At 46.0% G+C, this 144,179-nt stretch overlaps 1 protein-coding gene across 1 annotated transcript; it reads right to left on the reverse strand.

Annotated features, from left to right (window-relative positions):
* Positions 1-7,642: 7,642 nt before the first annotated feature.
* On the reverse strand, positions 7,643-109,869 carry SLC1A2 (solute carrier family 1 member 2). The gene is made up of 11 exons (XM_042904842.1): positions 109,805-109,869; positions 57,098-57,237; positions 55,120-55,272; positions 52,450-52,700; positions 47,446-47,614; positions 43,013-43,139; positions 34,447-34,680; positions 29,396-29,590; positions 24,686-24,820; positions 11,712-11,943; positions 7,643-7,749 (listed from the first exon to the last, which is right to left on the reverse strand). The coding sequence occupies exons 2-11, from the start codon at positions 57,225-57,227 to the stop codon at positions 7,678-7,680; spliced, it is 1,698 nt and encodes a 565-aa protein (XP_042760776.1). The 5' UTR covers positions 57,228-57,237; positions 109,805-109,869; the 3' UTR covers positions 7,643-7,677.
* Between the last annotated feature and the right edge of the window lie 34,310 nt (positions 109,870-144,179).

The raw sequence follows: 144,179 nt of genomic DNA on the forward strand, positions 1-144,179 counted from the left end.
GAAATTACATATTCACCTGAGGACAGAATCTACCTGGGCTGCTTCTCAACAATTTCAGTATGACTCTAAGCCCCCACCTCCAGCCCCAGCGGTAAGAGTTATTATTGCTTCGTAGTTGGTACTGACAACTTTTTTTCTGAAAACGTTGTGCTCAATTCACATAACCATGTGACATTTACTTCCGATTTGCTTGGCAAGAAGGAACTGCAACACATCTCTCTCGATTTGCTTCCGAGCACTTGCCCTCAAGCTCTGCTGTTCGAGGGTTTCCGAAGCCAATGCACATGAATAATTGGGAAGGCAGGGGAGGTTCTGATATAGAAATGGTCCCACTGTTATCGCCTTGTTTTTCATCTTCTTGCTGTTGCAAAATTTGAACGCTTAGCCGGAAAACTGAGGTCTGGTGTCAAAAATGAGTTAGCACCATTCCTCAAGTTAAAAAGACTAATTGTGTGAATGCATATCTTCACCAGCTCACAGACTTAAGTGATTCCCTGTCCTTTACGGTCATTTTGCTCCTCGCATCGCGAAGGATTGGATTCTTAAATTTTTCAAATGCGGCTCTATGCTCAGGAAACAAGCGATAGCTCTAAATTGCTGTAGAAACTTCTTGCGCTCTAATTAGTTATAATTCTACATATGTGGTCATATAGAAAATACCATAAGAAAATATCTGTCTGCAAAATTACAGATACTAAATAGATTAATTCAGTCTACACTGAGTTATTTACGCTTTATGAAGAGTAGATACAAACCTGTAACATTATGAAAGGCTAAATCAATAGTAAACATATAATATCCAGGTCTATAAATACATTTGCTCATGCTCTTTATAAATAATAACAAAGAAGCCCAGGGATTTGTTTAAAAAAGAATGTGAGATCGGGCTGGAGGAATTTGTGAGTGGGCGGGGGTGGGGGGTGGAATACTGATCAGGGGGCAGTGTATTGTCCCTGGTAACATCGATTCTTACCAGGAAGCCAAAATATATCTGCTGGCAGCAAGATCAAATTAGATTCACAGTTTGCCAGCTCTCTCCTTAAGCCGTAGAAAACAAATAGAAAAACAATATACAAAAATCCTCACAAAAGTAGTCTTTTATATACAAATCTCTATAGCGACCAGATAATCTGATCTGTGTTGTGCAACATGGGAATATGCAATGCTGAGGTTTCCCAAAGGGGAGGAAGAAGAGAGGAAGTTAAGGTGATTTGTGGAAGGATCTGGATGCCCAACGTTGAGTTCCTAGTAAGGAAAATTGCTCTCCCGGAGTATTAAGCAACCAGAGTGCCAGCTTTCTGATCACACATCTCAGAGGATTCGCTCCATGGAGGAGAAACCTGAGTTGTGCTAGACCAACTTCCTTGGCTAGTGTGTGCATTTCTCTCCTACCAAAGGCAACAGCCATTTCTAGGCAGGCTGAATGGTTGCCATGGGGAGAAACGGAGCCCCAGAAGGAGCAAGGCTCTGACTTCATCATCCCCGGTCTCCATGGGGAACAATGACAAGGGTAACAGTCAGCTGGTACGCTCCAACACTCACCCAGGGGTTGGGGGTGTCTCTGGAGCAACTGGGGACCTGTCATTACCCATGCTCCAGGCCACGTGTCGACTCTGCAAAGCAGTGGGGTCTGTTTCGGTATCAGCTTTAGTCTCGGCACAAAAGGGCCCCCGTATAACAATCAGAAGAATAAAACTATAAAAATGGATACTTGGTTTGGAGGTAGGAAGGTGAAGCAAGGCTGGACACAGAAAAAAAAAAAAAAAAAAAACCTCATCGGTAATTATTCAGGATATAATTTGAGTGAATGAAAGAAGAACGTGAGGGCTTCTCTCACTTTTCTAGGTTCTTATTTGGGTCAGTTAAGAAATAGCCTTTTCCTGGCTGCTCTCGCAGTCCGGTCTTCTGCACGTAAAAAGCAAACCAACACAGAAAACTTAACCCCGTCCTTTCAGCCCCGGTCTTACATCATGGCTCCTCAAATCTAAAGAGCTGAAGTCTTCTCTGGCAATAAAGGTGCTCACAGCACATTCAATACCAAACCTATTCCATATTTAGCAGAAGTCTGGACACAGAGCGAGGATGAAGGCAGCGGCCCATTGCAAGCAGTACCAGAAAGTGCAAGAGGGTGTTGAAAGGCCACGGCTGGTGGCACGCACCTTGCAGACAGACCATGCATTTTACCTACCTTAGAAATTCCTGAGGTATTGACGAGGGCAATGGTAACCAGCCCAGCTCCACTCTTGTGAGACAGAGCTTCTACGTGGTGCCCACGATAAAAACGAACCAGGGGGACAATTTGAGAGTGAATTCAAATATCCCTGCTCATCTCTCCAGAGAAAGGACTGGGCCCAGGCTCAGCCTGTGCTTGGATGCGCGTGACTGCATACAGGCAGAGAGGGAAGATAGTGACAGATGGTTGCTGTTATTCTGTAAATCTTGCACCAAATTTCATAAAAGTGTTCAAGTTTACTTGCCAAAGCCTCCCCAATTCCCATACTGGGTTGGCAATTAGGACGGTTTGGAGAAAACCGTGTGTTTGGGGTGTTTGGAAGGGGCTCTGTTGCTACAGCAGGAATGATCTAAGGCCTTGAGTGAAGCTATGGACGCACCCTGCCCCTTGGCCAAGCAGCAGTTTCCTCTGAGCTCAATCGCTACTTCTACGAAGACAGTGAGTTAGGCAAAGGGCAGTTTTGTGAAAGGATGTCTGTTGGCATCCCAAAACACAAACTGTGGATTAATATGGCCAGCTTCCAAGCTTGTTGTAAAACATCAAATGAAGAGAGAGGCTTGAGTTTAATATCCCCCCAAGGGGATGAAAAAAGATCCAAAGTGATTATTCACCATCGAGGGCCACTCCGACTTAAATGATACGTAAGTCATATTTTATAATAGTAAGCCTCTAATAAAATAAGAAATTAAAGCAGAGATCATAATATCACGGATTCTCAGGACTGGAAGAGGGTTTTAATCACTTAAGCCGACCCCTTCACTTTACATATGGGAAGGAATGAGGTTTGGGCATAAAGTGACTTGTGTAAGTTATACAGCTACAAACTGGCACCATCCAAGTCAAATGTTTCCTGTACCCAATTGGGTCATTTCTCATCATCCCTATGTCATTACCTGAATTTGTTGTGCTATGCTATGCAATGGGATAGTGTCCAAATAAGATTCCTTGCCATCTTTTCTAAAGCCAACTCTTGCACTGACACATGTGAGCTTCTACTTAATTGTCTCTTAAGCAGCAACGATGGCAGGTGGAATAAGAAAGGAGGAGGAAGGGTGGGGCCTTGGGTTTTCCTTTTGGGAAAACCATAAGCTACTGTTGCATGAGAAGCTTTGGACTTGCTCCACCTAAGGAGAACAGTCTGCCGATAGGGCACCTGCCTGGGGTGGTGCTCAATGGCCCATATCCTAAGTTTTAACCAGAGGGCACCGGAGATACGGAGACCATTGATCTCTGACAACTAGATTTACAAAACTCTCACTTCAGAATTTCTTCAGGCTCTTTGCTTAATCTTTTTATGTTCTCAGAGAGAGTATAATGCTAAGTGAAATAAGTCAGAGACAGACAAATACCATAGGATTTCACTCATATGTCAAATTTAAGAAACAAATGAAGAAAGAAAAGAGAGACAGACAAAAAAAAAAAAAAAAAAAACCCAGAATTTTGAATATAGAGAACAGACCTGTGGTCACTAGAGGGGAGATGGGGTGTGTGTGAAACAAGTGATGGGGGTTAAGAGTATACTTATTGTGACCCAAATATTCCAAGAGCAAGTATTACGACAACTGAAAAAAATCTATCATTGGTCCATTTGCTTGGCTTGGAATGAGTTTATTTGGAGAATAAGAAGAGTAAAACCAACTATATGGCCCTAAGAATTAAAAAGCAGCACAGAAGAGCCACCTCCACTGGGTGTAACTGCTGAGCACTTTTAGCCATAAAGCCAAGCAAGGGCTACAAAGACCTGCTCCTCAAGAGTCTGAACTATGGAAGAATTCTCTCTGAGCATGTGCGTACCTGTTTGGACTTACTGCTGTATTTCCTGGGAAATACAGCACAGACAGAACCCGTAATCCTGACAAAAGTAAAATATTGTACTAAAAACTAAAGGAAGCGGGACAGTTGCAAAAACATGGCAGGATTGGGTTTCTTTTCAGAAACCTGGCAGATGAGTTACCCAACTCCAAAAGGGTTTCTTGATGAGACACACTGCCAAATGACCCACTTCCCCATGCAAGGTTGGAAATAACCCGAGGCCCTCTAATCAACCAGTCATTGGGATTCCTGACATCTCCTACCAGGAATACATCTCCCCACAAATTGAATTTCCCTGAAGCCTTTGTCAGTTTCCACCAGTCTAAATCCAGGAGCTAGGCATTGGGGTACCCTTTCTTTCTGCTGACGAGTAGTTGCAGGGGAGAAGCAAATCAGCTGACCAGCAGTTGCAGGGGAGAAGCACATACTTGTCTTTTACGGACAAGGTAACTTCTGCAGGCAATGAGACCCTAGACTGTGTTTCCACACACAACAGGAAGTGAATAATTCAATCTGACATCTACTTGGTTCAGATCTTATTACTTGAAGTCCATATTGAAGATCTACATAATCTACACGATTGCCTTGGTTCTTTGATACTCTATATGGGAGGCACATCCTCAAAGATCCCACCTTGAGAGATAAGCCATTCTTCTTGCTGACTGGATTTGGCTCTTTGCATTGTAGTTAGTAAGTACATGATGATTCTACTTGGGTTTCCCAGTGGGCAAAAATCGTAAAGGGGAAGATAAAAGTCTGGTTAGTTGGTTTGCTCTCAAAATGACGCGGATTCCTAAGAAGAGTGAATGGGTCTGTAACAAAATGGCGTTGCCGAAGCCCTGACTTACTGACCTCATAGGATGAGCGTGTGGTTCTGGCCTGCTGTGTCTGCATATAGCTTTTATGCATCATCAAATATTAATGGACTGTTATAAGCATTTATATCTGTGTTGAACCTATTAATATAAATCTATGCATATAACTGACAGATTATACAGATCTTATTTAGAAAAAGTGTCTTGGAGGTATACTATGGATCTGTTTGTTCTGTTCATGGCACACATGATGGGCAAGGAAAGCCCAAATGGGCATGGCATAAGAAGAATGAATGAGACCTAAAAAAATAGAGAACACAGTCATACGTCAGCTCTACATACATCCTGGATTTTCAGCTTAGTCCTGAACTTGACAGATTATTCATTTTTAATGTGATTTGTCGAATTTCCAGATGAATGTGATTTCCTAAGCATATTCTCATGAAATTTGTTACATGTAGTCTAAAACCAGAAAAACCTGCTTTGCTAAGCATACACCTTGTTTCTCCTGAATCACTGTCCCCTTATGTATTCATAGGATAAGTAGGAAAATGCTGACGACAAAGCAAGGCAGGAAGACATTTAGGCAGAGTCTTGGGAAGACAATCCTGAGACCACTCTTTCGGGAAACATGTCAGCGTGTACGAGTGCTAACCTGGCCTTGAACGGCAAAACCCACAAACTCCTCGCTGCCTTGCCTAGATCCTTCTCTTCGCCATAAAAAAGCTCTCGGGAGCACCACTTAAAGACAATCCATAACAGTTTCATAGCTAAATCCAGGAACTGTCCCCTTGACCCACAATATCTGCTCTAAAGGATGCATTTTCCACTACTACATTTCAGCACGTCCTTGGCCACCCAGTCAACTGTCCATCTAATGAAAATGAAGAACCAATGGCAATTTTTTTTAAAGGCAAAAAGCTGCTTAATACTGCTCAATAGTGATCCTTATCCAAAAATAACAAGGGTTTCAGAGACAAAAGCAATTGGAAGCTCACGTCTCTTGTATGTTCCAAAGGTGTCTGGTTTGGAAAAGAAAAGTCATCAGGAATAGGTAATAAAGCGTATGGGATGTCTATCACCCCTTCTCCCCAAAGAATTTGAACTCTACGACTACTCACGTATACCCCAGCACCCATCTGCTGGCCTCTGATGACCACCCGATTCCTACGTGTGGACCCAGCTTCTACACACTCTTCAGAGTTAGTCAAGTGTACTTTACTTCTCAGTGATTCACGTTCAAGTTCCCAGCAGACTCCCAAAGCCAGCAACCTTAGGAAAATACTGTGAGTTATTCAACGGGAAAAGGATAGTAGCGACATCAACAGATTTAGCTTGCACGATCTATCATCCGGAGTCATTGGGTGCCTGTGGCATACAAGGCACTGTGCTAATCCATTTGTATTACTGACTCCCTCAAACTGTGACAGCCTTGAAAAGATTCCGTCTGTGAAGCTGGAAGGAGTCATCATTTGCTCCCAATTCAGGGCTCAAGGCTGCCTTGACTTTGCCACAGGAATGTCACCTTTATAGGGATTTGCCCATGCTTATTTTCTGTTCCTTGCTACAGAGAAGACTAGGGAAGAAGACGGACCCTGCTTTCAACTGTGCCCTGTACCTGGTTTTATGTGCTTTGAGAGAATAGTACCAAAAGCTTTCTACACATTCGATCAATGACAGTGTTTTGCTCTCATCAAGAGGTGGTGTTAAAAGAGGCATAGCCAACATAACTGTCCTCCATGTGTGAGAAGAGTAAAATGATTAGGTCTTCCAGGTTAATGAGGCTATAACTGAAATAATTTGGGGATTAAAAATGCCTTTTTTTTTTTTTCTTGGTTAGAAACCCAAACAAGTATTTGAGGGCTGAAGCAAAGAAAGGAAAGCATAAATCAAATAATCTCACTTGATTTCACTATGTCAGGTGAATGCAAACCAAACCCAAACAAATTGGATTGTTTGAATCTGGTTCAAGTCTGCGTTGGCTGTGCTCTCTTACTTTTGTCAATATGTACAGCGGCTATGTGCAAATTACATGCTAATCCATTATCAAATTTGGAGCAAATTATGAAACATACTTTGAAATGTCAATAACTATTGCCACAGACTAGGTAAGGGTGGAGCAGAAACTCAGCGGGTTCCGTGATCAATTGTCGCGAGGAGCACAGTGCCCACTAGAATTTTCTTTGAAATACTTCGTTTCAAGAGTGTATATATATATATGTATATATATATATATATATATATATACATATATATATATAGAAGCTAGATCATCAGAGTTCCCTAAGGCAGGTATTTGCTTTTAATCAACACATGGGCAAACTCTACAAGACATTTCAAGAGAATTAACTTCTAGAGGCTTCTAACAGAATCTCTTGCGCGTAACGAAGCGGAAGCATGAAAAACACTTGACGGGATCACACGCTGAGTGTCTGCTCGTCATCCCAAATCCCCGGAGTGCACCACATTGCGTTAGTCGCATCCCCCGGGGAAAAGAGCGCCCACGGCTCTGCATTTAGAGAGAAAAGGGAAGCCGGCAAGAATGCGCGTTCAGTTCCAACTGGTTCCTCCAGCAGCATCCATCCAAACAATAATACGGGCGAGAAAACGAGACGGTTACGAAGCATGACTTGGCGAACACACAGCACCGTGCCTATCACTGACTCACAACAGATCCTCGAAGCCTCGGCTAACGGATTAAGTAAACACAGAAATAAATGCATCTTTTTTTCTTTTTAAAGAAAGCTTGTTTTGAACTCTCTTTTACCATAAGATAAGCTGGGGAGTTTATTCAAGAATTTGCTGAGAGTCATATCCTTATTTTTCACGCTTCCAAGGTTCTTCCTCAACACCGCCGTCGGCTGACTTTCCGTTGGCTGCCAGAGTTACCTGAAAATAATCACCATCAACATCCAGCTTACAGGCCACGAACCAGAAAACCACCCCGTGGGTTATGTGGAGAAGCACGAGATCTGAGTTACACTACATGACTTACATGTTGGTTTCAAATGTGGTTCTTTCCAAATTGATTTTGAGCCTGTCTTGCTTTTCGACACTGATTTGTAAATAGTGAAAAGTACATATTTGCCTTGGGGAGTACAGAGGAACTGGAGAGAGTCTGAAATTTGGGACATGAGTTCTACTAATGCTTTCAGGGTGGCGGGGGCGTCTAGCTACACATAGACCCATCAGAGAATAATGCAGCCCTTAACAAACAGTGCCCTTGTGCTACTCCATACAACCAGAGAAAAATCCAGAACTAGACAGCTAGTTCTACTCATGCACAGCTAGTGAAGGGTTCAGTTGCCATGAGGCCAGGTGGAGTTTATACACGTCCAGTTTCGAAATCGGAAATCATGATGGCGTGGATACCAGGTAAGCTGTCCAGGCTTTAAAAATCGAGAAGGAAAGGGGAATTAAAAGCCAGACGTCCAAATTATTTCCAAATTATATCCAAATTATTCCCATGCAGGCATTTAACAATCAAGTATAACCACCAGAGTGTCTCTATTATGCTTCCCTGGCTCGAAGCGAACTGAACCCTCACACAGCGTGGGAGGTATTCCCCTCCACTTCTAAATCATTTTCCTAGCTTACCTTCCATCTGTCTGTCCTCAACGTCATGTGCAAACTTAAACCCACGACTGATATTCCACATAATGGAGAGACTGGATTTATGGAAGCATTAGGATATGGAGACATGACAAATGCAGCAATGTTGGAAAGAAATCGGATCTTCTTAACCCGAGAGGCAGCGAAACGCATGCGTTAGGAACACACACTACCATGCTAGGAACAGAACACAAGTGCCCTTCACAAACCGAGCGAATGAAAACAGAAGCCATTCGTTTCTCCAACCCCCACGTGGGCGCCCATAGTTTTCTAGAAAGACCATGCAACAAGCCATGACCACCCCACATGCAGTTATTCTGATGACAATTAAAAAGCTCTCACGTAACTTCCAACTACAAGGGCAAGGCAAGAGTTTGAAAACAGCAGACACCAACATGACGTAGCAACGCTCGAAGTGGTTAACATTTTGACCAGAGCGGCAGCAAATTTGTTTCCCCTTCAGTGAACTCTCAGGAAAGACTGCCAGGAACAAACTGTCTGCCTGGAGAAAGCTGCCTGTTCGCTCTGACCTTGAATGTGCCTATTTGGCTTTCCGTGATGAACCAGATCAATAGCTGTACAAAAGTATAAATCATGCTGTGCGGCCTTTGGAACACCAGGCCGCACTTGGGGGTGTGCCCTGCTGTGGCCGTCACTGTTGTTGAATACTGGGGCCTGTGTTTCGAAAGTGGCCGGGACAGCCCCTTTTTTGGCATTTCTTTTTCTGAGCCGGTTCAAGGAAGCCAGGACTCTAACTCCCCGGTCCATCCCACCCTGCTCTGCTCCAACCACCTGGGTAATAGAAAAGCAGGAAGGGGAGGGGGCTGACAGGAAGCATTGACGTCTCCCATCTTGGTTTTTAAAACAGTGAGATGGAGAATGGACCAGAAGAAAGTTCAAAGGCAGGAATAAATGTGACTCAGATATTCTGGGAAAGTGTGCAAATTCATCTTGATGGCTCTGGCTGCCTCCTCTCGTGCATCAGTGGCAACTCAGTTTCGTTGGTCTAGGTGGGAAGAGGTGTTCGCCTCACCTCGCAAAGGCTGAGGCCAACTAACCTTCGGTGAGCCGAACCCAATGACTTCACTGAAAAATCCAAACGGCCAGACAGTTATTAAACCAACATGGCCATTCGGCATGTCCCTGACCTGCTCAGTGTCCTTTCGACCATGTAAATGCTAATTCACCAAGTTTGCAGGTGGTTGGGTAGGCAGTCAGTTATAGAAACGGACTAAGCCAGTATCTCTACAGAACTGGCCAGCAACAAAGTTGTCTGAACAAAGCACAGGGTCAAGATGCTAAAAGGATACATACAACAAATATTTATAGAGTGCCTACTGCATGCCAGGTACTGCTTTAGGTGCTGGGATACAGCAGTGATAAATGCGGAAACAGGGTCTCTCCTCATGGGCTTGCTTCCTAGTGATAGGGACAGTTCACAAATCTCTTCCTTTAGGGGGCTTGAGTTGTTTTTGCTCTAAGAACATAGCAAACTTCTCCTAATGTCCTTTAAGAAAAAGAACCCAGGAAGTCTGAAATCTAAATGTATCTCCATATCTATATACGATCTTTTTCAAAACATGTCCTTCTAACACTATTAGGAAGCCTCTTGAGAAGCTCCAAAAGAGCCACACCACAGGCAATTAGTCACTACGATTCTTCTTACATATAATTGCAAAATGTAAAAATGTATGGTGATTTCATTTTATTTGATGCTATTCTTTTTCCTTGTATGGCAGTAACTTGGAATCAACCCTTCTCTTTCCTACAAAATTGTACATTCGCTTTTCTGTCCTCCCATTGCCTATTTCAGGGCTTTGCAGGTAACGGGCACTCAATAAATATCTGATGAATGATCAAAATATAGGAGGTCACAGGAATGAGATGCTTAATTAAACCCCACAAGGCACACAATAAATATTGTTAAATAGAGCACAGAGCCATGTCATGAGAATGTGGACCCTTGTTGACCCAAATTTTGACGGGGAATAATCCAGCACATTCATCTAGACGTGGGAAGAGCTAACTTCCTAGGAGAATGGAATATGCGCTTTAGATACATCTGAATTTCGAATAATTTGAATCATTTTCACTGAGTCAATTAGTTTTTGCAGTTGCTCTTGATGGCTAAGTCCTTCCTTAATTTGTACCAGAGCCTTGGTTCACCCACACGTGTACCCGGTAGAGAGGGGGTGAGCAAAAGACTACTGCTGGCCCATTAGACTTCTGGACCTACGTTACAATCCAGTAAAGAGAAGCACTTCTGTGTCACCCTTATTTGCCTGGCAGAGGCCATGTGTCTGTTTGGAATGACCCAGAAGTAACCCAGGGAGAAATTAACTATTAAATAAGATCCTGTCAGCAGGAATCAAAAGAATATCAGAAACCTGTACTGGGTGCCGATTGCCTTCAGATGCTACTTGGAACCATTTGGGCAACCCAACTCCCAGAGTTGACTCTGCTCACCTGCCAGGGTTTCTCCAAGTTTGCTTCACTCTGGTCATGACACTCTGTCTTTGACAATGTCAAGTTAGTTACAATGAAGGCTAGACAGAGCCCATCAAGCTTGAAGACTTAGTACCCAGCAGCTTGGAAAAGAGTCCAGAACATCCATGCTTCAAGAAAGATGGTGCCACCACTGTGTGAAATGTAGTGGCTATGGGGTAATTGTCCTCAGGGATAGTTATCCTTTACTTGAAACAGCTTCCCCATTCTTGGAGCACAGTGACTGCAAGGTCAAAACTCACCTTCCCACAAAAATAATTAAGAGAAAAATAGTTGCACAAAGTCGTGTGGGCACATTTTTGACCAGCATGTAATATACACCAAGTAGGAATACTTGTGCTACATATATTGAGTGATTCTGGGTATTTCTCTTAGTGTTTCATTCAAGGAATAGAATATTTGAAATCCAACAAAGCCTTAAGAACCACAAATTCTTCGGCAAAATGTTCAAGAAAACCAATCAAATTTGTGGAGTGGGTGGAAAGGGGGGGGTGGTCAAAATGATTGTTTTACATCACATGGATGAAACAAGCAACCGACTGGCTCTTTGACTGTTAGATCTGCCACGTTAGACACAGAGTTAGATGATCTGGGACTCATAGAAGCTTGGGTTACATGATTCTTCAGAAAAATAAATGTGACAATAATACATGCAGGACTTTTGGTGCTTGTCTTAGGAAACTGAGCATGCACTATTATATACAGGTCTCAATATCCATGAACGGGAAAGGTACCTTGCACTCATCTACTATGACAGAGTTGTGTGCAGCATAGACACATTGATTAGAGTTGCTTTCCCTATGGTTCTTCATGTCATCATAAATGGACTGAGTCTTGGTCATTTCAATATCTTCATGCACTCGATGCTGGGAGTCAATAGTATCCAGCTCAGACTTGGAGAGGTGATAGACAATCCCAGCCCCAAAGGAGTCACCCACAACATTGACTGAAGTCCTCATCCTGTCCCTGGGAACAAAGAACAAAAATGTTTAGTGAAGAAGCAGTGACATGGTGGTTGAGAGGCCAAGGTCTAGAACCCGGGGTTGAGTTCTGGCTCTACTTTTCCCTTTGCCTGATCTGGGGCAAGTTACTTAATCTTCATGAGCCTTGATTTCCTTGTTGGTCAACCGGAGAGAGCAATCATATCTGTCTCATAAACTTGTGTGACAATCAAATGAGATAATGTACGTAAAGGCCTTAGCAAAACGTCTGGTGGATGGTAGAAACCCAATAAACAACAGCAAAGAGAAAGGAGAGAAGGAAGAAATGGACGACAATAATTCTCAGATCTCGGAATTAGCACCCAAAGCTCCAGACACTGTTAGCTGTGTCCTCTTGATTTCCACTGTTCTTCAAGGACACCAGATCACATCCGCTTATTTTGCTTATTAATCCTACCTGTGAATTCTCCTATGATAGAAAATTCATCTCTTCGTAAGGATTGAAATTAACATTGCCTTTCCCTCTGCACTTCAGTCTCCCACCGACACATACATATACACAGGCACAGGCACAGCTGATGGGTGAGAAACCCGGCCACAATTTTCTCCCTGACCAATAAGCACAGTGATTCTGTGTCCTGGAAAAACCAAAATACATTGTCTTTCTCTGTTAACCAAAAAAAAAAAAAAAAATTTAAATCTTCCAGAGTGCCTCTTGAATCAGGAAGTGTTCAGAAAAACCCTCCCTCCAATCTTGTTTCCCAAGTTCTGATTTAAAAAAAAAAAAAAAAAAAGCAGGATGGCCCAGAAGCTTCCCTCTCAGAAAGTCAGCACCAGGAAAACTAAGTTCTTAAGAGTAAGTGGTGTTCTGTCGTCCACTAGTTCAGATTGGTGTGAAAAGTCCTTCTAACCGTGTTTATGAGATACTCAAAGTCTGAAAGAGAAGGGTGCTGGAAACTTTTTTTAAAAGAATTTAAGCAAAAATGCTGCTAAAATCTCTGTCCAGGACACTCTAGCTTTTAATTCAGAAAATATACATAAGGACACCAGAATCAGCTCAAGGCAAAGTGAAAGTCTTAACTGGTTCTTAGAACAAAGGCCTAAAATAAATTCCAGTTGCTACCATCCAATCTATTTCTCATTAGAGAAGAAGAATGACGCTGCACCAAGAGGACTGGCTTCCTCGCAAGGAGCTTGTGAGCAGCTATCCTCTGGGTTCAAGTGAGAAGATCCTGCCCATACAAAAGTCAAGATCAGACCCTGACATCAGCTCTCAGGGGCATCTCTCCACCTAAGAATGCTCTTCTCTTCCTTTCCACTTTGGAGAATCTGCCGCAGGGTGGTAAAATCTATACATGAACGAAGACTGGGTCTTTAAGTCATCCACAAAATTAGGCATCTGAGGCAGAGACTGGGTGTGAGAAGGCATACATAATGATGATTAAGAAAAACTATGGGCTCTGGAGACAGCCCGACTTGGATTCAGATGCCACTTTTTTCTTTTACTTGTTGGACAGCCCTGACCCTAGTTAACCTTTGTGACCCTTAGTTGCATTAACTATAAAATGGAAATAATAAAAATATCTACCACCTTGGGTTGAAGATTAAATAAGATAGCAACGTGCTTAGTACAGTTCCAGACATTCAGCAAGGATTCACAAAACATTAGTTATTACATGAGGTGTACTTTAAATATTACCGTTATTCTTATGAAGTTAATTTAAACATATTTTTGGCAACTCCTAGGTAGAACATCCAAACATCCTAGTTAAGCTACTATCTCCCCCGAAAACATCCATAAACATTTGCAGGACATTTCCCGTGGCAGCACTCCCAACCAACCAGCTGAGTTATTTGCCCATCATTTAGCTGTGGCCTACTCTGTTGTTTTTCAACTTTACTTTCAATCCCTCCTGGCGTGTGTTCTGAGTCACGCACCCAACATCCTTGGCCAATGGTTACATTCCAAAGAGCGCTAAAGACGTCAAGAGGAATCCACTGGGTACTCTTTTGTTTCACGGCCCAGGAGAATCTACATCATTTTCAAGTAGAAGGACCAAAGGTGATGGTGGGGTGATGATGATAGTGGCTGATATATTACATTTAATATGTAGAAGGATATGCTTTCCAGATATTACCTTGTTTAATCCTCACTACAGTAAGAAGTACTGTTATCCACACTGAGGAAATTGAAACACAGGGGTATGGAGAGATTAAATGGCTTCCCAAAGTCACACATCCTAGTGAAGTCATAGAAACGAAAAATTTGAGCACAGGACGTGTGCCTCCAGAATGCACTGTCTGCCACATGCTGCAAAGCACCTGGGAGCCAGAAAGCTCTGAACCTGAACCTAGTTCGGCCACTTACTAGTCGTGTAACCTGGGTGACCTCCTCTACCAGAATTTTTCTCAGGCAGGCAAAATACCTATTTTATAGCATTTCAAGAAGACAAAACCAGTTCCTGATCCACAGTTGATATTCATTACATTCTGGTTCCTTCCCCTTTAGGGAACAGCCATCACTCATACCCCCATTTTATGGGCAAAAGCACAAGACACTGTCCTCAAGGGCTAATGGCTTTTTAAGTTTAATAAATCCATTGCCACTCAAATGGATGATACAAGTTTACAAACTCTTGTTTCTTCAACTTTTGACTTTCTCTGATACCAAATCTCTACTCTCCAAAGAAGCCACTGAACCAAATTTTTTGACTAGGATATCTGTTCCATACTCTCAAATCTCCTTTTTATTTTATTTTTTTTATGGTTTACTTATTTTTGAGACAGAGACAGAACATGAGTGGGGGAAAGGCAGAGAGAGAGGGAGACACAGAATCCAGAGCAGGCTCCAGCCTCTGAGCTGTCAGCACAGAGCCCAACGCAGGGCTTGAACCCACAAACTGCGAGACCATGACCTGAGCCAAAGTCGGACGCTTATTTGAGCCGTACAGGCTCAGGTCTCCTTGAGTTTGAAAATGAACCTGGCCAGAGGAAATAGCTATCAGGCCAGGAATGAATGGAAGACAGAATCGAGCAGAATCAAAGCATACTGATGTTCCACACCAAAATCAAGAAGGAAAGGGCCCTGGACTTAGGGCTGGAAGCTCAACCCAGATCTTCTGACTCTCTTACCTTGAGCAAATCACCTCTCACCTGACCATGAAATACGGAATGGGGCTAATCCGAACCTCACAGAAGATTATGAGGGTTAAATAAAATGAGAGAAATATTTGGAATGCCATAACTACTCATTAAAGACTGCAGGAGCACAAAAGCATCAAAATGGCTACACAGAAATAAGAAGACAACACAGACTCTAATACTTGCTGAGTTCTTTGTTAGCTCATTCATTCATTCATTCATTCAACAGGTGTACAATGAGCATCTTTGTGCAGGGCACTATGTCAAGTGTCCTGGCAACGAAGAACAAGAAATGGCTCTTCCTATGCTCCCTCTTCCTCCAAGAACCCACGCTCTCTTTACGGGCGCTATGGGATTTAGTAGGTAGGACATTTTATCTACACTTGGGCCCCTGCAAAAGCTTGAGTAGAAGCGTGCCAAGTTTGGACCTGCGGATAAGTCTGAGAAAACGAGCTAGAGAGAAGAAATCGATAATGTGAAATCGAGGAGAGAGAAGCACGCAAGGCCACTCAGGAGGCAAACGAATGTAATGAGAGGCAGAAGGGAAGAACTGACCAAATCACGTATGGCCTCATCAGCCAAGTTCAGGAGGTCAGGGCTTTGTCCCAAGTGTCACGAGGAGCCACTGAGGAGCAGCAAGGGCACGCTTGCTCCCATATGAAGACCGGTCTGAAGAAGGGCAAGGCTGAAAGAGCAAAACCCACTTGGTGAAGATGTGATGGAAGATGATGAGACAGAATTACAGGACTTGAGGACTGATTGGTCATAGAGAATAAACAAGAAAAGAGTCAAGGATTCCTCTCAGGTATCGGGTTTGGGCAGCTGGCGTCGATATGTCTACTGGCAACCAGTAGACCGTACCACCATGTGTAGGGGACATGACGGGTCGGGGTGAGAAAGGTTCTCATGTCAGCTTGAACATACTGGGGCTGAGGGTTGGGACCCAGCAAAGGAGAGATGTGCCATAAGTGGTTGGGAATCTGGACTAAAGATCAGGACCGACAACTGGGCTGCAGTTAGTGAATTAGGAGGCGACACCTAAAGAGGCCATGGGGAGATGCCACAGGTGTTTTGGGTTCATTCTTGGAGAGAATGCAGAGTGGGAAGAAAAAACAGTCTTATCTAGGACCCTGAGAGTGACCAAGACTTAAGGAGTGGGCAAAGGAATAAGAGTCCGCAAACGTGGAAGAAAACTTAGAAGAGTTTGAGGGAAGCATGTTGCAAAAGTAAGGGTGTGATGGACAATTCCAATGACTGCCTGGAGATCAGGTAAGAGAAGAAAAAGAAGCGCCCCTTGGTTTTAGCAACAAAGAGGCCATCGCTGCCAGGGCAGTTGCAAGCCAGAGGCAGAGACAGAAGCCAGCTCGCCACGGGTAGAAAAGTGAATGAGAACTGAGTAAGTAGTGATATTATTTATAATCGTCTTATTCAAGACGATTGACTGAGAAGGTAAAGAGAGCGAGGGGAAGATGGTGGGAGACGGGAGATAGGATTTTTTTGGTTTGCCATTGAGGCCACCAGGGGGGATGTCTGACCAACTCTGGGGAAGTCCAAGTGTGGCCAAAAACAGGATATGGGAGTTTATGGTTCACATATGGAAAATTTCTCCACAGGCAAATGCTTTCATTTTGCCTCACAACCAGCCTTGACTGTTCAGGAAACCCTGCTGACCTCAGGAGCTTCAAGCCTACTTGGTAAAAAGAATTTCAGAGGGCCTGATGCTGTCCTTGAGTCTGGACACTCTGTGTCAGACCTGTGAAAAGGGGACAGAGGTGAGATCCGAACTGGCGTTGAATGGGATCCGCTGCGGATGACACAGCTTTGGGGGCCACCAGGAACCAAAGGCGAGAGAGGGGCTTGCCTAAGTTATTCATACTGAGGTACTGGGTCTGGTTTCCTGGGAGAAAAGTAATTGCTAAGGTGCGCTCTCTTTTTTCTATCCCTTGATCTAAATCCTCTGGCAGGAAGGGGCGCCTGGGTGGCTCAGTCGGTTGAGCGTCTGACTTCGGCTCAGGTCATGACCTCACACTTTGTGAGTTCGAGCCCCGCATCAGGCTCTGTGCTGATGGCCCAGAGCCTGGAGCCTGCTTCGGATTCTGTGTCTCCCTCTCTCTCTGCCCCTCCCCTGCTCATGCTCTGTGTCTCTCTGTCTCAAAAATAAATAAAAACATTAAGAAAAAAAAATTAAAAAAAAAAAAATAAATCCTCTGGCAGGAAGGTGTTAGAATTGTCTGCAAGTCCTGGTTCTCACAGAATAACAGAGCCAAGGGAGCAGGGTTACTCAGGGTCATCTGGGTCTTTGAATTGGGCTGAACCATATGAAGTTGCCGCTTCTACAAGTTCCCAAAGGTCACATATTGGCAATTTCATGTGACTCAACTTAACATTCACAGGTAACAAACCATCATGTCTGCCTCTCAGAATGCAGGGTGCACAGTAATAGCGGAGGGGCCGCCTGAGGCCCCAGGCCTGAGAAGTCTGGCACAATCCTAAACATCCAAGGGCTAAAGCCACATGGGGTTGAGAAGGGAAGGAGGGCCTACGGAAGCATTGGTTAAGAGTGTGAACTCTGGATGGGAGCCCTGATTGCAATCCTGGGTACGGCAGGCCAAGTCACTTAGCTTCTCCTGCTCATTTGTAAAATATGGAAAGTAATCCCTCCTTCCAAGCTTGTTGAGAAGATAGTAACTGTTAATGTGTCCTGAGTGCTTGTCATCAAGAGGACCTCAGCCAAATTCTGCATATAAAAGGTCTGACACCAACCCAGTGCTCAGCTGTTGGCCCATCCCCCTCTTCCTTCTTCCCCTCCTACTCCTCATCTTCTCAGTCCCAGTGAAAAGGGGAGTAGACCACTTCCTCTTTTGTTCTTCCACCAAGTCTTGTGCATTCCTCTTTTTGCACTTAGCACACTCAGGTTGGGATTTTTTTGACCACATCTGTCCCCATTACTAGATGATAAGCTCTTTGAGCACGGACACCGTGTTGTATCTATTTGTGATATGGGCAGGGTGGGGGAACCTGGTGGGCGGGTGCGTTGAAGGAGGGGTGGGGAGGGGCTGTTAAAGAGAGCAGGTTAACTCTAGAAAGAGGACTGTCTTTGTTCAGCAAATGTCTGGTTGGGTGCCTTGGAGGTGAAAAGTTAGGGCAAGGGCAAGATGGAGAGGGAGGAGGAGGGAGAGACAGAGCCCAAATTACCTTGCCTACAAAAACAAGACACGTGTCCTGAGCTCCGGGGGCAAACACAGGGAGGCCCAGCAACACAGGGAGAGATTGGGACCAAAGTGAAAAACTGGGCAGGGACAGGTCCCTAGAAGGGGGTGGCAAGCACTAAAAGATTTATTTTTTATTTTTTTAAGTTTATTTACTTTGAGAGGGTTGGAAGGGCACGGAGAGAGGGAGAGAGAGAGAGAGGATCCCAAGAGAATCCTGACACGGGGCTTGAACTCACCAACCGTGAGATCACAACCTGAGCTGAAATCAAGAGTCAGACACTTGACCAACTGAGCCGCCCAAGCGCCCCAAGGATTTATTTTTCAAGGAGAAAAGGTGCCTAACACTCAATTTTTGCTTCCGTGCTCCCTGAAATTATTCACACTGATTATTACTTCAAGGAAACAAAACTCAAGATTCAATTGCAAATATAGGGAGATTTTGTCTGTTTCATCTTATAACTCTCCTGAGCTCTGCCCCTCCCCTTTGTTTTTCCATGAACACATATTTCTTTTGTGATGCATTGAAGAATGATTCTGCTGCGCAGAACTGTAGCCCCACCTCCACCCCACCCCCAAACTGCAATCTCGCTGCTTCCAGTCAGGGACGTTGGCAGGGGAGGGAAGGACTCGGGGAAAGAGTGACATCCCAGCTGGCGTTGACATCACTGGAGGTCAGGAAAGTTGTAGAAAAGAACTCTGGTGGGAGCAGGGAGTCACGGCACAAGACTTCAACAATAAACTCCCAGCATCTTCAGAGATGTGATAGATGGAGGGATTGGTCTTCTCTTCCACCAGATATGGAGTGGGGTTTCGATCACACGTAGCGGCACAAGTGTGTCTTAAATAAGAGAACGAGACCCCAGATTGGCGGGCCTGGACCCCCAAGGGACAGCCAGATCACCTGGGTTTGAATCCTAGTTCAGTCACTCGATATCCACTACATTGGGATAAATTACTTTTCTCTGAGCCTCAGTCTCCTCAACTGTAAAATGGGGATAATACTATGAACCGGTCTCATCATTGGGGGCACCTTTGAAACAGGTCCCTGTAAAGTGCTTAGAACACTGCCTGACATTTCAGGAGCACTTGCTAGGTATTAGCTATGAGTATCCCGAGTCCTTTCCATCTGTTCTCGTCGGCTGGATGCGTGAACTGTCAACTGGTATTCAAAAACCGTAGCGGTGCTTAGATACCCACAATCAGGGACTCCTACTCCCCCTTCCGCGTCTCCAGTCTCTGGTTTCTGGAAGTGAGGTCCCTGGCCTGCATCACCTGGGAACTTGTTGGCAATGTCAATTCTTGGTCCCCACCCCAGACCTCCTGAATCTCCAGGACGTTTGGGTGTGTGCTCAGGTTTGAGAATCCCTGCTCTATTCCCTCCAGGGAGGGATGTTAACAGGGAGCCTCAGAGAGCACCCCCTCACACACACCCCCGCCAAAGGGTGGAGGCCCTTAAGGTCTTCCTAGTAAGTTCACCTCTATCCCCCAGCTAGTAAATGTGTCCCCAGAAAAGACCTCCCCAGCAGTCTCATGTGATAAATGAGCCGCAGATCCACTCGGGTTTTCACTTTATTTTGGCTTCCCTTTGGCCACCTGTGGCCAGACCCCGTTATTTACGACCTTTTCCTGGGACTGGCTCCCAGTTTTCACTCCATCCTGCTTCCTTCAGAGAGAGAGAGGGGTGTCAGCGAGGTCTCTTATAAATATCAGTGGAGGATTCCCGACACAAAGGGCTTCTTGGCCCCAGGGGAAGGTTCTGGTTTTACCAGCCCCGCCCATCCGGTGTTTGAGGACTCCCGGCATTTTTCAGGGCCCAGAATCTTGGTTTTCACCATGACATTTACAGAGCAGCTAAGCCTGCCCACTGAAAAGCATCCAGGGCTTGGCGGGCAGTAAGGAGGCTGGCAGATCTCCAGCAGCTGGCAAACACTGTCGCACATTAAATGTCACTGCGGGCTTTGTTTGGTTTTAAATTGAAAAATTGCTAGAGTTATGAGAGCTTACGAGCTTTGCCCGGAGAGAATAATAAATCCCCTCACCTTTTCCTTTTCTCTGCTTTTCCCCCACACACTATTTTACTAGGGAACGGCCAGCCTCCCCCACACCTCTGTCTCAACCCTCCCCCCTACCCCATTCACACTGTAATGGGCCCCCAACAGCCACGGAGCCCATGACCAAGAGCATGTTTCCAGAACTCCACTTGCTGGCGAGAAAGAATGTACCACCATTACTAATTCAAAGCAGATCTGACCTAGCTACAGACCCCTACGCACATTTTCCCTGGATCCTCTATCCTCCGTTTTTCTTCTCTTCTTAAAAGGAACGTTCAGGCTTATTTGTGTACAAACATCCATCACCAGCAGAATCCTAGTCCGGGTCTTAAAACCAGAAGGGCACTCAAGGGCATTGGGTCTAGACTCCGCTTTTAAGCCAACAAGTTCCCATTCCCATTGTACACATGACACAGGGGAAGTCCAGAGAGTAGCTTGTGCGAAGTCCTCCAGAGAATAAGCACGGAGCTCAGATCCAGGGCTCCTGCCCCTTTGCTTTCCTTTCTCCAGTTACATGCCCCTCGCACCCCCCACCCCCACCCCCTGCACCTGAGATCAGACCCCAGAACCAGAGAACAGCTCTTCATTTCTTCCTTCCTTTCCACTGCCAGCCTGGGATCGAGTTTTCTCATATACGGTTTCATCAATATAGGTAAACCAAATGTATCATCATTCTTGGGTTCGGCCAACTCCCTTCAGCTGGCATGATTCCACCATGGAGTTAGGACGCCCTGCTCTCCGTGCAAGTACGCACATGAGCGCACTAGTGTGGGGTGATCGGGGAGGACCCAGCCCTCCGATTCCATTCGCTGGCATTTAGGTCAGAAGTGGGCAGGGTCTTGGATGTTTCATGAAAGGACTCTCATCCAACAGGCTTGGAAGCAAACGACTGCCAAGAAGACCAGGGTCCACAATGGTCTCAGAGTAGCTGAGACCTTGATTGTACCCCATTTGTCCCCACTTAGGCTTTTTCTGCTCTTTTGTTCTAATCTTGAGAGGAGGAAAAAACAGGTCAAATGGAAAATTCCCTTTTATTATGTAAAATCAGAGGTGACCCTAATAGGTCTGTCTTCCCTAACCTTTCCTTGGGCCTCTTTGCTTCTGCCCATTGCTAGATCTCCTTGGTTCTAAGTATGAAGTTGTGTCAGGTGGGACGTAGCTCTCCAGCGCTGTAGGCAAGACACTTAAACCTTTCTGATTCCTGGTTTACTCATCTGTGAAACAGCCCTTAGGGCTCTTTAGGAATTAATCGCCAACAGATGCAAAGAACATGGCGGTCTCCGCCAAGTATCATCTCCTTTTCTTCATCTCCTGATGATATTACTGCATTTGTTTTCCACTCAAAGTAAGGAATTTACATTAGAATGAGGGGAGGCAGCCTCTATAATGACAATTTTTTGAAAAGATAAACCTCTAATGGTGGAATCCAAGCCTCCGAAACAAACCCAAGAAGAGGCTAGGCAACGTAGTCACAGCAGGTAAGGTAGCCCGATGATACACGGGTTCAGGAGGTTCCAGGAACAAAGGGTCAGAGGACCTAGTAAGCAAAAGTCACAGGGGAAGCAGATTTAATTTTAATAGCTTCCTCTGTCTTTCTTCCTGTGTGGAAAGGCCCCTACACGCAGCAAGTCTGTGGTTAAACTGAGCACACATTTATTGAGCTCCTACTGACCCTAAACTATTGAAAATGCCTTCATTTCCCCCTTGTCCTCCCCCACTGAAGCCTACCCCACTCCTTCGCCTCCTTCATCCCATCCCCTCCCAATGCTTCCACCCACACACCACTACTGAGTCGCAGCGGCCATGACTGTGTGGTCTGAACTGAAGTCCTGAGAAAGGCTCCCCTTGGGGCCTTCACAGGTGCCGAGAATAACCAAGCTAGCGGGGACGACCCCACCCCACCCCCTAAGAGACACTGGCAGAGACAGAAACGAGGCTATTTCGCTTACTCGTCACCTTCCCACTAAAGGTATTTCCAGAGCATATCTCCGGTGATGAAAGAGCCAGTGAGGAAGATCCATGACCTTCCTCGCAGCCCTCCCTGAGGTGAACAGATCACCTCCAGGGAGCCACTTCTCCATTCTCGCCTAAACCTTAACAGCAGACAAGTTCTATGGAGAGGCCAGTCTCCCTCCTAGCTTCCCAGACGTCCTTCCTTTCAGCCACGTGCACATTTTTCTCTTTGGAAGGGTGAATGAAGGGGGAAGGAACTGTGGTTTTAGCACGTGGGAAACTCGAGTCCATTAAAGATGGCTCCTGGCTCCTAAAATCTATGCTGACAGATGTCAGAAACATTGTCACTGCCATGTGGAAGTTTTTAAAAGTGTGTGGGCACTTTGGCCTTGGACCTCTGCATCAGCACTTGTCACTCTGCTCTGACACCGAACCCAACAGCATTCCCCAGTCCCTGTCCCTTAGCTCCAAGACTGGACATGAGGCATCAGTGTGTACTCCACAGAACATTGAGAGGCTGAGTGGGCTCTTAGCAAGATCAACTCCCATCTCCCTACTGGGGACCTTCTGGCCAGACATCCCCACCTTTGTCAATGGGCAGTGAGTGTCCTACATTTGGAAAATGCCCTTCACGGATAAACACACTGGGAAAGGTAGCTAGGCCACGCGTACACAGTCAAGTTCAAATTTCTCTGCATGGCCATACATGGTATCCATTTTTTGCCCCAGTGTTCACCAATCCCTGCCTCCCACTCTGTGCTCCATCAATGCCACATCACTCCTAGGTCCCCACACTGCTGGCTGCCTCAGTGCCTTTGCACATGGCCTTGATTGGAAGGTCCTGTTTCCTTCTCTACCTACATCTCCCTACCAGTTATGATTCAGCTCAGCTATCACTGCCTTTGGAAGCTTGACTAGAGCCATGATGACGAATGTGGTGGCCTCCCAAACCCAGCCAACCTAGAGTCAAATCTCTGTTCACTCTCAAGTCACCTTACCTCCCCACACCTCCGTTTCCTCATCTATACAACAAGAGTGATAATACCAAAACTTCAGGGTTAGAGAGCATAAGATATAAAGTGCCTGGTGCAGTGGCTGACATACAGTACCCATGCAAATTCAGTTGCCATTTTCATTATTTCCTGATTCGTCCACTCTAGACTAGGATGGGTGCCTCTTTCTATCACTAGCCTTTCATTTTATTTTTTAATATTTATTTTTTATATTAAATATAATTTATTGTCAAATTGCTTTCCATACAACACCCAGTGCTCAGCCCAACAGGTGCCCTCCTCCATGCCCATCACCCCCTTTCCCTTCTCCCCCACCCCCCATCAACCCTCAGTTCGTTCTCAGTATTTAAGCGTCTCTTATGGTTTGTCTCCCTCCCTCTTGGTAATTTTTCCCCCTCCCCTCCCCCATGGTCTTCTGTTAAGTTTCTCAGGATCCACGTATGAGTGAAAACATATGATATCTGTCTTTCTCTGCCTGACTTATCTCACTTAGCATAATACCCTCCAGCTCCATCCACATTGCTGCAAATGGCCAGATTTCATTCGTCCTCACTGCCAACTAGTATTCCATTGTATATATAAACCACATCTTCTTTATCCATTCGTCAGTTGATGGACATTTAGGCTCGTTTCATAATTTGGCTTATCTCTACGAGTACGGTAATAAAATAACCAAGGTCACAACAACAGAGAGCAAGTAACAATCTCCGAAAGAACACCTCCCGAAGGGCCAGGCCCTGGACAATGTATGACCCTCCTTTAATATAGCAGTGCTCACAGGTGCAGAGCACACATCACTATCCTTTTATATCTGTGTGCTATTTTTTGATCTATTTTATTGGAGTATAATTAACATACAATAAAATGTATCCATTTTAAGTGCATGGTTTGATGAGTTTTGACAAATGTAGACACCTGTGCATACCGGTGCCTACGGAACATTTCTACCACCCCTCATGATTTCCCTGTGCCCCTTCCCAGTTAGTCTCTGCACCCCCTCCAGGCCCAGGCAACCACTAAGCTCTTTCTATCGCTAGAGATTATACTGTCTTTCCTAGGGCTTCATATAAACGGGATCATACAGCATACACTCCCTCGTGTTTCTTCACTCGACATCATGGATTGAGACCCTCCGCAGGCATCAGTAGTGGGCTCCTTACTGTGATGCTTTAAACTTTGTATTATAATTTATGTGATTCCTCCACTGGACTGTGAGGCCCTCGAGGATTCCTTCTTCCTCTTTGGTTCCCAGTCAGGCTCTCCATAAATGTTAGAGGGAAGAAGGGAGGAAAGGAGAGAGGCAGTTGTCACGGGGATTGGCTAAGACCTTGGCTGAAACCTTGCCTCTGGGAGGCAGTACTCACATCCCCAGCAGAGCCCCATCCACCAGCACTTACAGCAGCCAGTCCACAGCCACCAGCAGGCTGATGTCCTCCGTTGGCAGGCCCACAGCCGTCAGGATGAGAAGCATGGTGACGAGGCCCGCGCTGGGGATACTGGCCGCACCGACGCTCGCCAGCGTGGCCGTGAGGCTGAGAGAACAGAGAAGACCGGGTCACAGGAGAAAGAGGACTTGGAAAAACCATCCCTGGCAGGCAACGTGAAGCTCCAATTTTCCCGGCAGTCATAAAGGTTCTTTTCTTTCTCAAGGAATAGAGAAATCTAGAGTACCGAGACCCAGGAATTAGGGTCTATTGGATTCTACTCAACTGTGACGGAAATTTGTAAACCCATGGATCGGAGCCTTATCCTCAGCATGATAGCCAACTAGCCTAATATATCACAGGGCTCAACTAAGGTAAGCGGGGCTCTGAAGCAGGCAAGGAAATAATAAAGGAGGAAAACAAATTGCCCTTAATCCTCCCATGGGAACATCACTGCATTCATTTCTGCTTACGCCTTTACCTCTCCGTCAGCCCCAGAGACATCTGGACTCTGAGGCAAGAGTCTGAGGAGGCCACTGCCAATGTTAACATGAGAACTCACAATAGCAAATATCCAGACCCAACTGAGTGGACATGAGGGAAACAAATCAACAGATTCCAAATGACATTAAGTTTGAGACGCCTGGACATTTCACCATGGACTGGAAAATACATTATTCAAAACGAGGGCGCCAAGAAAAGATAATGAAATAACAGGAGGCTTTCTTTCTGAAGCATCTCACCACTTGCAATGCCAAGGGCACACCCAGCACCATTTTGAAGTTGTCTCTGGAGGAGGGTTTCATCTAGGGCTCGAGTGCCCTGGCTAGACACCAGGGGGTCTCTGTGGTCCAGCAAAGGGCAATAACCTGTCTCCCTTTTCTCTGGATGCCATTTGCAAAAGTCGTCATTTCTAAATGGAAAGATGCTTCTGAAAATATAGACTCCCAACTTGCTTTTGTGGGTGCTGTAAAGAAAAGGAGGGGCTTTATTTGCAGTTAGATCATTCTAGACTTTCTAGAGTAGGCCAGCTAGCTCCAAACTAAGAGTTGGGCTCCCAAATCGGTTTGAAAGAGCCCAGACCATTGTTGTGACCAAGCACAGAATCCTTACAGGACTTATAGTGGGGAGGGACCTGAATTTACCTAATCTTACATATGAGGAAAGGAAGGCCCTAGGAGGTTTCGTAGTACACTGGTTTTCCATAGTGCCATCCTTCCAGATTTAGACCTGTCACCATAGAGACACCTCCCCTAGGTGGGGTCTACAGAACCCATCTGTGCTATTCCCCTGCCCCTTCGTTGCGGAGCGGGTGTTAAGGCTTCAAGAACTCCGTATTCCTGGGATCCTTCTGGGTCATAGGAGGTAGTAATATTAGTGGTTATCAATGAGGATTATGGGATTAAACAACCTGGATTCAAACCCCAGCTCTTCCAATGATTAACCGCATGACTTTGAGCAACTTAACCTCTTTGCGCCTTGACTTCCTTATCTGCAGCAAAGGAGATAATAATGGTGTCTCACTCATGGGGTATCAGGAGCTAATAAATAAAAAGCACTTAGAAGAGGCCAGGCACATTGCCACCGCCCAGTAAATGTGAATTATCTTATCAGGAAATCTGGGCAGGGTGAGGTCACTTTGCAATAAAAACTTCTCTAAAGCCCCAAGAGTTACAAGGTGGGAATTCTCAGCCATTTCCCTGACAAGGACAACAACACTAGGAAAGGGGGACTTCCCAAATCCCAACAGTCGTGGCCTCAGCCGTTTTATTTACAACATCAGTTGCTTCTGTTATGAGTCACTCTGACACATCCCTTTGCACTTTGGCCACACGGTCTGCCTGGTCCCTCTGGGTCGTGTGAGACGAAATCCTATAAAGAGAATTCTTCCTGGCAGTCGGTTCCCCCACACAGTCCCTCTATCCCAATTAATACCCTCATCCTACCATGGGCAGAGTGTCTGGGTGATTCTAAGTCCTGCAACCGCTTCTTGGGGCCGTGATCTCCTCTCCATCTCTCTATCCCTTTCTGCTTTTCCTGTCGTGCCACTCACTAGCCCACTTCTCTGAGGCTGGTTCTTGGATTCTGTGCAAGGTATGACACACACATTGTCACAGCAGAACTGCACAGTAACCCTGCAAAGTACATATGGTAGCATCTGCGTTCCATCTGGGCAAACCACAAATTGGATGGATGGAGAAACTTAGGGTCAAACAGGTTGACCATGGTCTGCTGGGATTGGAACACTTATCTACTGGATTGCAATGCCATGCCGGCCCCTGAGACACCCCCCCCCCCCCCCCCCCCACCGATCCCTTCCAACACCAAAAACTCTGAATTAATCAATCCCGATCATTGGTCGCTGGTCCATTCTTCCATCTCTTAATTTTTCATCTAACAGTGTGAACTTGATGGGCCAAGAATTCAGGGACCAGAATTCATCTTGTTTGGCTTCAAAAGAAGGGCTTTGTTAGGAAGCCTTGTTTGTCTCTGAGTTTTAAAGCAAGAGAGGTTGGTGGTCTCACGTGCAATCTGTGAGAACATGATTGAGAAGCCGTGACACCCGGATCTGAAGCATGTTTTCCACTGAGTAACAACATCATGGTACTCACTACATCACTGTCACATTGTTTTTTCGTATTCTAGAAGAACTGTATTTTATTGAGCATCAGTAATAATGATAATAGTAGCTAACATTTATTGATAGGTGACTGTGTTCCAGGCACAACGCTCACTCCCCCCTGGTGTGATGGGATTATTGTCCCCATCACACCAGTGAGGAAACTGAGGCTCCCGTACAGTACTGCTGTGGACTGATCGGTGTTCCCCCACCACCAAATTCGTTTGTTGAAGCCCTAATCTCCAGTGTGATGGTGTCTGAAGACACGGCCTTTGCGGGTAAGTAGATCATGAGGGCTTAGTGCTCTGATCAGAGAGACGTAAGAGAGCTTGCTCTCTCTCCATGCACCAAGGAAAGGCCAGGCAAGCAAACAGCTTGCAGTCATGCACAAGCCAAGAAGAGAGAGTCACCGGGAACTGAATTTGCCAGCACCTTCACCTTGGATTTCCCAGCCTCCAGAACTATGAGAAATAAATATGTATCGTTTGATGGTCTATGGTCTTGCGTTATAGCCGTCTGAGCTAAGACAAGTATGGACCTTGAGGGTGGTTGTAAGGATTAGACAAATTAATATATGCACAGAGGTGTGACTTTAAGTTTATGGAGAAGCAACGTGGTTGATTGATTGATTCATTTATTCTAGACAGAGAGAAAATTAGAGTTGGGGAGAGAGGTGGTGGGGGGGAGAGAAAGAGAGACAGAGAGAGAGAGAGAGAGGAAGAGAGAGAATCCCAAGCAGACTCCACGCTTAGTGTGGAGCCTGACGCGGTGCTTGATCCCATGACCCTGCGATCATGACCTGAGCTGAAATCAAGAGTCAGACGCTCAACCACCTGAGTCGCCCAGGTGCCCCAGAAGCTATGTGTTGTTTTTTTAAATTTATACCCAAGTTAGTTAGCATATAGTGCAATATGATTTCAGGAGTAGAATCCAGTGATTCATCCCCTACGTATAACACGCGGTGCTCATCCCAATGAGTGTCCTCCTTAACACCCATCACCCATTTAGCCCATTCCCCCAGCCATGACCCCTCCAGCGACCCTCAGTTTGTTCTCGACATTTAAGAGTCTCTTGTGTTTTGTCCCCCTCCCTGTTTTTGCTTCCCTTCCCTTACGTTCATCTGTTTTGTACCTTAAATCCCACGGACGAGTGAAGTCACAGGATAATCGTCTTTCTCTAACTTCACTTAGCATAATATACTCTAGTTCTATCCATGTTGTTGTAAATGGCAAGATTTCATTCTTTTTGATAAAAGCACTGTGTTTTTAATGTCCTCTTGGGAAGGTGTTCTTCCCGAATTTCTTTTTTTCTTTTTTAAATGTTTATGTATTGATTTTGAGAGAGCATGAGCTGAGAAGGGGCAGAGAGAGAGGGAGACTGAGAATCCCAAGCAGGCTCCATCCCAGCATGAGACCATGACCTGAGCTGAAATCAAGAGCTGGACGCTTAACCAACTAAGTCACCCAGGTGCCCCTCTTCCTAAATGTCTTAAACAATGAATACATAGGGTAAAAAACAGATTTAGTATACTTGTTAGCTATTTGTAATAAAATGGTTTATACTCTATTGAGGAATCTCTTCCTTCCAGTATTTCATCATTTCTGCCATCACCCTCTGAAATGCTGAAGGGAACATATTTTAACGAAAGGAAAACTAGATCCAGAGTCAGCTGATATCGGCCCCAGTGACGGCCCTCCCGGCTCATTAATGGGGCAGCTTTGGACAAACCGCCATGCTCCTTGAAGCCTGTGCTTCCTCATCTATTAAACAGACAGAGAAATAACTGCCTTGCAACATCACAGGACCGTGAAAAATCAAGTAATATCAAATTTCCAAAGCAATTTCACATGCGCGGTACAAACAGAGGGCATGAGTATGAGCCTGCTTCTTTCCTGTCACAATATTTTCCCTTTGAGACAGCCAATAATTCCTCTTCTGTGTTATTTCCTTCATTATTCTTCCACCAGGAGAACTGAAATCCAAGTGGCCCTGTCAAATGGAGTTAGTGGGGAAGGGACGAAGGTTAAATGTTGTTTCAGTGCTTCCCCACCTGCACCCCTCACCTCACAGTCACAATCTGGCCTCCATCCAAGATAACACCATTCATTTGGGCAATAAAGATGGCGGCCACTGCTTCATAAAGGGCTGTACCGTCCATGTTGATGGTTGCTCCAACTGGGAGGACAAATCTGGTTACACGCTTATCAATCCCCAGGTTTTCTTCCAAGCAACGGAAGGTAACAGGCAAAGTTCCCGCACTGAGGAACAAAGACAGAAAGAGAGAGACAAGAGTTTATGTCCACTTTAGAGAAACAGGACAAAACTCAAACTGGAATGCCAACCACAAAGTTTTTGTTCGTTTGTTCCAATCAGGCCATGTGACATGCAGAAAGCAGTGTTTGGAGGCAAATTAAAGACCAACTGTCTGGAGGTTCAAATTCAATCTTATTACGATGCTCATAGGCAGCAAGCTCTTTTTGTTGCTTCTGGTTTTCAAGATCTACTTAGAGGTTCACATTCTTTTTCCTTTGATCAGTGTTTCCCTCTTGGATGAAATATTAAAGGCCATCTGACTGCCCACATTAATTGAGCTGCTAAAAAAAAAAAAAAAAATGTGTCAGGAACCAATCAGCTGTCAACAGTGAAATGGAATGAGGAATTTTTGAATGACCCATAATTTCATGCTAGAAACGCTGTTTCCAACGATGCATGGACTGCATCCAGCCTCTGGGAATTGCCCTGAGCTAATTTTGACAATGCTGGATAAACATGTTAAGTACCATTTAGCCTGAACCTGAGCTTCTAGCAATTCACTGGGGACCCCTATACACAATCCAACTCCCTAATACATGGTCATTGGCCAACTGTACAGTCTTTCCAACAACATAGGGCAGAAAAGCATATGCTCTGTAGCTAATCAAAGACCCAATATGGAATGACTCCACCCCCACTCCGCCCTGGAAATTCCTGTCCGGAACTCACCACCGCATGACCCAGCCTCAAGGGCCAGAACCCCTGACATGTTCGTGTGTCTTCTAAATTAGGAGACCTGTAAGGATAAGGGTTGCTGACGGCCAAAATATTATTTCCATGTGGAGGGAGGTACATGGGAGGGTAGGTGGATTTGCTTCCAAGTTTAAGTAATATGGAAAGAAATGCAGAACGCCCATACTGCCATGCGAGTTCTTTGCGGTCCTTTCTCTTTTGGGGTTTTTTTGGTTTGGGGTTTTTCTGTTTGGTTCTTTTGATTTTGTTTCTGTTTTTTTTTTTTTTTTTTTTTTTTTTTTTTTTTTTGCTTGTTTGCTTTTTTTTTCTATTCAAAGCTTAGTAAAGTGAACTGGGGAACCTCCAATGCAGACACACTTATTTCTAGCACACACGGACAGCCTCATAGCTTCCTCCTTCTACTGGTCAGAACCAGGGCTCCCGCCAAGTTTGACATAGACCCTTGCCAGAGGTCTCAGTTTCTCAGAGAGTAGTAGAGAGCCACCAGCTTCAGAAAAGCTAAAGAGAATGCAGATTCCAGGGCCTACTCAGAAACAGGAAGCAGAAGCTCTAAAATTAGAGTCGCCTAAATCTGCATCTTATTAAACCACTGATAAACAAGCTCCTAATAACAATCTTAGGGACGTCAGAGTCATCTTATGGCAATATTCTTTGTGATTTCAAGTCAGAGGTCTGTCTTATGCCTCCTCCTTGCTCTTAGGGAGAAGAAATGAATGTTTGGAGACCTCTCATTACTAACACCTTATAAACCCAGGGAGAAAAGTTGAGGTCATTGTATTTGGTTAGCTGCTCCATTTTAATGAGACATTAGTGTCCCTTTATTCCTCCCACCCCCAGGCCCTCCCCACCCCACCCTTTCTTAGGACCCCTTTGAAGGTTTCTAGGACACCATGACTAGTCTGAAATGGCAGCTGTGGTTGGTGGCTGGGATTTTCAACGATATGAATCTAGCAAACTTCTGGGCGGACGAGAATATAATAATTTTTATTATGGTATTCATTTTCCCAAAATGTCATCAAGAGGTCTTTGGACAATTAAATAGATTAGGGAAAGTAATTGACAAGGTATGAAAATATTCTCGATTTCTTTACTGCATGGGCTTTGTGTCTTAAAAGTCTATACCCAACCAATTCAAAATGGGACTTGGGAGTTTTAACTCTTTCCTGTCCTTCCAACATTCTGACGTGGATGTCTTCATGTGTTGCTAATAATAAGTCTTCAAATGTTGCTAATAATAACTATCAGTTACTTGACCGTCTTTTTTTTTCTAGAGTAGTTTTAATAGCATGCACTGATGTCAGGAGGATGCAGAGACATGTGTCCCAGGGCACCCCCTCTGTTAGTCCTCCCTGACATCAGCCTGTTGAGAAAAGGGGGTGACCCCTTCCCCTTCTCCATCAGTCCAAGGTCCAAGGAGGTAGAAAGAAATTTAGCTGACTGTACTGGGGTTTTGTTTTTTTTCCCTGTGGTCATAATGGCTGAGATAGTTCTTAGTACGTGATTCATGCCACAGTTTTTTCTTTAAGTGTATTTTCTTCTAAAAAATGAAATTCTGCATCCAGGAAAGAGCCACATTTTAAACAAAGATTAAAGTCACTTGAAAGACAGGGTAAGGAGAAGGGTCTAGCATCTGTGGCCTTGGCCAGATAACCCAAGCGTTTGGCTGATTTAAATATGAACTCGGGCTACCCATATGCTTTTAAGATTTACTTTGTCTTGTAAAGGTACTAGGGATAACTAGTCGTTCAAAGGGAAGATAATAATATTTTTAAAGATCAAAACCGCAAAGGTACTGGAAGAAAATATAAAGTAATGTTTCATAATTTTTAGTAGAGATGTTCCTGAGAAAATTGAAATTCTAAACACTAAATGAAAATAGTCACAACTTCAACAACACACAAATTAAAAACTTCCAGGGGCAAAAAGCCCTGTAAATTTACAAAACAAATGTCAGGTAGAGAGGAACATCATTTGTGACATGTGACACTTGAGTTAATATTTTTATATGTGAAGAGAGTGAAACAGCCAATCAGGAAAGGAATAATACCCCAACAGGAAATGACCATCACAAATAATTCACAGGGTTGGGGAGGGGAGAGGAGGATGGTCTGTAAGAACACAAAGAGACGCTTGCCTTCACTGGTAATCAAAGAAATGCAGAATCGATGAGATCATGTTTCACCAATAACATTGGAAAGTATTAAAGGGACTGATAATATCCAGTGCTCGTAAGTAGGTGGGGAAAAGCATACTCTCACACCCAGTTCCTGGGGGCATAAACTAACATACTTTTCTGAGCGGCAAACTGGGGATATGTTTTACAACAGCCGGTGTGCTTACCATTGGACTCAGAAATTCCACTTCTATAAATTTACCCTGAGGGGATCATCAGACAAGCTTGCAGGGATGTATTTATAAGGATGCCTGTTCAATAGACATGCCTTAAATGTACATCCCAAGGTGGAGACAAGGGTGTATTGTAGCACCTACAGTGTATTATTATGCCATTTTAAAATAGTAGGAAGATGTATGTTGATAGAAATTTTATAATAGGTTGATATAATAGGTAAAAAATGCAGTTTGCAATATCTATATATAGTAAAACCTGGAAAAAATATATGACTGTTAAGATGAACTAAAAGGTTACTATCAATCATCACTGGGTAACAGAATAACTGGTGATGTTCATTTTCTCCTTCAAAAGTTTATTCACTGTCTGAACTTTTTCCCAATGAGCAAACACCACTCTCATAACCAGAAAACAAATATCAAACTAAAAATGATTGGTTTTGGAAAAAAAAAAAAAAGATTTACTTTTTTTCCAAAGAGAGGGGATCTTTGTGGATAGAGATACTTAGCCATAGGGAGTTTATAAGACCAAGTAGGAAAAAGAAATTTCGGGATGTTTCCTCATCTTGGGAAACCAAATGCAGAATGTAGATCCCGAGGATTATATGTATTTTTAGCATCTTCTGAACCCCCACATTCTACAAGTACCAAAATCTCATTGATTTGCAAGATGGAAACACAATTTGGCTCCTCGGGTAGTCACCACTACTGGCCTGTCGGGTCACTTACAGAAAACCCGACTGCTTGCTCAGTAGCCTCGGAACAGCAGTCACTCTGTGTCACAGGGTGACCATCTCACTGGCAATGCATGGTCATGGGATCAACAAGAACCGGCTGACAGGTGACTCCAGAGATCATGCTGAGCTAGGGGCTGCAGCCTGCTTGCCCCCACCCCCCTGCCCCCACCACCTGCTTCATGACCTCTGTCTCCGTTTTGTGACCCTTAGTTTTGTAAAGAAATACTAACAACTAGTGCAGTCTGAAACAATAAAACTCTTTAGTCTTTGAAATTCTAAATTGATAGGTGTTTCTAACGTATTTGTTCCTGTTTGTTTGTGCTTGTTAAATTCAGTCCAAGAAGACATCAAAAAATATTCTTTTTTCTCTGCATATCTCTGGAGTCCTCATTGGCTTTAGATATCCTGGAACTTACTTAATGAAGAAGGAACGGACTCTCAGTCAATGTCAAGTTGAATCAATGCCAACCTGATTTTCTCAAAATCAATGGGGCAGAAGGGTCCCTTAGGGGTTCATGCAGGGGTCACGGCTTCATTGACTTCTGGTTTGTTTTTTAAAAATCTCATCTAACATGTTTACCATGCAAAAGCTCATTTTTCCAGTTTTGAACCATAACTCCAATAGAGTGATATTTTCTGATAGCATTTTTCAAATCACAGGTGGGAGAATTTCTTAAATAGCACAATACGCTGTTACATCCTTCTGGAAAACATTTGGAACTAAACCAATGCTAGATGTGGCAACTTAGGCATGCATACTAATAGCATGTATTCATCTGGGAAGTTTAACATGAGATCATATTTCCAGGACAGTTGCATATCAGCAAAAATGTTCATCAGAAAGTTCCTAAGTTCCTGGGAGCCAAAAATACAAAGCATTTATCTTTTCCAGGAATATTTTAATAATACATGAAACATGTTCTCATTGAACTGTGTGATGAAAGGGTTTTGAAAAGAGGAAGTGGCAGAGAGCGGAAAGGAATGAGCAGAAAGAAAGAAAGGTGATTTCTTGTATTCTCTACCTGGAGGCGGTACCCAGGGCAGTGATCCAGGCTTGGAAAATGCCGGCAAAAAAGGAGAAAGGGTTTTTCCTGGTGACTAGAAAGTAAATCAAGGGGAGAAAGATGCCCCCATGGATGATGAGGCCCACTATCACCGTGACCATGTACATCCCCAGTTGCCTAGCAACCACTTCTAAGTCCTTGATTGCAATGATCTTTCCACAAATGAGGCAGGCGATACCCAGGGGAGAGTACCTGAAAAACATAAAAGAAAAAAAAAAGCATTGAAGACAGCCTTATGGGATCCAGAACCTAGATCTGGGCCCTTACATGTACTGCACTCTGAGGAAAACCCTTTGCATTTCGGTACAGAGAGTTTTGCTGGACGACGTCCATGAGATTCAACCGTTGCTGCATTTTACTTCAGACTAACTGTACCACCTGAAATCTGTGCCATGGATCTGGGGGGATCCCTGCTCTGATGAGAATTCCAAAGGTGAACTCTGTTGCTCAGGTGATTTTTAGGAATAACAGAGTCTAGCTTTACCATCTCCCGGGTAAGCACCGAGCTTGAGAGACACACAGGCTGTGTCTTTGAGAATCTTGTTTGGTTTCCCTGATCCCCCAACTCTTTCCTTGAAAACTGGGAATCCATTTTGAGCTTCCCAGGAAGCTCATTAGAGTCTCACCAAACTATACGCCGGTGTTTGCAAATTTGCTTTGTTTCTGCCTTGGAAGATGGGAAATTTATTAAAAAATGAGAGAGAGAGAGAGAGAGAGAGAGAGTCCTGCCAAGTCAAGAAAACCATCTGAGCCAGAGAGTACGTTTAGAGAAATGCGGTTTTATTACTTACTTCTAAGTCTGAAAGTATTTCTTTCCATCCTTACTCTACCAGCAATCCCAACCACCATACATCGCATCTCAAGCGGTACAGTAAGAGCACTACATGCATCACCTCATTTAATTCTTACCACAACCCTGAAATCAAGGTATCATTACTCTTGGCAAACGAGGAAATTGATATTCAGAAAAGTTAAATAACCAGCCCACGACCACAAAACCAGGAAGTAGGAGGAGAACAATTCAGGTCCTGTGAAACTCCAAGGGTATTTTTCCCCTCACCAAGCCAAACCACTTCCCTTTAACTGGCAGTTGTAGCTCATTGTAGCTAAGCCAACAGTTTACCATACCCCGATTTATTCTCTATAACCTTATTTTATATTTCCATCTTACTATTGTTTGATAGGGAGCTTAGAAACCATTGGCTGTTGTCCTCACTCTTGAGTAAGCTCATCACGTGCTCTCTCATCTTGAGTGTATTTTTCCAATGTTGGGCAACATACTTTCTCTGTTGCCCAATCTGGTGGACCTGGAGCACAGACTTGGTCAGCCTGCGACACCTTCTGACTGAAATGAAACTGTTTGTGGGAAAGTTGATACCTTGGTAAGAATTATGAACGTATTTGAGAAAAAGACTGTGGGGGAAATGAAGTCCCAGGATAAGGCCATCAACAGGGGTAAAGGAGTCAGGAAAGGAAGACAGACACCCAAGCCAGATGTGATCTTTTTTTTTTTTTTTTTTGTAATTGTGCCTGAAGCAAACACTTTCCTGGGTAAAGAAAAGATGTGAGGAGTAGATGAGAGTTATATACACATTTACATAAGACACGGAGCTTGTCCAGCCACTTACCAGCTACATGACCCTGGTTAGAGACTTATTCCCATTTTACAGGCATGCAAGTCAAGGCTTAGGCTAACTCCAGCCTCATGGGATTGCTGCAAGGCTTACATTTTTGAAATGTAAATCCTGCACCCCTCCCTGTCAGCACCATTCATCTCCAACTACTGACCAAGGAATCCTTTGTATGTTCTGTTTTTACACGGATTACGCACACCATGTCCTTCCCCCCACCATGCTTAATGAGTCAAGTCTGAGTTAATGCTGCTTTCTAAAACATCTCAGTCTACTGCCACCCAATGGTGGATGTTTTATAAGCAAAATATTTTGTCAAGGGGAACCTTCTTCTGAAAGAGCTGATTTGTAACTGACGATACGATACCATACGTAGTAATAACATTAGAATAGCTGCTCCCTTCCTTGATGAATTTCCAGGCTGTAGCCTCCACGTGTTTCCCTGGGGTAAAGACTGATGATATTTGGGAACTGTTTCCGCAGGCATTAGGGAGCTATGTTGTTAAACCCTTGGCTTTCCAACCATTTTACACTCTCCTGGTGTGCCCATAGTCACAACATCTCCCAGATCAGCTGGGTAGTCTCAGAGGCCAACTCTTTGTTCCAGGGGATTGTAGGTAACTGAGCAGAATGCACCAATAAATGGCTTCCAATAAAGCCAACAAGCATTTATCTTCATAAACCAAGAGATCAATTATTTCCCAAGCACCAATCACCCTTTTGTGTGCAGAAAAACACAAATATGAGCTATTCTGGGTGCCACTCAATTTTCCTGCTTTTCTGGGACAAGCCATTTGCAGAATGGAGAGAAAGTGTTTCCAAGGCTCTTTGCCAAGCAAGACAGCTATAGAATCCCCCTGGAGAACACATTTGAGCCAGAGCCAAATGGATTAGAGAGAGGGAACAGGTTACCTCCAGAGCACTCAGCTCGCTGGGAGAAACATGAGTTTCCCACTACAAATGGAGAGCGTTATTCAAAGGCCAGAAGGTAGAGTGTTAGGTAAATAAATATGGCAAGCAGGGGCCCTAGTTAACCCAAACACCTGGGTCTCCAGAACCAGAATGAGCATCAATTAGGACAAGGAAAGAGCCTTTAGCGCTATGGTGTCCTTTAAGGCCGTTACTTCCCTGCACCTGTTTTCAAAACAAGTGGCTTAAGCTTCCGCTCAGGAGCTAGAGCTTCTGAGTTCCTGGGTCACCGTATAATTCTCTCACTGGAAATGACACTCCGTGGAAAAGAAAGGGCAAATGACCAGGATTCAAGGTCATCACTCAAAGCTTCTGAAATGAAGCAAACAATCAAAGCCATAAACTAAAGTGCATAAAGAGGCTGAGGGCTTCAGTAAGCTTCTGAAGCCAAAGGGTGCCCAGTAATTGTTGGACCAGTTTCTAAATTAGAAGGACATCACTGCAGAGCAGGGAGACAGAATGCCTCCCACCATGCCCTTAGACTGGTTGTATCTGCAGCTCTGGGCACTGTTTTCAAAGGCACTGATTCATCTAGGACTGGCCTGTCAAGCCTTTTTCTTACTATCACATCACCCATCCTTGCCTCCGTCCGCTTTGTACCTCAGTCCTTGTCATTTTAAGGTCTTTACCAAGTTGCCTTTCCCAAGACTGCGTTCGACTCCACAAACACAAACTCATACACAGAATTTAACATGCCCAGACCTCAGTGTGTCTGTGCATTCACAGACACCGGCTTCACACTCACCTGACCTGCCTGGTAACAACACGGATTCCCTGGGCTCACCACATACCTATTGAGTTAGAATCTCCTGGAGCTAACCTGGGGCATTTGTATTTTAAACAAGTTCCCCTAGGTAATTCTGACGTATTCTCGGAAACCAATGTTTCAAGGAATAAAATCTGTTCCACAACAGGATGAAATGCAGAAGTTACTTGGTTACCCTTCGGAAACCATTTGCATTAGCTCCAATTTATTCAAGACCTTTGGTCTTAACCCATTAAAGTAGTTAATTCAGGACTTTTAGTCACAGAACAGATGGTGGATCAGACAGTTAGATGGTTAGTGGAGAGACTTTCTCGGTCTTGCCATAAAGTCACTCTGGCTTTGCCCCGCACCGCTATTGGTTTTCAATAGCAACACCAGTCTCCCAGTTTGGGACAGATCCCAAGAGAAGCAAAAAAGGGAAGAGTCTGTCAACAAAGAGCCAAACACACATTCTAAGAGTTACCTAAATGTGTTGTCTGCTCTCAGGCTCAAAAAGTAACACAAATCTCCATTTTACCCAGTCCGCTTAGAGACTGGTGTTCCGGCTATCCAAGCAGTGACTGCTGACAGTTTCTCTGTGTGGACTAGAACTTTGGATGAGGATAGAGGGAAAATCAGTATGCAGAGCCTCCAGGCTTGTAGTCTCCCCTCCCCCCTCCCCCACACCTCCCCAGGGACTTCCTTTTGCAAGTAAATAGACCCCAACTTGTCAAGGTAGCCTGCAAGGCCTTATGGCATCTGTCTCCGGCCCACCTCTCCAATTTCACTGCCTTCCACGCCCCCTCACCAACCAACCACATTGCAGGTACTCCGGACCTTCGTCTGACCCTTAAAAACCTTTCACTTGCTGTTTCCTCCCACTGAAAAATTCTAATATGGGTTCTTCACAGAGCTGCCTCTTCCCATTCTTCAGATCTCCATCAAAAGCCACTTCCCCAGGCAGCCCTCCTGGACCCCCAGGATAGAGTCCAAGCCATACTTCCATCCCCCGTCACTCTCTGTCCCACTCTCCTGGTTACTAACTTTGTAGCACTGACTGCTGTCTGAATTCTTATTTGCTTCCTTTTACTCTTTCTCTTTCCTTTCAGTAGAATGTAGGCCCTGTGAGGGCCAGAATATTTCTCTGTCTTCTTCACCATTACACTAGCTAAAATTGTTATTGGCATAGAAGAGGGGCTCAAAAACATTCATGGAGTGACAGAATGGATGGATAGCTGGACGGTTGGATGGATGGATGGATGGAAGGATGGATGGACAGTGGCAGTGGGTTAAAAAGGAGGGAGAATTGAGAGTGGACAGAGATCTCACTTCTCACTTTGTGTTTCTAGAGTGGTGAGATTATGAAAAGTTTTACTTTCTGTTTAAGGTTATCAGATTTTCAAAAAAAATGTTTTAAAGAAATTTGCAAAAAAATGAGGATATTAAAATCATACTGAAATTAGGGTTTTTCTTTTTTTGATGAATCAGAGAGCCTTTTAGGCTTCTTAAAGGATCCATGAACACACAGAAACAGAGGATACGGATTGAATTGATAATAGTAATGATAATCACAAAATAACAACAATGATAACACTGTTCATAGAAAGTGTTTAGACAGGACCCAGCATATGAGAAATGCTTTGTAACTGTTGATCACAATTTCACTCAATTCTCACGGCAACCCTAAGACACTGATTCTATGCTCAATCCATTCAGATCATGGGGTTTAGAATGTGTCTAATTCGCCTAAAGTCACACAGTTAGTACTAGGAGGATGCCGGATTCACTCCAATCTGAAGTCAGACAGAAGTTGAATTAGGCACCACTCCCACACAACTCCCACTCTCCCACTACTTAGGCTGTGCGACACTGGGCAAGTTAACTTCTGTGCTTAGTTTTTACAACTGGAAAATGGGGCTAACAAAAGTCCCTATTTCTGCTAGGTATTATGGAGACCAATAAATGAATTAATGTATGGAAAATAATTGGAATAGTACTAAGCAGATAGCAGGAAGCTGGCAAGTCTTAGCTATGATTTAATAATTATGATAATAATAATTAGCTCCCCAATAATAAATAGATACAATACAATCACTGAGGTAGTGCTGAGCATATAGCAAGAATTTAATAACTATAAGTTATAATTTAGTAATAATTGTTACTAGAATAATAGGGATCTCTGCAACGTTATATTTTGCTATTATACTGTTCTTATTACCACACAGAGAAGAACACAAAAGAACTCTGATCATTTAAGCTTTGAGAGGGTCCGTTGAAGAGTAATTGACTGTCCTACCCCAAACCGTCTCACACACATTGTTATCAAACGCTGACGAGGCAGCTCAGGAATGAAAGAAATGTGTAGAAACGGCATCTCCTACCACGTCACACCCTCCTGACTGTTTGCCTAGATGAGGTAACTGAACAGCTGTCAGAAGTCATTGCATACACCTTGCTCCTGACTCACAATTGCTCGGCATCTCCTGGGTTTTGATGCTAAATCTTTAGGAGTTTTGGTTTCATTGAATAGGAAACCTTAATCCACACCCCTCTTCCCTGGGGAGAAGTGAGCACACACTTTATCCCATGATTCATCTCCCACATTTCCTCTCCTTCAAGGGCTCAGTGCAAATGATATTGCCCACACCACTGGCATCGTAGTACAGAAATCTGAACTGTAGTTTTAGAGCGAGGATGTTCATTCTGCTAAGAATTCCAGGGGACCAGTGCAGATCCTAATGTTTACTACCAAGAGGCGTATTCTGCTTCATTATTTACTAAGTCCTCAGCAAGCTCAGGCAGATTTGTAAAAAAGACTCGAAACACATTTTTAGAGCGTCACATTGTGGGTGACTTTAAATTTTCATACAAAAGAAGTATTCAGAAATCTAGGGTTGCCTGAGCAGTTGAAGAACCGACACAATAAAAACAAAAACAAAATCACATTATTTTACCAGCGTCCTGTCCATGTTTTCAAAGTACAATAAAGCGATGATCTGAACAAGCCAGGCCTGGTAAATATGGTTCATGAAATCATAAGGAACATCTTTTTTTCTTTTCCTGCTTATTTACTCATTTATTCATTCAATAAATACTTATTTTTTTTTTCCGTGAAGTGTATTCTCTCTTTTTTTTTTTTTTTTTTTTTTTTTTAATGTCCAATTGGCTAACATACAGTGTATACAGTGTGCTCTTGGTTTTGGGGGTAGATTCCCATGTTAACAATGGCCAAATGATGGAAAGAGCCTAAATGTCCATCAACTGACGAATGGATAAAGAAGATGTGGTTTATATATACAATGGAATACTACTTGGCAGTGAGAAAGAATGAAATCTGGCCTTTTGCAGCAATGTGGATGGAACCGGAGTGTGGATGGAACGCTGAGTGAGATAAGTCAGGCAGAGAAAGACACGTATCATATGTTTTCACTCATATGAGGAACATCTTCTGGATCTGAGACCCTGGGGCCTTCAGCTAGTCCACTCACTCTTGAGGTTTTAGTAAGAATTACTACCAGCACATCACAAGGTTAGGTTCTGTGGGGATAAAAAATAAGCCAGGAGCAGATTCTTGTTCTTGGAAAGGGGGAGGAGGAGCCGAGGAAAGGAAGAAGAGAAAAAGAAGGTAGAATTTTAGTGGGAGGCACCATGCAGAAATGAAGGAAGCCCAGAGGAGGAGGAGGGTTTGGGAAGGTGAGTAGGCTGAGAACAAGCAGAGACGGAGAATTGGCAATCCTGAATTCCTGTGACAGGACACAGGGGTCGTTTGGTCTCATAATGGTTTTGGTTTTTTTCTAGACGGGCATATCAGACCATCAAAGAGGTCCGGAACAAATGCACGTAAAAATCTTTCATCCGAGAGAGAGTGGACGCTAGAGGTCTGAAGGTGGTACCGTTTCCTTTACAGAAGACTGGGCACTCATACCCTCCTGGGCTGCCCTAGATTTCAGAACCGCTGACCACAAAGACACACGCAATAAAGCAGAGACAGTATTGTTTAGATAATTCAAAGAAAAAAGTCACCCACTTACGCATCAAGGATTATGAAATCCACAGGAACTCCAGCTCTTCACCCCACTAGCTATGTCATCTTAAGCAAAATTAATTCACCTCAATACACCTCAGTTGCCTTTTCTGTAAAATGGGAGTCATGGTGCCATCTTTGCGGGGCTTACTGGGATTACATTTGACAGGCACTAAGCACTTATCCTGGCTCTTGGCAGATACAAGGAAATCAATAGCTGGTAACTTTTATGATTATAATGATCAGGACGATGTTAAGGAATCAAGATTTGGTGACTCTGGATGTATCATATGATACAGTTTTCTCTTCCATAAAACTAGAGGGTGGAACAAGATTTCCAAGAGCACTTACAACTCTAATATTGCCTCTGTGATTTCACTGTTTGCATGGCCTGAGAACTGCCTCTTTTTCCTGCTGCACGAGTCATAAAACTACAATACCTTGCTTTTGGACACCAGAATATTAGCGTAGTGGTCCTGCCACACGCCCTCAGTCATGCTGTATCATCCTGGGTATCTTGGACTTATCTTAGTGTTTCCTCACAGTGCTCAGGTTCAGGGTTACTAATCGGTTTTTCCAGCTTGTCTATCTTTTCTTGCTTTTCGTTGTTGTTTTTGTTTTCCCACAGGCAGGAATAGGCAAACTTTATGTGAAGGGCCAAAGAGTAAATACTTCAGTTTTTTCAGGCTACACAATCTTAGTCTGAACTGCCCAACTCTGCCATTTGGCACAAAGCAACCCCAGACAATATGTGAACGAATGGGCATAGCTGTGTGCCAATAAGACTTTATTTATGGGTCCTGAAGGTGAATTTCATATAATTTTCATGTGTTGTGGAACACTATTACTCTTTTGATTTTTTTTTTTCCGGCAACATGAAAACATAAAACCCATTCCTAACTTGTAGGCCACACTAAACGCATGGCAAGCAGATAGGATCTGGCCCAAGGATGGGCCATGGTTTTCCAACCCATTTTCCAGGGGCAGCTCCCCCCAGAGAAGATTTTCATCCTTTTCTCAAAGTTTTTTTTTCCAGAGAGCCCTTTGCTTGCTCCATGCCTACTCTCTCCTGCTGGGAGGGCTCCGTTATCTTTCAAGGATCCCAAGACCTTCAGACACCCTCCCCCAACACTGAGTAAGAACAAGCCCACTTACCACATGATCATGATCACTAACTTCATTACAATCTCATTCAAAATGTTGAAGAATTCCACCATCAGCTTGGCCTGCTCTCCCATCTTCCCCATGGCGATGCCAAAAGCAATGAAAAACCCGATCAGACCTGTTGAGTGAATCACATCGCGCAGAAGGACAAGTTACAAAGTGTGTGTTTCTTCTCCCTCCTTCACCATTCCCGACACAGGGAGCCACCTTCTCACCTGCCCGTTACCCCGCAAATGAGGCATTAGGGTTCACACTGAAAATACCTTTCCCTTGGATAATTATGGCATCCCTTAACATTTCCCACAAGAGCGAGTTGAACTGTCAGCGGTATCAGTTCCTTGAAAAAAATGAATTCCATCTCATTCCAAACTCAAAAGCACTCTCTTCTCTCTCCTCCTCCCTTACCATGGGTAAGCACATTCCAGAGTACACAGATTAACAAAGGAAGGCTTGTTGAGGCTTGGGGATTATCATGCAAACTTTGGAGCCCACATTAGAACTGCAGAGACCAATTAGCCAATAAAGTCTCTGCCAGGGTTATGTCTACATTGGCTTAGGGCTAGTGCAAATTCATGTGTGGCTGGTATGTTCCGCTGCAGAAAAATCCTAAGTATAAAAGTATCTTTCTACTGCTACATGCCTAATACGAGAAGGAGGAAGAATGTCGAAAAGTCAAATGGAAAGCAATGAGAAATCCAAAATAGTTGGGAAACCCCAATTGACCCAGTTCGTTTGTATTTAACCTGTGATTTATTAACTCCTCAACATTCTTTTCATGGTCAAAATGGTTAGAATGCTTCCCCTTTTTTTTTCAACTGTATTTTTTATCAGTATCATAAAGGCAGAACATAGACTTTGAAACTCGCTAGCCCCTCAGTCCCCTTCTCACTTCACTTGGCATGGCTTGACTTCTATCTAAATCTAGCCCCACCCCAGTCTCTAGGGTCAATCCTAACCCCAGGCTGGAAGGACGTGAGGAGCTCTGTCCCCATCAAAGGCACTAGGTCCTGGACCAGCTTCAACACCCAGCCTTGAGTCTTATCTCTGTGTTGTCTTTGCCTCTTTCCCCACACCAGAGTATGTTGGCATATGTGCTAGGAAGCTGCCATATACTTTGGTTCCTCCAAGCTTGGCCTGGCTTTTCTCCTCCCAGAAGTTTCTCTTCCCCTACCGCTCCTTCCCATCCTTTTCCTCAGAGTTTCACCCCCTGCCTAGTCTCACCCAGGCCCACCCAGGGACTGGGCCACTTTATGGCTAACAGATATCCCCATGATTGTCTGGGCGCTGTCTGGATTTCTGATTACTAGCCACTCTGTGCCCCCTTCCCACTCTGACCCATTGTGGCCAATCCTGGGGCTCCAATTCTGACTACTGGCATGGACTACCAACCAATGTTGCTGTCCCCATAGCTGCAGGCCCTTGCTTGCCCATCTGACATTTCTTCTGAACGGTAGTATGGCCAATATTCTAGGCCCTCTCTTTCCTTCCTCTTCCCTATGACTGCCGTGTCCCAGTTTGGCAGGTCTAATTTACAACCCTCCCTATTATATCGTTTCCTAATGTATCCAGTTATGCCTGGAGTCTTGAGTTACACTGGGTAAATTATATCATTATAATCTGATTCTCTTAGGGAAGAATTCTTTCTTTCTGAATCTCCGACTTCACCTTTTTCCTAGCCCCCCAGAGACACTCACCTCCCCACACTATGCACGTAACAACCCAGATTGTTCAACTATCCTTCACTGGACCCTCTCTCTCTTTAGCAAAAAGAACTCAGCACCTGCACTCAGGATTGTTAATCCCTGGTAACAAATATTTCCCCTTTTCAATTCTTAGCTAGAAAGACTGGCAAGTGATTTACAAGTGAGTTATTGGCCATAAAGACAGAGGCTTTGTGAGAAGCAGTGACCAGGGGAGTGTGGTCTCACTCTGCAGTAACGTATGGAACCAAATTCAGACTATTCCCAAGCCTTCTCTCAAGCCCACGGAGAGGAGTCTGTTGGGTGTGCGGTGAGACATAATCTGTGAACATTCTGGCTGAGAAGACCTAGTATTACCCAGTTAATTCCATTTGGAGATTTTAAGAGAAACTCCTCAAGGTCTCAAAGTCACAAAATGCTGGCATAAAAGGGCTACCCTTGCAGAGCCAGCAGAAATTGAGCCACATCTATGACTATGAGAGAGAGACGTTGGAAGGAGCAAAATCTCCCAGGAGTTGACTTAATGGATGGGGTTAGAGTGGAGCTCAGAAGTGGTCTGGAGGTTTTGGCGGAGAGAAAGGAGTCCTTCAAGAAGTAGGAGGCCAGAGTCAGGGTTTTGTCTTCACTTACTGCAATGTTCAATCATTGGGACTTTCCAAAGCCAAAAAAAAAAAAAAAAAAAAAAAAAAAAGCCACCTTCTCCACCCTCAGAAGACCAAGGGAAGAATCTTGTTTTAGCCATGACTTGTAAATGAGATGTTTCCCAGCGGTCTAACTTCCCTTGGCTTTCCAGGACCTCACTATGCACTTGGACACTCACGTCCAGCTTCCATGTCATTTCCCTCTGTCAACACAGCTTCACTGAACTCACTTACTGGAACTGGGGCGTTTCACTTGAACAAAGCCCTTTTAGACTTGGTCACTGGGGCTGAGAGAGTAGTGAGTTGTGTTGAAACTCCCTAGGGCAGCTCAAGGTCAACGTGACTTCCCAGAATCCACTGAGAATCTGGAAACGACCGTGTAAGTCTTCTGAATGATTCACCCCAAAGTTCGGCCTCATTACTCATGGCCTTAACCTCCTCCAGAGTATGTAGAAGACTGTGGGACCACTTTGACTATGGGGTTTGGGGGAACAGAGCAGGGCTGGGAAGGTCCTGAAAGGCTCACAGACATCTGGGCAGTGGAGGAGAAGGGCTTGATCAGGGGTGGAGGCTGAAGGTATTTGCAAGCTCTCCTCAGAGGAACTCACCCACTTTCTCCTCTCTCTTTCCTCCTGTCACCTCTCACTGATGGTCAACAACGTTTACTGATCTTCCATTGCCTGCCAACCTATTCAGTGTATCTCCTCTCACACTGTCATTGACTCAACCTGTTTCCTTCGAGAACAAACCGAGATGATCCCTCACTGAAGCTTCTGCTTTTCAGTGCCTGGGCAATCCTTCTCTTCTACATCTTTCTCACAACCATTCTGGGTTAGTTACTCATAAAATTATCAAATTTAGAATAAACAAACAAAACAGACAACCAGGATATCCAGTCAAAATGTGAATTGCAGATAAACAATGAATATATTTTATTTTGGTATAAGTATGTCTCGTGCAGTATTTGGGACATACTCTACACTAACAAATCATTTGTTGTTCATCTGAAATTCACACTTAACTCGGCATCCAATACTTTACCTACAACCCTCCTAAGGAGACAAGGGTATTTGATCTCCTAGATGGCAAAGCGGAAGGACCACGGAGCTGATCCATTTCTAACCAGCTGTCCCTCAAACCCTTAGAAATCTTGCTTGCACAGATTAACGTACTTTTTCCACCCAGCTTCCCCATTTCTTCCAGCTTAGGGCCAAATGTCCCTCTTTCTTGTTTATGGGACACCACTCTAACAGTGGGTGGGGGTTATGGTGGGGAGTGGTCCCAGGGGGTGGGTAGGGAGTAAACTGAGCAAAAGGGAGTCACTCCCATGATGGGGAATCTTCATCCTCTGTGGGGGCGTTTTCTTATGGTGCCCCTCAGCTCTCCACTCACCTTGGATAATGACAGGAGCTCAGAAGAGAGCACACACTATATACTACTGTGCTCCACAAGCACAATCTCATTTAACGCTCATAATGATCTGCAAGAGAAACGCAATCTCGTCCCGTTACAAATGAATCTCGAGAAGTGAAGCAACTTGGTCATGGTCAGGTCACCAGTGAGTGGTCCATAAGGGATCTGAACCCAGCCTGTCTACCTGCAGAGCCGAAGAACCAAGTAATGGCGTGCCAGGAAGGCCCCAGGCTAGGGGAAAGGGCTCACTGGAATCCCAGAGAGTTAAACAAGATAATCTTTTGATAAGCTCCTCTGAGCACCAACACCAACACTTCACACTCCTGATAGCACTGTGTTGTTTTAAAGGCTGTGAAAGCTGGGGTGGGCTATCCCTGTGCCTAGTGCAGCACTAGCATGCAGGGCAGTTCAAAAAAAAAAAAAAAATGCTGAAAAAAATGGAAGAATTGGATGCGTAACTTCCTGCAATGGACAGTCAGAGAAAGTTACTTGCTAACATCACGTTAGTCCCCTCTCTCTTCCCATAACTGACCTCTAGCTGCCATGTCCCCTCGCGGTCCTGCTTGCCTCTCTCCCTCTTCCTTATCTTTCAACGAGGGATGCCGAGGTGCTGAGATGCAGGAAAGGTTGGCCATCGTCTCCCCCCAGAGGTGAACACCACGATGCCTACCTAAGACATTCATGCCATCCTTGAACTCCAGGCCCTTCTTGATAACCACCTTCGCTTCCTCAGGCACCTCCGTCACGGTCTCGTTCAATAATGAGATGACAGCATTGGTGGCATTGCCCTCCTCATCTGATGGAGGCGCCACCAGGACTTTCTTGGTCACCGTTTGAATCTAATGGAGTGGGAGGAGGAAGGGGGGAATATAAAGATAAGGCGTTTGACCATCAAAAGCCTAGGCACTTACACATTTTTTAAATCCCTAGGATGTTAAGAAATTAATTAAGAAATATCAAAATAAGGTTATGAAAGTTGGGCAATAGTTCAATGTTCGTGTTTAACAAAGTGATATTTATACACATACAGTAGGAAACGATTGTCCTCATCACTTGATAATTATAGAACTGACAGCACTCATTTGTAACGTAGTGTGATCCAGTAATGGGACACAAGCTTCGAGTTGGGGGACAGTCCCATGATTGTAGCCCTTGACTGTAGCCTCTTTCAGTCCCATGATTGTAGCCCTGCATCTCAGAGACAACATCCAGCATCGATCACCGAAGCTCTTCATAATTGTGAACCCCAGTTGGATGGCCCTTTTTGCCTCTTGGGAGGGGCCCTGGATCTGGCCAAGAGTCGGAAAGTGAGGGTCTTCGCAGGGAACGGGTCCACCTGTTTTGTTCCTTCCTGCCTGGGACCTGTCTGGCGGTCTTCACAGACGAAGCCTCATTCGGGCTCCTTCCAGAGTCATGGTCTGCTGGGCAGCTCCATCTGGGCACCAGATGCTGGGTACTCGCAGCTGCCAGCAGCTGCCATGACAGGATTGTTGGCTTATATTTCAGACCAAAAATGTAAGATGGGAAGACACCCGCTCCTTCTGGGCAGTGATGCCAAGGTTTGCTCAATGTTTGCCAAGCATCTCTGTGCAAGTGGCCCCCTGAGAACCTCTCATGCTATTCCTCGACATCTGTGGCATCCATTCTAATTTTAAAGGTGCCAGGCACCCTGCATGCAGAGTGCTGTAAAACACACTTCCGAGCCCCGAGAAACAATACCTCCAAGGGCGTTAAAATAGAACTCCTGCAGAATCCTAGAATGTCAGTGCTGGTACATAGTAGGCAACAGATGGCTAAACCCTGAATAGCTATGGGAGAGGAGGCATGGAGAACTCAGATGACCTGTCAGATGGCACAGAGTTCTTGGCAGAGCTGGGACTTGAACTCCGAGGGCCACCACCGAGTTCTTCCACTCCCTGTGCTACCGAGACCCAGTCCTACGGCAGCTAGGCCTAACAGTGAACAGCGCCGAGCTGACCAGCTCTCCAAAGTGGGAGAGAAGCACGATGTGGCTCTGTTCTAGCCTGGCCACATGTGGTTGTGCAGCGAGGAAGGAAGCTCAGGCTGAGTGTGCAAGGGGAGGACAGGCAGCTCATGGGCTCCTGGGTCTGGGCAACGTTGGCAAGAAGAAAGAATGCAGGCATGATCAGAAGAGTCATGCTCCCAGGAAAAATGGGAGGGCCAGAAGCCAACATTCTCTGTCCTGAGAATGCTATAGAAGCCAAGTCTTGAGTTCAAAGGACGAACGGCCATGGTCGTAAACAAATGGTGGCTCTCAGGAACAGGTGGCAGCAGGTGTTGAATGTTTGACACACATTATCTCTTATGTCAACGGTAGCCCCTCAAGGCTCAGGGGGCTCGCTAACTGCAGGGCAGAAAGCTAGCTAGTTGCTGAAGCAGGATTCAAAATGAGTTACGTTTGACTCCCAAATCAGCTTCCAAATAGCACGGGCCAGTGGCTCAGGTTGAAGGCGAGGAGATAGGGATACTGGAACACAGGCCTGGTCTCTGCCTCAGTTCACGAGCCGAGCCTGTCTGGGTTGGACAACCCCATCTGGATGCCAACTCCAGTCTACCCGAGTCCAAGCCACCAGGGTCTGTCACCTTAAAACAGGTTGGTTCTGGACTGTGTCCCCCAACGCCCAAACATAAGTAAGTTCCATTGGGCGGGGACCCTGGCTGTCTCATTGCCTGTGGCATCTTGTGCACAGTGGAGAGCCAGCACCCAGGAAGTGCTCTCAAATATCAGATGGATGAGCAAACACACATCACTGGATTCCCCGCAAGAGAAGACCCATGCGGTCCCTGTGGCTAGCCTTGACTGAATGTGGTCAGACCGCACCTGACATCCCGCTGCTGTCCTGGAAAGCTCACGCTGGTTCAGCCCCAAGCAGCAAGCAGGAGGCCCCGCTGCTCTCTAAGACACAGGGCCTGCCACCTTGAGCAAGGCAGCCTCTGCTCCGGGGACAGTGTGCCTGCCTCTTTCCATCTCTGTGTCTAACTGTGGCAGTGAAGCCCTCCACACCCAAGGCAAGCTTTTTGTAGTCACTTCCAGCTGTATCCCGAGGACACAGAAAGCACTTGCCTGGCATCCCTTCTCTCTGGTAATGGGATGTCACCCTACAACGGTTCCCTTTCGCTGAACCCTCTTCAAGGGCCCCCTGGGCCTATGGATTGCTCCTAGTTTAAGACCCCCTTCTTCTGGGCTGCCTGAGATGTACATGCTCCCTTGCCCTGAGGTAAATAAAAGAGTCTACACATTTTTTTCCTCTGATTGTCCCAACTCAAAGGGGCAGTGACCCTGGACTGAGCTGGGGGGTGGGGGCGGGGGGGGGCTAAGGGCTCATTCCCTCATACGAATATTACCAGTGGAGGGGTGGGTCCAGGGCAGGGATGGGGCAGGGAATGGCTCAGCCCTCTATTCTAGTGTGCACAGTAGCCCTGCCGTGGGCAGCTTCATACGGAGATCGCCCACTGACCGGACAGGTCACCGAGTGAGCGTGGCTAACACCACTAAAGCTCACCCAAGATCAGAGCAACGGCTCCTGGTGCCTGTCTGCCTCAGTCCTGCTTTGCTAAGACGAAGGGGTCGCCTCTCATGGAGCATGGTCACGACGGGGCCCAGGAAGGAGGCCCCAGTCCGTGCCTCCGTCGTGCCTCTCGTGCCACCCCTCCCCCCCGGTTCCCGAGTGCTTTCATGTAAGTAGGTTCCCTCTACAGAGGGAGCGCCAGGAAGCACCCCTCCCTTCCCTTCCCACCCTACCTCCCCAGCTGAAATGGTTTCTTTCATTTTTTTTATTATGTGCTAATGGAGGCTTTTTGATTTGTCCTTTGTGGTTGTTCTCGAATTTTATTTCATTTTTCCTTTTGATTGAAGTAGAGTGGACACACGATACATTTCGTTAGCTTCAGCTGTACCACACAGTGATTTGACAAGTCTACACATCACGCCTTGCTCACCCCAAGTGTAGTTACCGTCTGTCCCCTCACAACACCGTTACAGTATCATTGGCTGCAGTCCCTGTGCTGTGCCTTTCACCCCCACGACTTCTTCCTTCTATAACAGGAAGCCTATGCCTCCCCCTCTCCTTCACCCACTCTGCCCATCCCCCACTTCCTTCCCTCTGACGACCATCGGTTTATTCTCCGAAAGTAGAAGAAGGCTGTTGCTGCTTTTTACATGTTTGTGTATTCATTTGTCTTGGCTTTTGTTGTTGTTGTCGTTTTTTTTTTTTTTTTAGTTTGTACATATAAGTGAAATCACGTGGTATCTGTCTTTCCCTGACTTATTTCACTTAGCACCATGCCCTCCGGGTCCATCCACATTGTCGCAAATGGCAAAAATCTCATTCTTTTTCACGGCTGAGTGCTATTCCATCGTGTATATGTATATACGCCACATCTTCTTTATCCATGAGATGGTTTCCTTTAACGTAGCCCTCTGCCCTAAGTGCCACCAACGCAGCACTGGAAATCAGAGAACACATCTTAACCCAGAGTAAGCGGGGCCCAGCCGTGGTTGACAATAGGATTTGGGGGACAGCTGGGAAAGCAAACTTTTCCTCTAGGCAGCCTGTCTCCGAAGTTCATTCTTCTGTGGTTCCCTGGAAATGGCTGGAGGAGATTCCCGGGTTCTGGTTGAACCTTGGTGCTAGCTCTCTCTCCCTCCATGGGCTAATGGGAACTGATGCGAATTCTCACCTAACCTGACCTTGGGGGCTAGACAACAGGCTGGGGAGCGAGGCCTCAGTCTCTCTCTCTCTCTCAGTGGTTCCACCGAGCAGAATCCTCCATTTTCTTAAATTCGAAGCTTTAAAAAACTCGATCTGCCCATACGCAGTCGGCAGGAGCATACATCACTACAAACCTTTGTAGAGCCGTTTTGCAACATCCAGCAAATTTGAAATCTAGAACTCCTGGGCAGGACATGAGCTCCCAAGAATTTATTTTTCAGAAATAACTACACAATCGTGAGGAGAGAGAGAGAGATGATGGTAAGGCACTGTTAAATAAAAGAGTACGGCACAGCACAGCATATACAATGCAGTTACCACTTGGGTTGAATTTTTTCTAAAGATTATGCACACAGGCAAAAAATATATATGGAAGGAAACAAAATTCCCAGCATGAGTAGTTCTAGGGAAGGGAAGTACATCTACACCGTTTAAACTTTTTACAGCCCTCATGTATTACTTCCACAATTTGAAAACACCCAATCCCCGGGCCTACACTACAGATTCTGACTGTGTAAGGCATGTGTCTTTTTTAAATGCATCACATGTGGTGTTGCTATCCTACCAACATAGAGACCCACTGGGCACTCTAGAGGGTTGAAGGCAAGGGCGATTTTCAAACGTGTGCCCTTGGACAGCCCACCCCTGGAAACCAAAAAACAAGGGAAAAAGTAACGGGGTGGGGGAAAAAAGGAAGAAGGGGAATCCCAGAGCAAAGAGATGTGAAGTGAGCTGGAAAAAAAGGAAGGTTAATAAAATAAAGCAAAATATGACTTTAATTCCAAAATCCTGCTCCAAATCACCTCCTACAATCCCTAGACAGAGGTAATTAAATATAGGAAAATTGCTCCCCAGGGCTGGTTCACCGAAACACTCCCTAAGTTATTATCTTGATAACTGAAGGAGGCTAGAGAGGCAAGAACATCAAAACTTTGGGTTACCTGCTGAAAACAGGCTTGGACAAGGTTTTCAGGGAAGAGATTTCGGATGAGGTCCAGGAAGGCATCCAGGCTGGACACTTCATCATTTTTCTTCCCGGGTCCCAGCTGCTTCTTGAGTTTGGGGTTCCCTGGGTGGATGGCCAAGACCAAGATGACCCCCAGCACTGCGGCAATGACGGTTGTGGACATGTAATACACCATGGCTCTCGTGCCCAAGCGTCCACTGGCTTTAGCATCCAGGCCTGACAAACCTGGATTGAAATGATATGGGAAGGATTAATCCTACGATGCCCATCTCTGCATACCTAGAACGTGGCTTCATATTACTCAAATGCATGAATGGTTAATTAAACCTCCTCCTACTGAATGTTTGGTCCTACAAATCCTATAGTTTACAGTTCTTTTGTCTATTATTATTTTATTAAAAAAATTTTTTTTAATGTTTATTTTATTTTTGAGACAGAGAGAGACAGAGTATGAACGGGGGAGGGTCAGAGAAAGAGGGAGACACAGAATCTGAAACAGGCTCCAGGCTCTGAACTGTCAGCACAGAGCCCGATGCGGGGCTCGAACTCACGGACAGTGAGATCATGACCTGAGCCGAAGTTGGACGCTTAACCAACTGAGCCACCCAGGTGCCCCATATTATTACTTTATTTTAGAGAGAGAGAGCGTGCGCATGCACACGAGAAGAGGAGAGGGGCAGGGGAAGAAAGAGAGAATCCTAAGCAGGCTCCATGCTCAGCACGGAGCCTGACATGGGGCTTGATCCCATGACCCTGGGATCATGACCCGAGCCAAATCAAGAGTCCAACGCTCAACGGACTGAGCCACGTAGGTGCCCCCTACAGTTTACCGTTCTGTTCTCCCAGGACATTTTTGAGATTCTAGAGAACCAGAGTTGAAGATTTCTGGTTCGGAGTTTATAAAATGATCAATGACTACTTTCTGTCAGTCTGCAATAGTGAGTTCAAGTTGAATGTATTCCATTTTTTAATTCTGAGAGCGTGTCCTTCCCACCTATTTGGTATTAAGATATCCTTTCTTTATGAGGTGATGGTGCTAGAACGTTTTCTTTTAATGTCCTCACTTAAAAGACAAAAACAAAAACAAAACAAAACAAAAACAAAACAAAAAATCTGGCAGTCCTGGTGATTGATATCAAGCATCTAGCATAGCGATCTAGCACAGCCCTCCCTCCTCCAAGGCGAAGCATGACAGAGACCCACATTTTCCAACCCAGTGCAGGGATTAGAGAACACAAAGGTGGGTGCTCTGTCTACACTGTGGGAGGTTCTGTGATTGTTAGAGGAAATTCCAAGCAAGTCACAAAAACTCCTGCCTTCACTAGGTTTTTTCCCAGTTGTATGTTCAATTTTTCTACTTCCTGGTTTCAGTTTCTGCTTTTACTAGACAGAGAGATTGTAGCCCTTGCTGTGCGGGAGGAAGTCACTGGTGCAAAGTTTTCTGAATTAAGCTGACTTATCTACAAGCCACTTCTCCTTACAACCTAAAGTCGGATTCTGGCCAACAGACACTAAGTTTCCTTGCCAGGTTGACCAGTATATGGTCTGTTAAACAGGCATGGAGAATACTTTCTCTGGTTTGAAAAGGAGCCTTTAAGGTTAAAGCACAATTTCACTCAGTCTGGGGCTGATTGATGAGACCTTGCCTTCACTGGGCTCGCCGGTTGACCCGAGATGAGACTACAGAACAACGTGGCTTAGCATCTGAATCTCTTGACGTTTCGAGAGCCTCACTTCCTTCATAAGGTGGACAGCTTTCTCAAGGTCACCTAGATGGCACCAAGTATCAATCAAAGCCTAGCTTTCAGCCTTAAATCAGAGCCCAGTCTTTAAACTACATCAGTTTAATGGGGTGCCTGGCTGGCTCAGTCGGTTAAGCATCCAACTTTGACTCAGGTCGTGATCCCGCGGTTTGTGAGTTCAAGCCCCGTGTCAGGGCCTGTGCTGACAGCTTAGAGTGTGCAGCCTGCTTTGGATTCTGTGTCTCCCTCTCTCAGCCTCTTGCCTGCTCTCTCTCTCTCTCTCAAAAAGTAAATAAATATTTAAAAAATTAAAAAAAAATAAACTACATCAATTTGTACCCTATTTGAGCAGTGTTATTTAGTAAAGAGAAAACTACCAGCATAAGCCCAGAGAGGTGAAAACATTCTTTGCAATAAAGGACTTCTTTCAGCCCCAAAGAGTTGAACCTGATTTACACTTTAAGGGTAACTTTCTTCTTAAAAACTTGAAGGGTTTCACATCTAGTATTTAATTTATTTTTAATACCCACTTCCTTCTACACCCAGTTAAATAGTAAAGAGAAAATGTCCTTTTCTATTTATTACTTTTATCAGAATCTGAGCGAAATATAATTTGGAAAATGAGAAAAGTATACATTCAAAATTGAAATCACTATAGTTATTAACCCTTGCAACATGTGGCAGTTTCCTTTTCATCTTTTATTGCTAGACAGAAGGGCTGACCAACAGATGAGAAATTCGTTTTGGGTTGATAGTCCCCATTTTAGGGACAGGAAAACCAAGGCTCTGAAATAAAATGACACAGACAATCACATTCATTCATTCATCCATTCATTCAATCAAATTGAGATTCGATGGTCACTCCACAAACCGGATGGGAGTACGATCCCCAGTGGCCTTACCTGTGATTAAGCTGGAGATGATGAGAGGCAGAATAAGCATTTTTAGCATCCTCATGAGTATATCCCCTGGGAAGGCTATTAACATAACCACGTCAGGGTGGAGGGGAGAGGCCAAGCGGAGAAGCCCTCCACATACTGCCCCCAGGATGACACCTATAAGGGAGAGGGGGAGATGTCTGAATTTATTTTGGGCCCAATAAAGTGACTAACTCTAGGGAGTCTGCAACGTTGACCTTTTTCCTACTTCTCCATTATCGGATAATGAATAGCACATAATGAAAATACCATTAGATCGTGGAGTCGACTTTGACGACTAGTGAGAGAATACTGTGTACCTCCAACTATTCTAAACAGCAGTACTGACAGGGTCAAGGATTGCCCTCTCAAGGCTTTGTGAGAAGGAGGATAAGGTAACTTGACTAACTTCTTTGAAGATACTGTCCCCTGGTAGAGTCAGAAATATAGTCAGAAATAATCCATAGTGCCAGATACTGCTTCCCAGGTCCTCCAAGCCTAGGCCTGGCCATTGGTATGGTGTTTAACATATTCCTTCCCTTTCTGACTGGATACCAGATAAAAGGAACATTTGATTTACCAAGCCAGTGCAAGTTTTCTTTTTCCTTCTATTTTCTTTGGCTCCCAACAATTTCCCCGTGGCTCATTCTCAAGAAGTTTTGTCCTTGACTTCTATGTTCTCTTACATAATCTTTAGACTTGCTGATTTTATGGCAGATTGCGGGGAGGGGGGGGTCTCTAAAAGTGTATAATTTGGGAAGAAACAATTTAGGCAGAGTTGCTGGCAGGAGCCTTTCACTTTGCATACTTGGGGATTCCACGAGACAAACTTTGGATCTCTGCAGACAGGAGGCCGACATAAAAGATCCTTGTAGAAACCACAAATCAGGTCATAGCACCACTGGCTAGGAGGGAGGGAGGAAGTTCCTACATCCGTGGGCTATGATGTTAACTGCAGGGATGGGAGGGGAGTGATGTGTCCAAAAGCCTGATGGTTTTTACTTTTACAGGTAAAAAATATACTTCTTTAGAATCTACGATGAGTAAAATTTCTTCATGTGGAAGGTAACCTTTGGAAACCCTACCACACCTCTGTCTTCTTTCATTAAGTAAACTGAGCTGTGGCAAGCCCCCAGTCCAGACCCTGGTCCACTGACATCCAAGATGACTGACTCAAAGGAGAAGTCATGGAATGGAGTGGGGAAAGGGCAAGGCACGATGAGTTGTTCATTGCTTCTGTATGCAGCCTAAGTGAGAGCTGAAGAACAAGGAGGGATCGAGAGAGGAAATGATGTGGTTGTCACTACAAAATACTGCAATCTCCCCATTTTCAATAAACCCTGGTCGAAAACCCAAGACCAAGGTGTGTCAACAGTCACACAAAAGGACAACCACAGCCTGGGCGAGGTCTGAAGCAGAGGAATCAGACTCTTGCGAAGGAGCCAGACCAGATCCAGGCTTCTGGACAAACCTCTTCTACCCTGACCTCATTAGCTAATGTGCTAATTTAATCTAAGTTAATGAGGGTGTTCGTAGGTGAGACGTTGGGAGCCCTCTTCGTGGGGTTTTCAGCAACTGCTGCCTTTATCGCCATGCAGGTATTTCTCTAAGTGTGGTATGCTGACCATCTGTCTTGGAACCACCTAGAAGATTTGTTAAGATGGAGATTCGAAGGCCTCACTGCAGATGGGCCACAGTCTCCGCGTGTAGGGCCGGGGAATCTGTGTGTTCACACACTCACAAGAGGTGGTGAGGACCACTAGAATCCCAAAGGAGAAAACAGATAGCCAGGGCAGGTGGATGGGAGACTGCATCGTCAAGGCAGCCGTGCCTGGGCAAAGGAGGCCTTAGGCTCCTTTACAGGGGGAGGGGCTTCCTTTACAGGGGGAGGGCGGCCGTGGGAGCCAGCTTCCGCACAGAGCCCGGAGGCAGCCAGAGAAGACAGGCAGGCCCTGTCACTTACCAAACACGGTCAGTGTGAGCAGGAGATTCTTCCCCAGCTTGTCGCACAGGCGCAGGCCCAGAGGCCGGTGCTTCGGCTCCTCTGAGCTGAGATGGCTGTCGTGCATCCGTACTTCCACCTGCTTGGGCATGTTGTTGGCACTGCAAGAAGAGCAAAGGTAGTGGTGAGGGCCTGCTGGGTGCCCCCCTTGTGCAGTCTGCGGGGCTCTGGTAATAGCAGGTCAAACAGGCCTCCCGCCAGGCACGGTGGGGTATCTAGAACCACTGGCAGGAAAATAAAAACCAGAGCAGCTCAGGGGACTCTGAACTGCAGTTACCTGTAAGCAGGACGCCAGGACACATGGAACCTCTACACGCCAGGCACTTTTATCCCTGCCATCTTGGATCATCATGGTAAAGAAAAGGCATACCACAAGGCGGGGTGAGGTTCTTCCAAGAGTTGCCCACCATGGCAACTCTGAGAGGCAAGTATTTCAGCCCCGTTTTCCAGAGAGTAACTTGCTCAGGGTCACAAGGCTAAAAGAAATGGAGATACAGGGGCGCCTGGGTGGCTCAGTCCCTTAAGCGTCTGACTTTGGCTCAGGTCATGATCTCACAGCTCGTGGGTTCTAGCCCTGCGTCGGGCTCTGTGCTGACAGCTCAGAGCCTGCAGCCTGTTTGGGATTCTGTGTCTCCCTCTCTCCCTGCCCCTCCCCGACTCGTGCTCTGTCTCTCTCTCTCTCTCTCTCTCTCTTTCAAAAATAAACATTATAACATTTTTTTAAAAAAATAAAAGAAATGGAGATATCAACCCAGCTATATCTGCCTCCAAAACCTGAGCTCTTTCATTCTTGTATCAATAGCCCAAAGTGACCTTTGGATTATCTCAGGTCAGAAGGGTCATGACCTAAGTCACGCTAAATTCAAACGCCTCTGAGCTCAAGCCTTCCCAATCCTGGTCATGGAAAAGTCATAAATGTGGGTGGTCCAAGTTTTGCCTCTCTTTTGGAAAGCATGGTCTATCTAGTTTTTTAAAAATTCAATCAACTGTGGTTTTTAAAAGGTCATCTGCATTATCAGGGCTTTGCTAAGCTGCCCAAGAGTCATGCTACTCAGCGTCAAAGACGTGTGGCTTTAAGAAGCACGTGATCCCCTTCAGCCCTCAGTGCAGCCCAGCCCTTTCCCAGATAAGCCCCATGCTGTGATGAGAGTCTTACAGGGGTGGTTGCGGGTAATGAGTACACTGCCTCTTTTTCCAGCTTGGTCATTGGCAGGCCAGTAAGATTTCAAATTTAGGCTTGGAGATTCACATCGGGAGGCCAATTTTTTTTACTTTGCCAACTTAAGACCCTTTTGTTAGTTGCCATTTACAATCACCATCGCGTGATTCAAAAAATCCCTTAAGTCTTCAACACCGAGAAAGACAGGTCACGGTCTCTGAATAAATGGCAATGCCTTCGAAGATGGGAGGGAGCTAGCCTTACCCAGATATTGTCTCCAGAGATTGGGAAAGGCTTCCTTTGGAACCAGTAGCAATCGGCGGACCAGGGGTTTGAAATCACTGGTAATAATGGAAATCGTGTGGGTTTTGGAGACAGGGAACCTGGGATTTAAATCATGCCTCCATCACTTGCTAACTGTGTGGTGTGTAGAAAGAAGGCCTTGGGGCGCCTGGGTGGCTCAGTCGGTTAAGCGTCCGACTTCGGCTCAGGTCATGATCTCACGGTCCATGAGTTCGAGCCCCTCCTCGGGCTCTGTGCTGACAGCTCAGAGCCTGGAGCCTCTTCAGATTCTGTGTCTTTCTCTCTCTCTCTGCCCCTCTCCCACTCACACTCTGTCTCTCTCTCTCTCTCAAAAATAAATAAACATTAAAAAAAAAAAAAAAAAGAAAGAAAGAAGGCCTCGATGCCTACCTTGTGGACATTAAACATGGTAAGATAGGTTAGGGGCCTCGCATGACACCTGACATGGGTTGTGACTTTCTCCAGGCAGCACGGAAACATACGGTATTCATCAAGTTCATTACAAGGGTGACGTTTGCTCCACCATTCCAACAAGACACCAAGCTTAGCTTCCAGAGTCTCAGATTTAAGACCAGGGACCCAAATACAACTACGTACTCTTTCCTAACAGGCTCCTTAATATACTCGCTACCAAAATGTTTTGAAATTAGGAATGATGTCTCATGATCTGGTTAGAATACCCAAATGAAAATATTAGTCAAAATATCAGCATCTCGGTGTCCCCTTCGTGGCCTAATTATCTACTCATCTAGTTAGTTTTGGGGCAGCCTCTGACTAGCTGTCATGTGTGTGCTAATGATCACTCAGACTGTCTGAAAAGAAAGTAGGGCATGACTGCTCGCAGCAAGCACATGAGGGCCAATCTGGTCAGCAAGCAAGAAACACCACTTCCTCTAATCTCCACAGGAAACAGACAGAAAGGCTCTTTTTACAACACAGCAGGGGAAAATGATCAAAACGGTCTTTTTTAACATGGGTAGACCATATGTTTCCATTGGGATCTTTTGATAGTTTTAAGCATTTCTCCAGCCAGTAATCTAAAGCTCCAAACCAGGAAGCGGCCAACAAAGAACGGAGGCCGTGTGTGTTCTGAAATGGCGAGTGCATCCGTCAGCCAGCCTTTGGCATCACTCTAGGTCCCCTTGAGATTGTAAACCCCTCTGCCTCCTGCTTCGTTTGAATCCCTTTTGCCACTGAAGTTAGACTCAGGCGCACGATTGGTATTTAAGTGAGACTAGCAAGCATTTCGACCAAATGCTCTGGCAAGATCCAAAGGATATAATGAAAGTGTTAGGCACCAAAACAGCCACGTCAAAGTGAAGACACGCCAGTGTTAGGTAAACGCACGCACGCAGTCCAGCAGTGTGGCTGAGTGTCTGATGCGCACAATGCTTAGTTGTACGCACCTGCTGTATGTTTAATGGTTTGTTTCTCAGGCCATGACAAAATGTCCCCGAAGCCCTGAATCAAAACGGCCACATCAAAGGGGCAGCATCAAAATGCCACGAACCCACATGTATTTATTGAGAGGATCCCTGTGACTTCCTCAGCTCCCTTGAAATTAACCAAATGCTCATGGGCTCAGAGGAGGTTCTGACATCGGCTCGTAGAGAATGGTTTGCGACGTACATCAGGAACCCAGCTTGCATCTAGGAACGCAAAGTCCCCTAAAAACTCTTGGTAGCAATTCTATACCAGCCTACATGATCACCACATCACCGGAACACAGGAGAGCCTGAAGTGGAGAATATTATAGAACACAGCATCACATCATACTATACAACAGTGCAGAGCTGTTTGTAAGACTTATACATACATGGCATATGAATGCTGGTTACTGAATGCACATAATAACAGTGGCAGTAACAAGGATACCTGGTATTTACCAAGTATTCTATATGTCAAATGCTATCCTCAGGAGAGTAAGGTGTAATCCCTGCTCTTAAAGAGCTTGTCAAGGGAATCTGCTTTACATGTGGGTCGTGGTCAAGCTCTGCAGGGGGTAGCTGGGGAAATGGGAAAAATGGTACCCAACATAGCTTTGGGGAAGAACAGTGTTCAACAACAGCTCCCAGGAGGGCTGACACCAGAGTTGTATCTTAAAGAATGGATCTAATTCAAACGTCTATATCCGTCACCAGTCCGTGAACCCTGGGAGAGCAGGGCTGGATCTTTCACACCTGGTACCAAGGGCTTGATGACTATTTGCTCAAAGAAATTATAAATGGGAAAGCAACTACAAAGGGCAGTCACCTTCCTTTCTCCTGGGAATGAGGCCCTTTTACGGACAGAGTGGCAGCATATCGCTTCTGCAAGCCTCTTTCCTGTCTTGCGTTTATTCCACAGATTTCTACTGGACACATATGACAGGTCCCATGCTGTTCTGGATGCTAAAGATATCACAATAAACGAAGCAAGCAGAACCCTTGCTCTCATGCAGTGAACATTTTAGCGGAACAACAAATAAATGGACAAACATATTTCACGTGGAAATACGCGCTGGGAGGAAAATGACACGTGGAGAGGAGGCGTGCTATATTTTGCATCAGGTGGCTGGGGAAGGCTTCTGTGATAAGGGGGCCTTAAAAGCAACACCTGCAGGGAATGAGGGCTCTCTTACATGAATCAGGCAATTTATCCAGAGCTTAGGAAATAAACGGAATGTACACCGTTTAGAAACCTGTATTTCCACACTGGAGCCCGAAGCTCCCACCAGATGCAATCCCGGGTGTCCACATGCTGGTTTCTTAGCACAGGCACTGATTCAAATGAATGTTGAACCAGTAACGCCGCGCTCTATTACCATCATGCATATGATGGGAGTTTCGGCTGTCCCAGCTCCCAGCAAGAGGAATGATACCAGGGAGAGGTGAGCTGGACACCAAAGGAAGGCTAAGGTCACAAAGGCCTGCACATTTGCTTCCCTGGCAATGAACAGAAAGGGCAAGACCTGATATGGGCAAGCTCACCGGAGAAACACAGTAAGTTAATTCGAGTGTGTGCACTTACCCCCTTATCATTCCTCCCTTCCTACAACCTGTGCCTGTGTACACAGAAAAGCAATGAGGAGTTTAGAAGCTCAGGTGTGGCTTGGTGAGATCAAGTCCATCCAGCCTGATGCTGCCCAACCCCGCTGACCACCTCTGTTTCCACTTGAGTGCCTTCTGGATGGAACATTTAGCAATGCAATTCCTTAACACTGGAAGTTGTGCATGCCAATTCCGCTGGATCGCTCTCTATTGGCCCACAAAGGAAGGCCATGTGATGGGACATCTGTTTGGATAATTGAAAACTTCAAGAATGAGCCTATAATTTCCTTCAGCCATAACGTCTCCGCTGAATTAGTTAAACGGCTGTTAATTTCGCAGTCGCTGCCCTGTCCCTTCTCACGCAAATCCACGAGTACTGTTTCAGCTTCTCGCGCAAGACTTCCTCTGGGCTCGAAAGGGAACATGTAATGGGGCCGGCTGGTGCTGAGTTTTAAACTATTCTGAGAACCTGCTTTTCATTAGCATTCGATTTCCCTTGCTCTGTCAAGAGCCTCTAAGAATAGGCTCGTTAGATGTGGGCTCTGATTCAGATTTCCTGCCCGCACACTTCAGTGTTGCCTTATCTGGCACCATAGTCTTTCTTCCTCCTCCACTGGCTCAGTGAGGTGGCAACAGAACATTCCCCAGGGAACCTAAAAGCAACTGATGTGTTTCTGCCTGGAGGATGTGAGATCTCCAAGGAGCATCACCATCCAGCCCTCTGCTGTGCAAGTCCAAGAGCCTGAGGAGACAATGCCCAGGAATTGCCCTAAGGGGGACTCCTAGGTCAGACCCTCAAAAACAAAAATAGAGCCTGCTGAGGGCCTTTCCTCTTGGGTGGTTGGCGTGTTTGGAAAACAACGCTGGAAATGCCAGTGCTGTCACAAACCGGTGACTATAGCTGTGACTGCCCCACATCTGGGATTTCCCCAGCTCCCTAAAGAATGCCACCTTTGCTGTGAAAGGGACTGGAACTCTAAGACAGCGGGGCATTCCCAGCCCACCAGTCCCTCCACCCTCGCTAGGTCCTGTGAGACCTGGTTGAATGGTGTCATGACTCTCCCTCTGACAGCCACTGGGTCTTCAAGGACCCTGTGAATGAAATCTAAATGTTTGCAACCTCCAAATCTCCCTCCGGTCCCTTCTTCTGTTCATCTTTGGCTGCTATGTCCCCGTCTCGAATCACAGACATGCTTTCTAGAAAGGCCCTGCCAGTGGGCCACTCTAGACTTCACAAACGATACTCCTTTTCTATGGCTTTTTCCTGAGCATCCAAAGGTCTGGTTCAAGAGCACAGTTTAGAGTTTTCCCAAATCATGACAGGATCGGACCTGGGAACAAAATGAAACTGGAAGTCAGGAGGCCTGGGTTCTAATTCCAGGCCTGCTGCTACCTGGTAGCGTTGGGAATAGCATGGGGATAAAACGGATGTAAGGCTACTTGCCCATGACCAACAAACAGGGAACAAAGTAGTATGAAATGAGAAAAACAAACTCAACGGAAGATACCAATAGGGTTTAGGTGTCATTTTTGGCCGATTTTTATTTTTGAGGTTCCAGGCTCTTCATCTATAAAATAAGGGGGGTGAATTAGACATTCTTTACCGTTCTAAGATTCTGTGATTCTCTGGGGGTGGGGGGAGGATATTCACAACCCTTGGTAGCTTCCATTTTAGTTACTCAAGACTGAATAAGCTTACACTTTACCATGAGATGAATCATTTCATCAACCATGAGGGGCAGCCCGATCACTGCATGTCAGTCCCCACAGGGAGAGGCACATGGGTGACTTAGAGACAAGAGACAAACCAATAATAAAAATAAGCACCGTTTCTTTATGCCCTTACCTCCATGTTTCCCTCACCTCTCCGATCTCTGCTACAAAAGCATATTTTTGTAGCATTACTAATGCTGAGTTAGGGGTCAAAGTTGTTACACAATTCAGACACGGGCATCTTCTTAATCCCCCATCTACCCTTGACCAATTCTCAGTCTAGATTTCTAAGATAGGCAGGTCAATGCCACAGGAACAGACTCAAACAGGTGAACCCGCACTGGGAGCCAGCCAATTGCCAAATTCATCCCTGAATCACCACCCATATCACTCCCAGTCAGCTCTCATGGAATTGGAGAGGTGGCATTCACAGAAACATTCCAGATGAAAAACTGAGGGAAAGGAGTCTTTTCTTCATAACATTTCCCAAACCATGGGGCCCAAACTGGCTAACGACATGAATGGTAAATATGGAGCTAACCAGGGCTGGAAGAAATTACAGGAGACAGAATCCTGAAGAGATAAATAAAAATAATACTCATTTGGCCCAGAAACAGAAGTTAAAACACCAGCCACCAATTGATTAGCAGCTGCCAAAAGGCGACTTGGTGGAATGCAATGACATAAATGTGTGGCCATTGGATTCTTGCTTAAAATCTCCCTTTTCCAACCATGCCTGGGACGAGGCATTGATTTCTCGGACAACAACATGCAGCTCACCGGGTCATTACAGAGCTTCAATGAGGTAATACTTAAGAAAGCACAGGCCGAGTAAGTAACATGTAACTGACACTCAATGTTAATTTCCTTTTTTGTCTTAAATGCCTAACATGGTGCAAAATGACCATTTCGATGGTCTCTTTACCGTTGAGTTTTGGCAATAAATGGTACTTGCGTTTTTTACAAAAAGAAAAGTCACAAAGGCGCCTAGGTGGCTCCATTTGTTGAGTGTCCGACTCTTGATTTCAGGCCAGGATCCAAGGGTCTTAGGATTGAGCCCTGCATTTGGGTGGATGGGGGAATGGGGGCTCAGGATGGAGCTTAAGATTTTCTCTCTCTCCCTCTGCCCCTCTCCCCTGCTTTCTCTCTCTCTCTCTCTCTCTCCCAGAAGGACCAGAGTGGGTGGGGGCCTGGGAAGCTTCTACGCTGTGGAATAACTGGACAACCTCCCAAAGAACATCAGAAATACAGTCTTAAGTATAAAACCTCTGGGCTTTTGTGAGATCCTCCCAAGGTTAGAGACTTAAACTGGCCTTGATACAACAGATTTCCCATTTCCAGAAAGGCTCACCACCCAAAACAGAAATAAGATGCCACGGAATAGGGACCCTCCAGGCCTGGGTGAGAGACTGGGGTGGGGTGTTTAATCATCTCCAATTGGCATAAAGGTTATGCCATGACCCAAGAAGACACTGGCCAGCCCTGTCTCCAGAGAGGCATTGTCACTCCGGAAGTAGTTGCTACCCACCTGCGGTTCATGGAACAACATGAAAATACCCTTTGCAAACATCACACAACTCCAATAAATAGGGAAATCCATGTGGCACGCATTCTGGGTTTTGAGCCACAGGGAACTTGGCCCTGCTCCCAGTTTGCCTTGAAGCGAATGGTTTCCTCCGGCCAAAATGTCCTCTCCACCCTAGCCTCCAACCCTGCCTTCATGAACTAACTTCTGTTTCTTCTTCAAAACTCGGGGTTTTTTTTCCAGTATGACTCCCCTCAGAAAGTCTTCACTGACTTTTAGATGCTCCTTCTGCAGTTTACCTGTGTTTATCCGGGCCGACCTCTCTTGAGGCATTTATCACAATGACCTATCTGTTTCCCCCACTGGAATATAAACTCTTTGAGGGCATGGCCTTGTCTTAACTCCACTCTCTCTCCCTCAGCACGGTTCTGGTATATGGTACATATACATATCAAGTTCTGTATGTTACATGAGTGAACCAATGAATGGGCAACAAGCTAGAAGGCATGTTCTCATCACAGGTTCTGTGGAGTAGTGCCCTGAAAGCCTAGGAAATATGGAAAGAGGAGAAAAATGAGAGCAAAAGCAGCGAACACCTGCATTAGGAAAACCCACAGGTGGCAGGAAGGGGCAGGCTGCTACCAGGTAGGTCTGGGCCCTTCCCTGCTGGCAGCTTTGATCCAGCTGCCTTGCCCAAGGCGTGGTGGCCCCAGTGCTCGCAGCATTCTCAGGGGAAGAGGAACCATGCACCCATCTAGGCTTGGCTAATGAGGCCTTCAGGGGACACCGATGAGGACCCCGGAAGATGCCGTGGGATCTAATTGCCAAAATCAACATCTCTAAATCTGGACCCTCCAAAATGTCCTTCTACCAAAGTGCATGACCACTCTTTCCTTTTCCGGAAGTCAGTGGAATTCTGATTTTGAGAAGCCCTCTTAATTAACAGAGCTCTGGATTTGGCCCTCAGGACTGGGAGGCTCTTCTTTTGGCCCCTGAAGCTTCCAAGCTGAGCCTTCCTAGCCTGCCAGGCAGGACAGCAACTGGGATGTTCACAAGTGGCTTAGCTTCGGTGCCTTCAGGCACCAGGCAGAGACCAGGCACCAGGAAAGGTAGCTGGGACTTCCTGGACGTTCTGGTCACACCTCACAGTTGTTTTTCATCAGTGCAGCCCTTGCCCTTCTTCGCCCTTCTTTGAGCAGAGCGGTCCCTGTGCCTTTTCTCTCCTTCTAGACCAGGCGGCCAACCTTGCAATGCAACGTGAACTCCAAACAGGAAGACAGTTGATGGCCGTGAGATTTCCCAGGGCTGGCTCTGGAAACGCCACACTACGCTTCTGTGGGGAGATGTTGTAGGACGTCCTTTATGCCTCTCTGGAGGTCTCCAAAGGCGCCCACTTCTGGCTCCCAGAGGCCTGAAATTTCTCCTTGAGAGTCCCATCCTTCGCATCTCAGATTGAAGCCGCAGCCCGTGGAAAAACAACCCTTTCACTGACAACCCAGAATGAAGGAGCTTCTAAAAACAGGGTTTGCTGGGGATGGGGGACCCTTTGACATGAGTCCTGACCAGAACCACACCCAGAAACTAAGTAAAAGGAGGGCTGCTCAGGACATTGGACACAAGCTTTGCCAACTGCACGCTGTCACCCAGGGTCAGTTCTGAGCTTAACTGTGGCCTCAACAGGGTTTCTTGGCTACTAACAATTTCCTTTTTCTCTCTCTTTTTTGTTTTTAATCTGGATGCTAGTTTCACATGTGTGTTCAATTTGAGAAACCTAATCAAGCTGGCCACTTAAGATCTGTGTGCTTCTCTGTAAGCGCATTGGACTTGAACAAAAAGTTGAAAAGAAACAGGCAAATGAAATTATGTTGTTGGCCCCCAAACGGCTGATTCCCATAGCGGTGCCTTTGCCGGCAAAAGGTGCAAACTTTGCCCACCTTCTACCTGGGAGGCATGTGGAAAGTCTCCTTCCGATGAGACAAAACCAGTAGGATCTGGGGTGACCCGGTTATAAGGGGGTGGTCTCACTGGCCAAAAAAGATGCCCGTGGTCCTTATCTTCCTGCCGCTTTTCCATGTCCATAGCTGCAAAGGTCCCTCAACACATTACCTTCTCTTCCATCAGGAGACCCTTGTAGGTTCTTCACCTCATGTTCATCTTTCCAGTTACAAACAATAACCAACATTTCATCAGTCGGATTTATTAACAAGTACGTTAATAATAATATCATGACAAACCAACATGTGCAGAGATCCCAAAGAACTGTCATATCCATTACCTTACTTTGTCTTCACGACATCCCTGACAGGGGAGGAATGGTCCCATCTTAGAAATGGAGATTCTGGGGGCGCCCGGGGGGCTCAGTTGGTGAAGCATCTGACTCTTGGTTTCGGCTCAGATCATGATCTCACGGTTTGTGGGATTGAGCCTCACGTCAGGCTCTGCGCTGACGATGCGGAGCCTGCTTGGGATTCTCTCTCTCTCCCCCTCTCTCTCTCTGCCTGCCCCTCCCAGCTTGCTCTCTCTCTCTCTCAAAAAATAAAGAAATAAACATTTAAAAATTTAAAAAAAGAAAGAAATGGAGATTCTGAAACTTGCCAGAGCTCACGGCGCTGAGAAGCAGCAGGGGCAGGGTTTGAACCAGGTGGTTCTGCAGCCAGGATTAAACCTGCGTTGCCATCTGCCTTTCAGTCCAGGGCTCCTTGGGTACATCCTTCCTAGGGGTGTTTGCAAAGTGACAGACACCCTCGAACTTCCAAACCCACCAAAGCGCTATTAACCCAGAGACCTGTAACCCAGCACCCAGGGAAGGAAGGCAGTGCAAGGAGCGAGCTGCCCAGTGAGGGAAAAGCAGCTGCTGGCTGCTTGCCTTAAATGACACAGGCTCTCGGCCGCTGGCCTCGGGTGTAGCATGGGCTAAAGTGGCAGCCACTTAACTGACTCCTCCCCTCAGGCCACCGGGGTGCACAGGTGTCACCCTGTCCCCGCGGACTCAGGCAGCACATGCTGATGTGAAATAACCTTGAGCTCGTCACCAGCAAGGACTCCTCACCTCAGAAGGGCTCAAATATCTGGTAACCGGTAATAATAAGGATGCAAATTATGACGAGGAAAATAGATAGTAAGTCAGGTCTATGCAAAGCTTGCTTCGTACCAGGCACTTTTCTAAGAGTTTTAGGTATAGGAACCGAGTTAACTCTCACAATAACCTCATGAAGTAAATACTATTACTAACAACCTTTACCAAAGGGGAAACTGAGGCACAGAATGGTTAAATTATTGGTCCAATGTCACAGTTAGCAGTTTGTAGAGTCTCGACTTGAACGCAGGCAGTCCTAAACTTGGAAAAACAGGTCAGCTCTCTCTCTCTCTCTCTCTCTCTCCAGCCCTAAAAAAAAAAATCCTCTTTATATTTGGTAATTTTATGCTGGCAGTAAATATCGACACTGAGTATTTAGCCAAAAGAGTGATTTTGCTTAAGGGGAGAAGAGTCCGGAGAAAACAAGGAACAGGTCTAGTCCAAACCAGACATTGACGTTTAAGAGCTATATACACAGTCCTCACAGAATCCTAGAATTTGGGGACTGGACAGGCTTCTGGTCCTCCGTCAACCTCAAAACAAATGATTATCTGGTCCAGAGGCCCCAAATCTGTCTCTGGGTCATTTGTTAAAGACACAGATCTCCAAAATTTATGTCCACACGTAGATGTTTTTTACAGTAGCTTTAAGATTATGAAACATGAAACTGCCAAAACCTGGAAGCAACCAAGATGTCCTTCAGTAGGTGAGTGGATCAGCAAATTGTGGTCCATCCAGCTCTTATCCAGAGCTTAAGAAAAGAAAAAAAATCAGGGTGCCTGGGTGGCTCAGTCGGTTAAGCGTCCGACTTTGGCTCAGGTCATGATCTCATGGTTCGTGACTTCGAGCCCCAGGTTAGGCTCTGTGCTGACAGCTCAGAGCCTGGAGCCTGCTTCAGTTTCTGTGTCTCCCTCTCTCTCTGCCCCACCCCTGCTTGCGCTCTGTCTCTGTCTCTCAAAATGAATAAACGTTTAAAAAAAAATTAAAAAAAAAAACACAAGCTACCAAGCCATGAAAAGATATGGAGGAAACTCAGATGCACATTACTAGGTGAAAGTTGCTAATCCAAAAAGGCTACAAACTATACAGGACACTCTGAAAAAAGCAAAACTATGGAGATACTAAGATCAGTGGGGAGGGGCAAGAGAGGGGTGCAGAGGTGAAGTACAAAGGATTTTTAGAGCAGACATAATTGGTATGATACTATAATAGTGGATACATGTTAAACATTTGTCCAAACCCATAGACTGTTCAACACCAAGAGGGAACCCTGTGGGCAACTATGGACCTTGGGTGTTTGCAGGTTTGTCCCTGATGACAAATGTATCTCTCTGGTGTGGGTTGTTGATGGCCCCCGCAGATTATGCGCGTGTTTGGGAACCAGGCAGTGGGTGCATGGAAATCTCTGTACTTGCTGCCCAATTTTGCTGTGAATCTAATGCTGCTTTTAGAAAATAAAATCTACTGGGAGAAAAAACCCAAACAGATTTTGGAGCCCCATCTCGGAATATCCCAAATGAGCATGTCTGGGTGGGGCCTAGACCCCTGGGCTGTTTTCAACCCCCCCCCCCCCCCCCCCAGCCTTTATTGCAGGCGTGAATGTCTGGTCAATGACCGAACAGTTGCAGTGAAGGGGGGGTCTGATGCACCACACCCCTCACCATCTTGACACAGCACAGCTTCCGCCGCTACAAAGCTCTTCCTTCATGGTAAACCTGAATCTGTTTCCCTGTAGCTTTTACCCACTGGTTATTTTTCTACCCTGCAGAGTGATTTAGTAACACTGACCATGGTTACTCTCAGGCAACTAATTGCTTCAGTGCACTCTCATTAACTCCTCCCAACGCTCCCACAAGGTAGATGCTATTATTATTCCTTCTTAACAGATGAAAAAACTGGAGGTCAGAGGTGAAGTCATTTGCCTAATGGCTGGTGAGGGGCCGGGCTGAGACTGAAAGCGCCAGTTCTACCTGAGCAAAAGGCTCATGCTGTTGATCACAACCCAACACTTAGCGATGCGTGAAGCCTGCCTCCTTCTCCATCCACCAGCCTTCCAGGAACATGAAGACAGCTTTTCTCTCTGCTCAGAGTTTCTCTTCCTCAAGCTCCCCACCATCCTGGTTGCAGCGCCTCAAGCCACTTACACCCCTTTACAACGTGCCTCCTGGACCGGACACAACCATCCAGGTGGGGTGTGACCACATCCCTGCTCCCCCGAGCTAGTCAAGGCAGGCTTTCTAGCCCTCAGCTTGCAGCACCTCAGAATGCGCCAGAGCTGGGGCTCTGACCCCCCATTTGGGGGAGTACTGGTAACAAATAGGGACCACTGATTGACTTTTTAGTACGTACCGGTAGTAGGCATAATAACACCACCACCCCCCCCCCCCAAAATGTCCGTGTCTTAACCCCCAGAACCAGTGAGTATGTGAGTTGCAGGGCAAAAAGGAATTAAGTTTGCTAACCAACCTTGAGATGGAGAGTTCATCCTGGATTATCCAGGTGGGCTCAACGTAACCACAACGATCTTTACAAGTGGAAGGGAGACAGGAGAAGAATTAGAGTGACAGCAGCGAGAAAGACTCACCCCATACTGCTGGCTCTGCAGACAGAGGAGGGGGCCGTGAGCCAAGGAATACGTGGGTGGCTTCTAGAAGCTGGCAAGAGCGAGGAAAGGCATTCTCCTTTAGCGCCTCCAGAAAAGAATGCAGCCCGCTGACACTTGGAATTTAGCCCCATGAGCCCCATTTTGGACCTCTGCCCTCCAGAAGTATAAGAAAATAAATGTGTTGTTCCCAAACACCCCATTCGTGACAATTTGTTACAGCAACAATAGAAAACAAATGTAGTCCCAGACCCTAGGCTAAGTGTTTCCTACATTATCTTGCGTGATGTTTACAATAAACCTGAGAGGCAAGGTGGCAGCCGCTAAGGTTCTCTCGGTACCCACCCCTCACCTTCTAGAGCTCTGCCCAGAGCAGCGGTGTGCTCAGACAGCTACGTGCCTCTCAGCCTCCCTGGCTGAGACACAGGCCGAGGCCCTGGGCACCACCGTCTCCCTTCTCCCAGCTCTGAGGGAGCTGTGAGACAGACACAGGCTGAAGCAGCATCTTGTTCTCCTTGGCCGGTCACCAGTTCCAAAGGCTGGCTGACGCAAGGTCTCTGGTGGCTCCCACCACCAATGGAGGCATTTCAGGGCCTCCCCGGAGGGCCTGTGCCTTTTCTTACTGAAGTTCCTTCCAATGAGCCACGCAATTTGTGGCTATCGATCAGGCAGCTAAATCCTCGGGTCCCGAGGTCTCCACCAGTCAACTCAGCTTCCCGACTGCCCGATCACTTCTGAACTAGTTGGACGGGCTGATTTTACAGGTGAGAACCTGAGCCATCCAATCACCAGCAGGGTTATCCTCTCACCAGGAAAACGGCTTCTTGAGAGAAGAATGGGCATTTCACACACCGGCCGCTTGTTGAGACGGCTGGTTCACAGCATCCTGCGTGGCCGTGGCCCAGTCCACGAGCAGACTACAGCCTGTTCCGTTACCCACTTCCCCCGTTTTTCATAGACAGATGCAGTGTTTGGTGTTTGAGTACTGTATTACTTCTCCCATCGGAACCTGAAATCTTTTTTTTTTTTTTTTTTTTATTATTATTTTTAAAAAAAATTTTTTTTTCAACGTTTTTTTATTTATTTTTGGGACAGAGAGAGACAGAGCATGAATGGGGGAGGGGCAGAGAGAGAGGGAGACACAGAATCGGAAACAGGCTCCAGGCTCCGAGCCATCAGCCCAGAGCCTGACGCGGGGCTCGAACTCACGGACCACGAGATCGTGACCTGGCTGAAGTCGGACGCTTAACCGACTGCGCCACCCAGGTGCCCCAGAACCTGAAATCTTAATGGACTCTTTGACGTTGCTCCTTTGAACGATCCTTTCCTGAGCCCCCGCTTACTCTTCCTGCATCCATGATGCTGCATTTACCATTGCGATACATGAGTGTTGTTCCCTTACTGTCTGAATGGCTTCCCCAGCAGACTTGAGATTCTATTCACGAAGGGCCCATCTCTACCCCTGGACCCAATACGTATTAGATGCTCAATAAGAATCTGTTGAGAGATAATGACTCGGAGGTACGAGAGGCCCCAATTCCAGAGATCTGGGAAGTGCCTTTGGCAAAAGCCTACCCAGCACAGGGGGCGGATAAGAGGTTCCTCCCACGGATGTGGATTTGGAGAGGAGCCAAACAAAGCACGAGGAAAGGGTACATGAAACTCCTTAGCTCGGGGTCTACCAAAGCTCAAACGGACAACCAGTGACCTTGCCAAAAGCAACTGCAGCTTGGAGTTACCGCAGGTGGACGCAACGTGACATTTTATGCACTTCCTGAAGTCGCTCTGGCCCCACCTGCCCTCGGCTCCCCAGGAGCCGAGTTCAGTACGTTGGCCATTGAACACTACTTCATTCCACACTGTTACCAATATTGTATCTAGTTCTGTCAATCACTACAGGCATTTAAAAATCTCCCTCAATGATTGTAGATTTGCCCAGTTCTTCTTTCTTCTTTCGTGTCTGTCCATTTTCACTTTATATATTTTAAGGCTACGTTGTAGGTATGCTAAAACTTGAAAGTTTAGGTCTTTTTTGTGAATGTAACCTCTCAGAACTATGAAATATCAATCCATATCTTTAACAGTGTTGAATGTGGGGCGCCTGGGTGGCTCAGTCGGTTAAGTGTCCGACTTCAGCTCAGGTCGTGATCTCACGGTTTGTGGGCTCGAGCCCCGCATCGGGCTCTGTGCTGACAGCTCAGAGCCTGGAGCCTGCTTCCGATTCTGTGTCTCCCTCTCTCTCTGTCCCTCCCCCGTTCATTCTCTGTCTCTCTCTCTCAAAAATAAATAAAACGTTAAAAAAAATTTAAAAAAACACCAATGTTGAATGTACCTTTATCTGATATCAATATAACACTCGCATGTATGTTAAAAAAAAAAAAAAAAAAAAAAACTCCACAGCAACTAAAGTGAAAGTCCTTCATCCCAGGTGTTTGGGAAAAAAGGCTCAATCTTGCTCAGTTTACAAAATCTTTCATTTTTTTCCACGCAGGGTTTCTTCGTGCGTCCGTGAGTTATCTAGTGGGCTCTTAAATCAAGACATCAAAGCCAGATCATACCCTGTCTTTGCTTGAATCCACTGTATAATGGCACGCACAATGCCAGACACCTAAAGGGATTCAGTCAAGACTAGCAGATCACATTCCGTGCTGGGACAAAAGAGGGGAACAGGTAGGGGCTGGGTAAGGTCTGTGATGTTCCCTGGACTCCAGCATATCCTAAGGCTTTGCGTTAACACGGAACTGGCAGGCTCTCTCGCCCTGCCTCCTTCGCCTACCCGCCCTCTCTCCCTGTCCACCCTAAGTGCCACATTCAGCTGACACTCAGCCCTTTGTGCCTTACCTGAGAACAGATCCAACCCTACGATCCGGTCCTGAGAAATCACCATCACACAGTATGGGGAGAAGGGGGAGAGGTTTTACATCACACACCACCCAGCAAACACATAATAAAATTTCATTGGAGACAACTTTCTTCATCCTCCTCATACACCCCAAGTGTTTCTCCTCGTTCTCTTCATCTTTCACTCTCCACTTCCCTACCCCAGTGAGCAACACACAGCCTGACTGGCCGCCCAACAGCTGCCCCCCTGCTGTTCCTCAAGCACGATCCCGATCCCGATCCCGATCCCAATCCCGGTGGGTCTCAGTCCCCAGCCCTGCCCACTTACCAAGTGTTCACACAAAGCCTCTTCCTCAGCCACTAAGAAAATGTGACCTTGTCCCATACCGTTCTCCCCAAAATAATGAAGAGAAGTCACCAAATCCATCTGTTCCCTTTACGTAAGGATTCTTTCTCTTTATGGCTAAGCTCAGTAAGAAGTAACTTTTACAATGTTAATGATAACAGGCTGGGTATGAATTCTAAAACCTCTTTTAATTTGCAGTGATAAATTTCAGTAAAAAAAATTTTTTTAAGTAGGCTTCATGCCCAGGGTGGCTTGAACACGGGGCTTGAACTCACCATCCAGAGATCAAGACCTGGGCTGAGATCAAGAGTCGGATGCTTAATCGACTGAGCCGCTCGGGCTCCCCAAACTGGGTAAACTATCATTTAAAATTTTCTTAACTAAACATCAATGCTCTTTGATTTAACCTTGTTATTGAAAAGCACTAAAGGTGCTTATCTGCTTTCCTGTCTCAGGAAGTAGAATCTAAGGCATATGATAAACTCGAATGAAATAGTCAAGCTTTTCCACTTGGAGAGTGTTGCAATAAATGCCACACACAATCTTTGAGGGGTTAGTCCACACGACCGTTTCTTCTCCCCTCAACATCATTTTTCCCCCACCAATTCTCCCTGTCGGTCTGTACAAGTGCTTATAAACTCAAGGGTAACACAAGATTGTTGTTGTCATTGTGGTGGTTGTTTTTTAATTAGAATCATTCAACAACATTTAAAAGCTAGTAGATTTCACATCAAAGTCCATATTTCTCCCTTTTCTTAAAGTACCAGAAAATCTAGATAACCTGGAACCTGAGTGGTTCTAACCATTCCTGAGTGGCGACCATCAGCGAGAACTGAGAAGTGATTTTCCCTTAGATGGGCATGGGTTTGCCAGCCAGCCAGTCACCATGAGTCCTTATTTCTTCCCTGACCCCAAGGCCAAGCATCAAATACCATTTATCGTTGTGCTTCCATTGCTATTTCTCTGAAAGAAGTATTAAGAGGAAAGTAAACTGCTTTCTAATTTCATTCACACACCTTCCTATGATGGCTCTTATGGAGTTAGCAGCCCCTGTCCCATTTAGGTTTATCACTGTATAGATGGGAGCTGTCCCTGTGTGCTTAAATAAAATCCCCAAACAAGGAATGAATATTTATTTGCCAGGTTACAAAGTAGGTACACTGTGGGTTAACAGAGAGAATCACGTTGTTACCAAGGGTGTCACCTAATTTACAACTTCCAGCCAAGTTTCCCAGGGGACAAGTGTGAAAACATAAAGCCAGTGACCTGGGATCTCACCTTCCCTGAGAGCAGGCAGAGTCAGTGCCTGGGAATAATCTAGGACTGGCTAGCAGATTTCAGAGGGTGGAGCAGGGTTTCATTGTCTTCTCAGCAGATCTCCTTGGATCAATGGCTCCAGGATTACAACTCTCTAGAGGAATGACTTAGCATGTGTTAAAATGCTAAGAGTGACTTCAGTCTTTTTTTACAAGTCTACGGGGAGGGGGAGGGGGTGTGTAAATTTGGTAATTTGGACTCCGACCTTACAGTCAAAAAGATGACAGTTATTTGCATTAGACATTTTATACCATGTGAGAAGTGACTGTTAGTCATTTTACAGATGAGGAAGCAGGATTAAGTAAGTCGCCTGTTATCAAATAGCTAGGAAAGGGCAGAGGTAGGAATCACATCCCCGCCTGCCTCTAATGAAAAGCTAATCCTTTTTCACTACAACATGGTGGCTGCAAGAACGTGCAGCTTCATGCAAACGACATCCTTAGATGTTCCTTAGTTACTGCATCATGGACCTGACCTTGAATTATCCCAGGCAAAGTGTGTGTATATGTGTAGATGTGTGTAGAAGGAAGGGGTTGCTGTTTTTCATTGTTTTATTTTGCCATTCTTGAGTAAACTTGTTGTTCACCAGTCTCACTAACTCACCCAACCTCAACTTCATAGCTCATAATTCTTAAAATATCTATATTTAGTTATTGAAAGCTATATTCCCTAAGGATGTTGAACACATAGGTGGCTTCAGGCCAAATCCTTTCCAACTTCAGCCTTAGTAGCAACAGGAGGTGCAAAATGACAGGCAACATGATGAAGTCATTGGGAACTAATTAGCCTAGGTCCCAGAGCCGAAGTCCCAGAACGCTCCTCATTACTTATTCTCAGTGACGTTGATCCCGACCCAGAGCAGGCCATTTGGCTTAACTCCACGGCTGAAGAGAATGTTCAGTAAAGGATTTCTAATTTGAGATTTTCCTCTGAATGATGTGAGGCCTCATTTTTCAGAGAAAGAAAGATGATTTGTCTGAGTTAGCATGAGGCTCCTTACAATGTTGCAAAGCAAATCTCATAGTCTCGGACTCACCCCACAGAAGACAAGGGAAAAGGTTTCTTAGCACCTGTCATCTAGTTCCCTTTGAAGGTGACCACAGAGGTCAATTCCCTAATTGTATGCTATTGATTCATTCCTTACACCCATTGGGCTTGGTTATCAATCTGAGTACTGATTATACTACTGTCTTTTAGGCAGCATACCAACTCTGTGATAAGTGACTTCCTGCCTGTGCTTGTTCTGTACAACAAGTCTGTAAAGGGGATTATTATCGTCTTCCTTCGATAGACAAGGAACCCAAGGGAACTAACCTGACTTAAATCATCCACTAAGCAGCAGAACCACAGAGCTAAATATACAACTCCAAAGCCCAAGTTTTTCAAGACTACATTCAAGTAAGTGGTCAGCCAATTCAAATACTCCATCTTTTGGTCTGCTCTTTATAATTAACTAGAGCTTAGAACAGGAGTCAGCAAATCACAGCCCACCATATGGCCCACAAAGCCTAAAATATTTACTATCTGATCCTATGCAGAAAAGTTTGCTGACCTTGAGCTTAAAAAGTAGTAAACCAAATCCCAAATGTTCCATTCTGTTAACTGAGGTCTCTGTAGTACTTGGGACCAGAGGATTCTATGGCATAGTTTCGATTCATGAAAATAGTTCTTTTCATTGATTTATGTAAATGACCCTGAGTAATAACAGTTGGAAACAACTGTTTCGGGGCGGGGGTTGTGGGGTGGGTGGCGGGTACGAAATAGCTCTGGGTCTAAAATATCCACTTCCTGGATCACTGCATAACTGTTGGTTAACCAAAACCCAAGGAGAGTTTTACCCATCATGAAGAATTTGGCCAAGGGGTCTGTCCCACTGAGTGTAGACATAAGTGTCCATGGGCCTCTCTCTGTCCATGCTGATGGAGGGTTGGAGAGGAAGCCTTTCACCAGCATGCAAATTGAAGATATGCTGTTTTTAGATGGCTGCCAGCATGCTAAGCCAATGGAAATAATGATGAAGAGACAGTAAGGCATTTTATTCACGGTTTTCAAACGTAGCAAGAGGTGTTTAGTAATCTTCGTGTAAAACAGACATCTGAGTCATCCCAGCAGCAGGGAGTTCTCATGAGTCATAAAACACATACTGGTCCAGAATCAGGTCTTTGCACTGGCTCAAGAACACGCCTAGAATCATACCCCATACTAAGCCACCATACTCCCCAGTTGGGATCCAAAAATCAATGAATCTTTATGGTCTGACTCCACCCATGTGCTCAAATGTACTAGGCACACCATGTGTCTATCAGGTAGAGTCGTGCAAGGCTTCAGGAGATGGGCTGGAGGAAACAGCTGCAAATTCCAAAACTATCACTAGTTTGTTGTTTGAACTTGAGCCTAAGATTCATCTGTAAAATGAGGTAATTGAATCGGATCCCTCTGTGGTGCCTTCCAGCTCTATAAGTATGGAGAGCGGAAGGTCCACTAATAGTATAGAAACAACTCTTGAAAATATTGATGACATATTATTCATAACTCACTATATCTCATTATGCAATTAGTGTTATTATAATTATCATTAATGTTATCATTGTTATTAGCATAATAAAATAATAATATAAGAATAATAATACACTTATTAAGTATTTTCAATGTGCCAGATGTCATTTGTAGAGGTTTCTGGAATAAGTAGGAAAAGAAGATTCTATGTTCTTCCTGTGCAGTCTATCTTTCAGACCGCAGGTTAACAAACCATAGCCATGGATCAAATCCAGCCCACTGCTTATTTTTGTAAATAAAGTTCACTTGATAAGCCAGGCCCATCATTTCACTACTGCCTATGGTCGTTTTTGCACCACAACAGCAAAGCTGAGTAAGTTCAGCAGAAACCCTAAAATAATTGTTATCTGGCCCTTTATAGAAACAATTTGCTGACCCGGCTCATTTAGCCCCTACGCTGCAAGCCTCTTGCCTCCCTAGTATCCGTTGACTACTCTTTCGGCTCTCCCCTCTTGACTTTCCTCGGGGTACCTTCCCTCCTCTACTTACCACACTGTGGGCTGGGTGGATCTGACCCATTGCCTATCTCAGACCTGGCGCATCAGGACATTTCATCCTCATGACCATGAAGATTTAGGGGCAGGAATGTAGGATTCAATCAATCCTAAGACTTTTGCTGTAAATAGTGGCCAAAAACAAAGCTTTTTTCTTTTTTTTTTTTCCCTGACATTTCTGAGCTACAAGTATGCGACTACAGAGCTTCCAAGAGCCTTCATAGAAATGACTTGCCTGTGTTTGAAAACAAAGAAAGACGGAGAAAGAAAGCCTCGTGATAACATTTTAGACTCTGGATCCAACTATGCCTGAAGCTACAGGTAGACTTTTTAGCTAATAAGCCAACACCTTCTCTTTTGTTGGTTTAAATCAGATTCAGTTAGGCTTCTATCACCAGCAACTAAAACAAAACAGTCCTTTGAAACTGACATAACCATTCCCCCCCCCCCCCCCCCCGCAAAGACTTATCTGCCCAAAATTACATGAGCTAATGAATGGCAGGGTCTACACTGAGCTCTGTAAGATGAAGGAACCAGTGTCCAGAGCTCTCCAGAAGATCTGGTTAGGCCAGGGACAGGACCAATAGGTTATTTTCCTGTCTTTGAAGAAGGAACGTTTCAAACCACATCTCTGTTCTCTAGAGAGCAGTTCCTTGGGGATCATCCTGTTTTCTACGTCTGACTATCCCAAGACAAGGCCCCATAGAGTACCAGCTCCTCATGTGCTAATTTGGAGGAAGTTATAATGAAAAGCGGTATCACAGCCATTTGTCAGCCCTTCATTCTTGCCATACTTAACTGGGAAGAGAGGTGCTGCAGAGAAAACTGACTGCCTCCTGTTGAAGCTCTCAGTTGTCCAGCAATCAACATACGTAAACAGGCAGTCTCAATGCAGGCAGCAGGAATGAACCTCAGGCAAGGAATGAATCAGAGCAGCCTTTGAAGAAGCACAGATTCTGTGAAATCTCACCTACCTAGAACTATCTATCCCACAGGGCATTGCAGGGGAGCAGAATATGCCACCCCAAACTACGCCTCTTTGGCATCAGGGTTATTTGGAGCTGAAGGCAATCAAGACCTACCAGACTCAGGAAAAGCTTTTTACCACCCACCCCCCAAACTGCCTAAAAGAATTTAGAAAGGGGGCCTGTACCAGGGAAAGAACTATTATCAGGGATAACATTTTCATCTCAAATACTTATCTGTATGGCAGGGCAAACATTTTTTTTAATGTTTATTTATTTTTGACAGAGAGGGAGAGACAGAGTGTGAGCAGGCGAGGGGCAGAGAGAGGGAGACACAGAATCCGAAGCAGGCTCTGGGCTCCGAGCTTTCAGCACAGAGCCCTACGCGGGGCTCGAACTCACAAACTGCGAGATCATGATCTGAGCCGAAGTCGGACGCTCAGCTGACTGAGCCACCCAGGCGCCCCGGGGCAAACATTTTTTAATCAAACATTTGTTCTTCTCCTCTTCCTGGTTATGCCTTTCTCCCTTTTGAAGCCCCAGACCCCTATCTCTTTCTTTAGCTCACGATGGTATATAAGTCTCAAATGCCTGGCTGTCTTTGTGTCTCATAGCTTTGTGGGGTTCCTGGACATACATACATAATTACATTTGTTTTTCTCCTATTAATCTGTCTTTTTATTACAGGCAGGTCTCAGTCAAGAATCTCGAAGTGTAGAGGAAAAAATAGTTTTATTCCTCTGTTGCATCTTCTTATATTCTGCTTTACAGAAAAAGACAGGGGCACCTGGGCGGCTCAGTCAGTTAAGCGTCCAACTCTTGGTGTTGGCTCAGACCATGATCTCACAGTTCATGAGTTCAAGCCCCGAATCAGGCTCCAGCCTGTCAGTGCAGAGCCTGCTTGGGATTCTCTCTCTCCCTCTCTCTCTGCCCCTTCCCTGCTTGCTCTCTCTCTCTCTCCCCCAAAATAAATAAACTTAAAAAAAAAATAAATAAAGAGAATGACAGACTCCAGGAGGAATAGTATAGTGCAGGGTGTGGAAACACAATCTCTCAGAAAGGTCTTTGGTTGGTATGTGACTCAATGGTATACCTTCACCAGCTGAAGACTTTATAATAAGGACTGGACCTCAGACAGGCATCCCGGGGGACATGCCAGGCCCTCTGTCAGGGGTGTACTGGTCCCGACACACCAAACCAAGAGAGGATGAATTCTAGAATTTTGAATGATTTTCAACCAGAAGAGCTGAGCATAAGTTGAAATGTAAGGATGGATGGATGCATGGACAGATGATAGATAGATAGATAGATAGATAGATAGATAGATAGATAATAGATAGATAGATGATAGATAGATAGATAGATAGATAGATAGAGACAAAAAAAGTACACACTTAACCATAGCATATACAAAGATTACAGATAGCGTTCTGGAAGGATCACAGGATACGGGTAATAGCAGAGGACTCTCAAGAGAAGAACGAATAAATAGGCATCTCATGTGAGAGAGAGACTCACTGATCACTGCATACTCTTCAGTATGGTTTGAATGCTTCCCCATGTGTTTATTACTTTTTCAATATAAGGATGGAAAATAAGAGGGGATTCTCAAAAACATACTCCACAACAAACCCCTCTTGGTGCTTTTAATGACCCTAGAAGTTAAGTGACCAGAACCCCATTTCCTCGGACTGCCTGGTTAAGCTTTCTCCTCTGAGGCTTTGTTGTACTGGCCATGCAGTCGTTCACCCTGGTATGAACTCTGCTCGTGCGTCACTTCCCTAAGCAGAGAGACGAGACAACGGGACCCACCTTGTGCCAGGCAAACATGTTACGTGGGCTTTGTTGCCTTTGGGTCTGCCCTAGTTCAGAGGTAAAGGTGAAAGGGTGACATTAGGGAGTCCAAAGTCCCAGCCACAAAGCCTCCAGACCCTCTGCACACAGCCAGGGACAGGTCAGGGTTTCCTTGGCCCAGAGATCAAAGAGCTGGCCTCAGCCCGGCCTCCAAGGTACTCAAAGTTCTTGGAATAGCCTGAGCCCCTCATTGACCTTATTACAGCCGGTGGATACCATTCAAGACTTCAAGAGAACGGGGGACACATAGATGGTTCGGTCGGTTTAGTGTCTGACTTCAGCTCAGGTCGTGATCTCGTGACTCATGGGTCCGAGCCCCACATCCAGTTCTGTGCTGACAGCCGAGAGCTTGCTTCAGATTCTCTCTCTCGGTCTCTCTCTGTCTCTGTCTCTCTCTCTGTCCCTCCCCTGCTTCCCACACTCTCTCTCTCTCTCCCAAAAATAAACATTAAAAAAAATTTTTTTAAGGCTTCAAGAGAATGGGACATGAAATAGACTGTCCAGCATGATTCTGAGCCACTCCATGCCCCCCACGCCAGACATACACATGCACAGGTACATTCCACAGGAAGAAGCTGGGTCTGGCTTTACAGCCCAGTGCTACTGCTCTCTAGCGGAACGAACCTCACCAACTCCTTTTTCATCCCTAGAGCCTGCTTCCTTATCCACACAAGGAAAGAGGATTGTAGAGAAGATTAAATTAGATGCAATCATTTCTGCTATAGATGCCCGCCACATAACAACAGTACTGTCCTTCCCTCGTTCCCCCTTCCCTTCGGCGATTTCAGAAATAAAGGAGCGCTTTTCAAAGAATTCAACGGACTGAAAGACAACATAAGCTTCTGTCAAAATGAACCTTCCGACTTCTTAGAAAACTCCGCAGACGCTCCAGTGGGATTCAGGTCTCTTGGACTCTTACACAATAAGTTACGTAAGGGTCATCTTATTCCCCCAGCGTGCCCTCTCAGATTACAGTGTGCAGGCTAAGGTCAAAAGGAAATTATGTAAGCATAATCCCGGGAAATCGGCATACAAAGCAGGGCCCAGTTCAAGAAGCAAACCAGCAGTATGTTACCACGAATCTCGGAGGCCAGAAACTGCTAAACATATAAAACATAGTTTGAGTACATTTGGTTGAGAGTTGGGGAGGGACTCGTGGAAATATTTTCTAAACGGTGTATCAGGGAGGCAAACAATATGAATAAGGCCTGGTTTTGCAATAGACGGTGGTCTTGAAGGTCTGCCTATTAACCTCTTAATTGCTGCCTTCCTGGGAGGTCCGGGCAAGGGGCCAGAGAGCCAGAGGGAGGGGGAGCCAGGGAATTGAGACTTGGGGCAGAGGCACTTTACCTACAAGTATGAAAGTATTTCAACACTTTAACTACCAGCTACACATTTGCCCTGGAGGCGAGGCATTTCTGAAATAGTCCTATTAGTGAAAATGTTTGAAACTGTGTCAAAAACCCAGCAACATACAGCAATGTACAAAAAGATTCTGAACTCCCTTAGAAAACAGAGCAAAGTAAATTAAAACTAAGTTTGCACATCAAATTGACAAAACTTTCTTAAAATCTTTTTAATGTTTATTTATTTTTGAGACAGAGAGAGACAGAGCATGACTGGGGGAGGGGCAGAGAGAGAGGGAGACACAGAATCCGAGGCAGGCTCCAGGCTCCGAGCCATCAGCACAGAGCCCGACGTGGGGCTCGAACTCGTCAACTGGGAGATCATGACCTGAGCTGAAGTCGGACACTCAACTGACTGAGCCACCCAGGCGTCCCGACAAAACTTTCTTAAAATCATAACATCTATGATTGGCAGGGACACAGGAAATTAAGTGTAAGACTCTGTGTTGGTAAGGTAAGGGTGGAGAGAGGGTCGATTTGGCATTTTCCATCAATATCAAAACTCTGCTATACCCTTGGACCCAGCAAAAATATCTTTCTGTCCTAGAGAAATGTGTGCATGCACAAAGGTGTATATCTTTTGCAAAATTGTAACAGTAAAAACTGAGAAGTCACCTAAATTCCATCAAATAAGGGGATGGCTGAATAAACACTGGTACATTTTGAAGCTATGCAAGACTATGTTCCTGTCGAAAAGAATGATGTATTGTTGTATAAACTGACATGGAAAAATGTCCAAAATATAGATATATGAAACGTATTCATGCACATGTACACTTATAATGAACGGAGAGAAATTTTGGAAGAAGCAAAAGACTGCAGGAGTTACCTCTAGGAATGGGATTGGGTTTTAGAGTCAGGTACATAAGGGATCCTTTTATGTTTGTGTAGGGTTTTTTTGTAGGTTTTGACTTTTAAAACCATGTTATGTTCATGTATTATACTGGATAATTCACATTTCCTTTGGTAAATGATGAATCAGCCATCTCAAATGTTTGGGAGAGGACAGTTGTTGTTTTTTTTAATTCAGGAAAACATTAACTTTTTAAAAGATGAGGCCAAGAGGCTTCCATTTGTAAAAGAGGTTACCAGGAGGTAATAGCTCTGTGTGCTGAATTTGCTGCCAAGATCACCTGATGCAGAGAGTAACACAAGATAAATTTTCCAAAATGATTCTGAGGTTTATGCTCAAGAAACACAGCAAATAATCTGCCCAGCAGAGACTAGGGTTTATTTCTCTCAGAAGGAATGGACTTCCCGGAGGAGGGTGGTACTTTTTGTTCTCTCCTTTAAAATGAGAGGAAAATACAGGATCTCTTTTCCTAGTCTTAATTCCCACTGGCCTTGATCAGACACAGAGACAGTTGCCTCCCATGCACATAGGAGTTCATGCATCAGAAAACACTAGCCCCAAGCTGGTCCTGGACACTTAAGTTCAACCCCTGGGACATCTTCTCCAGAACGGAATCATAAAGATTCCAGAGTGGAACTGTAGCTGCACGTGGGGCTTCCTCCACCGCCCTGCTCTGACACGTTGTGCAGCCACACACAAGTCACTGACACCTCGCTGTTGTGCCGGAAGTATCAGTACCCTGCCTTCAGGTAGGGATAACCCATTCTCTGTGCACCGAGATCATAACAAATAATAACAACAATAATAATAATAATAATATCTGTGCACCAGAATATCTCTCCATTTTTACACACACACACACAGATCTGATATCTAGTGAATTCAAAGGTTTGATAAAGTTAACAACAGATGTGCCAACATTGTGAAATCCGTAGAAGGCTCCAGCCAAAACATCTTTTGCGGTGCCCGGGTGATCATTTCACAGTGCTTCAAATGTTTGGGACCCAAGGTATATGGCCAGGAAGTGACCCCAATGAGAACTCAGACCCTGATCTTCTATCATCAAAAAAAACTGTTTGTTTACATCTAAGACCCAAATATGATCCATGTTATTATTTGGCTAATTCACTCATCCACTCAGTAGATATTTGCCAAGCATCTATTCTGGACTTGCATCTACATGCAACAGACACAGTGGTGAACAAACAGAGGCTTACATAATAGTAATGGTAGGAGCAATAAACAAAGAATTAATGTCATAGAGGAATACATTCTATAAAGAACAATGAAGTGATATGGTAGTAAATGGGATACGGTGTGATGAGGTACTATTTTATATAAGGTGGTCAGGAAGGTGACATTTATTTTTTTAAGTTTATTTACCTATTTTGAGAGAGGGGGTTACAGTAGGAGCAAAGGAAGGGCAGAGAGAGAGGAGATGGAGAATCCCAAGCAGGTTCCGTGCTGTCAGCACAGAGCCCAACACGGGGCTTGATCCCATGAACCGTGAGATCACGACTTGAGCCGAAACCAAGAGTCTGACGCTCCACCAATCGACTAAGCCACCCAGGCACCCCAGGAAGGTGACATTTAATCAGTGACTTGGAGAAAGTAAGGGTGACCATGTAGGATCCTAGAGAAAAGTATTCTGAGAGAGGAAACTACAAGTGCAAAGGCCCTGAGGCAGGAGCAAGCTGATGAATTCTAGGAACAGCAAGAAGGATCTCCTCACCACAGGCTCACAGGCAAAATTCTAGGAGCGTGTGCTTGGGAGAATCAAAGGACAATTCCCCTAAAAATGCAAATACAGAAAAAATTTCCTTACAACTTAAGAGCACTGAGAATTAACTTAGGGCATTAAAGAGCACAACCTGCTCACTGCCCCGCCCTCAGTACTGGGAAGGGTTTCTCGGGTGCCAATCACCCTGACTGGATCAGATTCCTGTGCCCGGAACTGGAAGTGACCTCGAGGCACTTTTAGTTCCCAGAGGCAGTAAAAGAATTGAACCATTCAATTGGGCTTAGCAGCTCTGTTTCAGACCCAAAGCAAGTAACTGACAAATATTTTTGGTTTGTCTTTAAGTTGAGTGTTGAATGTCCCAAGAGTATTAAGTAAGTAAGTAAGTAAATAAATAAATAAATAAATAAAAAGGAATAATTAAAAAAATAAAAATAAACAGGGGCGCCTGGGTGGCTCAGTCAGTTGAGCTTCTGACTCTTGATTTCAGCTCAGGTCATGATCTCAGGGTTCATGGGTTCAAGCCCCACGTTGGGCTCAGTGCTGACAGTGTAGAGTCTGTTCGGGATTCTCTCTCTCCCTGTTTTTCTGCCCCTCCTCTGCTTGCTCTCTCTCTCTCTCTCATTCTCTCTCTCAAAATAAATAAATGAACTTTAAAAAAAGAAATAAAGGGGCACCTGGGGGGCTCAGTCAGTTAAGCTTTGACTTTGGCTCAGGTTGTGATCTCACAGCTCGTGGGTTCGAACCCCGTCTTGGGCTCTGTGCTGACAGCTCGGGGTCTGGAGCCTGCTTTGGATTCTGTGTCTCCCTCTCTCTGTCCCTCCCCTGCTCGCACTGTGTGTGTATGTCTCTCTCTCTCTCAAAAAAACCATGAACATTAGAAAATTTTTCAACAGATAGGTAATAATAAAAAGAAATAAAAATTTAAAAAAGATAAAACAATAAAGAGGCCGATTTAAGCAGGATGCTGAATCAAAGCCACCCAACCCACTCCATGGCACTTACCTCGCCTGCTTCTCATGCCCCACCCCCAACTCTCATGTGAAGACCATCACACCTAATAATTCTTGCGAAGTACCAGGCTTCCAAGTGCAGCTCGCCCATAAAACACTTCATAAAACGTGTGGACTTGGCTCCTGCTTTTGCGAGCACAACCTTGCCCTCCCTCCTTTCTCCTCGTGGCCAGGCACACCGCCCTCCCGCTCTCAGAGCACGCCTGGGAACCCCGGCCCGCACACCTTCTACCGCGCTGCCTGCCTCTCGCATCCCCTCTGGGGAGGCAGTGCTGGCTGGTTTCCTTCCCTCGTGCTCTTGCAGGACTCACTGGGCGCCAGTCCTGATACCACCCAGCAAGGTTGGAGGCTCGGCTGGGAGGTTCCTGGGACCACGAACAGTCAACGGGGACCCCCCAGGGGAGAGGGGCACTGAAGCTGGTCTTCCCCATGGCAAGTGTGCCGAGAGGTACACGCACCTGGCTATGGCCAGGGGCTGGCGGGGCCAACTGTGACCCCCTTCCCTACCAGACCCTTTGCTTGTCTCTTAAAAAAAAAAAAAAAAGAGAGAGAGAGAGATAGTTTTATTGTATGGTTTTCGGATTACATCAATAATATGTACTTTGTTTACAGAAAGATATAAAAAAGAAGGGGAAAAATCATCAGTTAACTCCATTGTCCGGAAAGTCTAATAGCCAATGCTTGGAGCCAAGCATTGTTTTAAGTGCTACACACTCACTTAAACTCCCTTAAAATTTATTCATTTAAGCCTCATAACCGTTGTACAAAGGTGACATTATTTTAAGACCCATTTTGCAGGTGAGAAAACCAAGGCATAGAGAAACGAAGGTCCTTTCCTAGGGCTCAAAGTAATAAAGCTGAGGAGCTAGAATTCGAACCTTGACCCAGGTTCTTAATGCATCTCGACTACGTCTACTTTCCATCTGAGGGGCCCATCTCTAGCCTGTGCTGCCTGGGTTCGTAGCACGGAGCAGGGAAGGTTCCCTCTCTTCGCCTCCGTGGGCTCACAAAGGCTGGGAGGGCTGACGGGAGGAAGAGTAGGCCGTGGAGGCTAAGAGCCCCACTGAAGGACTACACACTCACCAGACCTGACAGCAAAACAGAGCAAGGAGCCACTTTTCAGCCCATCGGGATGTGTTGAGTATCCAGTATATGTCCGGGACTAGGGGGATATAATGACTGGCACCCAGCCTTTGACCACAAGGGTTTGGTCTATTGGCAGGGACAGAGCACGTAAGCAAGCGCAACTGACAACAGACATGGGACCAGACTGTAGGCTCCTCGAGGGCAGTTTCACCTTGTCCGCACTGGGGACTCGTTGGAAGTGTTGAGGAGCTATTTATTGAACGACTGAATGACCTGAGCCAGCGGCACTGTTCTCTTCTGAAATCCTGGAGAAGTCAGGACAGGATTTTCAGGTGTAACGACAGTTCAGCTGAGACCCGCAGGCAGAGGGGAGGGGCAGGGGATGAGCAAAGCGTGGGGGCCGGACTCTACACGGCCAGCACCCAGGCTGGGGGAAGCCCGGTGCCCACGGCAGAGGCACGTTCCACAGGCGAGGAACGGAGACCATGCAGGGACTTGGAAAGACAAACAGGCTCAGATCAGGTGCTCTGAGGCCAAAGGAAGGAGTCCAGACGTGGGGGGAAAAAAAGACACATGTGAAGACAAAGTTTGAGAGTTAACACTTCATTTGTTCTCTACCCAAGGGAACAGGCAAGAAAAAAAGACCTTATGGAGGATAAGAGTTGAATCTTGCATAACAGCTACTTCTGTGGGGGAGAAGGAGGAAGAAGAATCCTCAAAAACGCAGGAAAACACCATGAGGGAGCAGGAGGAGCATGAAGGGGTTCCCAGGAGCAATCTAGGGGGCTTCCCCCCAGCACTGTTATTCTCAAGCACTCCGACTAAAGAGGTCTCCTGGTCTGCCCTGCACAGATGCAACCACTCACCGCGACAAGAGCCCTTTCCCTCTATCTCAGTGGCCTGCAGATCACCTTTAAGACAAGAGTGGTTCCAAGCCCCTTTCACCTCACGGGCAAAGTCCAATCCAGTAACGCTGGCTGCCTGGACCAGTGGGTTGAGATGGATTCTGAAGTTGAATCCAGATTCACAGCGAATGAGTTCTATGATCGATGAGCAAATATCTGCCACGGACACAAAACTGAGGAGTGGCCACCCATGTGCCCATATGGGCCCTCCCTGCTTCCAGCAATCTGCATTTATTTTATTTCGATGCGGACTCACGCAGAGCAGAGACTGTCGTATTTAGTCTCGTGCCAGGGGCTGTGCCACGTGGGCACTGAGGAAATAGAGATTACGATACTCAGCAAATGTTTGCTAAGTGAATGATCAAACTCATTTGTTCCCGAGAGAAGGGACGACAAAGAAGCTGGACGCTGTGAGCTTTCGGAGTGCAGAAGCGGCAGGAAGGGCCTCTTCCTTTGAAGCCAGCCCTCCAGCTCTCCATCCTGACCCTGCCCTGTGCCAAAGTCCCTGCGACAGGTCTGGGCCCCGGCTGCATCCCAGCACTGCTCTGCAAGAGGCGTTGCTCCTAACACAGCCAGTGAATTCTGGAATGCATGAGCTGAGTCTCCCTAGGAGTGGGCTCACAGGCTAAGCCAAAGCATTCCTCAGGCATCTGCTTTTACCAAAAGAGACACGGGAAAAAGCAGAGGCATGCCTGGCTTGGCCTCTCCTGGGGTTGGTGAAAGAACTGTCTAGAATTGGGTGGGCCAACCGACTCTCCCTCTGAGGGTCTCCCCTCGAGTACTGATGATGAGCAAACCCAATATTCCTCTTGGCTGCCCCCCAACCTTCAGTAGGGTGCCCCACATGGGTTGGACACTCAGTAGATAAGAGAGACACATTTCATTTAAAGAACTCCCGAACTGGATGGGGAGGAAAGCAAACAGGTGGGAAGTTATGGTCCAGGAGGTAAGCAAGGAAATACACGATTGCCAGAAAACGCCAGTATAGACACACATCTCTGCTCCCGGAGTTAGGAAGACAAAGAGATTGACAGAAAAGCTGGGGACAGAGTCACAAAGGAGAAGTGTGTGTGTTCAGTCTGGAAGACTCCAGGCCGACTTTTAACGGCGAGAGAGAAAGGGAGCGGATGCAGCAGGCAGAGGAAATGGAGAACGTGGCTCAGAGGCGGGAAGGGAAAGGCGAAGTTGAGAAACAGGCGGGCTGCACGTGGGAGGTGAGGCTGGGAGGTGCCGGGAGCGAGGTGAGAACCAGGCACGTGAACCGGAGGGTGCCGCAGGAGCCCGGGCAGCCCCGTACGAGGCCTGGACTAAGGGATGGGCCATCCAGATGAAAACAAAGATTAAAGCCAAGGCCACATGAGAAGGGAGAATCAGGGAGGAATCAAAAGTGCCCAGGGAATCCAAGGGAATCCCACAGGCCACCAGGAACAAGAAATAAGAGGAAACGATGGAGGAAGCCGTAACTGTCCGTGAGTCCTTAGCAACGTGGGTTCGTTGTGTGGCCTACACACCTCCAAACCTCATCTGGCAAGCGCCCGGGGCCCGGAAATCAGGTGTTTGCGTGGCTCTTTCTTGTGAAGCCTGTGGATGTGTCCTCCTCATGTCAGCTCTTCTCCCTCCCTTCCTTTTGGGGGAAAATGAAGAGAAGAAAGGCCCCTCCCTTCTAGATTTCCAGCGCCCTTCCCTCCAGACAGCCACCCAGCGACCCGCGGAAAGGCTCATCTCTGCATAGCAAAGAAAGTATCAAATGTGCTTACTCCTCATAGGATATCTGCATTTTAAAGGAGGCCTAACCCAGATGCTTGGATTTCCAGTACATTCACCCACAATTTCCTGTCTGCTGCATACCTGGGAGGGTGCGGAGGGGGTAGCACACAGCTCGTGGGCTCAGGGGGCTTACAGTTTAGCAGCGGAAAAGGCCATTCTAGTCTGTTTTGCGCTTATCTTTGCCAGCAGGGGCGGAAGTCCTGTGCAGTTAGAGATTCACATACCTGGGATGGTCACAACACGGGTTCAAATCCCAGCTCTGCCAACTTACCAGCTAAGAAACTTGGGGTGAGTTTCCTAATGTCTCTCAGCCTCCGTTTTTGTCCTCTAGGAAACCCTGAATAAGACCGGTATGGTGAAGGGTTCAGTACAGTGCCCGGCACAGGCAAGAGCTATCTGCCACGATGTTCCAGGAAATACTAGAAACTCAGTCCTGGCTTTTAGAAATGCGCACTGAATCAAAAGAGAAGAGGACATCTCCAGAGACTGAGCAGGGCTTTAACTCCCATGAGCCCTTCTCATTCCAGTTCCTTATTTATAGATGAAACAACCACGAGACTGTCTTCTTCTACCTTGTTCTTATCTTGCAGGATTGGGTGGGGGGTGGATGATAGGATCCCCATTTATCGAGCAGACAGTGAGTACAGCATGGTGCTAGGCACATCACAGACTTAATCTCTCTCAATCCTCCCAACCCAAAAGATACAGGTGTTCTCCCCCAGATTAAGAGAGAGAGTAAAGAAAGAATGCAAGTCGCCCAGGGTCTCCAAAAAACCGCCTCAGCTGCTTCCCAGCTCCCGACCTGAGTCAGGCTTGGACCCCAGGTGCCTGGAGATCCTTCCAAAAATGCACACGGAGATAAAATGTTTTCCCAGCCTTTTGATTTACAACTCTAAAGAGCTTGGCTGAAGCAGCAAATCTTTTGATGATTTATTCCAATACTCTTAGTTGCCCTGTCAAGCCTGATTGGGAAGATGCCTGGCTGGGGTTGGAGTCTGTCTCTGGTCTGGTCCGAACCTTGGGGCGAGTGACCTGCCACCAGGCATTGGAGGTACATAATGGAAAGAGCCTTAAGATTCCATTCTTTCGACTACCCTAAATCTTGAACTTACCACCTCTCTGGGAAAACGTACTGAAGCCTGCCAACATTTTTATTTCCTTTTAGAGATCTTCTTTACCGCGTGAACCCATCTACCCACAGCTCCCATGTAACGGAATCATGATCTGGTCTCCATTGGAGAAGTTAATCATAATAATATACCAATGACCACTAACACTGAGTCCTTACTCCGAGGTAGGCACTGTCAGTAACCTAATGAAATAGGTATTATCATTAGTTCGACTCGATGGATGGGGACACTGAGGTTTAGAGGGCGGGGTAGGTCAATCAAAGTCAGGCAACTGGTTAGTGGCAGAGACAGAATCCAAACCAGAAACGCTTTCCTGGGGGGGGGGGGGGGGGCAGGCTCTACTCACTGTGTAACGCTTCACATCCCTTCTCCACCTGCCTGAGTGACGGGCACATCTCCACTCTCACAGAGGGCAGGCACGTCAGTTCCTGTTGGGACCGTGAACACTCCAGACCAGCACGTTCTTCCACCACTGTAGACACGTGTGTCTGTCATCTGGCCCCCCCTTGGCCCTGGCCACAAAGTTAGGAAGCTAAAAACAGTCTGATTTCCAAGTAGTATTTAGCGACCTCATGAGATACAACATCACTGTGAGCCTTTTGAGGGTACCTTTAAAAACCAAGACACAAACTTCACGAAAATGGTACCATCTTGGAAAAATTGTACACTGTATCATCAAGATGAAAAACAAAAACAAAAACAAGAGGTTCCCAGTGGCTGTCTGTAACGGTAGGATGATGGATGGTTTTTTATTTCCTTATTGATTCTCTCCTTTATGTTCAAACTTTCTACAGCAAACATGTTTCACCTTGATAATAAGAAACCAAAAAAGTTAAAAATAAATTGATCGCCTCCCCCTCCTGCCTCCAAAAACACAGTCTACGTGACTCAGAGTAAAGACAAAGAACTACTTCGTCTGTAAGTCACGTCATTGGCACATGCTCCCTCACCTTGCAGCTCACACATCGTGCCCTGGTTATGCATTTACACCTCTGTCTAACACGACTCGGGTTTCAAGCCTGCCTCTGATACTGAGAGCATGTCAGCATGGGGAGCGAATTACCTTAACCCGTCCATGGCGCCTTTCCAGTCCTTCCAGTGCCTTCTGCAGAGGGAAGGTTTAATTACCGAAAGCCCTGTGACGCAGTCAGCCTATTTTTGGCTGGCAGGCGGGACAGGTTAGCTCTTTATCCACTCCTGCCTTGGCCGAGCCTCAGAGGTCACAGAGAGGAGGCATTTTCATCCTGACCGGTTGCCAAGCCTGACTTTCTAGAAGCCACTCGGGTACTGCCTCCCGAGGAACCAGCTGGGTTTCTGCAAAGGATGGGTACGATATCTCTCCCCCCCCGCCCCCACAGTACTGTCACCCCAAGCTAGGGCTCTTAAAATGTCTCAGCACGTGCAGGACTGAACAGAGGGAGCCCTTGTTTTGTAATGCACTTTAGTGGGCACGTTTCACTACATGGATTAGGTGAGATGGTTGGGGGTAAGCTAATGTGGTGGGTAAACTGCACTGCAGGAGAAATAAATGGGAATTTGGGGGTGGCAGAGGAAGGAAGGGAAGCTTTGGAGCAGAGAGCAAGAGGCCCTATCAGTACAGAGGGGAGGCCATGGAAGGAAACCGTGGCCAATGAAGACTATCCCAGCCGGGAGGAGTGGCCAAGGGAACTTCAATAATACTAATAGCACTAATAATAGCAGTAATAATAATGTCGATGGTAATGATAGCTCACATTTACAAAGCACTTACTGCGGGTATCCTTCCAAGCAAGCGCTGTCCTCTAGACCCTCCACAACCCCATCAGGTAGGTACTACTCTCATCTCCGTTCGACGGGGGAAGAAATTGAGGCACCAAAAGTCAAGTGAGCTGTCCACAGTGATATAGCAAGTGGCAGAGCTGGGTTTTGAAACTCTGAGCCCATCTTGAAGAAACTCGGCGGTACAGAAATGCCCAAGGCTCCACTGCACTCAGCTTGCTATCTTGTTCTGCGGTACACACACACACACACACACACACACACACACACACACACACACCGCCACCTCCCTTGAGGCTCAGACCTTCAGTAAAGTCAGCTACGCCTGCAGCATCTGCCGTCTTTAGGCCATGGAACTTAGGGAAGCAGGGGATCAAAACAGCTGCCCGGGAGCAAGGGAGGGGGGTGGAGAGCAGCCTGAGCAGTGCGTGATGTTGTGGAGAATATTCTCCCTCCGAATGGAGGTGCCTTAGAGAAACGTTCGCTTCCAGGCATCCCCGGAATGGGAAGAGACTCTCCCAGGCCCCCTGCATGGGAGATGGGGCTTTCAGGTGGTTTCACTTAAACCACAAAGGACAACAGGATCATTGGCTGAGCTGGAGAATTTGTGAAATGTCCGGACTGACACTCGAATTTAGATACTTTGTTTCCTTGGTTCGAAGATATATATACATTTTTTTTAAAAAACGTTTTAAAATTTCTGTAATTGGGATACATGGTGTTTCTCTTTTTACTTAAAAAAAAAACTATTATTAAATTGTTTGTACAGCTTACAACCAAGGGTGATTTAGAATGGAGTAAAAGCAGCTGTCCGAGAACCTTCTGGTGGAAAGGGCACCTGGGTGGCTCAGTTGGTTAAGCGTCTGGCTTCGGCTCAGGTCATGATCTCATAGTTCGTGGGTTCGAGCCCCGCATTGGGCTCTGTGCTGACAATGCAGAGCCTGCTTGGGATTCTCTCTCTCTCCCTCTCTCTCTGCCCTCCCCGACCTGTGCTTTTTCCCTCTCTCTCAAAATAAATAAATAAACTTAAAAGAAAGAAAGAAAGAACGAAAGAAAGAAAGAAAACCTTCTGGTGGGAGCAGATGAAGCCGCCCGGACCTCTCTCTTTAGCAGAGGCTTGCCACCCCACTTGTTCCTGCAAATGCACAGAGGCTGTGTCCCACCTTCTTCCTCCCTCATAGTCTCCTGCTTGTTCTGATCTTAGCTCAAACATTGCTTCCTCCAGGAAGCCTCCCTGACCTATCTAGACCAAGTCTAATTCCCCTATTGATCTGTGTCATAGATCAATGTCCACCTTCCCCCACTAGACTGCACCCCCAGAGAGGGCAGGATTGGGCCTTTTTTTGCCCCCCAATGTTAAATCTCCAGTTAGGAACACAATAAGAATCTCAATGGTTTTGTGCTTCATGAGTAAATCTGAGTCTTGAACATAAAGCTCGAAGAAAAATGAGATTCTCATCTCAGATGATCACAAGTTCCTTTCAATAGTCCTTGGTAAACACCACCACCAAAAAGGGCGGGCATGAGTGGCTGTATTAATTTGGATTTAGTAATTCTGGAAACAGGTAACAAATATTATAAACCTTTATATTCACAGACCTCGTAATCCGATCTTGGGAATATGGTACATGGAACAATCTCCCAGAAAAAATAAATGCAATTCAGACACAGATGGCCAATTGTAGCACTCCTTATAAAATACAGAAATTGGAAACAACCCAGTTCAGTCATGGCAAAGGTTAAGCAAATGATGCCACAGCAGTGGTAAAGTAGAACAGAGATATCAAGAGACGTAATTTCTTACCCATATTCCCACATGGCAACCTAGTGCCTTTCTATGAAGCTGGGCATAAAGCAGGCCCCACACATGGCCCGCACCGTGTCATAGTGGACCTAAGAAGGGAGTTTAGAATAAGAACTCATAGGAAAAGAATTTTAAGTTCCCTTTTCTTTAACAAAGGAGGGATTGGCAGCATCAGAAGCAGATATAAGAGGAAAGGAATACAGCATGATCTCTAATACATATGGTCGTAGATTATGACCACAAGGAGACACATTGCAAGAGTGACGACCTCTGGTTCACAGACTGACATTTTCCCCCTTATTTATCCTTTTAAATATTTTAGCAATTCTCTGCCATGAGCATATAGAACTTTCATAATCGTAATATGAGCAGCCTGTAAAAAAAACTATAAACAAATGAACTTCAAGGAAGTCGTTTTAAACAGTGAGGAGAAATGGGCCAAAATGTGAACAGGCTAAGTCATTTATGCTATTGTAACAAAGGAAAAGCATTGGGTTTTCACAGCTTCGGATCAGCCACAGTGCCAAGCACATGTAGAAAGCCCTCCCTCAAAATCTAACTTTCCCACACTTTGTGATTTCCCGAATGACTGCTGTCAGCAGCGTCTACTTCATTGGACTTACTACTTTTTAAAATCATCTTTTTGGGGCTTCTGAAAACAGAAATCAACACTTCAAAGGATAGGATGTTTGAATATGGTCCCAATTCTGATAAACACGAAACCTGTTCCCCAAATCTAGTGAACATTCGATAGATAGGCATCAAAGGGCTGAATGATCATCAGCCATTTTCTTTCCACTTCTGGAGGGAAAAAAAAAAAGCAATAACTTGAAAGGGAGAAACAGCAAATGTATCTGGTGGTCTTTGTAACACCTACACTCTGTGTTGCAAGAAGAAACACTTAAAAGGATCGCGGGGTAGAACGTTGAACAAAATACCTTACGCGCTTAGCAATATCAGAAAGTGTCTTTCCACCACGGAAACCAAGCCTGCTGGCTTTCCCACCACACCAAGTACAGGTAACAGCACCGTATCACTTACACTTTTGCCTTTGAATATGTGGACCCAAGAGCTTTTGCAGCAGGATTAACTGGTTGACAAGGCAAACTTAATGAAGTCCCTCACATTATTCCATAACTTGCAAATGGAAATAGTTTCACACAACACGTAAATGGCGGAGCTGGGATTCATGGATTTTTATCTGGACCAATTTCTTCAGCAGTGATTGCTGAAGACAGGAACGTGAGAACCTCTAGAAAGAGTCTGAGGTTGAATGCAGAAGACAAAGCCAATAAGTATGATGTCTCCTTTTGGGTGCTTAAGTTCTTCAAGATGCAATCACAGATGATGATTTTGGTAAAAGATACAACTTTGCCAGCTCATGACTAACCATCTTATCAATGGGTCATTTAAACCAGCATTTAAAAGGGGGGGGGGGGGGTCCTATATGGAAAGATACAAATATCATTTATTCATTCACTGAGTCATTCCACATCTATTCATCGAGAAGCATACCATGTGCCTAGGGTTCCAGGACCTGCACATTTTATTCACCATCCTGAGTTATTTCAGAGCCAACGATTTCTCTGATGAGCAGATTACACTTCCCAATTTTTACTCCTCCTTTCTCTGAAACTACATGTCTAGAGAGAACCTAGTTCACAGGAGGAAGCTCACATTACTTCAGCCCGTGGGAAAAGCAAGTCTCTTTGCCAAGTTCCATACCAAAGGAGGCTCTAATAAGTATTTTATAATAACCTGTTGTTCCACCTTTCCATTTCTCCTTTTTCTCCAGGAATATAGTGATGAGCTTCTTCTCATCCCCTCTCACTGTCCACCCCCACCCTACCCAAGGTTTCTGACCTGACCATCTTCTCGTCTCCAGGAACGCACTGGCCACCTAGCACTGCAGTGAGCTCTCTCTTCCATCACGGTCCTGCTGTACCTCAGAGGAAAATCTGTCAGGTGCTTTAAAGTTTACCTAACCAGCGTTCTGATGTCCTATTGACCGCCATCATTTGGCTGGAGAGCTGTCCTATTGACTGCCGTCATTTGGCTGGAGAGCTCAAGGTCGCTAAGTGTTTGTTTGAATGTTGTGTAATTATGCAAGTGAAAGACCTCTCAGGATCATCTTAGCCCTTTGATGTCCCTTTCCTCTCCTTAAGCAAGAACTACAGCTGTTCCTCGCCAGGTTTGGGCAATTTCCATGTGGCTCTCCCAGCAGATCGCCAGGAGGGCCCCGAGCCCAGATGATTCTCCCTCCGCACTTACCCCCTTCCTCCCTCATCCAGCCTTGCAGCCATCCGTGGTCATTAACCACTTCACCCCTGTAGCCTCGCTCCCTGACATTTAATCCAGACTCATCAAAGTACTGTGTCTTTAACTTCTAACTGCCAGTGTAAATGAAAGGAGAAAGGAGCCCACTCCTTTTAAGGCCCAGAGATGTTCCAGGCTTCCAGTCCTTTCTCTGTACTTAAATTCTACATGTTCTTTAGCTTAATTTATTCATGGACTCTGTTTTGTTTTCTAAGGAAATGTAAAATCAAAGGTCAACTTATTGTTTTCAGATAGATGTGAACACCAGTCCCCAAGTCACCTTCAACGGCATCCATGGACTAGAGCGCCAATTCTCAGAATGTGTCCCTCAGGACACTAATCCCCCCAAGTGTCCCTTGACATAAAGGTTAAGGGGTCAAATAAGATTGGAAAGAGCTGCTCATCCTTGAAGACTCACAAAGTCTGTTGGTGTATCAAGGCTTTGAGAAGTTCAGTAGGAAAGAAACGTTTTCGACCAAGCCTTACGCAAAGTCCCTGGAGCCCAGAACATGCTTTACTTTTTGTGTGTTTTATTTTTCTTCTATAAAAACTATAGACGTGGCATAGATTCGGTGGTCCAAGGAACACACTCTGGGAAGCAGTGATCTGCTATATAAACACCGAGAGAGCCCCGAACCAAAGCTGTAAGTTGGACTTATTTTTGTAGAGAAATAGTAAAGGCTTTCAGTCAAAAGATTTAGTAGGAGGCAGGCAGCCTTGAATTAGTACTCTGGCTGCAGTTTAGTATAGAGAATGGAACCTCAGTTCTCAACTGGGATGGATGGCAGGTGGGGAAGGGACCAGGGGGCTAGCTGGCCCATCACCCACGCCAGACAGGAGACCTCCACGTGCTTTGCAGATAATCGGACGTGGAGCCCCCCATAACTGGGCCTTTGCAGGAGCCCCGCATCCTGAAGTCCTGATCCACTACGTACAGCCTTCCCCACATCCGTGGCTCTTTCACAAGCTCTTTATGGCCCAGTTCGGGGCCATTTCGATCCCAATCTGAAATTTTCGCAAGCACGACTGCATCTGGAAAAGGACTGATATTCTATTTGGTTCCTAATCACCGCCATAGATAAGTATGCAGCAAGCAGAGGCCATCTTGGGAGCTCCACCTGAGATTTTAAGCCCACTTCCAGCACTCATGTGTGATTCTGGGTAGATTACTTAACAACTCGGGGCCTCAAATATCCCGTTCGTCAAGAGGCACAATAATAGTAACCAGGGGCACCTGGGTGTCTCAGTTGGTTGAGCGTCTGACTTCGGCTCAGGTCATGATCTCACAGTTCGTGAGTTCGGGCCCCACATCGGGCTGTGTGCTGACAGCTCAGAGCCTGGAGCCTGCTTTGGATTCTGTGTCTCCCTCTCTCCCTGCCCCTCCCCCGCTCATGCTCTCTCTGTCTCTGTCAAAAATAAAAATAAACATTAAAAAAAATTTTTTAAATAATAGTAATGATAATATCTCATAGGATTGTTACAAAAATTGAAAATTAAATCAGTCAACGTACATGCAACAGCATGCAACACACAGTAACTATTATTCTTGATTATCATCATTATTATTTATGATTAATTATTATTTATTGATTCATTCCACAGATATTTCTTGGGCAAAACAGTCACTGCCTTTAGGAGCCCTCAATGTCCTTTGAACAGCTTTGCTATTGAGAGTTGCCAGTAGAATCCGTGGCATATCCATAGCAAGGTCTCAGCTCTCCTCGGGAGCTTGACTACTACTGAAGTCCTTTTAGTTGCCACATCTAATCCTCTCTTGGGGACATTTATCACAGCTAGCCTTCATGGAAGACTCACTATGTTCTGGGCCCACTTGAAGGGCTATGCATGTGTTGGCCTTGTCTAACTCCTTCAACAACCCCAAGGGGTAGGCACTACTGTTATTCCCATCTCTAAGGCCAGAAGACACAGAGAGGCTGGGTAAGTTGCCCACGTTCGCACAGCAGTTCACTGGCAGAGCTGGGATTCAAACCCTCAAAGTCGGATCCTGAGCCAGCACCCATGACCGCTGTATTACCCTGCCTCTCCCTGGAGGGGTTTACAATGTCTGTAGGGGCATGAACGTGTGAGGAAGGAGGAGAAGCGGAGAAGGCAGGGGTGGGCACGGGTGAGGCATGGAGAGGGCACAACCGTCTTTGGGGCGTCGTGAAGAGAAAGACAACCGGCTGATCAATTAGTCGTGCACAGCCCGAGCAGCGCTCCCATTCTGCCTCAGGATGTTCTGAGGTTGCCGGAGACCCGTGGACGGCCAAGGGGGAGGCAGGCAGCAGGCTGAGCCCTGGCAGCGAGGAAGGGGGCCCAGCTGGAGCCCAGGACACAGCTAATGAGAGCAAAGCTGCTACAGAAGCCTCTTTTTCTGGGCTGCCAAGAGTTTTTGTTATTTGTAAAATAGGGGCTCATCAGAGAGTTTCAAATACTGTTCGGGAATCAGAACCAGAGGGTGCCTAAAGATCCCTCCCAGCGGTGGGGCCTTAGGATGCCAGCTCCCCCAGGGTCCATCTCAAAGCTCAAAGCGACCGACAGAAGAACTAACACTCAGGGTACTCTGCGAGCCAGGGGCTTTGGGCTGAAAGCTTCCAGCAACCCTCTGCATGGAATTATTATCTCCACCTTCCAGACGAGGCAGGGAGAGGGAAAACAAGTTGTCCCAAGACATGTGGCCGGCAAGGACTGGCACCAGGGCCTGAGCCGGAGACGGGAGAAACGCCAGGCATGGTGACCGCACGCAGAAAGTGGCTCGAACCCGAGGAGCGTCGGCACCTTTCATTCCCTGACTCCTCCTCCTCCGGGGAGCCCCTAGGATGGGACCCAGATGCAGACCTGCACGCGGCAGGCGGCTCATCCGCACCCTCCCCGAGTTCTGAGTTCTATTTGCTCTTCCTGCAAAGAGAGGCTCTCGGGCATGAGAGCTTAGCGAGCGACAGGGCACAGGCAGATGGAGTGTCCCCGAGACACTGGGGCCCTGCGCTGGTTACCATCGCTGCCACTCTGTACACGGAGGCTGGATTTCAAAGCAGCTCTTGGCAGAGGTTCTGCTCCCTCCGACACCAAGAACACCATATGTGTCCCTGATCCAAAGGGAGAGGAGACAAACCCCCTGCTGTTCTGGAGCTGGTGTCCAGGAGGCTGACAAACAACGTCTCAGCATTTCCTTTCAATAGCCCGGGGAGGGGTGGGGGGGGACACCGGTGGGAGCTGCCCGGGGGGGGGGGGGGGGGGGGGGGCGGGCAGTTAAGCAGCTGAAAGTTCCCCTTTGTGTCGCTCTCACAGACTTCTGGAAGGGGTCAGTTTGGGGCGATTCATCATTCACCCAAGTAGACTCGGGCTGAGAAGCAAATTCAGATACTGTGGTTAAAAATAAATCTCTGCTCACCATCTTCTTATTAATATTCTGTAAATGTGTTAAGGACCTTCGGCCAACAGGGAGAAAAGTTCATTTACCCAGTGGTGGCTACACTGGCTCTAATAATCTGGTAAGAGGAACCCTATAGCTAAGCCCTTGATTTCTTTTCAAAAAGTTATGGGGAAATGTTAAGCACAAAACAATTCAGCGAGGCAATTACTTGTTCGGACAGTCTGCTGGCATTTGAGTACCACTCACTGACTGCATAATCACTCTGTGCCTCAGTTTCTTCATAGGTAAAATGGAGCTAATCACAATAGCTGTTGTACCTGTGGGTTAATACATTCAGGCCCCTATGTCCAATGGTGCCTGAGGCATAACACGCACTCAATACAAGTTAGCTATCATGCAAATTCAATCTATTTTATAATATTTATGGTAATGACTATCATTTATTCTTATTGCCAGGGGCAGGGCTGAGAGCTTGTAGACAGAGCACAGGTTACTCCTCCAGACAATCCCATACGGTGGGTATGATGCCCATTTTACAGATGGGAAACTGAGAAAATGGAGTCAGAGAAGTCCAGACCCGGTGGACGGCAGAGCAGGATTGAAACCAGATCCATCTGAACTCATGAGTGATGCTATGTCATTTCATTGCCTGGTTAGTGTCAGACTGTGAGGCTGGCAAGAGAGAGAACCTGATGGTCCCCATTTAACTGGTATGAAAACGGAGGTAAAGAGGTGAAATGATGAAGGCATAGCCAGTTTTCTTTGCACAATGCTATGCTACGAACGTCACAACGGCCGGGACAGGAAATGAAACGGAGGGAGACTGTAGTAATAATTGGACTTCTTTCTTGACCAAAATAACACAGCAAAGGCATTTCTGGTCCCTCTGAGGGGAAGCCGTATATGTGCCATTCGGGCACCTCCTCTAAGAGAGCCCCCAAGCTCTTGGAACTGCTCCTTATACATGATTGAGCACATGGTTAAAGCTGGTTTAACTACAGTCCTGAAATCCGGTCTTTCTGACTGTGAGAAGGCCCTGTGGTCAGCATCTCCAGTTAGCTATTATAGCATTCACTACAATCATCAAAGCCTCTAGCTAACCTCTGGGGGTGGGGATCACTTCTCTGGAAGACTCCTCTTCATCCTTCAAAACCTTACCCAGCTATCTCTGCCTCTATACAGTCTCTCTTGACCATCCCCAGCCCTCAACACAATGGATGCTTCCCACTCCTAAACTATTTCTGTTTCCTTTACGTATTTCCAACACAGAGTCCTCCATTAGACGGGGGGCAACCTCCATTAGACCAGGCACCTACAATTTATTTCAATTCGTTGGGAATTAGCAATTCCCACAGGGAATTGTGGGAACAGGCCACCCACCCGCTCATGGGTACAGGCCACCACGCTGCTAAATGCCCAACGATGCACAGGGACAGCCCCTCCCTGGCAAAGAATTATCCAGCCCAAGATGTCAATGGGGCTGAGGTCGAGCCCCTGGTCTACCCGGTAGCTCTGTTAAGCCACACCCACAAGGCTGACCAAAGAGTTTACTACTTTCATACTCAGGGCTCAGGACCCGCAGCAACGTGTGTTTTGGTCCCCAAATATTTGCAGCACCTCTGCAGGAAGAGTATACCTCTCCTATCCCTAAAGACACGCCATGCCTCACGGCTGCCTTTGGCCGATAGCATGAGGTCCTGTTCCGGATGCTCTGGGTGCCTCGCCCACCTTCCTTGCTTTCTCAGTATAGTGCACTCCAGCCACCTTCCGCCTGCCAGTGTCTGCGTCTCTTTGACTGAGGGCTTTCTCAGAAGTGGGGAGGTGACTCTGCCCCCACGCAGGCCAGAAGGGCTGGGGAACTCAACCCCCCGGGAGTAGCCCTCAGCCACTCCCGGGCAGTTTTGAATGTGTGGATACACCAGCTCCCTTGTTCCTCAAGAGGACAACTCTGAGCATGTAGCTTGTTCCGTCTCTGAGAATTTCCCCACAGGATTAAGTGGGAGTTGCCTACATTGCTGGCAGACTCGATAACTCCCCCTCTCTTGGCTGCCCTCCACTTTCCCCACCCACCTACCAGGTGTTTCGTGCACCTCCTAAATACACTACTCGTGTTGGAATCCTTGACCTAGAACCTTCTCCTAGGAACCCAGACCAACACAGAATAGAAGCAGCATAGGATCCCTCCCGGAAGAAGCATCGGGAACCTTCACATAGTTCTGTCATTGCCCTTTTCCTCTCTCTGCTACGAGAGAGGCATGGCCCCGGTGGGGGCTGTTTCTTTAGCTCGGGTCCCCCATGGAGGATAGTACCGGTGTCCTGCAACCAGATGTAACAGAAACAAGAAACAAACGTCGTAGCTGTAAGCCACAGAGCTCTGGGGCTTGTTGTTACAGAAGCATGACCTGGTGAAAACTGACCGATACAGGGCTTGTTACTTCCAGGGGACCTTTCTCACTGACTCTATTATAGGAGAGCTGGGCTATATACTTTCCAAATTATATTTGTCTAAGGGCAAAATCATACAGCCTAGCCCTGTCTCCTTGAACTTGTAGATGATTATTGTCTTCCCTTTCCCTCATGGCGCCTTGTGCAGGGCTGGGAATTGGTGAGCACCCAGACACTGGTAGACTGGACCCAGAGCTGCCTGGGTTTTACCACCCAGACCAGTTCAGGGCCGGTGGCTCTTTGGGGGAAAAGAGACCGAAGATGAGGATCCTGGCCTGAAGATAAATGAAAGCACTGGCCACGCTGGCTGGGAGACCTTGGGGGAAGTCCCTTCCGCCATCTGGAGCCGCCGTTTTTCTCTCTCCCCTACTTGACCCGTCAGCCCTGAGAACAAGCTAAATTCAGACCCGAACTCTCAAGGGAAAGACTGTCTCATCCAGGTTACAAACGGCTCCTTTCCTTTCTCCTTCTCGTGGGTCAGAAGAGAGAGGTGCATTCTCCCCTCCCTCTGTCCTTGACATTTACTGAATATGCACCACGTGCTACGCATCAGGCTGAAAACTACTCACGGTCTGTCACAGCGTTTCACATGCTTGAGTCACCCACAGTGGCAACATCACTATTTTTGCCATAAGTGAATGCAATCTCTGCTATTACTTACTTAATAGTGCCTAACACTCACCAATTCTTTGTCCCTAAATGCAGGCACCCTGAGAGGCATTTTTACACTACTGTCAATGGAAAACCAGTACCACTGATGAATAGAAGGGGGTGTGCAAACCAACGTGACAATAAACATTTTTCTTGACTTTCAGCTAGGTCCCGCTCGCTGAGGCTTCTGCTGCCTGCCCTCTGTTGTTGTTGTTTTAGATGATTTATTTTGAAAATGAGAGAGAGAGAGAATGAGGGGCTAGGGGCAAGGAAAGAGCAGAGGAGGGGCAGAGACAATCCCAAGCAGGCTCCGCGCCATCAGCCGGGAGCCCAACACGGGGCTTGATCCCGTGAACCACTAGATCACGAACCGAGTTGAAAGCAAGAGTTGGACACTCAACTGACCGAGCCACGGAGGCGCCCCTGCCCTCTCTCTGTTTTCAAGGGAGGTTGAAAGGTTTCAGGGCAGCAGCAAAACACGGTAGCACCTGATTTAACCTTGTCAAAACCAGACTGAAGAATTCGAAAAGGAAATGACTGTCTCACCATACGATGCGATGTTACTTAATCTGTCATCGGTGCACCCCCAATTGTCCCCTGTGCCCCCTGAAATCATCTCTCATTTCATCAGGACATCAACCTCACACCTGGAATAAAGCTGTATCATGCCTGGATCCTGACCACAGTGCGGTTTCGTTATTAACAGCACAGACTGTAGCCGGTTGGATACAGGCTTGAGTCCTGCTATGCCCAGTGCCGCTGGGCAACTCTGGCAAAGTAACTAAACCTCTCTTACCACTGACACCTCCACAAGGGGTCCCATTTCTTTGCTTCCTACCATTTCATTTGCCTCCTGTCTATGGCCTCCCCTCACCACCTGGATATGACACCAACGTGGCCACGATTCACACGTACCCCTCTCCTACTGACCTGGATGAGCATCTACTGTGGTCCTCAGTTACCAGTGGCTCGGTTTCCTTCCCTCCCCAGCCCTTCTCATACGAGCTTGGTGGCCAGTGGCTACCGGGTTAGAGCCCGCATCTGTGAAGCAATGCGAGGTTGCCTGGCCCCGAGAGGCGGAAGGTGAACCTGCGGCTTTGTTTTTCTTAGCACCGCCACATTAGAGAATATGCCAATGATGCCTCAAAATCTTTGCAAAGGAAAACTCTGTGCCCTCCTGTAAGGTCTGTGGGGTAAGCGCCATTTGTGGTGATGCCTGAGGCGTCACTAATCCTCCTTAAATTCTTTGCCCGGCTCTCAGAAGGACACCGAGTGACATTCATGTGCTCAGCTTCTTGCTAAATGAAAGACGCTCAGGTAACCATCACCTGGGAGACACAAACTCACAGTCTCAGGCTCCACTGTGTGAGGGAGGTGCCCTTAGTGTCTCCATCATGCAGACGAAGAAACTGAGGCACGGAGGATTTCATCAACGTGCCTGAGTTCATTTAGCACACGGTGGTTTGGGAGGAAAGCCCAGGCAGTGTGGCTGGGCACGGGGATTCCACCTAGGATGCCCGCCTGCCTTACTGCATGCTCAGAGATCCAAGCCTGTGACTTTCAGAAGCAGCAGGAACCACCGACGCGGGACCTAAGCTGTGTCTGGGGCATAGGGAAGGCCTCCTCTTACAGATGGTGACCGGCACAGAGCCTAGGGGAACACGAGGGGCCTCCAGCCACGGAAGGAGGTAAAGGGCTTCCCGGGACCGGGGAACAAAATGCTGGCCACCTCCTGCCTTGTCCCTCCTGCAGCTGTCCTTCTGCACTCTTTTCTCCTTGAATGCCTTCTTTCAGACTTCAAGGCCCACGGCCAAGTGCTGCTACTTCCATAATAGGAGTGAGCCCCTTGTCGAGTCGGGCAGACCTAGCGGGGATGCCAGTCACGAGGACCTGCCCCAGACTGGGCCACACGACAAATCCCAGGGACCGAGCACGGGGACAGGAAGCGGCTGGTCCGGGGCAGGCATGAGGCCAGGCTGCGGCTAGGGGAAGAAGCCCGAAACCAGCGACAGAGAAGCAAAAGCCAAGGTTGGAGGTACAAGGTGAAACGGAGTGGAAGAAAAGTGAAGGCACCAGGAACTGAGCAGATCAGAAACAGACGGAGGACTGCAGGCTGAGCTGTATCAAGGTGGAGGGCTGGGAGTGACCCCATCTGCTAGGCGGGGGGCTGTAGGGCCAACGCAACACAGCATGGGCAGGGGTACTCTGGTCTGGGAACTGAGCAAGGTGCCCATTGCCCAAAGTGCAGAGTGCTGAGTCAGTGAGCAAACACTTAGAAGCTGCATCCCAGAATCATGTAAACCACAAGCCACAGAAACAGAAATCAGATCATGGGATTAATAATAGCTAAAGTTTACTGAGCATTAACTCTAAGCCAGGCACTTTGCTAAGTGCTTTATATAGATTATCTTATTTAACCCTCACAGAAACCCTCTGAGACCCCATGGGGCTCCAGAGCCAGGTTGGGTTTGAATCTCGACCGTTCCACATCTTGGCTCTGTGATCTTGGGCAAGTTATTTAAACTTTCTGTTTCTCGGTTTCCTCATCTATAAAATGGGATCGGGCTAATAGTTATGCCACACTGCTGTGATGGGGATTAAACAAAACAACAGGGGTCACATTTACAGTGGTGACTCACAGAGAATAAAGCCTGTCACCTTAACCGTATTACTAGCATTAGCTCCTTTTAGAGACCATCAATCAACCAATCAATCAAGCACAGAGATCTAAGTACATTTTTAAGTGCTAGGGATGGGAATCAAACCCAGCCAGTCCTTCTGGAGAAGCTGGGTGTGCAACCATCATGCCTCACGGCCTCATACCAACTCATACCAACTGAGAGGGACACAGGGAACACAGGGTGCAGGGTGGGGGGGGCAGGAGAATGCCGAACCAAAGGAAAAGAAAAGCAGAGGACAGAAGAGGGGTCTGCATACAATAAGCACGTAGCCAGGAGGCTCTGGAGACTGAACTTGGTCCTGGCAGCCGAGATTCAGCCCTCTGCTGGATATGGTTTTTCTAGATGGGACATGAGGACTGTATCCCCAAACCCCAGCGCTGTGCTGCATACTCATCAACTCTGGTCGGGGCCATACCTCCACGTGCATATCTCAGAAGTGACATCCTGACCTGGACTTCATGGGACAGGAGTGAGGAGGATACAGCAGCGGTAACAGCTAAGATAGGCTGAGTGATTACTACATACAAGGCACCGCTCTATGCACTTTGTGCTTCAACTCACTTAATCTTCACCCCATACCCTAAGAAGTCAGTTCCATATTATTCTCACTTTGTAGGTGAATACATTAAGGCACAGAGAGGTCACGTGACACTCACAAGGTCACAGAGCAAGCAGGTAATGGAACTCGGGTCCCCATACTCTTAACCTCCAGGATCTAGGTCTATAACACCCAGCCAGGCTAGTCTCAGAAATAAGTCGCTAATTTATTAGGCCTTCGAACCTCCATATTTGTCACTGGATCCCCAGCCTGGGCAATGAAGCATATGTACAACAGTCAACTAAAAAGGTAGGACTGGGGGCGCCTGGGTGGCTCAGTCGGTTGGGCGGCCAACTTCGGCTCAGGTCATGATCTCGCTGTCCGTGAGTTCAAGCCCCGCGTCGGGCTCTGTGCTGACTGCGCAGAGCCTGGAGCCTGTTTCGGATTCTGTGTCTCCCTCTCTCTCTGACCCTCCCCCGTTCATGCTCTGTCTCTCTCTGTCTCAAAAATAAACAAACGTTAAAAAAAAATTTAAAAAAAAAAAAAAAGGTAGGACTGGAGAAAATATCAGATAATCTCAAATTGAGAGGCATTCTACAAAATAACAAATCAGTCCTCTTTGAAAGTGTCAAGGTCATGAAAAACAAGGAAATACCTAGGAAACTGTCACAGGTGGGAGGAGACAGGACAACGAAATGCCATGTGGGATCCTGGACTGGATCCTAGAATGGCGAGAGGACCTTAGTGGGAAAACTGGGGGAACCTGAAAGGTCTACACTGGAGTGGGGTTGACTGCTTGGTTTTAACCAATGTCCTACGGTTATGTGACATGTTACCATTACAGGAAGCTAAGTGAGGGGCACCCAGGAACTTTCTGTATTATTTCTGCAATTCTTCTTTAAGTCTAAAGTGATTTGATTTTTTTTTAACTCAGTGTTGAAAAAAAAAAACTAAAAATACAAATGGCCAAAGGATCAAAACCACTGACATTCTCGGTTTATAAACGAATGGGTTGATCTTCGTAATTATAGTGTTTCCACCTATGTATGTGAATAAGTATTCAGCTTGATTTGACATCAAATCTGTTTTAAATTGTGAATAACAACAACAAAAACGCTGGCAGCACTTAGGCTTAGAAACCTGGTCTGCTTCAGAAGAACAGATGATTTCCATGTGCTTCAAGATGTAACTCTGTTGTACTTCCCTCTGACTCAAATCCTCAGTGGCTATTCTACAAATCCACTCGACCCCCACACGTCGATGGCCGCTGGCCAGAAAAGCCTTGAATCACTTGGAGGTTGAAGAACTACTTTGCAGGCAGGGGTGAGCTTCCCGAAATGCAGCAGGTTTGGCACGCAGGGAGTTGCTGGCAAGCCAGGGAGCCCCAAGTGTCTTCATGAGGGTCAGGATAGCTGGCAGCCAAAGGGGTAAAGAAGAAACAAAGGCATGGGTCCCACTAACTATGTGTGGGGCAAGGAGGCGAATGTTCTGCCTACATTAGCTCCTGTAATCCTCTCCACAGCCCTAGTTGGAAGGAACCGTGATTATTACTCCCATTTCACATCAGGAAATTGAGGATCAGAGAGGTTAACCCGCTTCCTCAGGTCACACAGCAATTCAGCCCTATAGTTGGAATACAGCAGGGAAACTGTGTCTTGAGAGACTATAGGCGTCTTTTCCTCTGTTGACCTTTTTATTTCAACCAAAATTGGGCTGGCTCTATCAATCACCCCTCTGGTTTGTCTTCAACTCACAGAGTGGGATGCCGAGTGAACCGTATGGACGTCACAGAACACACACTACGTAACAGATGCTCGACGTCCATCGCTCCATTTGACCAGTACAGAAGGGGAGTGATTACCAACTCTACATGCAAATGAGGTAGCTGAGGCTCAGAAAGGTTACATAACTTATGGATAGGTGGCCGCACCACAACGTAAGCCCAGATCTTCCTGATAGGCAAAGCCCAGGCTCTCTGCATTCACCTGCTCCCAAGCAAAACTCACTCAGTGGGGGAAAAAAAAAAATCATCAATCATCTAAGAAGGCATGAACCCCCTCTCCGCAACCCCTGAAAAGTAACCCTCCAAGATGGACCTGAGCGGGCATATTCACGAAGCTTTTGCTGTTCTCCAATTGATTTTGCCTGTCATATTTATCAAATCCAGATCATTTAGACCCCAAACAAGTAGAGTAGTTTTTGCTTGCTGGTCGGTCTGTTTTGTTTGTTTTGCCTGTTTTCTTTTGTTTTTGGCCTCCCTCATCTATTTTGGAAGCCTACGTGATCTAACTATCTAGGAAACTGCATACACCCCTTTCTTTTATTCCAACGTGGGTTTTCCTTTAAGAAACCCGGGTACCCAGCCTGTTTCACTAAGTGGGCATTTCTAAGCGAAAACACCTGCACAGGGCAAATGAAATGAGCACAGCACTTGGAAGTTCCCTTGCTAGGTTTCAGCCAGAAGAATGAAGCCACATGCAACCAGGCAAGCGCCCCTCAATCCGTGCCCAGTCCGTCGGCTTCACACTTGGAAATATAATCAGTAATACCACTGCCTCCCGTCCCCAAAACACATTCCAGCCCCAGTTCAGGATTCCACACTCTGCAAGGAAAAGCGACACGTGGATTTAGAAAAGGGTACAGTCCCCAGATCCGAAAACACAGGCTCAAGTGGAAATGACCTGATGCCTTTGCACAGTATTACTTCAGGGACTGATTATTCTGAAACGTTGTTTGGATGAGGACACGCATGACACTCGGGGGACCCTGCCTGCCTCCTAGGAAGACAGCCATCTTAAAGCAGCTCACTGCTGCCTATCACACAGCTTTCACCAAAGGCAGAGGAAAGGCCAAAAAAGACATAAACGCTGACTGACCCGAAGCAGCTTAAAGTTGTCACCAACCTGGTCTGATTTGTTAAATATCTTTATCTCCCAAAGAGCTCACCCTTCCCATTCACATCAGCAATCTATGTCTTCATGAGCAACTCGAAAAAGTCCGCAGCCCTTCTTTTTCGTGAGGTTTAACTACTTAGCATAAAACAAGAACCTTTCAAATGTGTTCGAAAGTGAGAAGGGCAGAGGGAACAAAATGTGTCTTTGCCTGCAACGGAGTCTCTTGATTGGACTGATAAATGGTGTGCTTTGAATCTGTTGCTCACAGAACCCACAAGAGGGGCGCGTAAATGGCTCAGTTGGTCGAGCATCTGACTCTTGGTTTCAGGTCATGACCTCACAGGTTGTGGGTTCGAACCCCTCCTCGGGCTCCATGCTGCTAGCACGGAATCTGCTTGAGATTTTCTCTCTCCCTCTCTCTACCCCTCCTCTGCTCGCTCTCTCACCCTCTCTCTCAAATAATAAACTTAAAAAAAAAACAAACCCATAAGAGTGTAAAAGGCAAGCATGTGTCGAGACAAATATACAACCTGTGGTTCTCTTCAGTCAAACTCTGTTCAAAGTCAAGTCTGATGGGTGCCGTGAAAAGCTGGCAATTACCTGGTCGTCTTGGAAAGGGTGCATAGCCAACACGGCTAATTGTAGCTGTGGAAGGAGAAGATGGAGGGATAAATCTGAGGCCCCACTGTTCGTGGATTAAATGCATCAGAATCTGTGATACACAGAGCAGAGTCTGGCACACAGAAAGCACTACAGAAATGTCCGTTCTTGTTCCTGCTGCTATCATTATTACCAACACTGTGATTAAGCTGCCCAGATTCACAAAACTCTTCAAAGCCTGTGCCACATTTAGGCAATTCCGTTTAAATAAGCAATGCAGGTTTTGTAAAGAAGGCAGGCATGAAAATCCCAGATGAGCAAACCCACCCACAAAGAGCAAGGCGCCCCTGCCTCTGACATGTTCCTCGGGAGAGACCACCTAGCAATTTGGGAGCTTAGAAGCCTTCGCTTAAGGTTTGAGAAGATGCCAAGGACTTTCCTTGAGAGCCGGTCCAGAGAGAGACATTTGATCGCATTTTCCAATGAGAAGCATGTGTCCAGGGTACATACACTTCCTCCACTCACGTATGGATGGAAACAATGCTAAGTACATTCTGTCCAAGAACTTACTCATGCTTACCCTTCAAGGCTTAACTTTTTAATTTAAATCCCAGAAGCCTTCCATAAACCGGCCAACTGAAAGGTTGCTCTGAGAACAACTTCTGGGCAATCTATTAATCGTGTGGCAATTCCCAACAGCTAAAACAAACGTTCCATGTCGTCCACACATCCATACAGTTGGTAAAAAACCGTGTATTTTTTCCCTCCTATCCATGATCGTCACTAGTGACATCCAATAGATTTCATGTAAGTACCAACAGCAAAAGACTTTACTTGGATGCTTTCACTGGGTTCAGGTTCATTGTCTCGTTAAGGAGGCATCTGATTTCCTCCAGGCAATCTTTAAAAGGTCACATCTGTAATGACTCACATATTTTCATAACCCATCTAATTTTATCATTTAATCCCTTGGCCAGGTTTCAAAAAACCCAAGTGCTCACAGGTTTGACAAGACAGCACGAGGCAGGCCCCCAACCCATTAGTCCCAGGGCATATGATACCAATCCCCTTAGCTCCTTAGCCCCGTAAAATGGGACGCCTCCTTGAAACAAGAAGACCTTGATTCCCTGGATGGCTCAGCTCCACCTCAGAATTCCACGCAAAAGGAACTGATTTTTGCGTTGCCTTTGAACACCAGCCCGGGTCGTGGCCCTGGTGGTCATTTGTGGGCACTAACCTTCTGCGTTTATGGTCCTCAGGCCTCTTCACGGATACATACGTGAGGGTTACTCTAGGTGGCCTCCTGTTAAAGAGTTTTATTTTAAATCCCAGCTAATCTTTGCTGCTCCCTGGACTGGTCTGATCTCTCGACACATCTTAGTCCAGGTCTCGAGCGAGCTGCGAAACCACAATGTGTGAACAAGCTTGGTGTTTGCTTTTCCCTTTCCCTTTCTTCCAGTCAGTTCTGTCCCATCAATAACCCCCTTTTGTTTTTTTTCTCCTCTGCATAAACAGCGGTACAGGGGACCCAAGACGAAAAGTGAAAAATAAAGAATAAAGCCGAACGCCCAGGTTCTCTGGACAGCGCCCGCGTTAAGGCAATTTACAGAGCCGGCCGGGGGGAGTGGCCGCGCCTGCGCACACAGCGCCTCACTGTTTGTTTTGAGTGCCTCCGGGTATTTTTAGAACCCGCAGGGAGAAGTTAAGCTGCACAGGGTAGCTGTTAGGCTACTAATGACACCCTGAGCTTAAAGAAGCGGGTTTCACACCAACTGCTGAAGCTTCAGGTGATAAAAAGCAACACTTGACTTAAAAATCACACGGCGTGGGGATGGAGGCGGAAAAGGCAGAAGAAAAGAGGGAAAAGAGTCGTTGGTAAACCCAGCTGGGATTCAGTCCTGCAGAACGTAGGCTTCAGTCACCTAATATAAGATTTTTAGGAGTTTGTAGTAGTCAGATATTTCCCTTCCTTGTTCCTCCCCCCCCTCCCTCCCTCCCTCCCTCCCTTCCTTCCTTCCTTCCTTCCTTTCCCTTCTTTTTTCCACTTTTTGTCTCCCAGCATCTCTACGGGGACCCACCCGTTTCCGTTCGTTCCAGAGAAGTGAACACAGTGACCCAGACCTGGCCAACCAGATAACCCTTTCTTCCAGTGGTCAGCCCAGGAAGGGGTGCAACTGAAGTCCAGCTAATGAGACTGTTCTCTGGGCCTTTTCTTTTTATTGCTGGGATCATTAACTATGAGGATGCTGTCAGCCTCGAGCTGCAGGAGACACTGTCACCTGAAACAAAGATACCCAGGAAAGCCCAGTCAAGAGATGGGAAGGGGAACAGGATCTTAATGACAGCATTTGAGTCCTGGGACCTGCTCTGCCTGTAGCTACCAAATCCCTAGAAATCCCAGGGACCTGAGCCACGAAAATTCCCCCCTTCTTTCCCTTTGAGGAAAGCACCCAAAAGAATACAGAGCAATCTCTAAATGTAATTTTTTTTTAAACACCGGAGAAATGTTGAAGCACAAGCCATAAGCCTATCCAGTCAGGCCCACCCTGCTGTTGCAGAGCATCCCAGCCCCTCAGCAAAGGCCCCTAAACTGTCCTCATTTGCCTCGGAAAGCAGACGGGAAACTCCAACACAATCCTCCTTTGTGCTTCAGGAAGATAAAGTGCAACATTTATGAGGCTCCCTTTAATTTGTTGTCGTTCCTCCCCCCCCCCCAAAAAAAAAAGCAAAACTTCTCGTGGTTTCCGTGGGCCACACCAGCGTGGAAGAACTGACCTCTCACGATATAATCCCCCCCACTAAGTGATGTTGATGCGGATGAACATGATGCTGATTCATGTGTAAGAGCCTAGTGGCTTGCACGAGGCAGCCAACAAACAGTACTGACACTTTCACTCCCACAGTCAGATTAAACCCTCACAACAGCTTTGTGAAGCAGGTACAAAAACATGCCCATTTTACAGATGAAGACACTGAGGCTCAGAAAGAGGGATGACTTGTGCGAGATCACACAGCAAGTCAGAAGCAGAGTTAGGCTTCAAACGCAACTCCACGTAGCCACAAAGTCAGTGTTGAAACACTGGTTCCATTTCCACGGAATCACTCGCTGCTTGATGGACCTTTCAGTGACGTTTACCTCATACCACATTCTCCCTCCTGGCCTGTCCGCCCCTCTAGATTTCTACTTCCACAGAGTTCCTGTTCAATCTGTTTTGTGTCTTCCTGTTCCTCCCGTGTTCTACTCTCCATCATCCCTCTGGGCGATTCTTCGAGAAGGGTGAGAAGAGGCAACCAGGCCGGCTAAACCTTGGTTTTGTTAACCCTTGGTAGAATCGTGAATCCATTTGTCAAAAAGAAGATGCCATATCATTCCAAAACCGTAAATCGTAAGTTATGACGTTTCTCCTAAAAAGCAAAAGATGCATGATTTATAGCATGCTTCATACACTTATGGTATTACTATTTGAAGCTCTCCAAGAGTGAAAAGAACTTAGATGGTCCTTTTAAACCTGATTCCTAAGTCTGATTCTGCTTCCCACCCCCCCCCCCAAACACCACAAAAGTTAAGATCCACCTAAGGAAATTATCAAACACACATGAAAAAAATGTATATATAAAAATGTACACGACAGTGTGGTTTAAGACAACGAAATGTCAGAAGTCACCTAGATGTCCAACAAGAAGGGGCTGGTTACATCAATGTATGGTGTGACTATGTTTTTAAAACATTCAGACCGGTTAAGCCATAAAAATTATGTTAGGAAAGAATATAGTGGGAAAAAGAAAAAGAAAACCTGACGTGAGCCTTGGTGAGAAGTTCAGACTTTAAAATGTCTATTTCTACAAAAATAGCAAAACATATGGATTTAAAGGACATAAACTAAAATGATAACAATAATTGGGTTGTGAGTGATTTTACTTTTTGTTTAGATTTTTTGCCTTGTGCCTTTTGGATTCACCGGGCTTTTTGTTGTTGTTGTTGTTGTTTGTTTTGCTTTAAGCAACATTATTTTTCTAAGACTTGTTATGGAAGAGAGAAGCCTGAAGAAAAAGGCGGCAAGGATCAAGGAGACGAAGATGTTCCTGGGGAGGTCAGAGAAGAGGAATGTACACGCCAGGAAGGGAGCCCGGACTCTGGAGTCACCTGCCTAGGTTTGGATTCAGGCTCTACTGCTCACAGGCTATAGAACTGAGCAGGTTACTCAACTTCCCTGTGCCTCAGTTTCCCCATCTAGAACACAGGGATGATAATAATTGTACCTACCTCGTGGGGTCATTCTAAAGGTCATGTGAACTAACATACATGAAGGATTTAAGACAATGCCTGGCATAGACTATGTTCTGCACACGTTGTTGTTATGGTATGAACCACTCAAAAGTAAGCACCCTATCGTATTCACTTCTGACACCTATCAAAGGGCCTGATGCACAGCGGGCGTGGATGATGAACGTCTGTTGAGTGTGCTCGGTTGGATTCCAGAGGGCAGTGCTAATGTTCTGAGGAGCAGCCGCCATGATACCATGTCACTGGTGATGGCTCCCTCCAGACCACACCCATGGAGGGCGAAAGGGAAGGCAGTTGTCTAGGGGCACGTTTGGAGCACTGCCGATTAGCAGGATAAAAGACACAACTGAGAAACCGTACTGCCACAACCCAGGAAAGTTTGGCAATGGCCGTCATCATCCCCCACTGTCCTAGTCAGGGGCTATCGGGTTGCTTCAAGGAGAAATGTACTCGCGTGACACAAAAACAGAGAACACGGTATTGTCAGAAATCTCATGGAATCCAAGAACACGAAACAAAATAATAATGGAAGTGCCCTTGTCAAATGCAATTTGGGCCAGTGGTTGGATGACCGGTCAGGTAGAGCTGGGAATAATTTTTTGAAATGACAGCATAATACCATAAATATTTTAACAGAAACGCGTAAAGACATTTATTTGCCAAACTCTGGATGACCTCAGATCCCACGTGGAATATGGAAGATGATTTTTCTCAGCCACGTGGCTTGTTCACGGTTTGTCTGAATTCTGACCTCATCCTTAGAATCCTAAGGATGAGTTTTAGGAAAGTAATTAATGTACAGATAAGTGAATATGTACTCCTTCTCGAGTAAGGAAGACCAACCCAGAGGCCATCTGCAGAGCATAACTCAAAATGACAAGTACATGTTGCGTTCCAAGAATCCTAAAACGAGTCTCAGTTTCAGCTTTAGGCCCAGTGGATTAGATAACCCGAAGCATGCTGGCGTGCTGAGTTACCTACCCATACTTGCCACCGTGGCATAATCGTCAACGTCCCAACTTCCAAATCTTCAGATTTACCAACTTTGGGGGCGAAAAATACCATCACAAAAGTCTGGCCATTTATCTGCTTGTGCTACAGAATTTGGGGGGTGTAAAAGGACATTTAAAACCCAATCATCAACGTCATATTTTACATATGAAACAAATTTAGAAAGCCTCGGGAGGTCAAGGTGATGTGCCAAGGTCAAGAAGCCCACAGCCGCAGAGTCTTAGTGCAGCCTGCTTTTCCCTATGCCACCGTCTGCCTCACAGAGAGGCACTCAGTTAAATTTCCCAGAAATATGTCGTTTATACAAGGATGAACTAAACAAGTAAACATTCACCCACATACTGAATGACTGACAAGGTCATACTATGGGTGGGTCCAGAGTAAACTAATGAGAGAGTGAAACAGAAATATCCAGAAATGAAAGCTCTCCCCTTTACCGCTTTCTAACTCGTAACTTAGGCAAGGAAACCTCCAGCTCAGATCAGATCATCCCTGCCCTCCTCTCTATAAATTAGGAAAGTGGATAGATATTTTCTTTTTACTTTTTTTTTTTTTTTTTTGAGAGAGAGAGAGAGAGAGAGAGAGAGAGAGAGCATGTGCACAAGCGTGGGAGGGGCAGATGAAGGGAGAGAGAGGATCCTAAGCAGGCTCTATGCTCAGCACGGAGCCCAACATGGTGCTTGATCCCACGACTGTGCGATCATGACCTGAGCTGAAATCAAGAGTCAGCTCAACCGACTGAGACCCCAGGCACCCCAGGACAGCTTTTTCAAAAGACAAAAGGGGACTAACACTTGAGGGCCTACAACATGACAGGTATGTCACGTTTCATCCCCATTTCATCCTCATGACAACCTTGCAAGGAAAATACTATTATCTCTCTTCCCTCAGTTGAGCCAACTGAGGTTCAGAGAGGTTAGGCAATTTCTCCAAGGTCACACAGCTAGTCTCTTGGTTCTACAGCCTACAGGTTTCACAGTGCTGTGCCTCCCATCCTCCCAGGAGAAGATCCTACAGAGGGGCATAACAGGCAGTGAAACGATCTTTTCGCAATACCTTAGAGGCGTACTGTTTGGGACCCGTAAGTTATCCCGCACGCCAATCCCACGGTGAGCCAGCCATCTGCTTTCCTGGCTGGGCTCCCTGGATTCTCCTTCACATCTTCTAACGGAACTTCTATAAGTTTTTTCTTTTTCAATCTTGTCCCTAGAGGAATTTGTCCATCAGAATTAGAAGCATTCAGGCAGAGAAGACCGAAAGAAAGGCGAAAAAGCACCTTTAAGAACTGTCTCTGGGCCTTAATTACGTTCCTGGCTGCACGTTTGATCTGGCTCTTCTCTCCAAGGAACACCTGAATTCTGAGACCTGTCTTGCCTTCTCCCCCCACCCATTCGCTGTGTCCAAAGAGGAATGTCTCTTTTAAAACGTATACATTTTCTAGATACTTTCAGACGTGGATGCCCTCAGACACCGTTGCCACGAAATTCAGGGATGTTTGTGAAAACCAAATCTCAACCCTAAAGCAAAGACGTCCGTGAGATATGACTTGGATGGCAGTCTCCTGAATCTCCTAATAGATTTCAAGGGATCTGGCTACATTAAGGAAATACTGATACATGACTTAGAGCTCAAGCATTTTATAACACAGCTAACATAGTAAGGGGCTCGCCGCGCTCCGGAAACTGCTCCACACACTTTCTATGCATTTACCCTCACGACCACCCCTAAGATATTGGGTTCTATTATTAAACCCATTTTATATAGGTGGCAACTAAGGGTCAGAAAGGTTAAGTAAGTTGCCTTAAAATTACCCTCAGAGGGGCGCCTGGGTGGCTTGATCGGTTAAGCGTCCGACTTCGGCTCAGGTCATGATCTCACGGTCCATGAGTTCAAGCCCCGAATCGGGCTCTGTGCTGACAGCTCAGAGCCTGGAGCCTGTTTCAGATTCTGTGTCTCCCTCTCTCTCTGCCCCTCCCCTGTTCACACTCTGTCTCTCTCTGTCTCAAAAATAAATAAACGTTAAAAATTTTTTTTTTTAAATTACCCTCAGAGAAGCTTATCCATGACTAACATGCAGTGCTTATTATTTAAAAAAAATTTTTTTAATGTTTTATTTCTGAGAGAGAGGGAGAGTGGAGGAGGGACAGAGAGAGAGCGAGACGGAATCTGAAGGAGCTCTGTGCTGCCAGCACAAAACCCGACGTGGGGCTCGAACCCACGAGCCGTGAGATCATGACCTGAGCTAAAGTCAAATGCTCAACCAACTGAGCCAACCCAGGTGCCCTGCGGGACATTTTTTTTTTTTTTTTTTTAGAGACAGAGAAAGGGCACAAGTGAGTGAGGGGCAGAGAGAGAGAGAGAAGCGGGGCTCATCCGGGGCTTGTGTTTTTCCCCGAAGCGGGGCTTGTGCTCATCTGATAAGGAACTCGAACTCACCAAGTGAGATCATAACCTGAGCCAAAGTCAGATGCTTAACAACTGAGCCGCCCAGGCACCCAGTGCTTCTTATTTTTAAATACAAATAAGGGCAGCCATTTATATCCCTGTAATTTCCAAACCGACACGTTCTGACCCTCTCCTCTTTCAGTGGCCTCCCCATTCTCCCACGAAACTGGGATATGAATTTGTTCCTGGTCAACCAATCCCCCCCGTACGTGGCTGTCTTAATTTGTGGGAAGGATTATCTGAGCAGGAATGGGTGAAATCTTTCTGGGAATGAAAGAAAGTGCCAGTGTAAGCATCCTGCTTCTGGAAAAGTGACTCAGGCACCAGCCTTTTACACAACCTGAAATGCCAGGAGAAAATAGGGTCTGTGGCCACTGAAAAGGATCTCGGGCAGGCAGCTGGTTCATGCAGGTCTTTTCCCGTGGACGGGACACGGCAAGCACATCCCCCCGAGTTCCCGGCACTGGGACCGCTCTTGCTGTTAGTGTCCTATTACCTTGCCCTGGAGGACACTGAGTGTGTTTACTGCTGATGTCCTCAACAAAGACCATTAATGATTCAGCCCTGGATAACTGACAGGAGAGCTTGGCTGTCATGGCAACAACAGAAAGCCCTTACTTGTTCAAAAAAAAAAAAAAAAAGTGTCCACAAAATGTGGCTGTTTTTTCAGGAATGTCGAATTCCCGACAGCAACCGTGTCTGTGTGAGAGCGATACGTGAACGGGTGGAGGAAAACATCTTAAAAATGCAGTCTCTAAGTCACTAACTGTCCGCGTATGAAAATCGCGGGGAAAGGGGGCATTTCTTGGCTCCACACTGCACCCTTCTGGAAGGAGGAGGAAGTGACAAAATTACATCATCTCTATACTCCATTTGCTATGTTCGGAAAACTGATTCATATCAAAAATTGCATACGGAAACGCATGCTCCCACACTTTAACTATTTTTCTTTTAACACATGTGTCCCCCAGCTCATCTTCATCACAACTTTATGAGGCCAAGATCATCCCCATTTTACAGATGAGGAAACTGAGTCCTTAGAAACCATGGTCAAGTCAAAGCCTGGAAACGGTGCAGGTGGGCTCTATATCCAAGTCAGCCTAACTCCAAAGTCTGTTTGGTCCCTACACACCAATCCTGCGGGAAAGGGAAAAACTGAATCCATGTGGCGAGTGGGATTTACTCAGAATTTATTTCGGGAAACGGGACCTTAAACACTTTTCGCTATAAAAATTATTTAAAATGTCTTTCATCACTTAGCTAAAGAATAGAAGGGAGACAAGTGAGTTTTCCCGGTTTCTACTTTTCATCTTTTATGGAATTATGAGCCAGACACAACAACAAACTCTTTTCCACTTCACTCTGAATAATCTTAGATAGGTTTTTATAGAAGGATATCATACCATCCGCCCCCTCCACTGTGAACTGTTTGGGCACAGAGCCTGAACCCTTGTTTTTAGAGGCTCAGAAAGATTTGTGGAGGAATCAGTGAAAAAATCAACAGAGGTGCACCTGGGTGGCTCAGTCGGTCAAGGATCCGACTCTCCATTTCAGCTCAGGTCAGGATCTCACGGTTCGTGAGTTCTAGCCCTGCGTCGGGCTCTGTGCTGAGTGTGGAGCCTGCTTGGGATTCTCTCTCTCCCTCTCTCTCTCTCTGCCCCTCTCCCACTCACTCTCTCTTTCTAAAATAGAAAAAAAATCAAGAGAATGAAACATTTTAAAGCAATATCTCTTTAACTTTGTTTTATATGTTCAAAACTGCCAAGGAAAAATGACTCATGATGCTTAAACCACTGAGGGAATTAATCCAGTTTTCCGTTCATGCACAGAGGTTGAGCGCCGGCAGGGGAGGGAGGAGCTCTTCTCAGGCCGGGTTCCCACATTGCCTTATTCTTATCCCAAAGCACTGCTGCGGGTTTGGGTCTTGACTGAGCATTTCACCTCTCTGGGTTTCCATTCACTATCTGTAAAATGAGGATTCTTTGAAACAAATATAGAGGTCATAGAGTTTAAAGTTGGGGATTGTGATTTGCCCATTTTAAAGTATTTTTTTTTTATTTATTTTTGAGAGAGTGTGAGCAGAGGAGGGGCAGAGAGAGGGGGTACTGAGGACCTGAAGCAGGCTCTGCGCTGACAGCAGTGAGCCCAATGTGGGGCTCAAACTCATGAACCTTGAGATCATCACCTGAGCTTGAAGTCGGATGCGCAACAGACTGAGCCACCCAGGTGCCCCTGGTTTATACATGTTAAATGGTCAGCATGACATTCAGTAACTGGTTTGGCCGGTTTCGGACATTCATTCACTGGAACACCAGATAGCTTTGGCCCAGCCCCAGCACAGCCTGAGTAAGAAAGCAGCTATACACCACAGTAAGCCTGATTTAAAACAAAACCAGCACACGTCAGTAGGTAAAGCAGTGAGTTTCAACCCTGTTTGACAACAAGCCACAGAAAGAAATCGTCTTATGCTTCTCATCGTGGTCCAGCACACGCGCGCGCACACACACACAGATACACACACACACACAGATGCGCGCACACACACACACACACAACTGCAGGAAACAGCCCATATCCTTTCTGTAAGTTATATGCTCTCTGATAGTTTCTGTTCCCCCCTATTTCATTTTTGTAGCCAGACTTTTTTCTAATAAATTGATTTCTGGACCCACTTCATAGCATGACCTGCAGATGGAGAATCACTACCCAAGGCTGTGCCAACCAGTTCAGCTACTGAATACGTGAAATGTGACCAGTATGACATAAGAGGTGCCCTAAGTTCAAAATACACAGCAGATTAAAAAAAATAATAATACCAAAAATGAAAGGAAAGGACCTCATTAATGATTTCTCATGTTGTTTCCATGTTGAGGCAATCATAGTTGGGATCATCTCAAGTCAATAAAATCTATCGCTGAAACTAATTTCCCCTGTCTCTCTTCTTGTGCTGTGGCTACGAGAACACTTATTCCCTATGAGACTCACGTTGTATTGCCAGTGGATGGCACTGATGTACAGCGGGGCCACCAACTACTGCCCTTGGGTCAAACCCACCCTGCATTCTGTTTCTGTTAATGTTTGCTGACTGCACTGGGTGCTTATACCTGCCAGTCACCATCCAAGGTTATGTAGATAGATAGGTAGATAGATAGATAGATAGATAGATAGACAGACATAGATGGATATAGATAGATAGGGATAGATAGATCAGTAGATAGATATAGATAGATAAGGATAGATAGATAAGTAGAGATATAGATAGACAGGGATAGATAGGGATAGATAGAAAGATAGATATAGGTATAGATATAGATATAGATATAGATATAGATAGGGATAGATAGATAAGTAGATAGATATAGATAGATATAGATATAGATACAGATATAGATATAGATAGATCAGTAGATAGATATAGATAGATAAGGATAGATAAGTAATAGAGATATAGATATACAGGGATAGATAGGGATAGATAGAGAAGATAGATATAGATAGATATAGATATAGATATAGATATAGATATAGATATAGATATAGATATAGATATAGATATAGATATAGATATAGATAGATAGGGATAGGTAGATAAGTAGATAGATATAGATAGACAGGTAAGTAGATACATAGAGGTAGACAGAGATAGGGATAGATAGATAAGTAGATAGACATAGAGATAGATAAGGATAGATAAGTAGATAGATAGATATAGATATAGATGATATAGATATAGATAGGGACAGATAGATCAGTAGATAGATAGAGATATAGATAGGGATAGATAGAGAAGATTATAGATATAGATATAGATATAGATATAGATATAGATATAGATAGATAGGGATAGATAGGTAAGTAGATAGATAGATGTTAGATAGCTAGATAGATAGAGATAGATATGCTACCTGACTTGATATTAACGGCAATCCTGCAAGAGTTTTCTTACCACGTTTTACAAATGAGGCAGTGAGGGATTAAGTAACTGACCCAAGGCCCCCCAGCTGGGCAGCATGTAACAGAGCTGAGATCTGAACCTGTGCTAGTCCGACAACAAAGCCTGTGCTATCATTTCTACTCTCTGTGCATCTCTCCCTACCCAAACCATCGCCTTCCCAGCTGGACGTAGCGCTAAATTCCACCTCTGTCTCTGGGAAAACCAACTGGCCCACGTGACCACCAAGCAGTCCAGGAGGAAACGGGGACAGGTCTGGGGAAGGAGGTCTCCTCTCCTCAGGGTATTTAAGGGCCGTAACTGCTCTTCTAGCTTTAGGAAACACCACCTGCCTTCTACCCATCATGCAAATAAATACTGTTAGATGCTGCTCATGGAGTGACCAAAACATAATCACGTTAAGCCTCTCTTCACTTTAATTAGAAATTTGCATTTGAGATGCCCTGATTTTTGTTTTTAATCTTAATACCTTAGGGCTTTGAACCTCAGATTTGATGGTCCCAGATTATCTAAACAGAGTCAACTCTGAAAAGCTTCCTAGGGCTATTGTCATGTGAAAAAGCAAGTAACAAAATAGGTTGCAGAGTGCTACCTTATTTTAGTAAATATATAAAAATCATTTATAATTCTTCTATTTTGTGTGTACATGAGTTGAAGACTATTATCAAGGGGTGTATGGAATTCTTTCGGCTGATGTGTACTTTTAAATTTTTGTGACAATGAAAAGCTATTTCTTGCTAATTTGTTAAGTTTCCTGGTTGAATAAGCCATGCACATTTTCTGGGGGTTTTGGTTTTTGTTGTTGTTGTTGTTGTTGTTGTTGTTGTTGTTTAGGGCACTGCAGAATTCCACATAGGGAGGCACAGAGAATGGGCAATCATGCAAGTATAGAGGAAATGGGGGATCTTTCAAGGCTGGGTGGGGAAACCCAGGGACGGCCTCCCTCCGTCTTTGAGGAAAAGTGGGGCTGCAGCGCCCCCCCGCGTCGGGGTGGTGGAAGTCACCAGCAGTGGGCCGAGGAAGCCTGCCTCCCTGCTGCTTTGGGCCATTCCATCCCGACTATTCTGAATTCCCAGGAACAGAGTATTTGTCTTTTTGAGTTTCTTGTTCCACTTCTGCTCGCCAGACCAGGCACGTCAGAGACTCTGGGCTCCTAAGTGCCACATCTGAGCTGCGAATAAAGGCCCCCAGGGCTCCCCAAAGTCTTCTCCCAGTAGCAATGGGGGGGCTTGGAAAGCCATCTGGAAGGGATACCCTGAGTTCTTCACAGTGTCCATCTAGATTCGGCATCCTCGGGATCTCCCTTTCTGGAAGATTCAGCCACAGTGAGGTACACATGTGTACTTGGAGGGGGACCGTGCACAAATGCAGCATTGACACATTTTGAAGGTTTTATCTATCTTGGGGCTCCGTTTGAGGTGTTCCAGAGGGACAGAAGCACAACTGTGCTTGAATGCTAATATGTCATAAAACAGCTACCTTTTCTTGAGCACCTATTTGTTCCAGCACTGGTCAAATGACAGATGACCTTCATTATCACACTACAAGGTAGATGCTATTATTCCTACTTTATAGCAGGGACAGAGAAGGAACCTCTAGCTCTAAGGCTAGGTCACCCATCCAGTATGCAGCCAGTCCTAGGTCCAAGCGTCTTCAGCTCCTTGGTTCCAGATGTCTCATACTAAGGTTCTGGTCAGGGCACAAGGACAGCAGGGATCAGAAGACCAAGGAGCATTACCTCCAGGGCACCAGGCTTCCAGGCTCCATGTGGCAGCCAGACAGTGGCTGTATCTGACTCGACTGGGAGAAAGCCACCCTTGACACTTTGCGGAGGGCCAGTCCCCGCGAGCATCTGTTAAATCAGTGAATGGCACCACATTTTACTGTGACTTGAGCCAGGGGTCTGTGTGGTATTCCAGGAGGGCCTTGATTTCTGAAGCTGCCTTGTTGAAGACAGAGGCCAGTCTAGCCCCTGCCCTTGCCCCTACCCCCACTGCTACTACAGGGGCCCCTTCCCTGGGCACTGCAATGGCTACATGCACAGCCTACCCTTCCATCCTTCCTGCCGCCCTACTGTCCCGAGCAGAGATGGCAAAAATCACTCCAAAACTGGTATTCACAGCTAAGCCTTTAACCAAATTAGGATTTGGTAATCAGAAAGACGCATTCAGACAAAATGTAAATGATGTTTTACAGATTTGGAAAAAAAAAAAAGTCACCAACCGCTTTTCCTCTGAGTTTTAAACATTCCCTTTAATAATTTGTGAAACCCCCCCACCACAAAAAAAAAAAAAAAACCCGAAAAGCATTATAAATATGAATAAAACACTCATCTTAAAATGGCATGTGGATATTTAAAAGACATCAACAAGGTTTGTTGTCTAAAATGTTCTTGTTTTAGGGGCACCTGGGTGGCTCAGTTGGTTCAGCGTCTGATTCATTGTTTCATCTCAGGTCATGATCTTACAGTTTGTGGGTTCGAGCCCCATGTAGGGCTCTGTGCCTGACAGCACAGGGCCTGCTTGGGATTCTCTCTCTCCCTCTCTCTCTGCCCCTACCCTGCACATGCTCTCTAAATGAATAAACAAACACAAACAAACTTTAAATGTTCTGGTTTTAAGAGAAGGGAGAGAATAGAGACTCCCTTCCATTAACTCGTGTTTCTACACATTGCCTTTTCATCCCCCAGGGCTTCATTCTCATGACAACAGCTAGAAGGCGCCCTTGAGACTCTTTCTAACCATGACCCAGCACTTTCCAGCCCACTCAGTGGAGCCCTTCCTGCCTCAGCAATCTGCAAGCTTACTACTCCCCTTCTGTCACCAGCTCCTGCCCCAGCTCCTACCCCAGCCCCTGAGCAATTCCCAACCAAACCCTGGGATCTGGCTCGTTGGGGGAGGTCAACTCCTCTGACTTGTCTAAGGGCCTCAGGATGTGATCCTTCCTGCCACACACACACACACACACACACACCTGCTACAGCGGTGGTGACCCGGACCTGGTCTGCTCACAGCATTGCAGTGAAAGCCTGAGGTCCACGCTGGTCCCCCTAACATGCCCGGGGCCAGGTGTGGGGCATCAGAGACACACGAGCTGGGTCAAAGCCTCAGCCGGTTGCTCAGGCACCATGGAGAACGGCCTCACTCTGGCCCCCCATGACCTGCATGCCCTTGGATGGTGCACGTGCAGATTTTGCAGCCCGTACCTCCTGGAGCAAAAGGCCACTTTTCAAATATAGGAGAGTGCAAACAGCTAATTTAAGTGTGCTAATTAAAAATAAAATTCCTTCCCTTCCATCCACGGAGCATAAACTTTCTAGCCTGCAGAAAACGGCCGAGCGGCTCAGCTGAAGAAGCCAGAACAGGCAAGGCAGGCCGCGCGGCCTTCTCTTCTCCCTGGAGAGGCCGTAACACCCCTGTACCCTCTCTTCCTCTTCATTTGCTGGAAGGCCTCCATGCCACCAGCCAAGAACAGGACAGAATTCCGGGAAAATCCCAGCCCATAGATTCTGATCTAGTTAGCAGAACCGACCAGGGCCCGATGGCCCCGGGCTTGGACCGGCACAGTACACAGTCCTGTTCCAAATGCACAGTTAGGCCGCCAGGCATGACACGGAAGATGAGCAAAGGTGATGCCCAGGTAGGCTAAGTCTCTGTGATCGATGGAGGATGGAGTGCAGAGCTTGTCACGTCTTGAGCCAAATACCTCTCTCATTGGTAGGTATGGAGGGTGCGCTGCCCACGAGGACCGTGCTGTCCCCGAGAACCCGGGGGCCTCATGTGGAGGCACACGCTGTGGCCTACGGTTACTAAAAGGCCCCCAGAGACCCTGGAGACCCAGGAGGACGTGAGCTCCAATACATGCTGCAGCTGTGCCTTCCACCGTGATTCACCATGACTTCTGGAACACTCCACAGTGAACACTTCTGAGCTGTCCTGGGGCAGGGAGGGCGACAGAGATCGAAGGACAGCACCCAGTATACTGTGGGCAGGAGCGGGGTGGTTTTCCAGAAGCGAGTGGCGGTTAGCCTGGAGGAGGACTGGAAGAGGAGCTCTTTCTCTGAGTTCAGACCTCAAGCCGGCACCAGGGATGAGTTCATCTCTTAGGAGTCCTCCTGTCAAATGTTTAGGATTCTTTTCCTCTTAAGCACTGAGCATAGTGATTTTTATGGTTATCTTTTTTTCACATCATCATTCCCTCTAGTTGGTCCCTTATCTTTGATAAAGTCTGTACATCCACAACCCCCTTGTATGTGAGCGGTTCTGGGGAATTAAGGACAGAGAAACTAAGGGAAGTTCGGCTTTCCCCACCTCACCTCTGCACCAAGACCTCGGGGTGAGCAGCACAGTGTCAAGGGGCAACAGTCCCAGGGGCCCCAGAACAGCCAGCATATGGGGACCAGAGGTCCAAGGTACAGGGAAGAACACAGGTACAATAGGCAACATGCCTTCTAAAGCTCACATAGTGAGCAGGAAAAAGAATGAGATAATGATAGATTTCTCGTCCAGAAGCCAATGGCAGAGCAAGGCCTAAAACCCAGGTCTCTCAACCCTCTTTGACTGTGGGCTTCAACATAAGGAGGGGGCTGAGCCAAATGTTCTGGAATGTTCTGAGTCCATGATGACCACAGGTAGAAACACTTAATTATCCTTCACATGACATTAAAGCCCATTCGGCATTCATTTCCAGCGCAATTTCACATGCACTGACCCCTGTCACTTTTGAAGGGGATGGAACATAAAAACAAAAACAAAAACAAAAAACAAAAAACAAAACGCAGACATCTGGCCAAGGAAACAGGGCACAGACTTGGAGCGCTACCATACTGAGTAGTCCAAAGGACATTAAGCCTACGGTGACTGCACATTGCATGAAGTAAAACCTGCTCAAAGATATCTGGGGTCCACAGTTTGTCAGGTAATAAAAAGCAATGCCACCTCCGGACTCTAAGAGGTGATGCGAGTTATCTAATCTTTAGAGAGCTAAATAAAGGCAAAGTCTTACCCTAAGCGGCAGGAGGCTTAGCCTCCGACTCAGCTCCACGGGGCTGGGAAACACGTGAGATGAGAACAGAGTGTGTCGCATTTTACAGAGAGCCCCTTCAGAGGCTCGTGAACTGGAAGGAAGGACCCCACGCCAGGCCTGCAGAGCCTGCCCCTGCCCGGGTCACCATCCAGTTAGAGGAGAGACTTTGTGAGCATTTATTTGCAGCCTGCAAATTGCTCACAAAATAAAAATTTTCAACTACAATCCGTTCCTACCAGCCTGGAAAGAGCAACCCCATCCACGTTGACCTTCAGCATGTCCTCAGTACTCCCCTCTCTTCCTCCCCTGCTCCCCGAATCTCTGTCCTCCCCACATAGTCCCCCTTCGTCCATAAGGAAGCCGAGAGTTGGCCTTTAACAGACACTGAGCCCCCTGTGGACTTCTAGGATGGGAAACCAGAGCAAGCACTTTTAATTACTTGGACCCCACACCTTGACCTTGAGCTTGACCTACTCAGTAATGAAACCAAACTGGATGATTCTCCCTGTTTGATTGTTACACACGTGTCACCTCCATAAAGCTTGGGTACAAGATCCAGATGAGCACAACTGGAGGTCAGGGGGTGGCTGGGGTGAGGGGCAGAACTGGATCTCGAGACAAGAAGGTTAAGGATGTGGGAGGCAAACCTTGTGTGATGATGCCTGCACTCTAGAAGATGCCTTTTCCAGTTGTACACAGCTTGTCGGACCACCTATTTGTACTCAAAACAGAGCGGATATTCGGCTCCTTCAAGGTGCAGCAAAAAGACAAGGCAAAAAAGAAGAAGCCAGCCCCAGTAACATCGGGAGCCACTTTTTTTTTTTTTTTTTTTTTTTTTACAAAAAGCACTTGTTAGAGGAAAGCTAGCCCCTTAGGAACGCAGCGTGAACTCTGCACAGTAACAGATAAAGAAACCGTGAGAATGTTCCACAAAAGCCCTGATGTGGAATGTAACAGAGAAAACATACATATAAATGGCCAAGACAGGGGGCTTCTGGGTGGCTCAGTCGGTTAAGCGTCCTACTCTGGCTCAGGTCATGATCTCACGGTGGGTGAGTTCGAGCCCCACGTCAGGCTCTGTGCTGACGGCTGAGCCTGGATCCTGCTTCGGATTCTGTGTCTCCCTCTCTCTCTGCCCCTCGCCCGCTTACATTCCGTCTCTCTCTTTCTCTCAAAAATAAATAAATATTAAAAAAAAAAAAAAAAAAGAGCCAAGACAGGAAAAAAAAATGTTTCACCAAGTGCAAAGAAAAGACATTTCTTAGTCTAAAGAAATGGTGTTTGCTCAGGAATGTTTCAGGTGTTTGCCAGGACTTAAAGTTAACCTCAGAGCCATTCTATATTACAACTACAATAATAGACACTGCAGTGAAGTCAACTCAAAAAGACAACTGCATTTGGTCATTCAAATCTTCTGTCCCCACCAGACACTGCACAATTGGGAAACAGGTGTCAAAACGATAAACATGTGTACCGTTTGACCCAGCGATTCAACTTCTAGGAACCTACCCTAAGGAAATGATGAAATGGGTTTGCATAGGGGTATACACAAAGACGTCCATAATAATGAAAAATCGGAAACAACCTAAGTATCTGACAAGTGGAGACTGGTTCTAAAAGTTATAATACATCCACAAAATGGAAACTACTGCGATTAAATAAGTTTATAGATTTACTTATTAACAGAGGTTCACAACACATTGTCGAGTCAAAAATTAGTTTATAAGACAATCTGTAGGTTATGCTTCCATTTTTAGTAAAAATGTATTGATAAGTAAATCTGCATTTAGTCTGAAATGAAATACACCAATGGCAAAGATATTTATCGCTGGCTAGTGGGAGAATAGATGTTACAGTTTGGGGTATTTTAATCTCGTCCGTGTCTAACCAGTAAGGACTTCACGCATCACGAATACCTCTGTTACGGATAAACTCTCTACCTTTACAGAACAGTGCCTTCATATGGCTTACTGCTGCCACAATATCATACAGGTGCATCCCTGAAAAGCCAGAGGCCCATGAAAATTTAGCAGAGATAACATTAAAAAAAAAAAGACCCCTCGGGGCGCCTGGGTGGCTCAGTCGGTTAAGCGGCTGACTTCGGCTCAGGTCATGATCTCGCGGTCCGTGAGTTCAAGCCCCGCGTCAGGCTCTGTGCTGACAGCTCAGAGCCTGGAGCCTGTTTCAGATTCTGTGTCTCCCTCTCTCTGACCCTCCCCCGTTCATGCTCTGTCTCTCTCTGTCTCAAAAATAAAGGTTAAAAAAAAAAATTAGGGGCGCCTGGGTGGCTCAGTCGGTTAAGCGTCCGACTTCAGCCAGGTCACGATCTCGCAGTCCGTGAGTTCGAGCCCCGCGTCAGGCTCTGGGCTGATGGCTCGGAGCCTGGAGCCTGTTTCCGATTCTGTGTCTCCCTCTCTCTCTGCCCCTCCCCCGTTCATGCTCTGTCTCTCTCTGTCCCAAAAATAAATAAAAAACGTTGAAAAAAAAATTTTTAAAAAAAAAGACCCCAAAACACAGAAGTCTTTCTAAAAGACTTGATTTCCCTTAAAAATAATCATATAGAAATCTTATGGCACTCAGCTGCATATGATGTTTTATGTTTTACTTATTTATGTCTCAGCCCCAACCCTCGACCTCTGGGGAGAGAGAGGAGCTGGACAAAGTTAACAACCAATGGGTAGCGATTTAATCAGCTGTATGTAGGGAAACCTCTACAGAAACCCCTAAATGATGCTTCGGGAGCTTCTGGGTTGGTGAGCACATCCAAGGGCTGGGAGGGTGGTGCACCCAGAGAGGGTACCAGGTCCCTTCCCCAGTACCTTGCCCCGATGCACCTCTTCTGTCTTCTGCTGAGCGGTATCCTTTACAATAAACTGGGAAACGTAAGTGTTCCCCTGAGTTCTTCGAGTCGTCCCAGCACATTATCAAACCTGAGGCGGGGGTTGTGCAAACCCCCGGATGTTCGGCCAATCAGGGAGAAGCGCAACACGGGCTTCCAACCGGCACTGAGGTGGGCGCAGTTTGGTGGGACCGAGCCCTTAGCTTATGGGATTGACGCCAACTCCAGGTAGATGGTGTCAGAATGGAATGGCATCGTAGGGCACCCGGCTGGTGTTGGAGAGTTGGAGGCATGCTGGAAAAGTCACCATGCGTTTCGAGTCAGCAGTGTTGTGAGTTCAAGGGTTAAAAGCACATAGGAGAAAAGTCCTCAAACCTACGCTAGTGCAAATACACCGCTCAGAAGATCAAACACGGCCAGGACCCACTTTCTAATCTTATCACCAGGGGCCTCTGGGAGAACGAATTAGCAAACATATCTGCAGGTATGCGCTGAGTGTTAGCAATCCAATGTGCAAAGCCAGGAGAATGACGGATAGACTCCGCTAAGTTCAGCAGTACGGTAATGCCATTCCAAGAAGGACAGTCACCACTACAGGGTGTCTGCCACGTCTCAGACACCAGCCAGACTGCTTCACACACATCCCGCCTCAATCTTTTCCCAACCCCGTCGAGTGGGTGGTATTGTGCCTATGTAATGGAGAAACAAACCGAGTCTCGGAGAAAGTTAATGAATTTCCCTGAAGTGACGCTGCTCACAAGTGGTGGAACGGGAAATTTTGCTTGGGTCTTTCTGAGTGTAAAACACACCCCTTAACCACTGGGCAACACTGGCTGCCGGAAGCCGTTTTATGCAAAGCGCCTCGTTACTGGAACATTCTGGTGCCCTGCAAGAGATCAGATAGCCCCAAGGTTATCGTCTTGGGCCTGCACACGTGTGGCTTCCCTGCAGGACCGGCCCCGCACTTTCCAAGGGTCTGGTGCAAACTGAAAACACAAGGTCTCTTGTTACTAAGAATTTCAAGATGGTGACCGCAGAGCCTTAAACCAAAGACTGGGCCCTTCTGAGCTCAGGCCCTGGGCTACCACCTATCACATGCCCGTGAAGCTGGCGGCTTCTCTGTGTTTCTTTGTCCACACCCAATCTAAGATTCTCTTGAAGGAGGAATCAGAAATCATTACAGGAAAGAACCCGCCCAGTGAGTTTTTTACTGCTTTCATGTATGTACTCAACACATACCCTGGGACTCCATGACATGGAAACTCAAAGGTTAATTTAAAATGCCCTGTGACCAGTCACTAAAGGCACAGCTGGGTGGAACTGTGATTTTCCTGCTCCTTGACACCATGGGGACGCCTTCATCTCACTGGCCGGCCGCAGCAGCTTAGCTCAAAGGTGAAGAGGGAGGTCCTCTTTAGACAAACATATGGACAGAAGTCCCTGACTCCTCTCCGGCCTCCTCCGGAGGGAGTGTGCCCTGTACCAAACACACAGCATTTTCACACACATCTTGACTTTGTTGCCTTCTTCCAACTGGGCTGGGACACAAGCTAGACCTCTGGGGCGGCTGGTTAGTCCTTTTGAGAAGAGAGATGACTATGTTCATACTTCTATTCTTGCGTCCCTTATGTTGGGGCCTCTCCAACCCTTTCAAAATGTACCCTTCAATCTCTCCAGTGTCTTTTTCTCCCTCTTTAAGGGCTTCTCCTTTTCCCCATGGTTGCCCCTGTGTCACCTTAAAAAGTCAGGCAACAACCCAGACAAAACCAGTTTGGACATACCCGAGCTCTGGAACCAGCAAATGTTTTTCAATCGGCGCTGATGACTCTCACGGAGAAGCCAGGTGGTTGATGACGTGGACAAGGACCCAGGACCAGGAGGGTAAATGGCGACTGCTGTCAACTCACTCTCAACCTCAGCCCGTGGTGTCAGGGAGCTCTGGTCCCCTCAGTGACTTAACAACTCCAGGTCACTTGAAATGTAAATAATCAAAGCAGCAGGGCTTCCCTTCTTGAAAACCAAGGCAACAGCTGGTGTTGGCCTGGGAAAGAGGCAGTTGGCCCTCTGGCTCTTGCTTCAGAGCCTCGGAGGAAAATTACCGTTGCACTGCAGCGAGCCTACACGGGGCTCCACAGTGCCCCCTCCTGGAAAAACCGGATGGGTCCTTCTGATGGCTGAACAATTACGTGCAGATTGTGTGGGATCTGGAGTTTACTTTCCCAGAAACCCACTGAGCGTCTTCAGAGGGAGAGAGAAAGCAAATAAAGTAAAACCATGAGCCGTGTATGCTTGGTTCTCCCAATGAACAGTGACTTCCATGCCCGAGGAAGCCACTTTCAACTCAAATACAGCAGTTTGAAGGCCCTGGCTCTGAATCCAGCAGGAATCCAGCATTCGCCATAAGGACGATGAGGGCGGTTTCAGCTACAGGGTGAAGGCTCAGGAAGACAGTTTCACAAACTGGCCCTTCACTCAACCTCAGAATTCTCACTGGTAAGAAAAGAAGATTCTGGGCAGAGTTTTTATCCTCTTATCCCACCAGGGCACAACAAATACCCCTCAGCATGTCCCGCCACCAGAAAACTCCAGAGAAGAATTTCACTTTAGAAAACAGAGAAACAACAAACGTTTTTATTTAGATGGCCAGGAGACACACGTACCAGCTATAGGATTTTTTATTTCTTCACTCATGGCTCTTTTTTCCAACCACAATAGGAAGCCAGAGTGGAGAACTCTATTGGGAAGGATTAAATACACTCAGAAGCTCTTCAAAAGTTAAAAAGCCTCAGCTTAACAATAATGGTGTCAGCTTCTGGACTTCTCTTTTTCTAAATCAGTTTTATGAGCGGGTGAACTCTTGAGCCTTGGATTTTCTTCACTGATGCAATTTAAACATCATCTTGGACTTAAGAAATCCTTCCCTGTGTATCTAAATATCAAACTCATGGTAACTTCTTATTTTCCTTCACAAGGAACAAGGAAAGGAACAGAAAGACATCATAGGACAGGACGCAGGTGGTCTTGGGAAAGATGGAGGGAAGGCTCAAAAGTCTCATCTGATTAAACTTCAGTGCATTCTAAAATAATGGCCGTAGGGGCACCTGGATGGCTCAGTCAGTTAAGCGTCCGACTTCACTTCAGGTCACTCACGGTTCGTGAGTTTGAGCCCCCATCAGGCTCTGTGCTGACAGTTCAGAACCTGGAACCTGCTTCGGATTCTGTGTCTCCCTCCCTCTGCCCCTCCCCCACTCGTGCTCTGTCTCTCTCTCTCTCTCCTTCAAAAATAAATAAACATTTAAAAAAAATTTAAACTAACAGCCGCTATAGGGATTTGTCATCTTTCCTAGACAATAGCACAGGAACATGACCGACTGTGACAAATACACTGGTGGCTTCACAAGATGAGCTGCTGCCCAGCTAGTTATTCTTGTAACCTGCCTGGACGCTATCAACCCTTAGCAGTCAAAAGTCGGGTTATTGACTGCTGGGCAGGGTAGTGCAACTGACCACCAGAACCTTAAGAAAGGACGTGTCCCAAGAAGCAAAAGGACATGTTTTCTCCACTATGGCCCTGAAGCCCCTTAAAGCCATCCCCTTCTGGGGCGCCTGGGTGGCTCAGTCGGTTAAGCGGCCGACTTCAGCTCAGGTCATGATCTCGCGGTCCATGAGGGCTGTGAGTTCGAGCCCCGCGTCGGGCTCTGTGCTGACAGCTCAGAGCCTGGAGCCTGTTTCGGATTCTGTGTCTCCCTCTCTCTGACTCTCCCCCGTTCATGCTCTGTCTCTCTCGGTCCCAAAAATAAATAAATGTTAAAAAAAAAAAAATTAAAAAAAAACAAAAGCCATCCCCTTCTGCCTTCTGTAAGCTAGACAACTCAATTACACTAAATGCATTGTGATAATGATAATAAGTTGGGGCACAAAGAAATTAATATAGCCCTGATCCCCAGAGAGACACCAGGACGGGAGCAGACAGACAAGAAAACACTCAGCGCACCCCATTATCACGAATTGTCGGAAGAGAGGTCTGCACAAAGTGTAATGGGAACAAACTCCCTGGAAGAGACACAGTTCAAATGTCACTTCTTCTGAGAGGCCTTCCCTGCCTCCCGAGGCTGGACCTGGAGGATGAGCATTCAATCAACAGGTGCTTACTGAGTGCGTGGTGCCAGGGTCTAGGGGGTGCAATGATGGACCAGCCGCCAGAGTGCTTACATTCCGGTGCGGGGGGTAGATACGGACAAAAAGGTAAATAAATAAAATACTGAAAAAGTGTAACCAACGCCATGGAGGAAGCAAACGCAGAGGATGAAGTGGGGCCACGACAGGGGGACCTAGTTTTTGGAGTGATGAGGGCAGACCCCTCTGGGAAATGGCGTACGAACCGAGAACGGAAGGCTCTAGGATAAGAGGGTGCCGGCCAACTGAAGCATGGCGGTGGGTGGGGGGCCGGAGGTGGTCCGGACGGAGGGAATGCGCTCTAAGGTGGTGGGCAAGACCACGGGGTATTTGAGGAACTGAAAGTTAGGAGGTTATGGAGCTTCTAGTGGGGCCGTGATGGTAGTCTGAGCTGATGTGAGGGCCCTGGCAATGGAGAGAAAAGGCCAGACTTGAGGTACATTTTGGAAATGGAACTGAGAAAGCTTGTAGGGTGGGGCTGATGGAAGAGAGGGGAAAAAACAGGGCTAATACCTATACTGCTCGCTTCAAATGGCCAAATGGATGGTAGTGCCATTAACTGAGATGGGAGAAACTGGGTGGGCCAAGGGAGAGGTCTACAGGAAGAAATATCAAGAATTCTATTGTTCCCACGGTAATTTGGAGATGTCTGTGCATCGCACAAAGGGTGATGTCAATTTGATGGCAGGATATGCGAATCTGGAGCTTGGAGGAAAGGTCCGAGCTAGAAATATACATTTTAGAGGGTGTCTGGTGGCTCAGTGGGTTAGGTGTCTGACTTTGGCTCAGGTCACGATCTCACGGTTCGTGAGTTTGAGCCCCACAGCTGGCTCTCTGCTGTCAGCGCAAAGCCCACTTCAGATCCTCTGTCCCCTATCTCTCTGCCACTCTCTTCCAAAAATGAATAAACTATATATATATATATATATATATATATATATATATATATATATACACATTTTAAAGTTTTCAATGTATATGTGGTGTGAAAGTACCCAAGAAGTTATCCGAAGAGAATGCAGAGCTGAGGAAATGGAGATCAAGAATGAATCCAAGGAAATTTCACCAGCTACCCGAGAGTACAAATGAACAGTTGGAAGGAAAGAGAAAAATCCCAGCTAGGGAAACTTAGAAAGGATTCCAGAAGTTAAATCTTAAAAAATAATGCCAATGACTACGAAAATCTACCCAACTCTAGCTGGCTGCCCCATCTGCCTGTCACTCCATGGATCACCAGGGTGGAAGGCACAGAGCTCGCAGTCTAAGCAGGTGACCTTTTCCTCCCTCTCCATCCTGAGGTGTCCTTCCCTATACTGTGGGCTGTGGGATCAGTCAAACAGGAATACTCTGGCCAAGCACTCACAGAGCGACCTTCCCCTCCCATGTAGGAACCTCCAGAGCAAGCAATGAACTACCCTCTGGCTCTAATTCTTTTCTTTTTTTTTTTTTTTTAATTTTTGTTAACTTTTATTTATTTTTGAGACAGAGAGAGACAGAGCATGAATGGGGGAGGGTCAGAGAGAGAGGGAGACACAGAATCTGAAACAGGCTCCAGGCTCTGAGCTGTCAGCACACAGCCCGACGCGGGGCTCGAACTCACGAACCGCGAGATCGTGACCTGAGCCGAAGTCAGATGCCCAACTGACTGAGAATTAGAGGCGCCCCCTCTAATTCTTTTCTTCATCAGCTTCTACAAAGGGCACCCAAGACATCACCATCACTAATCAAACTTTTCTCTTAGCATATGAACATGTTCACATTGCACCCATCCTAAAAAAGCCAAGATGTAATCTCCTCAGAATCTAATTTCCTATTCCCATCCTCCCTTTGATTGCCACTCTTGAAAAAAAAAATTACATGCCTTTTCCCTCCATCCATTCTCAACCCATGCCAACATGGCAACAGGAGCCACCACGTTGCTGACTCTGGCACAGGTCAGTGATGGCCTTGAAACTAATTAATTCAATGACACTTTTCAGTACCTAACGTTATTTTACCTCTCTATAGCACGTAGCATTGTCTCCCATTCCAAGACACCTGCTCTCTCCTGACTCCCCTCCCTATTTCATAGCATCCTGTGAATTGCCCCCCACCCCTGCTCATCTATAGACATTAGAGCATCCCAGGATTCCTCCCCCAGCACCACCCCCTCATTTTTCTTTCTAGCTTCGTGACCTGTCTGAGTGAGCTCATTTATTTCTGTGATCATAAATGCCACTAAATCGAGGCCCCCCAGACTCTCCTGTATCTGACTGCTCTGTGAGCATTCCCCACCTGATGTCCACCAAAAAGTTCTAAACCACTATGATGAACCAAATTGATTACCTTCTCCTTCAAACTTGCCATCTCTCTCCTGAATTCCTTTTCTGCACTCTCTTCCACCTCTATTTGCTTAAGCCAGAAACCCAAGAGACTCCCTTCTGCTCACCCACTATAGACGCTTGGTCACTGAGTCCTTCTAACCATCCTTGGAACCTGGTAATGCGAATGCATCCCTGTACCTTCATTTGGGCCGTTATCTCCCACGTGAATCACTGCTGTCACCTGAATCATATCTGGTCTCAGTGTCCCTGCCTCATCCTCTCCTCCAATTCATATTCCACCTATATGGACATACGATAGATTATCAGATAAATATAACACATGTACATACACTTAAAACTGTCAAGTGAAAATCAAGTTGTACAACCATCTGTATAGGATGGTAAAATTTGCATCTTAACAATAGGATGTTTACATGGGACAGAAAAATGTCTCAGGGCACCTGGGAGGCCACTAAGTGTCTGACCTTGGCTCAGGTCATCATCTCACGGTTCGTGGGTTCGAGCCCTGTGTTGGACTCTGTGCTGACAGCTTAGACCTGGAGCCTGCTTTGGATTCTGTGTCTCCCTCTCTCTCTCTGCCCCGGCCCCACTCGTTCATTCTCTTTCTCTGTCTCTCTCTCTCTCTCTCTCTCTCAAAAATAAACATTAAAAAAAAAAAAAAAAAAGAAAACTATCTCGAAGGTCAGACCAAAAAATGAGTAATTCTAGAGAACAGGGTTGAGGTAAGAGACATTCTCTTACTTCTTCATTTTATGCCATTCTGTAATATTTAAAATTTCGGGGTTTTTTGGTTTCTGTTTTTTAATAATGCCACTTTGTGCTGTTGCTGCTGTTACTGTTATGGGGCTAAGAGTCACTGATCCAGAGGACAAAAAGTTAAAAATTTTTGTTAAAAATAATTCCTCTGACAAAAATTATTCATGTAATTTCTGAACATCGCTTTATTTAGCTGGTAAATTCTTTGTATAAAATGGATTTTCTCAATGTTGACTGAATACAGTGTTGTATTTACCCAAATACTGGAAACATGTACAGTATCTGTTTGCCATAGTAAATAATGTAAACAAGTAAAAGGAAAGAAAGGCAATTTTCAATGTTGGCTTGCTTTATCATCTATTGCCCTGCAATTGAGCCATTTGGATTAAGTTGTCGTGCTAATAAAAACTCAAACATTGATAATCAATGTCCTAGTCTCAGAAAGCAGAGTCAGCTAATGTGAGAGAAGAAGGGGAAATGTCCATAGATGTGCAACCTCCAAGGCCTTAGATTATATACAAAAGTTCTCTTTCATCTCTGAACATATCTTAATATTTGCCAAGGGAACGGAGCTGAGACATATCAACCTAAAAGCACCTTTGGCTGCAGACTGACAGAATGCGTGAGTTCCTGAATCAATAGAACAAAGCAGTGGATATTCCAGAAAGGGGTTGTCCAGCTCACTGGCCACCTTTTCCCACGGTAAGGACTCCACGGGCAACACACTAGTGGGAGTATAGAAAAAGCTGCTGTCGACCCTGGGATTACCAACGATAGCTATACTCTGGTTCCCTGTATATTTATCTATTGCTCTTTCTGGCCCCTTCCACTAACTAGAGGTGATAACCCTTTCCTAGGCAATTTCAGATAACCATCCTCCCATTGCACCAGATACTTCTGGAAGGTCTGGACTGAAGAGAAGGTCTTTGGTCGTCCGTCTTTGGCGACCGTGTGGGTCACGGCTAAAACTAAGTAAAAGGATGCCTGCTAACTCTGCCCATCGTGCCCATTAGACTCCATCTTCTCCCTGCCCTTTCCCCCAACCACCTACTCTTTTAAGATATCGTATTTTATTACAGACAATGGCTTTGTAGAGGCCTGGACGTTCAGATGGAAGGCAACTGTACCCATTATTTGATTCTCTCTCGAATGTTCGAATTTGGAGTCAATAATGGATGCTGTGGTGTGCCACTGAGACTTCCATGCTCCCACCTTCAGAACTCTTAAGATATCTTCCCCTACCTACTGACAGTGTCGATACTGACACCAACTATAGCGCCCTCTAGAGCCTTGCCCTGTACTCACCCAGGGCCATGCCCACTGCCCAGCATCGGCTGGTTGACGCAGGGGTAGAAAGGCCACACCTCTTTCCTCAATTCAGGATCATTCAGAAGAAATGAGCTTCCTGTGGGATGGGCTGAGCCCTTTGATGTGACTGTTTCAATTTCTCCCTCTGCCCACACCTTGCTTCCTTCCCTCTTCCACGGGGATTTATGCTGACAGCTCCCCTCAATAAACTTTATGAACACAAGTCTCCACCTCGGAGTGCCCTCCCAGGACGGACCAACCAGCAACAATGCCTCAAACCCAATGTATCAATGTCCTGAAAGAATGCAAATTTGAATATTCTCAGACTAATAAACTTCTACAAATGATCAGTTCTTCATCTGAAATGTCAGCAATTAATCATGATCAAAAAATCGATGATCCCTTCAGAGCTTCTATTCTATGATGATTTTATTAATGTCTGCTGATTGATGACGCTGAATCCCAGAGAAACACCAGGGAAACAGATTCGGTCTATAATTCCATTACTCCCTACTCTATTCTTATACATTCGTACAAAATTTATTTTTTCTAGACCATATGTTGCATCTAAATATAAAAAACAATAGCTGAAGGTCCCGAGTGCCTGAAATGAGTGTTGTCAGCTGACATCCATCCATTTGATCTCTAGCCGAGTTTATCTGCTTGTGTTTTGTTCATGCTGACTTTTTTCCACTTTCCTAACAAAGCTGGTTATCAGATCCCAACCATCCTTTTAAGTAAAGACTGAGATAAAAACAAAAATACAATTTGGTCTGCAGCAGTTGGCTTTGTCTGATACCTAATAGAAAAAGAATGTTTTTCTTGTTTTATCTGTCTTCTTTTACTTTATCTCCCTTTGTACATTGCAACTGCTTCTTCTATTTGAGATTCTTTGGCTTAATGTCTACAGGCCGGGGTCTGACCATTGTTCTCAGTTGCCTAAACTTATTCCCACTTTTTTTTTTTTAAATGGAGGCATTTTCCTTAATGTCGCATCTCCATTCAAAGATAAGTTAACTTCTCTGTAATCTTTGCCATCCTTCTTGTGCATTGTCTCTTAAAAGCTTTATCATCTCCTTTTGCAAGGACACTCTGGCTATCCTGTTCCCTTTGACCACAATGATTGGAGATACTCACTAGAGCTGAAACAAACAAAGAGAAGGTCTGTGAAATTTTAAGGAAATGTGAATTAACTGCAAAATGTGGATACTTTGAAACAGAGTTGAATGAGATGGGAATAAAAGGCACCTGATAACAGCATAAAACCAAAATTTTTCAAAGCTTCAATTTCTCTCTCCGTAAAATGAGCCTAACATTCCATAGTAATTTTCCAAGGATTTAATGAAATCGTATATGTATAGTCACCCAGACTTGGAATAAGTTGAAATGAATAGTCCTATTTATATTTGTTTATGGTGATATCTATGAACACTGTTGATTTATGATGATTGTCTCACAAATACTAAATGATATACTTGGTGGAGATATATTTCTTTAATCAAAAAAGAATGGAATGCTGTGGGAATTGGGAGTCCCTAAGCAGCAGGGGCTTCCAAAGGGAATCAAAAGACCAGTCTGGACAAAGTGCTGACATTTACTGCCACCTATGGAGTGATCAGCAAACTGTGCTTAAATACACAGCAACATGACCTCTGAAAAAATTTGCCCTCAATTTAAAAGGCATCTCTACAAAGCATAAGAGACTCTTAAAAACTGAGAACGAAATGAGGGTGGATGGGGGTGGGAGGGAGAGGAGGGTGGGTGATGGGTACTGAGGAGGGCACCTTTTGGGATGAGCACTGGATGTTGTATGGAAACCAATGTGACAATAAATTTCATCTATTGAAAAAAAATAATAATAATAAAATAAAAAAATAATAGAAAGGAAAGGGCATCTCTAGTCATCACTGTTCACGTATATTGCAAAAAACAAAACAAACAAAAAAACAAACAAAAAAAAAACCACCCAACAACAACATCAGCCCTGCTCCTAAAAGGGTAGGGCTCGCAGCTCTTTCAGGAAAGTGGCTAAGTGAAGTCACAACCCTGAAGGGCTACACTTGAAATCACACAGGAAAGGATAAATCCCAGAGCTGTAAAATGCTCAGCTACATTTGCCACTAAGAAGTGCACGCCCAAGGCTCAGCATTCTAAGGGATGGGACCCATGTGGTCGTGCCCTGGGCCGTTTCAGAGCACCGCATCTGGATAAGACTGTGTTACTGGTGTCCCGACAATGAATAATTACAAGAGAATTCATCATTAAGAATAACCCAGAGCAACGAACGTGAAAGGAAATAACAAGAAGGTAGTGGTGAAAGGGCTAACAAGAAAAAGTCGCTGGAATTACCTTTCATGTCATAGAAATGGGGTTTTGAAGAATTCTCCCAATCCACAACCACTAGAGTGGCACGCCATAAGAGGACAGAACCCAAGCTCCCATTCTCTCCAAGAGGGCCTTAGAGAGGTGAGGGGTCAAGAGGTAACATGAGTGAGTCATCTCAGAAAAGACTGTGCCCAAGCTGAAAGGCACATGCCCTATCTCGAGGGACAGCCACTTGGCCCCAGCTGACCCCAGCCCTTTGGGACTAAGCCGTGTAGTCTGGTGGTTAGGGCGAGGGTGCAGAGAGAGCCAGGCTGCCTGGGTTTACAGCCTGGCTTTGCCACTCACTAACTGTGAAACCTTGGGCAAGTTGCTGAATCTTTCTACGCCTCCATTTCCATACCTGTCAAATGGGGATAATAATAGTCCTTGTGCATCACATTGTCGGCAGGATTAAATAAATTAATACATACAAAGTGCTTAAACCAATGCAGAGCTATCATCGCTCAATAAGTGGTACCAAGACAAAAGGACGGATCCTTTGCCATCAGCTTTCCCAATGTTTGAGAGAAGCCAGAATCGCAATTCCTTTTTAGGTGAAATATGTCTAAGTAGGAGCAAATAACTGTAATAGTTTCAAAATCCTGTGTAAGCCAAAACATACATGCCTGTAGGCCATGTACGGTCCACAGGCATCCAGTGCCTCACGTCTAGTGATGTGGGAAGAGCCATGCTTGGGATGCAGACAGGTCTCAGACTGACTTCTAACTCTGCCACCAGCTCCGTGATCCTGAAAGCACAGTGCCTGGGAGCCGGGGGTGGCAGGGGCATACGAGAGAAAGTCCCGTGCCAGATTACGAAGAGCGAGTGACAGATGGCATTCCTGACCAAATGTAACAGGAGAAAGTAGTCTCGGTGATTTAAATGAAGCCTCTAATATAAGGGAGGGGGCTGAGGGGAGCCCATCTCCCTCTTTGTCCCCAGGGACTTCATTCAAGGTCTTTAGCATGTACCATCACGTATCCTAGAGGGAGCCAGGATTGACACAGACCAAGTCCTGCCACCAAAATGGAGTCCATTCCCTTCATTCCATTTTTAAAGGACAACACTTGCTCCATGAGTCCGCAATCCAAAGTAGCTACCAAGACTGCCCACGTCACCAGAGGGCGGTGCAGCAGACAGCCGTCATATCTGCTCACCTACGTGGAAAATTAAATACATACATCAATGAAAGACACGTAAATAAATATCACACCGTTAAAGAAAACAACAACCACCATTTGGGGGGGGGGGGGGAAGCAAAGCACTTAGAAACCGAGTTATTCTTTTCTAAAGTTTAAGGATCTTCTTTTGTCTCCGGCCCATTGTCTTTCCTGCCATCGTCTAGAAGCCAACCAGACAGATTTAGAACAAGATGCTAGTCCTTTTCTACTCTACTGACAAATATGTGGCCCATCTGCCTCCAATCAATGATGGGCACGTGGGGACAGAGCAATGAGGTATTTTTAAACACTCCTTTAATGAATCCATCCAAGGACCAAGCACTTGAGGCGCGGAGGGGTGAGGGGTGAGGGGCGGGCAGAGGGAGGAGAGGGCAAGCACAGGCTCTGGTAAATAAAGAGATTTGTCATAATCTGGATTCTAAAACCCTTGCTATGAAGCATCCTGCGTGCCCCCAACAAGCTGTTAAGAGCATGAAGAGAAGCTCGCGAGCAAGGTGATATATGGCATTTGTCAGATGTTTTCAGACTTCAAGGACAAGTTCTTACATGCAAGGAAAACTAAAATTTTATCTTGAGAGTGACGTTCCTGCCTACTGTTGCTAGAAGATTTTAAATTATTGGCGTCTCATTCGATTAAAATAATCATAGCAGGCAATTGAAATGAAGAATAGATTCAGTTCCTTAGGACAAGCCAGTCCCATGGGGGAGAAAAATCAGCATGGAAAGCAATTTAGTTTGCCTTCACATGGGGGAAAACCGGACATCTGGGCATTGGTGACACAGTCCTAGAGGAGGGTGGGGAGGGGGGATTTTCATTGAAATCAACCTGCGTTGAGCTTCGAACAGTGAAAAAGCTTTGCAATCCTGCATCTTTAGGATTTATGGCACAATGACCCAGAAATTTCACACTTGGCTGTTAAATATCACTTGTTCCTGCAACCGAAGCTCTCTCTCTTAAGGACTTTTCCTTGTCTGACAATTTCCTTAAATTTGAAGTGAAAAGAGACAGTGCCGAATCGTGTTGCATAAGAGAGCAAAAGGGGCTATTGATACCGATGGACAGACCTGTCTTTTGTTTTTTAACATCCTGGCTCTTTTACTTCATTTGGTGGAAATCCAGCTTCATTCGGATTTAGAAATTGTAGGGGCGCCTGGGTGGCTCAGTCGGTTAAGCGTCCGACTTCAGCTCAGGTCACGATCTCACGGTCCATGAGTTCGAGCCCCGCGTCGGGCTCTGGGCTGACGGCTCAGAGCCTGGAGCCTGCTTCCGATTCTGTGTCTCCCTCTCTCTCTGCCCCTCCCCCGTTCATGCTCTGTCTCTCTCTGTCTCAAAAATAAAATAAACGTTAAAAAAAAAAAATTTTAAAAAGAAATTGTTTCTTGTTAGAACTGAGCTTCCAATCACTCACAAGAGGCCATCTTAGTGAACACGAAATGGCTTTTTCGTAATTCCACTAGTATGTATTTTACTCAAGGAGGCTGTTTTTATATTCTTCAAAATGAAAAATGACAGTGGCAGCAAAGCCCAAGGCATGCAATACGCAACCCCCTCTGGCCCCCAAGCCCCGTGCGCGCCACTCGCCTTCCAATAAGTCCACTCGTGGGTTCTTCCTCCGACTGACCTCAAACTCAGTCCCGAGGGGAGGAGGGAGAAGGCAATCGTTATGTTTTGCTTTTGTTTGCTTGAAATAATAAATCCAGAGGTCTCCCTTGCCAGGGTTTTCCTGCTGTCAGCAGTTCTGTTTCGTTTGCTTTCTCAGTCAAACTGAAACCCAAGGCCTTGTGGTTGGCTCTTGCCCTGACCCCTTGGCTCTTGGGAACTGATCAGAAGACAGATCGCTTTGGGTTCCTGACAGACATGGAGACTTAGCGGACTTTCACCCCCCAAACATATCTCTAAAACATCCACCTCTACAGCAGTGAGGCACTCCAGTATAACTCAGACCATAATTGACTAGCCTGTCTGCCACCGACTACTTATAATCTCTTTCCAATTTGGGTCAAAGACCTAAAACCGTAATTCTAGCCATGTCCGGGGAGCCAGAGAAAAAGAGTGCTCAACTATCAGATTAGATGCCGCTTTGCAAGAAAATACCTCTCCGGGCCTGGGAACTACCAAAGAGTCCAATGTTGACTTCTATGGCAACTGGATACTAATAATCCCCACTCCAAATAATTAGAAGCCTCAAATAACCAAAGCGTCTTGGGTATGTTTTGCAAAGGCAAAGACCAAGTGCAGAGGCTGATAATAAGAATACTCCAAAAGGCAAATCTGCAGGGTGTGTATGCCAAAGGATTGAGAGAAAGCAGGTGATCTTCTGAGCTAGACATGCCTAGTATACTCTCTGATGATAACTGACATTTCCAGATGATAACCCCAAAGTTTTGCCAAGTCCTGGAATCTTCCTGGAAAGATGACTTTACATTCTACGCCATCTTCTTCTTAAACTCCATTTTCATTGGACCACCTACTTCACAGACATTGGAAGAAGCAAATGTGATGATGTATACAAATGAGCTTTGCAAGTGGGGTACTAAATAAACATAAGATGTCACTATTGCCTCTAGCTGGTAATCGGCATAAGTAGCTGACGGTAACTGTATCACCAAATGAATGGTACCCAGAATGGTCAGTTCAC

This window comes from Panthera leo, chromosome D1, assembly GCF_018350215.1.
Source record: "Panthera leo isolate Ple1 chromosome D1, P.leo_Ple1_pat1.1, whole genome shotgun sequence".
NCBI lineage: Eukaryota > Metazoa > Chordata > Mammalia > Carnivora > Felidae > Panthera > Panthera leo.

Excerpts from the sequence above, each read along its gene's own strand:
- SLC1A2 (XM_042904842.1), bottom strand. The coding sequence starts at position 57,227 with ATGCCCAAGCAGGTGGAAGTACGGATGCACGACAGCCATCTCAGCTCA. Across the intron at positions 11,944-24,685 it reads GTGGCTGTGGACTGGCTGCT|GGACAGGATGAGGACTTCAG; the intron begins GTAAGTGCTGGT and ends CTTTGTTCCCAG. Across the intron at positions 7,750-11,711 it reads TCATAGTAGATGAGTGCAAG|GTAACTCTGGCAGCCAACGG; the intron begins GTACCTTTCCCG and ends GATTATTTTCAG.